The 121,896-nt window shown below is 51.1% G+C and overlaps 10 protein-coding genes and 2 long non-coding RNA genes across 30 annotated transcripts; 6 read left to right on the top strand and 6 right to left on the bottom strand.

Moving 5' to 3' along the window:
* Nucleotides 1–212: 212 nt before the first annotated feature.
* Nucleotides 213–2,692, top strand: LOC147371975 (uncharacterized). Of its 2 annotated transcripts, none has more exons than XR_015163868.1 (2): nt 213–463; nt 947–1,648. It is a non-coding gene; the product is annotated as an uncharacterized LOC147371975 (long non-coding RNA). The 2 variants fall into 2 exon arrangements; XR_015163869.1 differs by lacking the exon at nt 947–1,648 and adding an exon at nt 1,893–2,692 and having other exon boundaries at nt 341–463.
* On the bottom strand, nt 2,068–20,207 carry AGAP2 (ArfGAP with GTPase domain, ankyrin repeat and PH domain 2). 4 transcript variants are annotated; one of them, XM_086400271.1, is made up of 19 exons: nt 13,597–14,884; nt 11,818–11,876; nt 11,087–11,174; nt 10,815–10,900; nt 10,520–10,667; nt 9,312–9,446; nt 8,878–8,987; nt 8,290–8,448; nt 8,054–8,140; nt 7,865–7,969; nt 7,279–7,441; nt 6,978–7,097; nt 6,131–6,259; nt 5,158–5,217; nt 4,778–4,926; nt 4,588–4,678; nt 4,243–4,465; nt 3,858–4,113; nt 2,068–3,669 (listed from the first exon to the last, which is right to left on the bottom strand). In XM_086400271.1, exons 1-19 carry the CDS (start codon nt 14,750–14,752, stop codon nt 3,427–3,429), a joined length of 3,567 nt encoding a protein of 1,188 aa, XP_086256397.1. In that variant the 5' UTR covers nt 14,753–14,884; the 3' UTR covers nt 2,068–3,426. The 4 variants fall into 4 exon arrangements, with proteins under 4 accessions (XP_086256397.1, XP_086256399.1, XP_086256398.1 ...); XM_086400273.1 differs by lacking the exons at nt 5,158–5,217; nt 13,597–14,884 and adding an exon at nt 18,390–20,207; XM_086400272.1 differs by lacking the exon at nt 5,158–5,217.
* Nucleotides 14,572–18,393, top strand: LOC147371974 (uncharacterized). The gene is made up of 3 exons (XR_015163867.1): nt 14,572–14,707; nt 17,971–18,147; nt 18,250–18,393. It is a non-coding gene; the product is annotated as an uncharacterized LOC147371974 (long non-coding RNA).
* A 788-nt stretch (nt 20,208–20,995) lies between the features above and the next one.
* TSPAN31 (tetraspanin 31) lies at nt 20,996–23,712 on the top strand. Of its 3 annotated transcripts, XM_086400296.1 has the most exons (6): nt 20,996–21,168; nt 21,696–21,863; nt 22,129–22,209; nt 22,522–22,653; nt 22,971–23,084; nt 23,186–23,712. In XM_086400296.1, the coding sequence occupies exons 1-6, from the start codon at nt 21,106–21,108 to the stop codon at nt 23,258–23,260; spliced, it is 633 nt and encodes a 210-aa protein (XP_086256422.1). In that variant the 5' UTR covers nt 20,996–21,105; the 3' UTR covers nt 23,261–23,712. The 3 variants fall into 3 exon arrangements, with proteins under 3 accessions (XP_086256422.1, XP_086256424.1, XP_086256425.1); XM_086400298.1 differs by lacking the exon at nt 22,129–22,209 and having other exon boundaries at nt 21,696–21,824; XM_086400299.1 differs by lacking the exons at nt 21,696–21,863; nt 22,129–22,209.
* A 179-nt stretch (nt 23,713–23,891) lies between these two features.
* On the bottom strand, nt 23,892–26,872 carry CDK4 (cyclin dependent kinase 4). Of its 3 annotated transcripts, none has more exons than XM_086400291.1 (8): nt 26,752–26,872; nt 26,110–26,371; nt 25,811–25,946; nt 25,526–25,693; nt 25,275–25,384; nt 24,973–25,023; nt 24,698–24,833; nt 23,892–24,285 (listed from the first exon to the last, which is right to left on the bottom strand). In XM_086400291.1, the coding sequence occupies exons 2-8, from the start codon at nt 26,325–26,327 to the stop codon at nt 24,193–24,195; spliced, it is 912 nt and encodes a 303-aa protein (XP_086256417.1). In that variant the 5' UTR covers nt 26,328–26,371; nt 26,752–26,872; the 3' UTR covers nt 23,892–24,192. The 3 variants fall into 3 exon arrangements, with proteins under 3 accessions (XP_086256417.1, XP_086256416.1, XP_086256418.1); XM_086400290.1 differs by having other exon boundaries at nt 26,110–26,346; XM_086400292.1 differs by lacking the exon at nt 26,110–26,371.
* Nucleotides 26,873–30,238: 3,366 nt separating this feature from the next.
* On the top strand, nt 30,239–34,874 carry MARCHF9 (membrane associated ring-CH-type finger 9). 2 transcript variants are annotated; one of them, XM_086400300.1, is made up of 4 exons: nt 30,239–30,735; nt 31,766–31,921; nt 32,599–32,791; nt 33,081–34,874. In XM_086400300.1, exons 1-4 carry the CDS (start codon nt 30,379–30,381, stop codon nt 33,413–33,415), a joined length of 1,041 nt encoding a protein of 346 aa, XP_086256426.1. In that variant the 5' UTR covers nt 30,239–30,378; the 3' UTR covers nt 33,416–34,874. The 2 variants fall into 2 exon arrangements, with proteins under 2 accessions (XP_086256426.1, XP_086256427.1); XM_086400301.1 differs by lacking the exon at nt 32,599–32,791 and having other exon boundaries at nt 30,243–30,735.
* A 1,952-nt stretch (nt 34,875–36,826) lies between these two features.
* Nucleotides 36,827–41,987, bottom strand: CYP27B1 (cytochrome P450 family 27 subfamily B member 1). The gene is made up of 9 exons (XM_086400286.1): nt 41,682–41,987; nt 40,894–41,084; nt 40,194–40,396; nt 39,912–40,112; nt 39,387–39,562; nt 39,008–39,180; nt 38,730–38,808; nt 38,260–38,457; nt 36,827–37,709 (listed from the first exon to the last, which is right to left on the bottom strand). The coding sequence occupies exons 1-9, from the start codon at nt 41,871–41,873 to the stop codon at nt 37,596–37,598; spliced, it is 1,527 nt and encodes a 508-aa protein (XP_086256412.1). The 5' UTR covers nt 41,874–41,987; the 3' UTR covers nt 36,827–37,595.
* Nucleotides 41,988–42,513: 526 nt separating this feature from the next.
* On the bottom strand, nt 42,514–46,729 carry METTL1 (methyltransferase 1, tRNA methylguanosine). Of its 2 annotated transcripts, none has more exons than XM_086400287.1 (6): nt 46,595–46,729; nt 45,297–45,619; nt 44,350–44,534; nt 44,144–44,257; nt 43,884–43,985; nt 42,514–43,715 (listed from the first exon to the last, which is right to left on the bottom strand). In XM_086400287.1, the coding sequence occupies exons 1-6, from the start codon at nt 46,705–46,707 to the stop codon at nt 43,560–43,562; spliced, it is 993 nt and encodes a 330-aa protein (XP_086256413.1). In that variant the 5' UTR covers nt 46,708–46,729; the 3' UTR covers nt 42,514–43,559. The 2 variants fall into 2 exon arrangements, with proteins under 2 accessions (XP_086256413.1, XP_086256414.1); XM_086400288.1 differs by having other exon boundaries at nt 45,456–45,619.
* Nucleotides 46,730–46,755: 26 nt separating this feature from the next.
* EEF1AKMT3 (EEF1A lysine methyltransferase 3) lies at nt 46,756–54,799 on the top strand. 2 transcript variants are annotated; one of them, XM_086400295.1, is made up of 3 exons: nt 46,756–46,998; nt 47,614–47,725; nt 52,933–54,799. In XM_086400295.1, the coding sequence occupies exons 1-3, from the start codon at nt 46,873–46,875 to the stop codon at nt 53,322–53,324; spliced, it is 630 nt and encodes a 209-aa protein (XP_086256421.1). In that variant the 5' UTR covers nt 46,756–46,872; the 3' UTR covers nt 53,325–54,799. The 2 variants fall into 2 exon arrangements, with proteins under 2 accessions (XP_086256421.1, XP_086256420.1); XM_086400294.1 differs by lacking the exon at nt 46,756–46,998 and adding an exon at nt 47,260–47,495.
* Nucleotides 54,800–55,031: 232 nt separating this feature from the next.
* Nucleotides 55,032–63,199, top strand: TSFM (Ts translation elongation factor, mitochondrial). Its single transcript, XM_086400285.1, has 6 exons — nt 55,032–55,145; nt 55,370–55,540; nt 56,479–56,607; nt 57,403–57,525; nt 60,676–60,763; nt 62,616–63,199. Exons 1-6 carry the CDS (start codon nt 55,047–55,049, stop codon nt 63,020–63,022), a joined length of 1,017 nt encoding a protein of 338 aa, XP_086256411.1. The 5' UTR covers nt 55,032–55,046; the 3' UTR covers nt 63,023–63,199.
* A 999-nt stretch (nt 63,200–64,198) lies between these two features.
* On the bottom strand, nt 64,199–82,905 carry AVIL (advillin). 7 transcript variants are annotated; one of them, XM_086400278.1, is made up of 20 exons: nt 82,673–82,905; nt 80,140–80,224; nt 78,769–78,843; nt 77,831–78,027; nt 76,362–76,470; nt 76,159–76,269; nt 75,719–75,921; nt 75,158–75,236; nt 74,931–75,029; nt 74,105–74,258; nt 73,902–74,002; nt 73,278–73,415; nt 73,014–73,172; nt 71,885–72,064; nt 70,122–70,267; nt 69,870–70,014; nt 68,238–68,426; nt 67,566–67,634; nt 66,554–66,670; nt 64,199–64,795 (listed from the first exon to the last, which is right to left on the bottom strand). In XM_086400278.1, the coding sequence occupies exons 2-20, from the start codon at nt 80,203–80,205 to the stop codon at nt 64,682–64,684; spliced, it is 2,451 nt and encodes an 816-aa protein (XP_086256404.1). In that variant the 5' UTR covers nt 80,206–80,224; nt 82,673–82,905; the 3' UTR covers nt 64,199–64,681. The 7 variants fall into 7 exon arrangements, with proteins under 7 accessions (XP_086256404.1, XP_086256407.1, XP_086256401.1 ...); XM_086400281.1 differs by lacking the exon at nt 82,673–82,905 and adding an exon at nt 80,720–80,857; XM_086400275.1 differs by having other exon boundaries at nt 73,902–74,258.
* A 720-nt stretch (nt 82,906–83,625) lies between these two features.
* Nucleotides 83,626–106,429, bottom strand: CTDSP2 (CTD small phosphatase 2). Of its 2 annotated transcripts, XR_015163866.1 has the most exons (9): nt 106,060–106,429; nt 92,897–93,045; nt 91,280–91,318; nt 90,738–90,839; nt 90,111–90,167; nt 87,881–87,973; nt 87,573–87,758; nt 87,115–87,384; nt 83,626–86,708 (listed from the first exon to the last, which is right to left on the bottom strand). XR_015163866.1 is itself a non-coding variant. In XM_086400293.1 (8 exons), exons 1-8 carry the CDS (start codon nt 106,121–106,123, stop codon nt 87,259–87,261), a joined length of 816 nt encoding a protein of 271 aa, XP_086256419.1. In that variant the 5' UTR covers nt 106,124–106,429; the 3' UTR covers nt 83,626–87,258. The 2 variants fall into 2 exon arrangements, 1 of the variants encoding a protein (XP_086256419.1); XM_086400293.1 differs by having other exon boundaries at nt 83,626–87,384.
* Between the last annotated feature and the right edge of the window lie 15,467 nt (nt 106,430–121,896).

Raw genomic sequence — 121,896 nt, 5'->3', positions numbered from 1 at the left:
AGAGGGATAAATTAGGAGTGTGGGATTAGCAGACACAAACTGTTATATATAAAATAAACAACAATGTCCTACTGTATAGCACAGGGAACAAACTATATTAAATATCCTGTAATAAATCATAATGGGAAAGAATACCCCAAAAAATGTATATACATGTGTGTGTATATATACACATATATATGTATATGTAACTGAATCACTTTGCTGTTCACCAGAAACTAATACAACATTGTAAATCAACTATATAATTCAATAGAAAATAAAAATAAATAAGAAAGAAAATAGAGTTCTAGACACTTTGCTAGATTTAATCATTTTGTACTTTCAATAATAAATTCCTTTTTACTTTCCTTTGGCTTCTGGTGAAACTCCCAGCTGTGCTAAGGCAAACAAGAGGAGGGGAGCAGGATGTGTGGCAGATGGTAACTGGAAGAGGGAAGAGCAGATAGCAGCAGGAATCCAGGTGAGGACCCCAAGGGGAACTGGGAAGTTGGCGTGGACGTTAGGGGTAGCAGCACCCCTCCAGCCCGCAGGGAATTCACTTGTAGAGTCCTGTTCTGCCACAGTCTGGAGGACCACCTTTTACATTTCCCACAGGCCAAGATGCAGCCCATGACAAAAAGAAGCCAGTGGAGTCCTTAGTGTGGGGATCTGATGTGGGACTGCTGACACCTTGACCACCTTTCACTGCTAGGAACTGAAAGGAACATCCCACTCGCCCTCTGGTTCCCTGTGGTCATTCATTCTCTCCAGGGTCCTTGTTTCCTTCCCACAGTCTCTCACATTCAAGCTTCTGAGGAAGGGAGTGAGTTTTTGCTACCAAAAAAGAAAGTGAGGATGGAGTGGGGGCATCTAGGGGCTCTGATGAAGGCGGGCATGGTGGCTGGGTCTCCCAGTTGAGTCTTCTTTGCTACTTGCCTCTCTTCCTCTTGCTTTGCCTTCCCAGACCACACACCTGCAACTACATCTGCAACCCTGACTCCACCTTCTCCTGGGTCAGACTGCTGTGCTAGGAGGCCACCCAGCCTAGGACCCTGCAGAAGCAGGACCTCCCATGTGAGTGGGATCTGGGCTCCTTCGTGCAATCAGCTCACCGGCGCACCTGTAGCTGAATGGCCCTCGTGAGGCTGAGTGTGCCTGGGGGGCCAGAACCAACTCCACTGGAAGACAATGGGCCATAGACTGGTTTATCAAAGTGGCTGACAACATGTGTGTGGCTGTGCCCAGGTTGCTGGCCCAACAGCACCCCCATCTGGCCCCTCTACCAGGTTGAATGCTTTCAGCTGCAGACAAGGAACAGCAGGACTGGCTACATGCTGAACCACAAGATGCTGCAGCTCCTGGCGCAGTGCTGGCCTCAGGCTGCCATGTCCTTGCAGTCTTGTGCATGTCATGGGGGTGGGCAGATGTCTGCCTCAGTGGAGCTGGAGTTTGTGACACCAGTGACATCTGTGGTTGGGAGATCTCCCAGCTCTTCCCTCCCTGCCAGGAGAGGGACTCTACTGTAAAGCTCTACTTCTGGTACCAGATGCTCAAAGTGAGTAGTCTGGCCTGGGGTGGTCCTCCAGGGCTGATGCTGGAGCCCTGACCAGGTGCCCTCTGAACAAATATTGTTCAGATTACAAATAAACAGATGCCACCAAGATAACTTATCCAAGATCACTTAACTATGAAGCGGAGGTACTGGTGTCAAAAACAGATTTGACTCCAAAGTTCTTGCTTTTAACCAAAGTGACCTTATCTTCTCATTCCTCCAAGCAGCCCCCTCCCGTCTTCTCTAAACTTCACACCCCAACTCCCACCCAGAACAGGAGTCATCTTGGGAGTTAGTGACTCCTCTACTCCCTGGGTCCCCACTGTTGCTCTGACTTGCCTGTCTCCTTCCACTCCAGGAACTGCTGCACATGATGGAGTACCTGACCTACCACCTCGTGCCCCTGGATACTGCCCTGCCACCAGCCCCAGCAGGAGGCACCCGCCCTAGCCCTCTCCCACCTCCAGTTCCCCAGCCTGACCAAGGCCATTCCCTGACCCAGCTCTTCAAGAACAGACCAGCAGCTCACCCCCTAGACAAAATCACTTCCTCTTTAATTGCTGTTGATGAAGATTCACACCACTTGCCTTGGAGATGATGAGGGGGTAGTATCCCCTGCTGCTCCCGCCCCTCTTCTCTCCCCAATTACCTGGTCCTCTGCAAAATATTTTAGCCAGGGAAAAAAAAAAAAAAAGACCGGAAACCACTGACACAGACGGCCCAAGGGCTGGGTTGATTGAGGGAGGCGGGGCTGGGCCAGGTAAATTCACCCCACCACCCCCTTTCTGGGGATGGGACAGGGAGGTCTGGAAACCCTCCCAGCCGCCTCACACCATCTTAACCCTGGCTGGGAGGGATCATGGAGTTGAGAGATGGGTCTGGAGCTGCTCCAGTGGGAGGGAGGGGCTGGACAGGAAGAATAGTGGGGGAGGGGTCCCACTGTAGGGGTGCCCCCTACCCCAGATCACCACGGGCGCTGCACAGTCACAGGGACGCAGTCACGGTCACAGACACTCACAACCCGAGAGCACCCCCACCCCACCCCACCCTCTGCCCACCCTTGGCTTCCCCTACCCTGAAACGCCCTCCCCAAGCCCTGCCCGCCCCCGCCCCTTGGTTGGGGAACAAAGCAATAAATTACAAGGCCCCTCCCCAGTCCCCCTTAGCACGCTCTTGCTCTGTCCCTTCTCCCTCCCAAGAGAGTAGTGAGGAGGGACCCAGGTTTTTGGCTCCCCCGACCCTTTAGCTTCCATCCATGGGTGGATGTGGGGGGAACGTCCTGATTTCCACTCCTCTTGGTCCCTTTCACGGAAAGGGTTGGGGACCCCCTACCCCCATGGGCAGCAGGGGTCCTGCCCCTCGCTGCCCTTCCCCCTTCACTGGGCAGTGAGATTAGCATGGAGGGGTAGGGTCCCCCTTATTGGCCCCAAGTCCCAGGGCTAAGCCTTCCCACGTACTAACCCCTCCCTGTGGCGTGGCGTCGCCCCAGGAGCCAGCCTGGGTAAATGCTCCCGCCGTGGGATAATCGAATACAGGCAGGACTTAGTCCTTTCCCCCACCCCTAGGGGGCACATTCAAACGGCCAGGAGCAGGAACCTCGGCGGGGGAGTCCCTCCAGCGGGTAGACCCAGAGCAATCCGAGTGTGGAAACAGTGGAGAGGGGGCGTGTCAAGCTGGGGTCTCCATGCCTCGTTGGGGAGAGGGAAGTGAGTTTGTGTCTTCTGGGAGGCGCGGGGGCTGTGCCCTCTTGCGGGGATGGGGTGGGGGAAGAAGTGCTCCCACGGGAACGAGGTGCGGATCGGAGAGGTGAGTGGGTGCATCTGTCCAGCGGTCCACCCGGTGTGGTCGTGCCCGGCCCGTGTGGGGGTGGGGGTGTCTCTCCGGCGGCGCAACTATACCAGCGCGACTGGAGCGTCGGCTCGGCCCACGCTGGCGGCGCTGCTCCGGCGGCGGGGGCTGGGCGTGGCGGTAATGCTGGGGGTGGTGGCCGCACTGGGAGTGGTGGCCGTGCTGCCGCCCTCACACGGGCAACCGTGCTGGAGAAGGATGTCGGCGCACAGTTGACTCCCAGCCTGGCGAGCGTAGAAGAGCGCGGTGCGGCCCTGAGCGTCGCGGGCGGACACGTCGGCGCCGTACTAAAGGGGGCGGAGACGGCCGCGTTACGGTGCGTCCCCGGGGCCAATCCCCTCCCGCCGGCTCCCCGGGATCGCCAGGCCCACTTTCACAGGGTGCGTTTGGGGATCTCGCGCCGCCCATCGCGCGCCTGCCTGTTTCCCAGACGGAACCCTCAAAGCCCCCTTTACAACATCCCCGGTTCACTTACCCACAGCAGCAGTTGCGTGATGACTACGTGGGAGAGCTCGGCCGCCAGGTGAAGTGGAGAGCGAAGCTGCGGGTCCTCTACGCTGGTGTCGAGCGGCCCGTGTCGCGCGTGGGCCAGAAGCAGGAGAACGGCGGCCACGTCCTGGGCCTGCACCGCGGCCCACAGCTGGCGGCCCAGCGGTTCCTCAGAAGTGCCCAGTGGCGCCAGGAACAGCAGCTGTTCGTATTTGGCGCGAATCCATGACTCACGCTCCTCCCTGCGACACCAGAGATCAACAGGAAAGGCTCTAGGGACCTCCCACCCCAAGACCTCTGCTCCCTACCCAGGTGACCCTCCTGGGAGCTGCACACACTAAGTTGCCCCCACCCCTCTTCTGCGCGCGTACCGCGAAGAGTCCCGCGTGGGTTTGACGCGGCCCCGCGTGTCACTCTCCCACACGCGGTTGGCCATATCGTTGCCAATGGCTGTCAGCACCAGGGTCAGCTCCCGCGGCCAGTCGTCCAAGTCGAGCGAGCGAACGCGGGACAGGTGTGTGCCCAGGTTCCGGTGAATGCCAGAACACTCGATGCAGATGAGTGCGCCCAGGTTCAAGCTGGCCCACGTGGGGTCTGGGGATGGAATGCAGGGTCAGCTGCCTGGCCGAGCAGCTGGACGGGCCACCCAGCAGCATTCATCAGTTCCAGCGAACCACACTCCCTCCCGGGTCTCTCCACTGCCCCCTTGTGCTCACTGGGGGCCCCGCAGTCCACGCAGATGGAGTTCCCCTTGGCATTCCGGATCGCCTGGATGGCCACGGCTTCGCTTTGGCTGTCTGTGCGCAGCTGCAGAAAGGGTTGGAATTAGTCAGACTCTCCTCTGAGCCCTTCTCCGGACGCCTCAGACACTCACCTCTGCTTTCCGCCCAACACCCGACCCTTTACCTTGACCTTGCTGCTCTCACAGCACTGGAGACTGGCTAGGATCTGACTTTCGATGGCCTGAACCCAGGCGTCCCGCTCCTCAAAACTGGCTGCCTCAAAGTGCCATGTCTGACCAGTGCTGGACACGATCAGGAACTCGAAGTTTTCTTCTAGGTGAGGGGATGGGATGGGGTCATTAGGGACAGAATTCAAACAGGAGCTGCCTTGCCCAAACCATTCCTCCCAGAGATCCATCCCAAGCCCCTGGGAATGGAGCAGAGTGGTTGGGGAAGCAGAGGGTGCGGGAGAGCAGGAAGCCCAAGCACATGCAGGGGAAGGCAGGGGCACCCCCACCCCTCTGCACCCCAGCTCAGCGCCCCACCCAGCTCCCCACTTGTTACCTGCTTTATAAATATTTCTTAAACTACCAAAGGATTTTAGTTTCCACATTTTGCGCTTGGCTGGTTTCCCGAAGCAAAGGAGATAGAGATAGAATGGAGAGCAAAACAGAGAAAGAGACCAAGAAAGGAGAAAAAGAGAGGCAGATGGAGAGGTGGAGAGAGAGATAGTGACAGAGAGTGCCAGAGACAAAGCAGGACAGACAGATGGGGAGAGAAAGCAGAACTAAAGTCAGTGGCCCCCGAGCAGAGAAGAGCGGAAGCCAAGAGCCATGAAAGTAGGCAGATCTGGAACCTGGGTCTGAGCACCCGGCAGAGAGCAGGGGCGGTAGGGACTGGGTATCATGACCAATGAGGAGCCGGGTCTCTGGGAGGGGAAGGGATGACCAGGATCTGAGGGAACATGGGGAAGGCGGACAGGAGTTCAGAGGCCAGGGGTGAGGGGTCCCTGGGGTTCAGGAGGAGTCTCATGGGTCTGTGGGAAGTCACAGGGAGGCAGGAATGGAAATCACTGTAGTCAAAGGCTGTTGTGGGAGCTTGGCAATCACAGAAAGTTATTGGGAACAGGAGCTGGGTGAGTAGACCCCAGGAGCTGAGGAGTCACTGGGGGACACTGAAGTCAGAGACTGAGTCCTTGGGGATAATGGGGCCTTCTGGGCACAGGGGCTGGGGTGTTAAGCAGAGTTGGGTCTGGAACATGAACTAGAGGGTCATTAGGAGAGGGAGCAGGAGCTACAGACTTACAGGGGTCATTGAGAACAGGGGCTGGAGCCTATTGCCATAAAAGGCATTGGCTAGGGAATAGGAGGAAGCACAGGGGCTGAGGGGCATCCATCCATTTTTCACTAAATAATGTACAGAGTGGTGATGATAGTCAAGCACTCCGCTCAGGCTCCTTTCCTCCTCCTGCAGGGGTGACCTGGAGTTTGGGGGTGAGGGTCCAGGGTGAGAGTGAAACTGCCCACCAGGGCCTCACCTTCAGCCTGCCCAGCCGAGCCTTCAGTTTTAGATGGTGTCGTCAACTTTTTCCTCCTCTGTTTCTTCACCATGGGAGAAGGAGGGGGTTCCCGACTCAGGGGGCTCAGGTCTCCAGATGGGGTACAGTCTTGGGGAGGGGAACACAGCTGCCTCAGCTGTCCCCTCCACAGATTCCCTGATTTCTCCATAGCCTGTCTCCCCTGAACTAGATTTGGCATTTTAGGGTCCCCCTCCTCAGCCATCCCTCTCTAGGAGGTCCCCTTTGATCAATCCTGGGGAGGAGGGCAGATGAGTGGTTTAGAGTCAGACCTGTACTCAGATCCTGGCTCTGCCACTTACTGGCCTTGAGACCTTGAGCAAGTCACTTAATCTTCTGAGTCTCAGTTTCTTCATCCCTAAAATGGGGATAATAATCTTGACCCAACAAGGTTGTTGTGAGGACCACTTGTTACAATGTTACTTGCTATTTGTTTAAAAAATTCATATTTCCAAACATTCCAAACGTTGATGGCTGGCTATGTGCAGGACAATGTTCTCAGTTTAAGCCTCAAAGCAACCCTCTGAGGTAGAAACTATTATCTCCATTTTACAGATGAGGAAACTGAGATGTAGAGAGGTCAAGTAACTTGAATCCTCAAGTTCAGGCAGCTTAGCTCTAGAACCCACTTGTCTTAGCCATTATGCTAAACATACTATGACTGAGCTTGGTGCCTGGGTACCCAGTCATTGCTTGGGGTGTCCACTTATTCACTGAGTCGAGCCTCCAAGTTCCCACCCCAGTTTTAGTTCCCACCGCATCCCTTCTGGATCTGGAAGACAGTAATGGAGGGTGATTCCTTACTGACCGGTGCTGAGGGCTCGTGCCAGGCTCCGGTCTGGCTTCAGCAGGTGCTTGGATGTCTGGTCTGGTGGTGGCTGCAGGGAGCTAGGGCTGGGGCTTGGGCTTGGGGTAGGAGTGGTGGCTTCTGTCAGATGGGGAAGAAAATAAATCCTCAGTGAGTTACTCAGTCTCTGAGTGATTCCTTATGTGGTCCCTTGTCATTACCCATCTTCCCACTTAACCAGTCCCATTCCCCTCTTCCTTCCGCCTCCTCTTTTTCCTAGCCCTGGCCCCTCTCCTGCCCCTCTGTCAGCAGCCCCACTCACCAGGACCTTCCCCCATCTGGACAGTGCTCATGTCCTTGACCAGCCCGTTGATGCTGGCTGAGGGGCCAAAAGCAGAGATGGCCCGTGGGGGCCGCTTGCCAGGGACTTTGACTGTTGTTCGTAGTAAGTCCATCTCCTTGCCATGGGTACTGTGGATGTAATCCTACAGGAGTATACGGGTTGAGAGTGTAGGGAATGTTGGGGTCCTCAGTAGTGCTGGGAGGCAGCCAATATTATGGGCAGAGAGGGACTGGAGAGAGAGCTCTGGGAGCTGATTGGGTTGGGATGAGCCCAACAGACTGGGCCCAGCACTGTCTCCCCCAGAAAGCATCCCTGAATGGCAGGCCAGGTAGAGGTCTTTTCTCCATCTGCTCACACTAGATTGCAAGTCCTCGGGAGATGGATTTACATTTCTATCTGCAGCATGGGCACATGGTAGCTGCCTAACAGATGTTTTGCTAAAGTAAAAAGAAGAGGACTAGCACTTCCCAGAACCAGTGTTGATATCTGCTAGAGGCACAGACTGGAAGAGCTAGAAGTGCACCCAAGGCCAGCCACTGTAGCCCAGCCAGTCTCTGGCACTCACATTAATGCTGGGGTGGTAGAGTAGGAAGCCATTACTGGACAAGGTCACATATTTTTTCTTCCATTCTTTGTTCAAGGAGTTGCCACTTCGCTTTAGTAGGAAGCTCTGAAGAATGGAAAGAGACATGTGGGAGAAAACCCAGTGAAGACCGGCTCCCCCCAGCCCAACCCCAGTCCCTGGACCACCCACCTGTTTGATGGGGATGGCTCGCCCACTTCCTGTTGTCTCTCCCCGACTGTCCAAGCTCCGTTTCTCAGAGTCACTGCCCCGACGATTCTGGAATGGTTATTGGCATCAATTAGAGGATGGATATGCTGATGGAAGGACATGAGAGACAGATGAAGGGCCAACAGAGAGATTTAGCGGCCAGGGAAGATAGGCATGTAACAGGGGACAGGCAGATAGGGGGTTAGACTGTCTAATACCGCAAAAAGGCTGGTCCTACGCTTGGCTGCCCGGTGCAGGGACCCTGGTGTGCTCAATCCGGCCACTGCAGCTGCCTCAGCCCGGAGCTCCCGGTGACCGACATTGGGTGAGGACGGGAGAGAGGAAGAGTAGTCGCTAGTGTGGCCCCCGTTACCAGCCTGCAGGCAAACAGAGGGCTCAGAACCACCGAGGGGCCCCCAGCCCACCAGGCTAGAGTTACATCAAGTGATGAGGAATTTGAGATAGTCCCTCATCTCATCACCATTTATTTGTATTATCATTGATAATAAAATTCTTCACTAGCGTTGTCACAGTGCTTTATATTTTGCAAAGGTTGACTTCACAAGTATTATGCCATACAATTTTCCTGACAACCTTGGGATGTTTAGGTGAGTTGCTCAAGGACACTGCAAATGGTGTTTCATACCTGGTTGATTTCCAGTCTGATGCATTTTCTACAAACTATCACCACCATTTCCATCTGCCCTCACCCCCACAACTTCCTTGGGTTCTTTGTGCCTCTCCTTGGACCAGCCCCTCCTCTAATTCCCACCAGCCCTTCTTTGGACCCTGAAACCCTGACTCACCTGCCCAGCTACAGGAGTGGAAGCTGCTGAGTGGCTTGGGGAGCTGGGGAGGGACTTGCAAGCAGCCAGAAGCTGCTGCTGCTTTCGCAAGGTCACCACTTTCTGGGCCACTGGAGGAGGGGAGGGGAAGAAGGCATGAGCAGGGCAGATATCCAAGACCACCCTTTCATGCCCAACTTTGAGAAGTGCCCAGGAGATAACAGGCTCCAACTTCCTTGTTACTGTGGCCTTCATGCCATCTGTGGCCTTGCCAGCTCCTCCTGCCCAGAAGGACCTGTGGCTATTAAGCAAATCTTCTCTGACCTCCCTGGTCCCTCCTCCCTCCCACGCAGGCTAATTTCCTGTCGCTCACAGAGGGAGGCCTGGAGGTGGGACCTTGAGGAATATCTAAGTCCCCCTGCCGTCCAACACGTGCAGGGGATGGCCAAGCTCACCCTCCTGGAACACCCGATCCACATTGAGCCCATAGGTTGCACAAGTCTCATAGTAGCTGCAGCGCTTCATATCAGCACACAGAGCCCTGGCGCGAGCATCGCCCACCACGCGGGGGGAGGAAGCGCTGATCCTGTCTGAGGGGACGAGAAAGAAGGAGTGGTAGATGAGGGCTCCCATGCCCACTTTGCTGCTTTCCCTTCTTCTGGGTTCTAGTCCTAGTCTGGGACCACTGCTGCTGCTGCTGCTGCTGAGTCGCTTCAGTCGTGTCCAACTCTGTCCAACCCCATAGATGGCAGCCCACCAGGCTCCCCCGCCCCTGGGATTCTCCAGGCAAGAACACTGGAGTGGGTTGCCATTTCCTTCTCCAATGCATGAAAGTGAAAAGTGAAAGTGATCGACTGCAGCCCACCAGGCTCCTCCATCCATGGGATTTTCCAGGCAAGAGTACTGGAGTGGGGTGCCATCACGTTCTCCGCTGGGACCACTAGGGATAGGGTATGAGACAATATCCCTCCTATGACCGGGTGCAATGGGAGCGTATAGTCTTTTCTGAATGTTGGGCCCAGCTGCATCACGAGTAGGCTGGGTGAGCTCGGTGTGCGAGTCTTCAAAGAATACTCCAGAGCTGACTGGAACGTCCTGATAAGGTCTGACACGGCTGAGGCTTCTGAGTGGCACTCCCCCTGCCCTGCAAATTCAGTGAGTCCTGAACTGAGTGGGAGGACACCTGGCAGCATATGAACTGGGATGAGGCTGAATGTCCATGGTAACAGGTGGACTGTTCATCTGCAGCAGGAAGCCAGGAGGCAAGCAACAGGTGGAAACAGCCACCTGCAGGACAGGCATCCAGACAGAAAGACCTGCCAGCTTCGTACAGGTGGGTCCTGGAGAAGCTTTTCCTGGCTCTGCTGGGGAAGAGGGCCTGGTGGTGGCATCAGGAAACAGCAGTGTGAGAATACCAAGCAGGTGACACCTCAGAGGAAGGAGGTTGCCACTGCAGCTGTCCTTCCTGGAGGGTCCTGTTTTCTCTCTCAGACCTTGGGGAGTTTGTGTTTGATTTAACGACTCATTTAGAGACCAGGCTCCTTCCAGAGGGTTACTGAAATCCAAGTGGCCCTGTCCACACACCTTGCCAAGCTCTCACTTGTGTTGGGTGATACCCAGTAGCAACTCCCCTGAAAGCTGTGCTTCCCCAGCCCCTCCTTACCTTGTGTCCCCACCAGTGCCAGGGCAAGGCCTCCTCGTCCCTCACCCCGAAGGGAGCTCAGCTGCCCGTGAAGACGGCTTACGGCCTGGAAACTGTTCTCATCCTCCAGGCTGAAGACGAAAATCACAGCATCTGCCCAGCCTGAGAACTTGCGGAGGGTGAGGGAGCAAATGGATGGTCAGACAGGTCCACTCCTCTGGATGTTATTCCCAAGGAGACCTGGGAAACCAGAGGCCTCTCCTTTGGCCAGTGCTGACCCCAGCCCACCTGCCTACACCATCATCTCATCCCTCACCTTGGCATCGGGTGCCCCAGCTTCCTCTCGGATCAACACCAGATGAGTCTGTCCATCCACCAACATTTCTTTCTTGTGCTGCTCACCTGTCCAGAAGAGTTGGAGTGATAGGAGGTCAGAGGTCATAGGTCACCAAATCTCCCCATGCTCCTTGTGTTTTAGCTGTTGTGGCTGCATTCTTCCCTCTGGTCACCATACCTGCAGAGTCATTGATCACATTGCCCAGATCCCTGACCCCAACCCTTAGCTTACTATGGCTCCTGAGAACTCACTCTCTGTCTTCTCCAGGACCTGGTATGAACCAGTCAGGAATCGGTGGATAAGCGATGACTTCCCACTCCGGGCATCACCCAGCACACCCTGAGGAAAGGTTGTAGAGCAGAGATGGAAGGAATTAAGAAGCGGTAGGATGACTGAGTCTGAATATTCCAGAGAACTCAAAGGGACTGGCAGTGTTAAGTCTTCCAAGCAGGGTTCTACAGGGCCTGGGTGACATCAGTCAGGAGGGCATTTGCGAGGATCAGGCCACGAGTGTTGTAAGAAATGATCCCAAGCTAGAAGTGGACCACAAGCTGAAGAATGTCAATTCAGTGCCATTTTTTTTTTTTTTTTTTGGTGGGGGGTGGGGAGGTGTTCTGTTGTTTAGGAAACATACCAGATGCATGTCTGGTGAGGGACATGTTACAGCTCTAGGCACTAGTTGGAAATTTTTACCCAGTTCTAGGCAACAGAACATGAAGGACTGAAGGGGAGAAGTCAGAAATGAGGAGAAATCTGGAAGAGGACCATGGACCAGCAGGAAGAAGGGAAACTATAGAAGGAAAAGTTATGAGGATGTATCAAGCCCCAGGAAGGTGCTATGAAGGTAGAATCTCAGGAGAACTGGAAAACTATTCCCCATTCTCATAGAGGGAGGGAAGGGAAGAGGTGAAGGTGAGAGAGCTGAGAGTGCCAGTGGCAGGGAGATCAATCTTCATACAGACAAGGAGACTGGGTTACCTACCAGGCGCAGTTCAGGAATGGAGCGGCTCAAAGTCCATTCCTGGCTATTGATCACAGCTTCTGTAACAGAAAAGGAGTCTTAAGAGGGATACTCCAGGCCAAGGAGGGCTCCCAACCCTCAGTTACCCCTCTCCTTTTGTAGTTGCCCTGCCTGGGCTGGAGAGCTGTGTGGAAAAGCTGAGTTGAGAGTGGTCCCCAGTCCTCCCATCCTAGTCTCTCTCCCCACAGCTGTTGCTGCCGCTCAGTGGTTGCTTAGCAACGGAGCCAGCAAGACAAAAATACTTCAGTGGGCATCTCCCTTAAAACACATCCCCAAACGTGAGTCCCTGCCCCAGACTGGGGGACCAAGGCTCTGACAGTTGACGGGTCTTCCCTCTGGAAGGCGAAAAGGTGTCCTGCTCACCAAACTGACTGATTCCCAGGGTAAATCCCCAGAAAAAGGGACTGGGACATAGGAGGGAGTGGGTCCGCCTCAATCTCCCTTTCATAGGACCGAACCTGAAGTGAAGATATCATTCCCCCTTTTCAAGGTCAACGGCACTGTGGCTCTGACTCCTCCCCACAGCCCAAGGAATGGAGCTTGGATTTTTCTATACCCCCTTCTCATACCCTTCTCACCAGCACCCTCCAGAAGAACGATGGGGAACCGGGCTCCACTCCCAGGCCGAGAGAAGCCACCGGCCTGGGGAGGGATAGAGCGGGGGGCGGGAGAGGAAAAGATGCTCCTTCCGCCCGCCGGGTCCAGCCCCCGCGCCTGACACTAGCCGGACGTTCCCGGGGCGCCGCAGCTGCGGCGGGAACTCTGGGATCCGGAGCCATCTGCTCCCACCCGCTCGAGAGCCAAACCCCGGGGGCCGCCTGCGCTCCCGGACTCGCCACCTCTCCAGGGAGTGTGAGCTGAACCGAGACGCCCTCGCCTCTCTTTCCCAGAAAATAAATAAATAAAAACCACCACCACCACCACCCCCCCACCGCCACCGGAAAAAAAACAACAACAACAAAACAAAAAACAGTACTTTCTCCGTACCCCTCCCAAGTCTCCAGGGGTAAGAATTGCCTTTGCAGCAGTTCCACCCCACTGAGTCACTCCCCCTAGGTCAGGCCCCCTAGGAATTTCAATGCGCTCTGGGGCTGGGGTGGGCGGTGGGGGGTAGTGAGGCTACCTATCCGCCCCCTCTCACTTCACAGGCAAGTGTTCAGCACGTTCCAGCCCCCGTGCACTCCCGTACTGCCCAATTCGCCTTCACTGAATGGAAAGAACCCTGTCCCTTCCTGCTAGAAACCTCACCAGCCTGCTCTCAGCCCAGCAAAAGACCTGTCCCTGGCGAGGACTGTCTGCAAGGTCACTCTGATGCCACCCACCCCAAGTGCTCAGGAGAAACTGAGGCTTCCCCACCCCTTTCTCCTTCAGTAACCCTCTGGGCAACGCAAAGCCGTTTCCATGCTCCCAGAGGCCAGCTGAAGCTGGGAGTGGAGTCTGGGGCTTCTCTGGGAGCAATTTCCTACAGCCGCGCTGACCAAGGGCATTATTTATCCCAGAAAGCTCTGAGGCTTTCTGAGTCTCTCTGACATCGTCGTCTCTCATGTCCCACAATGCCTACTCACCCCACTTCCAGGACCTCTTATCCTTTTTGCCCCAGTTCTTGGCAGAGAAATGAACCTGGTTAATCCATCCACCCAAGAAGCTTCTCTCAGTCAGTCCTGCACACCACTCCTCCACCCCAAGCTGAGCATTCCAGGTGCCCTCCCCTCCCTGTCCTCAGGCCCTGGGCCTACTCACTAGGGGAGGCGCGGAGCTCTGCACCCAGCAGCTCCCTAGACCCGCTGCCGGAAGACAGGACCGGCGGACCCGGAGGGGGCCCGGGGCCAGGAGGCCCTCCTGTGCTCTTGGTAAAGATGCCGCTGATAAACTTGAGCATCTTGCGATCTCGAGTGGATGCTCGGCCCCCCTCCCGGCCCCGTTTCAGCCCGGGAGCTGGAGGCTCCAGAGTGATTGGAGGTGCAGGCCCGGTGGGCAGCGCGGAGGCGGCGGTGACAGCAGAGGTGGGAGTCAGGGTGGCTGGGACGGTTAGCGGAGGAGGAGAGCCGGCAGGCGGTCCTGGGTGCAAGTCACTGTTGTCCAAGGTCTTACTCTTGCCTTTCCGAGGGGACAGCTTCCCTCGGACTCCGGGCCCAGCCCCGACCCCACCAGAGGTCGTGGCTGCCGCTCCCCCTCCCCCGGCGGCGCCGGCGGCGGCAGAAACTCCAGTCCCGGCGCTGCTCTTTGACCCCTTGACCCTGGGCTTGCCCTCGCTTTCGGGCCATGACAGGCGGCTACCGGCGCCCTTGCCCCCGCCGGCTTTGGCGCCACTCGTGGTCACGGTCTTGCAAGGTTTGGGAGCCGGCGGAGGAGGCGCCACCTTGAGCCTCCGGCTGCCGGTGCCGGGGTGCGGGGAAGACGAGCCGGGAACGCCGACTCCCGCCCGGCCTTCGGGTTCCGGGCCCCCCCAGCTCGGGCTGCTGAGCAGGGGGCGCCGGGAGGAGGTGGGGGCGCCCCCGGGCTTGGGGTCTGGACTCAGGCCCCCGGAGAGCGAGGGTCCGGGAGGGGCGGCCCAGAGGGAGAGGCGGCGGCCGGGAGCTGGGGAGACGGGGCGGGCCGGGCTGGCCGGAGCCGGGGACAGGGCGAGGGGCTCGGCGCCCCCGGCGCCCGCGCTGCTCGTGCTGATCCATAGCGCATCCTGCCGGTGGAAGAGCCGCTCGTGCCGCTTCTTGCCCGGCTCCTCAGCGCCTCGGGGGCTGCCGGGATCCGCGGTCTCGGTACCTCTGGTCCCAGGGGCGCCGGCTGCGGCCGCAGACGGAGAAGGCGGCGGCGGAGGCACCGACTCGAGCTTGACCAGGGTCAGCGAGATGAGGTAGGTCGTTGTCCGGCGCTGAAGCGCGCCCGCGCCCCGGCTCATGGGGCCCCGAGACCCCAGAGCTGGGGAGGGGAGGGGACTCCCCCGGACTGCCTCAGGGGGGCCCGGCCATGGGGCCGCCCTGCTCGCTGCCCCCAGCCCCCGGACCCCGCTGAGCCCCCGGCCCGGCTCCGCTGTCGCCGCCGCCGCCGCCGCCTCCGCTTGCGCCCCCCTCCCATCACACGGGGCGCCCCCTCCCCATGCTCCCCGCCCTGCGCCCCCACCCCGTTGGAACCCCGGGACCTTGGTGCTGCTCCAAGGAGGCGCGCCGGACCCTGCACCCCGGCCTGGGTGGGGGCGCTGAGATGGGCGGGGGAGGGCGGGGAGGACTGTAGTGGGGGCAAAAGGGGAGAGGGAGGAAAACGGGGCAGAAAAGAGGAACCCGGGGCTGAGGGAGAGGAACCGGTGCGGGGGAGGCAGGGGCGGGGAACGAGGGACTCGAGGGACAGGGGCCGCGGATGGGGTCGAGGGGGGTCTTTAGGAGGGTGGGAAGCTAATGGGGCTGGTCGTGCGGGGGATTCGCAGGGGCGCGGGGAGGATGCTGGGCATGGAGATACAGGCGCCGGCGGGGGAGGAAGGAGGGAAGCCGGAGGGGGTGGGAACCCACAGGTCTGGGGTCCGGGAGAGGAGGGGCATGAGATCCGGGCGCAGGGTCCGGGGGGCTCGCCGGGGCTCGGCTCGGTCCGGATGCGCGCTGTGTCCGGGCGCTCCCCTCACAGTGAGGAGGAGGCGGCCCCCCGCCCCCCCACCCAATCTCTCCCCCACCTTCTCTCCACCAGCACGGCTGTCTGCGAAGGCGGTGCAAAATCCAGGACTGGATTTCCCTCCCAAATCCTGGGCTGGATTTCCTGGAACTTGGACTCATCTACTCCAACATTGAGCCCCCTCCCCTAGTACACCTCGGTTAGGGAGCGCTACTGTTGGGTGTGGCCTTTAGGCAAGAGAGTAAAAATTGTTGTATGGGTGGGCAATCCCCGGCGAAAACGGAGCAAATTCGGGTTCACTGTCAATTACGGGGAGGCTGACGTGGGAAAATGGGGAGCCTTGAAATCCCTTTCCCAAGACCCCTTGTTTTCCCCAGGTACTTGCACAGGTTCCTCTTCTCACGACCCAGCCCCGTCGCCCACCCCCACCTTCCACACGCAGTGCATTGACTGGGCCATGACTTGAGCCTAACTGTCCCAAAGTGAACTTGGAAAGTGTTCCCTGGGGATGGGGACAAACATGGAACTTAGCAGGGTGGGTGGAAGGAGGGGTTGCCTCAAGTGGAGAGAGATCTACGGAGTGGAGGAGCCCGGCGGAAAAGTGAGTCCCAAGGCTCCAGCTCGGGGCGGAAGGAGAAAGAAGACGTCTACAGATCGACACCACCCCCCATACCAAAATGCATCCGGTCTCCATAGCAACCGTAGCTCCAAGAGCGCCTCAGAAAGAGCGGGGATAAGCAGAGAGGAGGATCGGTGTGTATGGTGGGTGGGGGGACAGGCTGGGTAGTGGAGGCACTACCTTCACACCTGGTTACACACATGCTGAACATTTAGCGGCCCAACATAAAGACCCCGTCAGCTGAGGCAGAGGGTACAGGCCTCCTCTGAGTTCCATTCAGTCTGCTGAGGTTTTCGGGGTGGGGCTTTTTTCCGAAGGTTAAAGAGGAGATAGAATAAAAAACGCCTGCTCTGTGTCCTCCAGCCCTTTAGGGACCCTGGAGTTAAAGGCTGACTGTCCTCCAGCCCGGGGAGAAGGTTGAAAGGGCTAGGCCGATGGAGGACAGAGGATGAGATGGGCAGGTGTGCACCAGTCGAGGGAGGCCTCCCTTCCAGCCTTGAAGTCCCCTCCCTGGGACTCGGGGAGTCTCAGCGTTCCCCTAATTTGGCGTCCCACCCTCCTGACGCAGCGGAGACTATAATAAGTGCTGCCGTGGGCGGCTCTTGGAGGCAGAAGCCGGCGGCATGCTGGGCCCGGTAGGGGATGAGGGGGGAACGGTACCAGGATGCTGGGTGCCCTTTGTTCTCCCTGAAACTTGTACCCAGTCCCTCCGCGGTCCTCAGTCAGCACCCACCAGCGCCCCCCTCCCACCCCCAGCAGAAGGATGACACGATCCCCAGAACAGAAGACCCTTCAACAGCCTTTTCTGAAAGAGGGTGAAAATGTGTTGCTTCTGGCTTAATATTCCTTCCTTTGGTTGCCTCACTTTTCGTTTATGTTCAGTGGGAACAGAATCCTGACTCTTAAGAGTGGAGTGGAACAAATCACTTAGGAAGAGTGGTTTTCTCAGAGTTCAGCCTCCACCCTTCCTCTCTCCCTCCTCTCCAAAGATAAGCTGTGTTCCTCTACCTGGCCTAAACCTCTTTCCTCCCCCACTTTTTTTTTCCCCCCTAAGCAGCGGGTGGAGCTTGGAGGAGGCCTCCCTAGGAGGCCTCATGGGGCCACTCCCTGTTAGGTCTCCTTTTCTAACCCCTGTAGGGAAGTTATCAGCTGTAATTCTTGGCAAAAGGTGGGGGAGAGATGGTGAGAGGGGTACCAGTGGAAGAAAGGCAATGAAAAAGGAATTAGACTGTTCCCTTAGGAACCTGAACCAAACTGTTCCTTCCCCAAGTGAACCAAAAGTTCCTGCTGGCCTCTATCAGAGGGGTCTGGCAGAATCATCCTTGATGGAAAGAACAGTCTCTTGCCCACTCACCCCCCACCACAACCCCCAGGTAGGCAGCAGCATGGAGAGCCTGGAAGAGACCAGGGTATAATGGAGGATATACTTCACCCAGACACCTTTAGTGAGCAAAGTAGCTAGCTTTTATTGGCTCTTTGCAGCTTCAGAGGCAAATTAAATGACACCAGACCAGAGATGACCTCCAGCTCCACTAGTTCCTTAGTGGTGGGGCCTTGTGGATAGAGAGAAGCTACTCCTGCCAGGGCCCCACCACAGGATTGAAGGCTGGGGTGGGCAGGAGGATGTGGCGGATGGTGTTGCCATGGCAGCACTTCCTCCCTGTGTTGTCATCATTGCTTTAATGGCACTAAGGAGGTAGAGCGGAAGGTGTGTGTGTGTGTGGGGGAGACAGGAACAGGAGCACGGGGAGGAAAGGGGACCGAGGAGAGTCCTGGGGACTTCTCTGCACTTTCAGCTGTGCAGAGCATGCTGTGTGAGTGTTATGTGTGTCTGGGAGCCTGAGATACTCTGAGTGGTGTATTTCTGGTATGCGTGTATGTGTGTGTTCTCTCTACAGCTGGAAAACAAGAGGTCACTGATCCTTCGTGGGTCCTGGGAATGACCATATTATCCGGTCCTGGAACCTCCTGTCCCAAACTGCTTCCTGCCCCAGACTCCCCCAGCAGGGTCCAAGTCTACCACGGGTCTGTCACGGCCTGTCTTCCTCATGCTCACCCACTTCTCCATTGCCAAGGTCAGCTCAGCAGTGATCTGTATTTTGATCCCCTGGGAGGACGAGCAGAGTTGGGGAAAAAAGAAGAATGACACCTCCTCTGTCTTTTTACATCCTTTCCAGATGTATTCTTTCCCCAAGTCCAAGCTCCATCTTGAGAACCAGAAAGTGGCTGATTGGGAAATGATGGATGACCCGGCAAGCCCTTATATGCCCCTGCTGGTCCTCAAGACACCCAAGTTGGGAGCTAATCCTTCTCTTACCTCGTACGCTGTCCAGTGAGGCTTGAATACTGTCCCGAAGTTCAGGGTTGCTCACCCTCTCTGCCAGCTTCCTGAGGCGGTTTAGAGCCTGCCTGGCCACCTCATGTCGTCTGACTTCTGCTCTCACTGCAGCTACAGCCAACTGCCTCTGGGCATGCATGTTGCCCAGACCTGTCTTGCTGGGCTAAGAGCAACCACTGGCCCTGAAGCCCATGGCCCCACAGCCCCCAAACCCCAGAAGGCCCCTTCTGTTCAGCCTCAGAACTCCCCTCCCCTGCCCGCCCTTCCGTCTGTCGACTTCACTTCCTGACTGGTGAGTTTCAAACCCACAGCCTGGGTCAGCACTACCTCCTGCACCACCCACCCCCTCTAGCGTTGGCCCATCAGCTCTGCCAGCCAGCCCCTGCCACAATTGCCCAGCCAGGTGGATGGAGAGGTCTTAATGAGCATCCGAGGGCCTCCTGTGGGAGGTGGCTAATTAAGATGGGTGCTGGTGAGGGGAGAGTGTGGCATGTCAGGTCCCAGGTGCAATCCCAAACTTTTTTTTTTTCCAATCCCAAACTCTTGACCTATAGGTTTGTGTACAGTCTCAAACCCTCACAGGAATCCACACACTCTCAGTCTGGCACCTTTAATGCCCTGCATTCCATCTTACGGCTGTACTCCCCACCTACTCTGCACATACAAAGGGTTCACACACTTTACATCTTACAATGTAACCCTTCTTTAGTGGGCTACCCCACTGCAACCACCTCCTGCTTAAAAGGGCCAAGTAGGCACAGGGAGAACAAGTTATGGAGGATAGTAATCTGTAACCAGACAAAACCACCAGGCTCCATGTTCAGTTACTTTCATAATAATTGATTTGTCTATAACACTTAATAGTTTACAACACACTTTCATATATTGACTGCACAACAGGCCCAAGGGGTAGGATTTCTCTCCCTATTTGGCAGAAAAGGAAACTGAAGCTCAGAGTGGCCAGAAAGAGGTGACACAAAGATAAGGATTTAGGTATTCTGATTATAATTCTGATACACTTTTCACTACACCGCCCAACTAAGACGCTCGCCAACCAGCTCCCCTTATGCCTGATACCACTGTCCTGTCCTTGATTTAGTCCCTTAAAGAGAGTGGGTGAGGAACTGAAGGACAGAAAGAGATGCGGTAGGGGGAGGGAGTGAAGAGGAAAACAGTGGGTAGTTTGATGTAATCATTTTGTTTCAGGACTTAAACCTTTCTGGCCCTGCCAAATGCCTCTTCTCCTGTATATCTTACTGAATACTAATTTGTGATGGACAGGGGATTTTAATATATGAATGTGTAGTTGGAGATAAGAGAATTAGATTTGGGATTACCCACTGGAAACTGTAAAATAGCCCAAAAGATAATAACTAGCAGTGAGTGTTTACTATGTGCCAGGTAACCATTCTACATATATCCTAAGCATTCTATATATATTAATTCATTCAATTTTCACAAGAGGTAGGTGTATGGTTATTTATCCCCATTTTACAGATGAGGAAACAGGCACAGGGAGCTTAAGTAACTGGCCAAAAGTTACACAGCTAGATAAGCGCAAAGTTGGAAGCCCTGCGGTCTGACTTGAGCGGTAAGACGGTGCCACTTAGGCAGTCATAGAATCTAAGTACACACAAATGTAAATCATTCTGTAGGGCTGAAGGGAGGTTTTTCATTTGTGTTCCTACTACGACTGCCTCTTTGTTTTGGTGGAAAGAGGAACTCTGTCTTTTCATATCCCCACGCAAAAGGCGGTGCGTCAAAGCACTTATTCCTTAATAAACAGATATTGATCAACCACTACGCCCGCCCCTGGAGTGAAAATGTGAAGACTCCTCCTTCCTCTGATATTTATTCATATTCCAGGCCCCTCCCTTTGTCTTTTTTTTTTAACCGCCCAGGATCAGGCATGTGCTCTGAAGACTCCAGCACACTCGTGTGTCTTGTGGTTTTGTCCGGAACGCGCCGCTCCGAGGCTGCTAATTTTCATACTGAATTTCTAGCATGTTTACACCCCATCAGGGGGGGGATATGAATCAGGCTATGTGCACTAGTGGACGCACTTGCAAAGACGAGAGTATTTGCTAGGTGGTGTTATGCCCAACCCGGGGCCTCTGTGGCCGGGCTAAATAGCTTAGTATTTCGCTTCTCTAGGTGTTCCCGAATGTGATGCAATAGTAGCAAACGAGAGCGTCATCATGAAGTCATTGCGGGACAAGGGGAAAGGGGCGGGAGGGCCCTCCCTTGAGGGGAGGAGCCCTTTCACCTGGCCCTTGAAGCACCTACTCTTCACCGGAATTTCCCGAGAGCCTCCTCCCTCGGATAAGTCCTCTTGCAGCCGCCACCACAGAAATCTCCGTTTTCAATCCGGGGTTTTGAAATTTCGGCTCCGGTCTCTATGAGACTCTTCCGAAGCCCTGCCCCCAGTTTTAAGTTTCATCCAATAAAGAACCTAAAGGAGGGGCCGGCAGGCGGGTCAGTGACGCGATGCAGATTGATTGGCATTCAGGACACCGACGTCCTAGATTAGTCCCAAATTTCGCCAATCCAAAGGCGGGGGTGGGACGGTGCAGGCGCAGAGGACTGGGTTTGGCTGGACTCGATTTAAAGAGACAGAAGCTGTCGGGGTCCAAGACGGTCCGCGAGACCCTCCCCCCAAGTCCTTGGGACCACTTGGGTCCCCAAAGCTGGGGAGATGGTTTGCGGAGGCTTTGCCTGCTCCAAGAATGCGCTCTGCGCGCTCAACGTGGTCTACATGGTGAGGTTTTGGAGGTGGGGGGAAGCGCCAGGGCGGAAAGGCCAATGTAGATAATGTCTAGGGGACTTCGGATGGGGAGAGGGATGTACTAGGGGTTCCGGGAAGATTCCCGGGAACTTCCGGCGAAGAGGGAATTCCTAGGGACTTCCGTGGGAAGAGAGGAGACTTCCGGTGATCAGAGGGTTTATCTAGGGCTGGGGAGGTGATGAAGTGAAGGCTCATCGTGGGGATAAAGGCCCAGCCCTCCCTCTTCTGAATTTAGGCTTCTCCCAAATGGAAGTGATGGATGAAGCTAAATGTCCCGTTTTATATTCATAGACTTTACGCTCCCTGCCGCCTCTCAACCCTATTCCAGCCATTCTGACCTCTGATGGGAGGAGTGCCCAGGGATGGTCCTGGTCCTGGTAGTAGTACTTCTCACTCACACAAAACTCAGTTCTTTATTGTCCAGCCACCGCTCTCACCTTGACCATTGGCGGTGATGCACACTGAAATTCTTTTAAGATATATCCTGCTGTTTTCCTTAGCTGGTAGGCTTATTGCTCATTGGAGTGGCTGCATGGGCTAAGGGCCTGGGTCTGGTGTCCAGCATCCATATCATCGGAGGAGTCATTGCAGTGGGAGTCTTCCTTCTTCTCATCGCGGTTGCAGGACTGGTAGGTGCTGTCAACCACCACCAAGTACTGCTTTTCTTTGTATCCTGACCTGAAGTGATTGGGGCACCAGGGCTCTTGGGAGGACTGTTAGCTAGGAAGTTAGAAAGGAGGGTAGGAGACCTCCAGTGTTCGGGGGATATGTCTCCTTGCCCTCCCTTATACCATACTCTATGAAACAAAAGCCAATGATTTGGTTTTCAACTGACATAATTGTGTAAGTTCTTTGACTAGATCAGATTGTTACTATAGGTGGAACATAAAGGAATCTAGGACTTTTTTTTTTTTCCATAACTCTTCCTCTCAGTACATGATCATCCTTGGTTTGGTCTTCATCTTCCAGTTTGGAATCTCTTGCTCATGTCTGGCTATTAACCTAAGCAAACAGGTAAGAAGGTGCCCTTTCAAGTACTCACTTTTTTCCCCACCCTCTAACCTCTTGACTCTTTACTCTCAGTCTGGCCCCAAAGATCATTCTTAGACCCACTACTTCCAGAGCTATTTGCTTCCTTTGGGATGTCTGGCTAACTGACCGTGAGGACCATCCAGAAGGAAGTGGATGGTAACTGTGTCTGCACCTTTGCTTTTCAAGGACATTAACTCTGCTTAAAAAGGGAAATTGAAACTGGACCTGGGATCAAAATGTTAGGGGATTCATAAGATTAGCATCAAATGATTTCCTTCTGCCTATATCCTCCAGACAGATGTCATCAATGCTTCTTGGTGGGTCATGAGCAACAAGACCCGGGATGAACTGGAAAGAAGTTTTGATTGCTGTGGCTTGTTCAACCTTACAACCCTGGATCAACAAGATTATGCTTTCTGCACTGCAGTGAGCTGGCATGGGAGGGGTTGGGGGGTGGCGGTGGTTTGTGTGATAGAAAACTGGCTAAGGCCAATGCTCAAATTGGCAGATTTGAGCTTAATGTGATTGCCTGTCTCTAGCAGCTCACTTGTATTGGGGCTGTGTGCTGGTAGGAGTTGGGGGATGGATACAGATTCTAGAGAATTAGCCAAGTGAAGAGTCCAGTCTATAGGATACTAATCAGGAACTGGAAAATAATTCCTAGGGTCATTCGCCATAGTTACGATAGAGCACCATAGCAACTCTGCATCCTCCAAACATGCATATGTGTGTTTTTCGCTCAGGTCTGCAAGAGCCGGAGCCCCACATGTCAGATGTGTGGAGAAAAGTTTCTTAAGCATTCAGATGAAGCCCTGAAAATCCTGGGGGGTGTTGGACTCTTCTTTAGCTTCACAGAGGTAACATTCTCTAGTTCCCTTATATCCCTTCTGTACACCTCCAAATCTTAGCCCCAGAAATTCATAGTTCGTGCTTATCTCTTTTCTCTTTGCTGCTACAGATCCTTGGTGTTTGGCTAGCGATGAGATTTCGGAATCAGAAGGATCCTCGAGCCAACCCCAGTGCCTTTCTATGAGACTTTGGATCCTTCTGACATCTTTCCTGCTGTTTGCTCTCCCTAAGCTTTTTCTTCCCCTTAGGGAAAACTTGGGGTCTGTAGCCCTTTTTGAGAAAAAGGAAAGGGCCTTTGCCATGTTCCCTAAAGATGACTGAACAGTTAGGCTTTATGCCTTGATATGTTTTGCTGGGAGAAAGATTATAAGGAATAAAGAAAAACCCTTCTTCCTTCCTCTCTCCCTAAGGGATATGGGAAGTTTCCAGGATTACATGAGATGGGATGGGGGTTGGAGTCATTCCTGGCTGTTTCCCCTCTTCTCCCTTCCATATGCTGGACCACCTCAACACATCTTTGCTCCAAGGTAAATCAGGGACAGATCCAGAGAGAAAACTACCAAGAACTCTTGTAATAAGGAGGACCTGGTTTGGGGAAGTTCAGTAAATATAAAAATAAAAACCATTTAAACTCTATAATCAAAGAAGCCATGTAAATGCCTTTTCTTCTCTTGTTAGTAGAGGGGCTCCACTGACCCTGTGACCTAAAGAGAATCTGCAAGGAAGTTCCATCTTCCAAATGGTTTTTTCCAAATCCCCAAACAGTAAAGCCAATCAGAGGAAGAAACATTAAAAAAAAAAAAAAAAAGACCGTATTTCTTTGTTTGTCCTGTATAAAAAAGGATCCCGATATAAAGGTATAAAGAAGGGGAGAACAAGGGACATATCCCTTGGTGTAAGGACACAGGATAAAGATAAGCCTCAAAAAGAAGGGTGGGAGGGGAATATGGTTAAGGCAGTAAAATATTGTCTGTAAAAAGTTGGAGGAGGAGTCTCCACAGCTTCAGAGATGAAGGCAGAGGTTGCCTTCTCATTGGTGGGGCTCTCCACTCAAGTGTTCAAAAGAAGGGAAATTTGGTGTCTCTCGCCTTGGTTCTGTTCCAGCCATTCTGTTGTTCACTCTGCGTCACCTTCTGCCTTGTGTAGATAAGAGTGCTGCAGGGCTCGGAAGGCAGAGATTCGCTTGTGTGGGTTAAAAGTCAGCATCTCCTGAGAAGGGACACAAATGTCAGAAAACATGGAAGAAACAAAAAAGACTCCTGCTTACCCCCAACAATACCTAGAATGGGTGATTTTCTCTATCCCTCTTGTGGACAGCCATTCAAAACAGTAATAAAAACCAGCCCGTTCACTAACAAGTCTCAGTAACAACAATGCATTTGGGTTCCTTTTATCTTGCTCCATTTCCCCCTACTGGTGGCTCAAGTGGTAAAATAAACTGCCTGCAATGCAGGAGACCTGGGTTTAATCCCTGGGTCGGGAAGACCCCCTGGACAAGGAAATGGCAACCCACTCCAGTGGGCTACAGTCCATGGGGTTGTAAAGAGTCTGACACGACTGAGTGACAAACACGGGATATCCCCCTGCAGTCTCGCCCTGTGCCCATGCCTGAGTCTATTACCAGCAGCAGCTGTGCTCCAGATTCCTCCAGCTCAGGGACCACCGACTGCACTGGGCGGGGCCCTCGGGGGGAAAAGGCTCCTCGGGGTAGAGAGACATCTCGGGGCCAGTCATCCTCTGGGGGCAGTCCAATCAGGCTATGGGGAACAGGAGAATTCTGGTCAGGAGGGCCCTTTTCCAGCCCCCATCTCCAGGGGCAGAGCCAGCTGCTGTCAAGGGCTCAGCAGAAACAGAAGGACTCGGAATGCAAAGTTCTTCCCCTTGCAGGTCACTTACTCAAAGATTTTGCCTAACTGGTCAGCTTCAGAGTTTCCACAGAAGAGAGGCCTAAGGTGAAAAGAGACATTCATTCCAGTAGCAGTCTTTCAAAGACAGGGTGGTAGATAACTACTTAGTGGCTCAAAACATTAGGGTGTGGAGAATAAAGGGCTACGAAATTCCTAATTCCAGAACATTTCAGAGTTTCTGGCTATGGACAAGGTAGCCAGTAGTAAGTGGAAGAGCGGGCAGGGTATGAGTGTGGTTTATGAATAAAAGACTTGGGAAATCAAAATGTTTGGGATACTTGGGCCCCATACTTTCGACGAAACATCTCTGCAAAGATACAGCCAACGCTCCACATGTCCACGGGTGTTGCATACGTAGACTGCAAAAGAACTTCTGGAGCACGATACCAGAGTGTAACAACCTGATGGGAATAAGTAGTGCAGATGAGAGTCCTGCAAGTTACTGCAAAGCACATGAAAAAACACACTCCTTCTCAACTGCTATGGGCAATCACTCTTCTCCCCCAGCCAGATCCCATCTTGGCCACCATCATTCTACTGACCACAGGTGTAAGTGCCATCTGGTAGCTGTAGATTCTGGCCAGGCCAAAGTCAGCCAGCTTGACTGTCCCACCACTTGTCACCAGAATGTTCTCTGGCTTCAGGTCTCGGTGAACAATGCAGTTGGCATGAAGGAAATCCAGGCCTCTTAGAAATTGGCGCATGAGATCCTGGTTTGGAAGGGGGAAGTACAGAGAAACTGAGAACCAGGTGCCACACCTGAAATTACAACAGAAACTACCACAATGGTCTCAAGCTACCTCTCAGTGTCTGCCCACCCTACTTACTTTTATGGTCTCCACTGGCAAGCCTGGTGGGGGTGCCTTGTCCAGATATGTCCTGAGATCTTGGTCCACATGCTCAAACACCAGGGTCACTTTGGTCTCCCGGTCAGTTCGGGCTGTTGCACAGACGTCCATAAGCCTGGCCAGAACAAGTGGTCACTCACTGACCAATGGTCTTGGACCCAACATGGCCTCCCCTATTTCCTCAGGGTTCCCACTCCTCTTCTGACCACCACTCTACATCTATAGGTTAGGCTGTCTTTTTCCTCTCACGACCCACTCCCATGCTTCCATCTTCTCACCTGACAACATTGGGATGCTCAAAAGCCTCCAGACGCCGCAGTAAGGCCACCTCCCGAACGGTGCTGATGGGCAGGCCCCCTCCAGCACCTCCTCCATTGGGGACTCTTACACTCTTGAGGGCCACAAAGTGGCCACTGTGGGGATCACGGGCCTTGTACACTGTCCCATAGGCACCGACACCAATCTCAGCCACTGGCTCATATCGGGAGGTAGCCATTCTCAGACCAGAGAAGACCCTACAATCACAGAGGCTCAATGAGCCTGCAGGAACAAAGTGACTCCCACGAAAGACATCACAAAGACAATATCAACAGCATTCCCAAACTTCCCTGAGGGCAGCCCCCTAGGTAACACAATAACTAAACCCAAACCCTTCAGCCACGTGAGGCCCCATAACTTTTTCAAAGATGCATTTTCCTTGGGGACCATCAAGCCCCACACAAGGGAAATCCCATACGACACACCCCCTACATCAAAGACCCGACACCCAGTTCCTGAAATTACACCTCCCTTCGGCCACAAAGGAACATTATCACATCCTGCCCCACTTCCCGCCCTCGAGCAACCCTTCCATAACCAGCCCGCGTAGGAAGCAGTGGAGGGCGAGAATGGTCCCCATTCCTGAGAAGGGCTACACTCACCTCGCCCCGTGTCAGGAGCTGCGGGGTCGGCCCGTTATCCGGACCCCGGAGCCGGTCCCTGCAGCGCCATACACTCGAGGTCTGTCCTGGGCAGCTGGACGCTATGGGCCCGACCATAGACACAGGCCGCAGGCTAGAGCGGCCCCCTTTACCCCCACCCTCACCATGTGACCAGCTGCCAAAGAGGCGCGCGGAAATTGGAGGGGCGGGGCGAACGCCGGACGTTCGGACCACGTGACCGGACTACTCATGCGCAGAGGGGCAGCCGAGAAGCAGCTTTGAACGAGAAAGGGGCGAGGAGGGGAAAGAGGCGGAGGAGAGATGGCAACCACATGATCTGTTGCTATCACACGTGACCGTTTGACATTGCTTGGAGGAGCAGAGGTGTGGTTACGCTGAAGGGCACGTGACTGGCTGCCTTAACTCTGGCTGGAGCGGAGGGGCGGGAGAAGAGAGAGGGTGGAGTCCAATGCGGTGCCATGGCAACCTGGGCCACCCAGGATTCCCAGCTCCCGGCTGCAGGCCGAGCCTGAGTCTCACTACCCTTCTCTCACTCTCTCTAAGCGGGGAGGTGGGTCGAGGGACGGGAGGTGGTCCTGTGGTCTTTCTGCTCCATCGTCCATCGCCAGCGGAAAACATGTTTTCATTTGTGTCTTTGTTGCATTCATTCATTCAGCAAATGTTTACTGAGTCCTTGCTTCCTGTGTGTATGTGGGGTTTCTTTTTTTAATTTTTTTTCGAGTCTCAGACACTTGACCTTTTTTTCAACTAGTGATAAGGTTATTTATAAAGATAGTCACATATTTTATATGTGGTCATATAAAATAGGGAGTAGACGGTGCCCAGTTCAGTTCAGTTGCTCAGTCGTGTCTGACTCTTTGCGACCCCATGGACTACAGCACGCCAGGCTTCCCTGTCCATCACCAACTCCCGGAGCTTACTCAAACTCATGTCCATCGAGTTAGTGATGCCATCCAACCATCTCGTCCTCTGTCGTCCCCTTCTCCTCCCGCCTTCAATCTTTCCCAGCATCAGGGTCTTTTCTAGTGAGTCAGTTCTTTGCATCAGGTGGCCAAAGTACTGGAGTTTCAGCTTCAGCATCAGTCCTTCCAATGAATATTCAGGACTGATTGCCTTTGGGATAGACTGGTTGGGTCTCCTTGCAGTCCAAGGGACTGCCCATGTGAGGACAAAACTGGGATTAAAGGACTAATGGAAGACAGGTTAGTACAATAATCCAACAGGACGTGTGGCAAGATAATGTCGTCCCCTCTTCCCAACTTCCAAAGCAGAGACCAGATACCTTCTGACAGAGAAGTTATTGATGAGCCGGAAAGAGGAATACTTGACCTTTAAGGTTCTTTTCTGCAGTAAGATGGTATGACATGTGTGTATGATATTATATACATCACATACAGATAGACATAGGAGTGAGCATGAGCAAGGAAGTTACCACCACACTGCATGAAAGTGAGTGTTCCCTTCTGCAAACCTTGTGACTCCTTATATGGGGTTGTTGCGTTTCTCTTTTTTCCCCTATGGCAAGCTTTCCTAGCCCTTGTCCTAAGAGACTTTTCCCAAACAACCTCTGCTCACAGACATCTAGGTAGACAACAGGCAAGTTTCTCTGACTTCCCTTGTCTTACTGACTCCAACTTCTTTGTCTCCCAACCCTTTGAGAGAATGGGAATAAGGAAAAGAAGGGATCGGTTTCTCATTTATGAGAAACTGTCTAAAATCTGAAACCATTCTATTGTTCTATTTGCTCTCCTTGTGCCCTAACTTCTATTCTCCTTAATCATCTGGCTGAGGATATGAGTTCAAGCTTGAGATTCATATAAACCATGCTCCAGGGCGAAATGGAAGACATGTCAGTACAGATTTCCCCTGTTTGCATTCTGATAGTTGTAGTCCTGGGCCTTTGCTGGCAAAGGCAACTGGAATTCTGGTAAGAAAAATCCCAAGGTGCTAACTGATTAAGGGGCTTGTGAGGTGAATGTTTCATTGACTATTTTGCTAGGATTGGTGGGTTTGTAAACCTCTGGAAGGCTAAGTTTCTCTGAGTGTGTTAAACTTTCATCCTACCCCAGCAAGGTCTCACTTTAGCCTCACCCTCCACATAAGCTCACTGTTTTTAAAATAGAAGTCATCCTCCATCTTGGCTTGGGTTCCAGACCCTTTTTCTGATTAATTCATCCATCCATCCAAAATATTTGAATGATTTGTAAGAGCATTACTCTCCTTAATCACTTTCTATTGAGGATCTTTAGTTTGGCAGTCTGTCCCTGATTACATACCCTCCCTTTTCCTGTTACTTTTTTTTACCAATTAATTTTTCCCCCAGTGTGTTTGACCCAATGAACTTCCCTGGAATTCCTTTTCCCACAGCATTGATAAGGAGAGGAGCAGGATGTAACTGTAAGGTAGAAATAAGGAATAAGAGGGTACAACTGGTTCTCAGGGTCGAGAGCCCCCATACAACAAAGAGCTAAGCATGTGTGTGCGCGTGCGCGGGTGTGTACGTGTGTGTGTGTGTGTGTGTGTGTGTGTGTGTGTTAGGTATGGTTCACTTCAGTGCAGTGGTGGTGGGTCAGGGGAATACCAGGAAAGACTCACCCCTTTAACACTCCGCTCCTTTGCTCACTCACCTCCCTCACACAATTACACACTTCTGTTTTTCATACAATCCAATTCCACCCCTTACACATTCATCTCTTCCACAGCCCCACACTGTGCACACTTTTCAGTCTTTTGTGTAAAAGTGTTTATTGCTTGAGCCCATGTCTTGCTCACTCACCTCGGACCCTTGTTTAGCTTGCTTTCTTTGCACACTCCCTTTTGCACAAGCCTCTCCCTCCCTGGTGCACCTGCGTCTGTGACCACTCACCTTCCATCCTCACCCGCTCCCCCCCCCACCCCCATTCACACACCTAATCTCTAACCCGTGTGCACATCCCCCTTCCTTGGCCACTCCCCTCCCTCCACCCTCCCCCGGGTTCGCACACTCGCCCCCGCCTCTGGGGACACCTGCTCGTGCGGGGCAGGGCGGGGATGCGCAGCCGCGGCCACTTCTCCTCGTCTCCCCCTCCCCGCCCCGCCCCTCCCTCCATCCCTCACCGGCTCCCCGGCTCCCGCCCCTCCCGCCCCGCCCGCCCGCCGCTCCGGGGGGGTCTCCGCCGCCGCCGCCGCCGGAAGGAGCCGCCATTTGCCACCGCCGAGCGCACGGGCCGAGCCGGAGCCGGAGCCGGAGCGGGACTGGGGCCAGGAGGACGGCGATGGGGGGCGGCCCCGGCGCAGGAAGACCGGGGCTCGTAACCCCGGGGGCCCGGCCCGCTCCGGACCCGGACCCGCGGGGCGCGGCACCCTGAGCCCACCCCCACCCCGCCCCCTGCCCCGGCCATGGCTGCCCGCCCCGCCGCCCCCGGGCCGCCAGCCCTCTCGGCCCCGCAAACCCCGGAGTCCCGGCGGTGGCAGCAGTGAACGGCTCTCGCAGGCCCCGTAGACCCCAGCCGGGCTTGGCTCTCTAGCGCGCGCCCCCTTCCCGGCCTTGTCCTCTCCCTTCCCCCCGCCGCCCGAGAGCCCCCCTTGCACGCCGCCCCCCGCCCCCCGCCCCCCGGCGCCCGGACGATGCTCAAGTCTCGGCTCCGCATGTTCCTGAACGAGCTGAAGCTGCTGGTGCTGACGGGCGGGGGGCGGCCCCGGGCCGAGCCGCAGCCCCGGGGGGGCGGGGGAGACGGCTGCGGCTGGGCGCCCTTCGCCGGCTGCTCGGCCCGGGACGGCGACGGAGACGAAGAGGAGTACTACGGGTCAGAGCCGAGAGCCCGGGGCCTGGCCGGCGACAAGGAGCCGCGGGCCGGACCCCCGCCGCCGCACGCGCCGCCGCCGCCGCCCCCGGGCGCTCTGGACGCCCTGTCGCTCAGCAGCAGCCTGGACAGCGGGCTCCGAACCCCTCAGTGCCGAATCTGCTTCCAAGGCCCTGAGCAGGTCAGGCCTGGGCACCCGGCGGGGCGGGGAGGGGTTGGGGCGCGCACCTGGGGCGCCCGGAGAGACCGGGAGCAGGGGGCGGGGCCTGAGGAGGCTGGGCGGGACCCAGGGACCTGGGGTGGAAATGGAGTGAGGTTGAGGGGCTTGGCTGGAGACTTCAGGGCGCGGATTTGGGGTGGAGGCGGATCAGGGGTCTCCAGGAAGGGGTGGGGCTTTCTCCTGGGAGGGCCCCAAATCCTTCTCGCGGCTTAACCGAGACAGCCTTTCTCCCCCACTTCTCTCACCCCAGGGTCTCTGTAGGCTGAGGGCTGGGAGGTGGGCAGACAGGAGAATGCTTCTGTTTCTACCTTGAACGGAGGCGCCCAGCCGGTGCCCTCACCTGCCTCAGTAGTTCTCTCCGTGGGGCACTTTTCTTCACTTCCCATTCCACAACTTTCTTTCTCATTCCAAAGAATATTCTTTGTTTAAATGTTATGGACAAAGTTGTCCCGGGATAGTACCAAGGGGGTGTCTCTTCCTGTCTTGAGAAATTACTTTGATTAAAGGGGAACAGCTTCCACTCCCAACCTTAGGATATCTTCCTTTCAGATTCTTGGAACCTGAGGACTGTAACCTATCCCAGTCGCACCACATCTGTGAAACACTTTACAGTGATGGAATGGGTTAGGAAGGCATGGCTCAGAAGCTCGCACTTCTGTTTCTCCAGATCCTAAGGAGTGGCTTAAGGAGCACCCTCCTCAAACTCTAGTAACAGAGAAGACCCAGTATTTACCAGCCAACTACCCCCTCCCCGTCCCTTCTCTGGTCTCTTCTATTGGGTCCAGGAAGTTTACCTTGAACTCTAAATTTTTTTTCTTTTGGGCTTGTAGCCTTAGCGTCTTGCTTTGTTTTGGTTGAAAGGCCTGATTTTTATTTATTTATTTATTTTTAAGGTAGGAGACACCTGGAGAAGAGGTTTCTCTCTCTCGAGTGGAGAGGACTGTGGTCGGGTGGCGATAGCTGACAGGGACTCTCCTTACTCTTCCACCAGGGGGAGCTCCTGAGCCCCTGCCGCTGCGACGGCTCAGTGCGCTGCACTCACCAGCCCTGCCTCATCCGCTGGATCAGCGAGAGGGGCTCCTGGAGCTGTGAGCTCTGCTACTTCAAGTACCAGGTCCTGGCAATCAGCACCAAGAACCCCTTGCAGGTGAAGTATAAGGGGAGCACTCTGAGACTGGGGCAAGGGCCTTTCAGCAGTTAGAATCAGGGACCCTCCAGGCAGCTTATTTCATCCATTTACTCTTGCTTCAAAGTCACCCTCTCCTCCATTATCATAATCTCCTGTCTATAAATATCTCCCTTCCTTCGTTTACTCACAAAGACATTTATTGGGTGCCACCTGTGTGCCAGGCCTTGGGACAACAAAAGAGGAAAAGGCAGTGGCGCTGCTGTTACTGCTAGAATCATACATGTAGAGTGATCTATGTGTCAAGTTCTTGGTGTGTATTAACTCTTTTAATCCTAATAATTATGTACCATTAGTATCTACATTTTAAGTCAGTGAGGACATTGATGCACAAGTAAATTTAAAACTTGCCCGAAGTTACTCAGCCAGAAAGTGAGTAAGGATTTGGAATTCAGATCCTAGATGATCTGATTTCAGAGCAGTGGTCTGTCATGCCTTTCTAAAATAAGACAGGAAATGGTCTCAAATAATATAAGAAGTGCCACATTCTAGACTTGATCAAGGCACAGAGAAGACAGATTATTAGTCCTACCTGAAGCATTTCAGGAAGGCTCCTGGTGCATCCTCCTAATAAGGGCAACCCTAACCTGGCTTTCCATCTCTTTCTGTGACTTTTTGGAGCCTTTTCTCCCATACAGTGGCAGGCCATCTCCCTGACGGTCATCGAGAAGGTCCAGATTGCAGCCATAGTTCTGGGCTCACTCTTCCTCGTCGCCAGCATCTCCTGGCTCATTTGGTCCTCACTTAGCCCTTCAGCCAAGTGGCAACGGCAAGATCTGCTCTTTCAGATCTGCTATGGCATGTACGGCTTCATGGATGTCGTCTGCATAGGTGAGGGCACCTCTCTCTCACCTGCCCAGCATCTTCCTCCAACTGACACACATCACTTTCCCTGCCCATTCCCTCAGTTTCATGGCCACGTTTTCTACCACTGAGAACCTTTAGGGCAATCCTGGTGTCTCTCCCTTCCCTGCTTCTCCAGGCCCTTTGCAACCCTATCTCCGCCCCCCTGGAGAAATGTTGGCTTAAGTACCTCTGGTCTAGGTCTGGGCAGCATTGACTCTGGACTTCTTTTTTTTTTTTTTTTTTTTGACTCTGGACTTCTTATCCTCTTGCTCAGGCCTCATCGTCCATGAAGGCTCCTCCGTCTACCGTATCTTCAAGCGCTGGCAGGCAGTAAACCAGCAGTGGAAGGTCCTGAATTATGACAAGACCAAGGACATAGGAGGAGATGCAGGGGGAGGGACGGCAGGGAAGCCGGGCCCCAGGACCTCACGGACGGGCCCCCCTACTGGGGCCACCAGCCGCCCCCCGGCTGCCCAGCGCATGCGGACGCTCTTGCCTCAGCGCTGTGGCTACACAATCCTGCATCTCCTTGGACAGCTGCGGCCACCAGATGCCCGTTCCAGTTCCAATTCTGGCCGTGAGGTTGTCATGAGGGTCACCACGGTCTGAGCTGAACTCCAGGAGTGGGGATGTTGAGTCAGTGCATCGGCCAGAGATAAGCTGTCATGGCTGCTGGAGGTACCACCTGGACAAGGTGTTTGGGGCACACTGCCTCCACCAATGAGGATCTCTGTGGACAGCTTCAAGCTGGAGACATTGTCTGGCCTCTACTGCCCACTGGGTAGAGACACCTGGATACATTCCAGCCCCCACTGACAGCCCCTCACACTCATCCTGGGGCAGCCAGTGGGTAGGTGGGGAGAGCATCATTTCTTCCCTAGAGAACCGTCCTTACCTCAGCTCCTAGGGCCTCCAGCCCCCCAGCTCCACTATGGTGACTTGGTGAAGGGGGACCAGTGCCAGAAGAAAGGGGCTGTAGACCCCCCCATTCCCTACCCCATGGCCATAGGGCAGCTGGCAATAAGACTAGTATACATTGACCTCCCGTTCCCTGCATGAGGGCGGGGGTACTTCCCTGTGCTCCACCCCCCCATTGCATGGGGGGAGGGGCATAAAGAATCATTTATATGCACTTGGAGACTCCTTTCTCATCTGGGGGTTTTCTGGAGGTTTGGGAGGTGTGGGGAAGTTTCTCTGCAGAGGTTGCAAATCCCAAATGCAGCAGAGGTTTCTGAGTTGGAGGTGTAACTCCCACTTGGTGGTGAATAATTCACATTGGCTGCTAGGTGGCAGCGCTCAGAAGCATCTCAGGGGTGGACCTGACACCTGGGTGTTTTGTGATTTGGAAAAAAAGTCTCCCCACCGTGGTTTTCCTGTCTACCTCATAGGGCTGGATTGAGGATAAATGAGGGACAGGTTGAATGCCATTGTAGGGAAAATCAGTGATGGCATAAAAAGATTTCTAGACTAGTTCATGGTGCATTTATTTCAAATAATAGCTGATTTACAAATTCCAAAATGTTTTTCAACTGGAGTTACACAGAGTCTTGGAAATTTGTGTTAAGTATCATAATAGATACGGAAAATTTGAGGGGAAATAGACATTGCAAATGTGAAGGATGGTGGTTATTTGCAAGAATGAGAGCTCCTCCAATCCCCTAAACATTGGGGGCTGGAGCAGTCCTTGTTCAGGGAATCTTGCAGGTTCTATCAATCCCTACTAGGTAACGTGCTCACCAGGAGAAGTGGTGTGAAGTGAATTTGGACTCTTTTGGAGTGAGACAGACAGACTTTCCCAGGGTTATGAGTCTCCAGCCCTAGTTTAAGCTCCCTTGTTCAGGGCCACAGGTCTGATCTTGGTGTGCCCCAGCTAGTTGATATTAACTGGAAGATCTTGTGCTTGGAGGCAGGCACGTAGAGGGCTGAAAAAGGTTTGGGAAGGACTGATGAAGATGCCAGCATGATGCCTGGTCCCTTTCTCTTGCGGCCTTGGGGCTATGTGTTATATGAAGGATGGTGTCTTTTACGTGAACTATTCATCAGCAATTAAAATAATTACTTCATAACATTGCTTAAGTCAGATCCAGAGACCTCTCCTATTATTGGTCCTCCTCTCAGGGAAGGCTCTGCTTTGTCTTCTCCCTGGGGGTGTTTTGGGAATGTTTCTCTATTAAAGGTCACATATGCTTGCCCAGGAAATGGTCCTCCCCAATCCCTCTCCAAAAGGGGTCTCAGCCGCTGTCCATGGTGCTGGCACCCAGACTCGCTTGGGAATATAGGAATCAAAGCTGTACTTGGGTGTGAGTAACCTGGAAGTGTTGAAGTGTATCACCTCCAACCTCAGAGGGGATTCAAGTGAAGAGAAAACAGGCTGAGCCCTATCCCCCCGCCCCAACTTTTCCAGTGGGAAATAGTTTCCCCAGAAAGATAACCTTCCACATTCTCCACCTGGGGACACAGAAGGACCAGACTTCACTGATTTGCCTTTCACAGACTAGCTGGTGAGAACCAGAAGGGAGACAGCAAAACTAAGTGACTCCTAGTTCTTATCCAAGTAGATAGGGTTTAGGTAGGTATGACACAGGTGGGGTTTCCTGTGCCAAGCCTGAGCTTTCCCCCTTGATGGCCCCACATAAAGGCTTAGATATAACCAAGAATATAGGCACTTAATGTACAAGCACACTGTCCATTTCCGTGCTGGGTCCTAAAACAGGGCTAAGTGAGACAGCATTTTCCCCTCCCCTTCAGGACCATTGGAGGTATAGGTATGGAGGTTGGGACTGGCAATCTATATTGTCCTCTCTCCTTTTTCCACCTTTAAAGGATTATTGTCCAGGAAAGGGTCAGAAGGTCTGCTGCCCTTCTCAAGTGAGCAGGCCTACTTTCCCATGAGGAGTGTGAATGTGAAAAATCTTGACCACTGATTCCAGGGGAAAGGGTCTGAGAGGAAGTGGGGAGTTACTCTCCCTCTAAGCTCAGAACTGCCCCAAATCAGGTCACTTAGGTTCAAGTTGAGCTAGTGATAGTGAGTAGGGTTAGAGACTGAGAACACAGCTGAGAAGGAGCTGAGAGGAGGAGCAGTAAAAGCACTAAACCTTGGTCTTTGAACAGGGTTGGGGGTATACCCTTACCCCTCTGTAGATCTTAACATAAATAGATAACCCCCAGAAGGCTAGTGGCTAATGGAGTTTCTGTGGAAGGGAGCCATGTCTAGGGCAGGGGCTGAGGTAGTGAGAGGAGGAGGAAGTGTGAAGTGAAATCTCCGTCTCCATCTGCTAATTGGAATGGAGGGGAGCAGGAAGAAGGAGGACAAGTCCTGACATGGGGTGGGTAAGCTAGGCTACAAAAGGCGCTGCAGGGAAGGTGCTGAGAGATTTATTTGTATGGAAGATGAGTTAATCTATATACATTACGAGTAGAGAACTGAGTCCAGCCTCTGGGGGGGCCAGAGAGTGCTGACTCAGGGGAACAGGGACTCTTGCGGCCCACTCCTCTTCTGCTTTGGTGCCCTAGGGCTTCTAGCCACCCTCACACTTGGCGTTCATCCTCTCTGACATCACCTCTCTGTCTGTATCCTTATCTTTCTCTGAAGGAAATTACCTTGGAGCAACATCTCTAAAGAGGGCAGAGTGGCCATGCTAAGGTGTCCTTTTAGTCCTGGCAGTCCAGGTTCCAAAAGCACTCATCTACCAGACAGTCAACCATCTCTGCAAGTCCCTCCCCACCCCTTTTAACAGCCTAGCCCTTGAAGCTACTTTTCAACACTACCCTTCCTCAATCTCTTACAGGCAGCCAGACTTGGCTGTTCCCACAGATAGAAATGTGTCTGGGTTTGTGATGCAAACCTTTCTCCCAAGTATCTAGACCTCCCATTGTTATGGAGGCAGTGGGGGCGGGGCGGGGGGCCCTGCGGGTGGTCACTTCAGGGACCTGAGAAACCAAAGTAGGGAATCTGGGTCAAGGTCTTACCTCCAGGTCTTTGTAGGAAGTGAGGGAAATAAGTCAGTCAAAAGTCAAGGATGGAACATTCAAAGCAATTTTTTAATTTGAAAACAGTATTTAAAAAACTTCAATATGTAAAAGGAGGACTTCGGTCCAAAGACATCTCTGCCTGGGATCTAAGTGGTGGGGCAAGCAAACTTAATAGTGACCAGAGAGCCAAGGAGAGCTTTTAAAAAAATCATAACCCAGGTGAGGATAGACTCACCTTGCTAGGGGCAAGATGAGGAAGAAGCAGAGTAGACAGAGCCTGGTAAGCTGCTTGTCCCTTCTGCCACATCATCCAGATAGAATCTGAGAGTCTACATGGTGTTCCAGTCAGGGACAGGCCCTGGCAAGGTGTATGAAGACAGAATAAGGCTTCATCCTTCCTCTCAAAGAGCTCACAGGCAACAACAGAGGATCAACCAGGGGCAGACCAGATACACACACAGCTCAGGCTATGGCAAGTGCTTAGCCAGCAGCATCGGTAAACACTGTGAAGCTCCAAAAGGCCAGTGGTTGAATTCTCCGTCAGGCCACCCAGCATGATTAGTTAAAATTGAAGTTGGCCCTTGAAGGACGCATATGATATGACTAGAAGGGCTAAGCAGGTTAATGGGTCATGGTTTTCTCAAGGCTTGCTGGGTCAGGCCAGGTACATACTTCCTACGTCGGTCAGGGCTGCTTCAAGCACTTTGCTATGGTCTCTCTAACCAGACAGACTGCAGAGAAACATACATCTCTTGGTCTCATGCCTAATAAACCCCTATGATGAGAGAAACAGTAATGACAGTCTGCTTCCACCATATTATCTGTCCACAAACTGTAGGTTGATGCTTCTCTCAGGTACCAGGACAGTCCGGGTCATTGGTCTGACAGGGGCAGAACCTGGCTCAGGTTGTACCTCAAAGTGGATCAAGATCTGGAAAGGGAGGAAGAAGGCTATCACTATGGAGGGGTCTACAATGGTGGGCTTGATTGGTAATAGGCATTATTAGTGTTAGGATGGTCAGTGTTGGAATGGCGCCTGTGGCTACTAGGGGATGTCTTAGTCAATGAGGGTAAGAGATTATGGTAGGGAAAAAGATAGTCCAAAAACCCTCACCCTCCAGGCCTGTGATGGGACTGACATATTTCAGAGGATTAGGTCTCCCAAGTCTTATATATTTCCATATGCCTATCAGGAGGGCTTCCCAGGTGGCTCAGTGGTAAAGAATCCACTTGCCAAGTAGGAGATGTGGGTTCAGTCCCTGGGTCAGAAAGATCCCCTGGAGAAGGAAATGGCAACCCACTCTAGGATTCTTGCCTGAGGAATCCCATGGACAGAGGAACCTGGTGGGCTACAGTCTATGGGGTTGCAGAGTCAGAGATGACTGAGTGACTGAACAACAATAAAAAATGACTATCAGAAGGAGAGATCATGGCTTTAGAGCTCTCTGCTCTGGGGAAGGTAGAAGATCTAGATCACTCACCTGGGCCAAGGCCATTTGCAGCTCAAGCTCTGCCAGGCGTCTCCCCACGCAGCTGCGCTTGCCAAAGCCGAAGGGGAGAGATGCAAATGGGTGGGGAGCTGGACCTTCCCCTAGCCAGCGAGCTGGACGAAAAGAATTTGGTTCTGGGAACTGGGCAGGGTCCCTTGAAGTGGCATAGTGACACAGAGTGACCAGCGTCTGGTGAGGGAGGAAAACAAACTTGTCAATTTTGGCCCAGGAATGCCAGGAGGGTGGTAGAGAACAGGACCTATGGATAGGGAGGAAGGCAGGTTCTGGTTGACTGTGATTCGGAAGTTTTCCGGAGCTACTTTTCTCTACTGCCCCATTATAACCCAGAGAGGCACCCAGGCCAAGGAAAGGGTTTGAAGGGCTTATGGAGAGTATCTGAGAACAGGACCAGTCCCAAGGTAGGGATGGCTTAGCAGGAGGGGCCCATAGGCTCTACTCACATTTTTGGGGATGATATATTCACCCACACAAATGTCTCTGTCTGGGACACGGGAATTTCCAGGTACCACAGGGTACAGTCTGGATGGCAGAGCACAAAAGGGAGACAACAAGGTGAAGCACGGGCTATAGCCCTCTCCTGCCACCCAAATTCCACACCCATTCTTGGCCAAGGGTAGAGTACCATTTTCCTGCATCCCCTCTCCCAACTCCCACCCGCTGTATGCTTCCCCAGCCTTCCCCCAGCATTTTCTCTAGTTTTCCTCTCCTGCCCCTTCACCTTAGCACTTCCTTGACCACGGCCTTCAGCAGGGGCAGCTGGGACAGAGCAGTGGCTGAGGGTTGGGTACTGGAGCCGGGGCCCAAGGCAGCTGTGATCTCAGCATGGAGTGCTGTCTGGATTTCGGGGTGCCGGGAGAGTTCATACAGAGCCCAGGAGAGAGTGTTGGACACCTGCGGGGACAGGGGGAAGCGTTAGAGGTGTTGAGAGTGGGGACCCAGCATAGGGGGCAGGATATGAGGCAGTCTGGACCCCAGGAGGTGCTAAGCCAAGCTGGCCTAGAGGACCACAGTGGGTTTCCAGCGGCAGGGAAATAGCCCCAAGATGGAGGAGGTTAAGCTATGAAAGTGGGGCTCCCAACACAGAGGGAGAACCTCACCGTGTCCACCCCAGCGAGAAGCAGCTCCGTCACATTCCCCAGGATGGACGCGGCAGGCAACTCTTTCTGGAGCAAGAAGTAGGTCAGGTGTGCCCCAGGTCCCATGTCCTCCTCAGACTTCTCAGACTGGTTCCTCATGGCTACCTCAGCCTCTCGCTGCTCTACATGCTGCTGGGCTGTGCGGACGGGGACAAGGTGTTCCTCACCACCTGGGAACAGCTTTATGTTCCCCCATCCCCACTTCATTTCTGTGCCTTGCTGTGCGTGTGCCTGCTAAGTCGCTTCAGTTATGTCCCTGACTCTTTGTGACCCCAGGGACTATATCCCGCCAGCTCCTCTGTCCATAGGGATTCTCCAGGCAAGAATACTGGAGTGGGCTGCCATGCCCTTTTCCAGGGAATCTTCCCGACCCAGGAATCGAACCTTCATCTCTTATGTCTCCTGCACTGGCAGACGGATTCTTTACCACTAGCGCCACCTGGAAAGCCCAGCCCACCCGGGAAGCCCAACCCGTCTGTGCATTACCGAATGCAAACATCTGGTCCCAGTCTCGGCAGAGGCGGTCCCAGGGTCCGGGCACGACGCGGTGCAGCCAGCTGGGCATCGCCATGGTCAAGAGCGTGGACACGAACACCGAGCCGACCGCGCGGATGAAGGTCTCTGTGTCTGGGGGCACCTCTGCCTCCAGGCAGCCGAGGCGGGAGCCCAGCAGCACCGCAGCAATGCCTGGCCGGGAGGGGGCGCTGTCAGGGCACCTCGAGACCTGGCCCAGGTGCCTCTTACGCGTGTTCCAGTCCTGGGACTCACCTTCCAGTCCAAACTTGTAAAACTCTCCCGCCACGTCTCGAACCAGGGAGGGCGGCCCAGCGCCCAGTCCTCGCTGGCGCCGCAGTCGCCTCACAAGGTCACGCACCACGCCGTGTAGGGTCCCGGCATAGCGGGCGGCCGCTTGAGGCCGGAGGAGCAGCGGGGCCAGGAGGCTGCGAAGCCTCTGCCATTCTTCCCCTTCCCTGTGCGGGGGTGCGGAGAGGGGGCGCATCAGGGCAGACGGTGGTGTGGAGAGGCGACCCGACGGGGCTAGTGGCGCTGGAGATGGAGCGTGTCGGGCTGGGGTGGCCAGGAGAGGGATAGCGTCTTCTCCCTCAGGAGAACAGAAACCTGATCCTGCCGGCACCCGCTTTCCTTCCCCCCTCCTCATTACTCATTTCCTGCCCCGGAGGGGCCTGGGTTCCTGGGTAAGCTGAGTCACAGAATCTTCCTTTGCATCTAGATCCTGGTGCCTCAGCCCCTTCCGCGAGTCCCCAAGATTCCGGCTTCAAAAGATAAAGAGGTGAACAAGCACGAGAGCCGGGCTCCACCTGAGCTTGAGCGAAACGGACTGGGGTGGGAACCTCGATTTGCCAGAAGGTTGGGGAGAACGACCTCCACCTCCCCAGACTGTCTCCAGACCGGGCCGCAAGGGAGGAAAGCAGCTGGACGTCGGGGGCTTTGGGGCCAGAGGACTCACGCGGTGAGCAATCCGCAAGCCCGCTGGCGGCGGCGACGGTGCTCAGTCCAGGGTGAGAAGCTGCAGCGTTCGGGCCGGGGTCCCTCCTGTCGTAGAAGCTGCTCGACGAGCGTAGGGGCCGCCAGGTACACGGTGCGCACCGTCCCGAAGCTGGCCAACCACACCGGCCCGAAGCGCGCGGCGCCCTGCACCTGGGAGAATGCGAGCGGCGGACCTGGAGATCCGGGCCGGGAGGTCCCGGCTTGGCCTGCGCCAACTCCAAGGGCGCTGTTTCGGGTATGAAAAGGGGAGCTTCTGCTCCCAAGTGGTGTATGGCTCTGATGCTGCAAACCCCTCTCCTTTCCCTCACTCCCCATCCCTAGTAAGTCTGGGTGTGATGGGCAAAACGGAGAAGCTGGGCGCAAAGCTGACTTTCAGCACCTCTCTTTCACCACCTGGGCGGATAAATCCCTAAAGTCTCCTCCCGTGGACTGTTCATCTTAGGACGAGCCCCTCCTGAAGGTATAGGAGCGTACTAGCTTTAAGAGAGTCCCGCCTCCCGCGCACTTGTTCTGGATCTGCGAGCCTCCAGACGCCTGCATCGCGAGAAGGGGCGTTTTGAACGCACTCCTCCGCGGGGTATCCAGAGGACTCCGCGTCTCGGGAGCCACCGGCCCCAGTCCCAACTTCGTCTTTTCCGTAACGCATGGGCATCCGTTCCCACCGGCCCTCCTTGCTACGTTCGGCACTAGGGTTTGTGGAAGCCAACCTCCCCAGCTTTCAGTCGTGGGAACGGCGCCCCATTCTACCTGCAGCTCGTGTAGCCGTGACAGCCCCCCTTTGCAGAAAAGCTCCGCAAGGAAGCCGGGCGTGGAGGGGCCTGGGATGTCCGCCAAAACCCGGGGCGCTGAGTCGGAGCCTCTGGAGCCCAGTGAGGCGCCCAGCTCAGGACAGCGGACGCGATGGAACACTCTGGATGCGAATTTGAGGGTCTGGGTCATGGTCTGGCTCCGGAACCCACCAAAGCTCGCTCCTCCAGAGCATCTTGCCCGGCCTCTATTTAACTCTTGGGCGCGGTAGTGGCGACGCCCCCTCCCCGAGCTCCTCAGCCAATCCTCTCTCCTGAGTGGTCAATGCTGGGGATTAGCACCCAGAAACAGCAGGCGGGGCTGGAGCGGCCAAGGCAGCTCCCTTGGGTCTCATGTTACCATGACCCTCTGGGGAGGCGAGGCTTGCCTCAGTTTCTCCTGGGCTGGTGCCCTAGTCCATCAGCCTAAAGATCTCTTCCTCAGAAAGTCTATTTGGTGAGGTTTAGTTGACCAAGATACAGACTCGGTCTCTGGTGTTCCCACCACTTCCCCAGGGAGCTCGGCCCGCTCCACCACCACTACCACCATCCCCGCCCCCCCGGGGCCCTCCTCAGGAATTCCCCGACCTCCAGCTCCTCAAGGAGTTAAGAGCCGGAAGAGGCACAGCTGGAGCTCTCCTCAGATTCTTGCCTCTTAGGGCTGCACATTTTCTGTACCTGAGCAGAATTTTTCTGCACTGCCACATGGCTCCCCCTGCCCCTATCCCTGCGACGGCCGCCGCCCCCTTCCCCGCCCCGCTCCCAACTGGACAGAGGACAGGTGGGATCATGGGTTAAAATGGTTTCAGGAGCCTTCATTTTTATTCCTTGAGGAGACGGGGTTGGTCTTTTGGGTCAACAAGCCCTGTCCTACCAGCCATAGGAATATGAGACTTGAGGAGCAGAAATGAAGAAACTTATTGCAAACTAGAAAAGTTGAGAGATTTTTCTGGGCTCGTGGACAGAACAAGGGCTCTCAGGTACAGAAAAGGTGCAGCCCAATGAGGCAAGAATCTGAGAGCTCCAGCTGTGCCTCTTCTGCCTCTTACTCTTTGAGGAGCTAGAGTTCTGACTCTCCAGCTGACGCAGTCTCCTGTGTGTGTGTGGGGGGGGGGGGGGGCGGTTCTAGTCAGCAGCCCCTTTCCACTTTTAGCCTCAGAATCCTCCCCAGTTCAGCTCTTTGCTCCTTACTCCCGCCCCCCTCCCTCCCCAAGCAGGTTCAGCGCTAGTCAGTCAGCTCTGAAATTAAAGCAAAGGTCAACAGGAGAAGGCAGGGGGTCTCCACCACCACACCCAGGATCTCCAAAGACAGCAAGAACAAAGGGAACACGAATTCCCCAGGTCAAGTCTTAGGCAGGGAGAGGATGGGAGTGATACACACTCTAGCCTTTCCTCAAAAACATAGCATGTTATGTGCACACACATACATGTTACCCTCAGAACCATAAAGCAAACATGAGCAGGCAGGTGATCTGAGTCTAGCAGGCAGTGTAGATGGACAGTGGAGAACTGCATTCCTCACTCCAGCTGAGAAGGAGAGCTCCTAGGAGAAGGGAGTGCTAAGGAAGAGCAAGTCTCCACTTCTTTCCAAGGATCCCTTCTGGTCCAAGGTCTTTTGACCTTCCCAGTCAGCTGCTTTGGGTTTCTGCTGCCACTGGAAGGGCAAGAAGGTAAGAGGCGTCTGGGGCAGTCCTGAACTCCAGGGTCCTGCCCTGGGCAGCTCTTCAACTTGAGAGACTGCTGCCTGCTCTCTCTGTAGCGGGCTCGGCTGGGAAGGTCCAAGGGCCTGATCTCCTTTCCAGTCCCCCAAATATGGGGTTCCACTAAGGCAAAGGCAAAGTCAGTGACCAGGAGGGGTAGGAGTGGGAGTCACTGCCGGGAGGGCGGGATCCTGTATTCTTCGGAAGATGGCTGGGAAGTTCTTTCCTCCATTGCGTAGAACTTTCTTTCCCTCCTCGGTTGAGGTGCCCAGATGTCCCACAATGGGGTCTTCACTCTGGGAGAAGGAAGGGTCCAGTAAGTCCTCGCCCATCTTTCAGATTGCCCTGGTCCCTAGACATTCATCCCATCCTCTGGGCATTAAGCTGGATTCAAAGAAGACAGAACCACTCTGGCAAGGATCTTTCCGTAACTCTCCACAGTTTCTCTTAGGCTCCCTACTTACCAGCTCCTCCAGAGGCACACGCTCAAACAAGGGGTGCCCTTCAAAGTGGGTGCACATCCACTCATGCAGCTCCAGCACGTCAGTTATGGTGTACACCAGCCCCTGCACAGGCAAAGTCACTCTGGAGGGGGCGCTGCGAGCGGTCGAGCAGCAGGGTGATGGGGATGGTGGTGAGCCCCCAACAAACCCCCACTGAATTCTCGGTTGGAAGGCCCCTTATTAGACCCCTCACCCCGTCCTCCCTCCTGCTCTCGACTCACCCCAACTCTCAGCACGTAGGCATATTCTGCCAGCAGTGTGGGACTGATGATTCGCCACTTGTGCTTTGTCCGCTTGAAATGTGGGTCAGGGAAGAGGAAGAACATCTTTGTCAGCTGTGAGACAGATGAGCACCAACAGGATGGTGAGAGCCTGGCCTCCACACCCCACCTGCTTACCAGCCTAACCCCCTGGGGCCCGGCCCCACCTGGCCCTTGTGGAAGAAGTTAGGAAGGTGCTTCATGGCATTGCTGCGGAGACAGGCGATGTTCTGGAAACCACCTCCAGGAGCGGCTCGCAGGGCCCGGATCCGGTCTTGTACATAGTCTGAGACTTTCACCCGGATCTCCAGACCCAGAATCAGCGTGTCTGGGAACAGCGGTGACAGTTCCACTGGACACAGAAATAAAATCAACCTCATCCTTACAGGATGTACAGCGGGGTCAACATGGGAAAGGAAGCCTCAATCAGCAATTACCCAAATCAGGAACGGAAAGTGTGGCCAGAGAGCTACCTCTATGGATAGCTCTGTGCTGAAAAGGCTGAGGGACACCCCAAAATTGTCACCAGAACCGGAAGTGGGAAGGCCTGGCAATACACATGTCTTCGCACATGCTTTAAAGTCTTCACAGTGTTTCCACACATTGTCTCACTTAATTCTCATGACATTATGTGGTAAACTGCAAAGATGATAAAACTGAGTGTGGGAAATGGCTGAAGCCACAGAGCTAAGAAGAGGCAGAACTGGAACTTGGAACCGTGGTTTCCCGCCACCAAGTACTATGCTCTTCCTCTCTCTCATGCTGCTATTTCCATGGAAGAGCTCGACATAGAGAAGGAGGTCTAGCATGCATGGCTGGGACAACACAGACGATATAAGAGAAATCTGAAAATAGTATCTTGGAGAAGGAATGAGTTCTGGTGAGGAAGGGGGAAGGGAGAGAGGGGTGGAATCCCCGAGAAAGACAGTTCAGGATCATTGGCCACAGCGACTAATCTCTGACGCTTGTGCTGACCAGCTCACTGACCCGGCACCTGGCAGGTGAAACGGCTCATGTAGGGACCAGAGCCAGAAGCGGGGCCAGACCAAGACAACTCAAGTTCTAAGAGGCTTTGAGGCAGCCCCCTCCCTTCTCCTGGGCGAAGGCCACAGACCCAGAGTAGAGGGAAGGTGGAGGTTCTTCACAACGATGTCACAGCAAGCAGTGTCTGGTCCGAAGGGGAAAGGCCAACTATGGCCCCCAGCAAACCTGCTGAGGTGGCAGAACCTAGGCACTGCCTCTCCTTGCCCCAGAGAGAGGGCCAGAGTGTTACCTAACAGGCCGCCATAGCCACAGCCTATGTCTGCAAACTCCACTTGAGCCTGAGCTCTCTTTTCTTTCTTATCCTTTGGGTCATCATGGCTCTGATTTTGAGGCAGTGGAGCGAAGAACTCTGGGTATAGCTCAGACCAGTCCATGTCCTCTGGTTTCACAGGGCTATCGGAGAGAAGACGAGAGAAATGTGGTTACGCCACTGTGGATGTGGTACTATGTGTGTGGGTGGATGGGTGAGGGTGGGAGATGCATGAGAGGAGGGTTTCTCAAAAATTCTGTAAGAGTGGGCCCTTTGGCCTCTGGGGAGCACAATGGAAACCACCCTTAACCCCCAGTATGAATCATCGGCCTATCATGGGGCCCATGACTGTGATCCGCCTATCTCCCTTTCCAGGGTTGATGTGACTGTGCATCTCTCCTTTCTGGGGTTCAAGTTCCCCTTGTCCCAGAGACTGGCTGCCTAAGGCACTGGGACTTGTCTTTGCTGAAGTTCTCTGCGGGAAGAGGATGGAGTAAGGTGTGGGTGGGGTTGTGTGGAAGTTCCTCTTTTTTTAAAAAAAACTGATTTTATTGGAGTATACTTGATTTACAATGTTGTGTTAGTTTATGCTATAGAGCAAAGTGACTCAGTTACACATATACATATAACCACTCTTTTTAAGAATCTTTTCCCATATAGGTCATTACAGACGATTGAGTAGAGTTCCCTGTGCTATCAGGAGGTCCTTATTAGTTATCTACTTTAGTAGTGTGTACATGTGGATCCCAGGCTCCCAATTTATCCTTTCCTCCAAGTTTGCCTTTTGTTAAATTTCACAGATGAAACTGAAAGATGGAAACTACATTCTTCCTCCATCACTGTAGTCTCAGGAACAATTTCTTTATCTTCCCAGCCTAGCAATCCTACCCAGACATTGGCCAGAACACCACGCCCCCTGCAACCCGCAAACTCCGCCCTCTGCCGAACCTTACCCACCCAGACCCCCGCGCCACCACACACAAAACTGATGTCACCCAGCGATCCTCCCAAGCGTATCCTAAACCCTCCCAACCATTCCAACACGATCGCTTTTCCGGGCTAATCCGAGAAGTCTGCCCTCCTCTCGTTTCCCTGCTCGCCCTGCCTCTCTCACTCACTAGCGCAGCGTATGATCCGCCATGGGGTTGGAGTGAGCCCGCTGCCGATAGTAGCGCTTCTGAGGCTGTGGGGCCTCGGTTCCTGCTGCGTCCCCAGTCTCGGTTCCCGCCATGATGTCCAGAGCGAGTTTCTCTACGGAACCCACGTGGAGATCTAGGCTCTGGACGCACGAGAATGACGCAGTCAGGCACGTATGCTCAGAGGCCTCCCCTTAAAGCCCCAGGAGTGAATTCGGCTGGGCTGGGCAGGGAGGACCGCAGCGGGGCCCCGCTGGAGGATGCCTCCGCGCCGCTGGTCTTTAACTGGGCTGGCAAGGCCAGACTCGCACCCAGCCTCTATCGTTAGCCTTCTTCTGTTTGGTCTGGGTTACTATCCCTGTTGCAGGCCCCTGTGCACCCCGCAGGTGAGAGGGGTCCAGGGACCCCGCTTTCCTAAGTTGAATTAATCCTCGTTCCTCTCCCGTCCTCTCCTTCCGAACAGTGCATTGCGTCTGACCCCCTGTAGCCCTGTGCAAATCCCGTCGGGTGTGCGCTGGGGACCGGAGCCAGGGAGGTAGCTCCTCATCCCACCTCCAGGAAGTCAGACTGGAGGAAGGAGGGCAAACTTGAGGAGGCGGGGCTCGGTGCCACGGGGCAGCCGTGGGGCTCGCTGTCCCCCATCCCCCACCCCGCTTCAGATCAGGGATCCGAGCGCTGGCTGGCGTCAGGGCACTCTCTCGGCCAGATGGCAGATTCCCGCCCAGATCCTGAGTCAGAGCCCGATTCGGTGTTCCCACGTGAGGTCGGGCTCTTCGCCGACTGCTATTCGGAGAAGAGCAGGTTCTGCTTCTGTGGGCACGTGCTGAATATCACGGAGAACTTCGGGTCCCGCCTCGGGGTGGCAGCGCGCGTGTGGGATGCGGTGAGGAGTGGGCGGCCCTGGGCTAGGGTCCGCGGGGAGGTCAGACCCCGGACTCCCGCTCTCCCATAATGGAGCCATCCCCGCTGCAATCTTATATTTTCTGTTTTTTCTCCTATAGGCTCTAAGCCTGTGCAACTATTTCGAGAGTCAAAATGTGGATTTCCGAGGCAAGAAAGTGATCGAACTGGGCGCGGGGACTGGTATCGTGGGAATCTTGGCAGCGCTGCAGGGTGCGTGAGCTTTGCGGTGGAAGCGGGTGAGGGGAATGGGGATGTAGAGAACTTGTCACTTCCTGGATTCTTGAAAGAGGGAGGGGAGTGCTTTGGGACCAACACAGTGTTTTCTTTATAACAAACAATTTTTTTTTTTTGCCCCTGCCTGGTCCTGTGTGCCAGACAGTGCTGATTCGCTGTTCTGGCACCCATGGTGATTGACTGGGGGGTGGGGGTGGGCAGAAAATAAAATTTGGGCAGGCCTTAGTAGGAGTTTTTCCTACCTTTTTGCGATTTCCTGGACAATGCTGTCAGAAAAAATCTTTGCTTTGGATATGGTCTTCTGTTAAAATGTCTATATGGAATTACTCTCTAGAGGGAGCAATCTGCAGGTATTAAACCTCATGAGTGCTTTATAACTTCACTGTGAATATATTTTTGATTCTTTAGGTTTTGATTGCTTGGGAGGAACAAGCTTATGAGTTTTTGAGGGTTAGGCTGTGTTTTGTGGGAAGTGGTGTAGGAATTAGGCACTGCCGACTTGGGAAATAAAAAGGTAAAAATTCTGCTTTATTTTTGTGAAGAATCAAAAACTACAAAGGAAAAAGTTCCTTGGTTTATAATCTGATGGGCAGGCAAAACCTCACACTGAAAACATTCCTTTAAAAATACTTATGATGACATCTCCCTAGGAATGCAAATTAACATGTCCTCGTTCATAGGGACATAACACAAAACACATTCAGAAAAGTCTTCCCAGTAGCAGGCTTTCACTCTTTTATTCATTCATTCTATTTTATTCTATTCATTCAACCAACATGTATTTGGAGTCCTATATGTGCCAAGAATCGTGCTAAGTATTGGGATACAGCAATGAGTAAGACAGATTTCCTCTCCCCAAGGAGTTTATGGTCTAGTGTTGAAGATGGGGGAAGATGTTACAGGATGTTATGGAGAGCTATGTGCAGAGCCAGTGGACATGCTCTGGCCATGTCTCCCTTGACTCTCTGGGAATCCAGCAAGAAGATGGTCTATCAGATGAGGAGTATGAACATAGCAGGCTCAGAAAGAACCGAAGGAATGTCACCAGCAGCTTTCCATGAAGGATGAGTGGATAAGTGGGCAGCTATGCTAAAATGGCAGAAAAGATGTATAATATCAAGGGAAACACCTTTCACTTGCTTCCAGACTGACTTCTTCTTTTGTCTTCTGTTCTGCTGCCGACTCAGAAATCTGGGTGTCATTCTCATCCATTGCCCTCTCCCCTCACATCCTGGCAGTCAGCAATTCCTGTGAGTCACATGTCCTTAATACGTCCCCAGTTGTCTGTCCTCTTCCCCTCAACTCTAGTTCAGGCCACTGCCAACTTTCCCGTGGATTTTCACGAGTGTCTTTGAGCTTCCCTAGGGAGAAGTTTGGCATGCCCAAAGTAGATCTTGTGATCTTCTGCCACCAAACCTGTTTCTCCCTCAGGCTTCCCCATCATAGTGAATCACACTGCCATCCAACCAGTGGGGAATCTAGACCCACCTCTGACATGTCCCTTTTTCTCATCCCCATCTCCATTATCCAAGTCTGGCTGATTGAACTCCTAAAAATCTCTTGAAGCTCCTGTTTTTCCATTTGCACTGATGGCTCCCCAGTCCTTGGCACCATCACTCTCTTGGATGGCTACAGTTAATCAAACTGGTCTTCCTGCTTCTACTCCTTGCCCCCACCTAGACCTCTGCTCGCTGCACCCAGCTGGCAGAGTGATCTTCTCAGCACACCTTCCCCATCTTTCAGTGGCTTCTTGCTGCTTTCAGGATGGAACCAGTCCCTTTGGCATGGCCTCCCTGTGTAGCTTCTTTCTGTGCCTCTCCCTCTTGGACTCCTTGTGCTACCTAGTGCTCTCCTGCCAGTTTCTCAAGCTAACTCGGTGTCCCCTTCCTTGGAGCCTTCACATAGGCTGTACTTATACTCTATGTGTATACCGCTCATGCCACTTGGTTAATGCAAATGCCTTCTTCAGTGCTTAGCTCAAACATCACTTCCAAGGGAAGGCCTCCAGGGCACTCCCACCCCCAAGCTATCTTACCTACTTCTAGTATTATAGACACAATTGTGCTGAGTGGTTTCATTTTAAATTTGTTGTCATTATCCTCAGATGTGTCCTTAAATGACGTCCCGCTAGCCTCTTACCTCTCCCTCATCCAATTATTCTTCTGCTCTCCCAAACATCTTATTCCTTACCATTTCACCCTTCATACCTCCAAATGTCTCTCTCCCCAGCCTATGACTTTGTTCCCCAGCTCTTCTGATTGCTTCTTTTTTTCTTATAGAAAATATCCACAAGTTCCTCTCACAGCATCTACTCACCCAGCTGTGTCTGTCTGCGCTGCCTTCTCTCCTGGTACTGTGGTAGACGTGCTGTGCTCCTAGTTAAGGTCAAGCCCCTCATGCCTCATGAGACCCCAAACCTTCTCTCTATTTAAAGACATTGTCCAAGCAGATACCCTGCTCCCCTGCCTCTCCTGCATTATCTGTTTTCCCTTCTCTCTGGATCATTCCATATGTGTGTTTGTGTGTATTATGCATATAAATATGCTATAATTTCTCCTATCTCAGATCCTACACATCCCTCCAGTTACCATTCCATTTCTCTGCTCAGCTTTGTGATGAAACTCAGAAGAGTTAATACTCACTGTCGTTCCTCTCTTCCTATTGTTTCTTCAATTCCGTTCCAGAACACACCCTCACAACCCCCCCCCCACCCCCAACTTGCCTTCTCCATTCCCGTTGCTCCCATCAAGATTGTGAGCTTCACTTTTGACTGCATGTTGTTAAGTACAACACTCAGCAGACTTCCCTGAGGGTCCAGTGGCTAAGACTCCGAGCTCCCAATGCTGGGGGCCTCGGTTCCATCCTTGATCAAGGAACTGGATCCCACATGCTGAAACTAAGAGTCCGCATGTCGCAACTAAAGAACCTGAATGCTGCAACAAAGGTTGAAGATCCTGCAACTAAGACCTGGTGCAGCCAAATAAATAAATATTAAAGAAAAAAAAAAGTACAGCAGTCAGTATCAGCCCAACTTCCTGGACTTGGCAGTTGTCATTCCCTCCTTGAAATACTCCTTTGGATTCCAAGACACCACGCTTCTGGGTTCTACCCACCTTGCTGGCACTTTTTCCATTCTCCTTTGTTGGTTGCTGTTCCTCTTCACAACCGAAAGTCTGAGTGCAATGGGGCTCAGGAGCAGCCCTTTGACCTCTCCCCTATTCTATCTGTATTCACAGCTCTAAATACCCTTTCCATGCTGATGACTCTGACTCTCTTACTTATATCTCCAGACTTGTTTGTATAACCTACGGCCTACTTGATACCTTCCTGTGGTTGTCTGATGAACATGTCAAACTTAATGTGTCCAGAAAAGCATGATTTTCCTGTCCAGCCTGCTCCTCCTGCAGCCCTCCTCACCTAAATAAATGACAATTTGATCTTCTGGTTGTCAGGCCAAATATCTTGGAACCAGCCTCTCTCTCTGATAGTGCATATCTAATTTGTCAGAAACCCCGTTATTGCCTCTACCTTCAAAATGTATTCAGGATCTGCCAACTGCTGCCCTGGTTCAAGCCATATCACTTCTCACCTGGGTAACTGTAGCCACCTCCTAACTGGTCTGTTCTGACTTTGCCCCTCCGTAGTATTTCCTCATCGCAGTAGCCAGAGTGATCACTTTAGAGCCATTCTTCAATTCTTAAAGCCATAAAGTTTATGACACTCTTCCATTACAAATTTTCCAATAGCTTCCCATCTCACTCAGACTAAAAACCAAACTTCTTGGTTGCTTTTTCAAGGCACTATCTAGAATCTGACCCCTACGATGATTTATCTCACTTATTTTTCTCCAGCTACAGGCATTCCTACTGGTCTTCAGACTTGTTAGGTGAACTCTTGCCTCAAGGTCTTATTCTTGGTCCTTACGTTTATGGCTGTTTTTTTTTTGGACGGGAGGGGTTTCTAAGCTCTGTCAGTCTTTCCTTCCTAATGTGTTTTACCTTGACCTCTTTTCTTTCTGTTAGTCCGTCATTTGGTACCTTTTAATCTGAGAGACCCATAGAGTCTGCCCCATCACTTTGTACAGGTCATTGCTCAAACATAATCTGCTCCCTAACTACCAGTTTGAAGCTTTCCCTAACTACCCCGTTTAAAGTGACATTCCCTGCCCTGTCCCTCAAGCAGTTCTTATCCTCCTTCCCTGCTTCAGCATACCATCTGATTTACAGTGTGTTTTGTTTCATTTTTGTTGTCATTGTCTTTAGCCACTAGACTGTAAATCCTAGGAGTGGAGGGATTCTTGTCTGATTGGTTCACTGCTGTATTCTCAGCACCTGGCATATAGGCACATAATGACTATTAATGGGAGAATGAATTCTGAATATTTCCTGTTTCTGTAATAATCACTATGATTATGACTAAATAGTATTTTGCATTACCTCACTTGTCTTCGCCTCTATAACAAATCTCAAGGAAAAAGCCAAGGTCTTGTCTGGCTCACCTCTGTACCCTCAGAATTTGGTAGATGCTCAATACATGTGCTTACTGCATGAAGGAAGATTTCTGAAGTCCTAATCTAATCATCGTCACCCTCTGCTTCTGCCCTTAAACCTGTTGCCCTCAGGATCAAGCCTGGATCTCCTTAGCATGTCATAATGATTTTCCTCTGTACTCTCATGTCTTAACACATTTCCCTTCCACCTTCTTTGAGGTCTAGCCTTCCTTGCATACGCCGTGCTCTCTCATCACCAGGCCTTTGTACTCTCTGTTCTCTGCTTGAGAAGCTTCACCTGACTAACTCCTCCTTGCCCTTTAAGGCTGCTTGTTGAGGTCATGTCTTCTGGGAAGCTTTCCAAATCCATGAAGGCTGGTTTGTGTCAGTAGGGGGTGGGTGCATAGCCCACCTCCAGCTTAGTCCTGCCCAGGCTTCTGCTGACATATGATTGTTGTGTGTTGGGCAGAGAGGTTGAAGATTAGCTCAGCGAGAATGTTGATGTTGTAGAATGTAGAGTAATGAGATGGCAGTGGATGAAGCTGAGGTTAGGGCAGCTAAAATCCAAAGTGTGGACTTTGGGCAGTCAAAACATTATCCTCTAGGCCTCGAGGTCTCTGGACCTTCTAGGCAGGAGCTGAAACCCCTTGGTTGGTCCCTCTGACTTGCATTTCTCCTCCTTCCTCTCTCTCAGGGGGGGATGTTACCATCACTGACCTACCCCTGGTCCTAGAACAGATCCAGGGCAACGTCCAGGCCAATGTGCCCCCTGGAGGCCGGGCCCAGGTCCGCGCCTTGTCCTGGGGGATTGACCAGCATGTCTTCCCTGGAGACTATGACCTGGTGCTGGGGGCTGATATCGTGTACCTGGAGCCCACCTTCCCACTGCTGCTGGGGACCCTCCGACATCTGTGCGGGCCCCATGGCACCATCTATCTGGCCTCCAAGATGAGAGAGGAGCACGGGACAGAGAGCTTCTTTCAGCATCTCCTGCCCCAGCATTTCCAACTGGAGCTGGCCCAGCGGGATGAGGATGAAAATGTCAACATCTATAGGGCCAGGCACAGGGGACCAAGACCTGCTTGACGTCACCCTTCTGCTCCTCTGAACCCCTCGTTCTCATGAAGGAACTGCCATATCTCCAGAGCCATAAACATAAGGACCAAAAAAAGATGGATCTCCCTTGCCTGTCTTTCCTCCTTCCCTCATTGTTTCTTGAGAGCCTCCTGGGAAGCTGCAGGGAGGGGCCGCTTGTTAGGGATACTAGAGCCCTTGCTGTGAGGGCTAGAGTGCAAAGGAAATTCCCAGTTCCTGTTCTCAGCAGAGGAAGATGAGAGGGCAGCCAGGATTTTAGGAGAAGGGGAGGTTAGGTGGGATGTAAACAGTGGCTGAAGAGAGATAGTCCTGATCCTGTCTGTCCAGCCACTGTCTTTTTATACAGAATGGATTATTTTTTCCAGATTCTATTAGAAATTTTTTTAAAGGAAAATAAGCATTAAAGATCTCTCCTGCATCCAGAGAACATGGGCTTTTGCTGGGGGGCACTGGGAAGCAAGAAACCTTAGAGCACCCACTTCTTGCTTCTAGAGATAGTCTAGTGGAACAGTGGCTCTAACTGGGTCTAGTCTTCCTAGCCCTGAAGTTGGGGTTAGGCCGCAGAGCTGACCTTTGGACTGTAGCTCCTTCAGTCTTTTTGGAGTTGGAGTCCTGATCGCTAAGTTCCAGGTTCTCTTTGATTTTTTGGGGGGGTACCTTTCCAAGCCCTGTCAGTCCTTCCTTCCTAATGTGCTTTGCCCTCACCTCTTTTCTTCTCCCACTATGGGGCCTCTGATTGGTCCTCTCTTGACTTACTCCTTGGGTCACACATCACCTCCTGTGGCCTCCTAGCCTCCATTCACTCCCATTCAAACTGTTTTGTAAACTCTTGTAATCTTCCACAATCAGATCCAATTAGCTTCTGCTGCTTCCAACAGAAGCAAGAATAAGCTCTTCTGCTTGGTACTCAGTGTATCCCATGTGATCCCAAATTACCCTTCTATTTCATTCCCTACTGGTTTCCTACATGTGTTCTAACCTCTGGCCAAATTTAAAAAGGTCTACTCTTTGTTCCCTAAACCCACACCAAAATTCTCTCACTTCTTCCTTCATTCTGATGATTCCCTGCCTATATTTCTACCTCTGAAAATCTTCATTGCTCTTAGCCTGTCTCCTGAAAAAAGCTTTATCAGAGCCTCCTGTTTGAATATGATTTTTCTCCTTTGAGACCCTTTAGCTCTTCGTCTCCTGGGGTTTTATGTACTTTGTCTTGTGTGATCATTTGCTCCCTATTTTCTCACCATCAGATCACCTTAGAGGGTAGGGCTATATGGTTCCAGGCACACATCAAATATTTCTGCTTGTTCAACAAATAATTTACCTGGTTTGTTGGAAGGACACCCGTCCTCCTCCCTAGGTGACCTTGGTCAAACTTCTGAACCCACTCTCCTACCTCACAAGTTTGTCAGTGAGCCATAAATAGATACAGAAATAAGCATTGGAAATAAACATAAAGTCTTACCACGTGTCTTGTGTTGTTATTTTGTGACAACTCGGTTTCATGTTTTCCATTATTTTACCTCTGGGGAATAACTCTCTTGTGAAATGTTGTCTCAGGAAACCAAGTAGGGGAGGCGAATGCGCCCCCTAGACAGCAGGTGGCGCTGTCCCCGCTCGGCGCGTTCTGGTGCAGAGTTTTGGCCCCGCTGCCACGCCGTAGGCCCGTGGCTTCATAGGTGCGCCGACCGGCTGCACTGTACGGCCACCGGAAAGATGTCGCTGCTGCGGTCACTGCGTCTCTGCCTGGTCGCGCGGACCGGGAGCTGCCCGCTGAGCGCTCTTGGCCCTGGTCCCTTGCTGCCTTCCTTGCAGGTCTCCCGTGCGCCCGGAACGCTCCCTTCCCCTCCCCTGGCTGCGTTCGGCTCCATCTCACCCTTCTCCCCACCTCGGTGCCTCTTCGTGGTCCAGCGTCCCGGCGCTGCCTTTCCCCCCACCTCCTGGGCCCGTCTCTCCTGAAGTCGTTCCCCGGCCGACGTGCTCCCTCCCCCGGAGCTCCTCGCCTCTTCCTGCTTCTCATCCCTTCTTATTCCCTCCAGGCCGGGCTCCCTCTGCTTCAGTCGCCCCAGCAGTGGCATACTTTTCACTCTGGGTCCTGGCTGTCCTCGGCTTCCAGCAAGGAGCTTCTCATGAAGCTGCGGAGGAAAACGGGCTACTCCTTTATAAACTGCAAGAAAGCCCTGGAGACTTGTGGCGGGGATCTCAAACAGGTGTGGGGAAGGAAGTGGAGGGGAGCGGGGGTGAGGTACTCGGGCCCGATCCCAGTGCTTTCCAGAGGTCGCGCCGGGGACCGTAGAAATCACACTTGCTGTCCAGTGGCCCATACACAGTCCTACACAGGAGTCTGACTTAAATGGCAATCTCACCCTTTGACTCTTACCTGTTTTGAAGCAACTGACTCAGGGTCCCAGGGCTAACACACTGTTCCATGCAAGTTATAGTAGTCAGTAGTCAGTAGTCAGTAGTAGTATAGTATATAGTATATATATATATATATATATATATATATATATATATATAGTATATATATATATATATAGTATATATATATAGTATAGTAGTCAGTAGTCAGTAGGCTGTTATAGTAGTCAGACCAACGACCAACGCTCAGATCCTGGTACCCTCACAAGAATCCCCGCGACCTTGGATACCTTACTTAATCTTTAAGAGTTCTTTTTTTACATAAAGAAAATACTGCTATCTCCCCCATAGGGTTGTTGTGAAGATTAAACTTACCCAAAATACCAGGCATGGGACTTCCCTGGTGGTCCAGTGGCTAGGACTTCAAGCTCTCAGTGCAGGGGACCCTGGTTCGATCCCTGCCTGGGAACTAGGTCCCACCTGCCGCAACTAAAGGTTTGCATGCTGCAGCTAAGGATCCTATATGCCATAATGAAGATGGAAGATCCTTCATGCTGCGTCTAAGATCCAAAAGCCAAATAAATAATTTTTAAAAATTTAGTAAACATGAGGCACAATGTCTACTGTTTGGCATTTGGTGGTATGCTGCCAGTAAATGATAGATTAGTTTCTGTTGTAGGTTAGAGGAGAAGGAGAAAGAATTGGGGAACCTGAAGATATTTTAGAGCCCCATTCCTTTCTAAATTCTGTGCTTATGTCATCTGCCCTTTATCTTTTTTGTTTATAGGCAGAGAGCTGGCTCCATAAGCAGGCCCAGAAGGAGGGCTGGAGTAAAGCTGCTAGGCTCCATGGGAGGAAGACCAAAGAAGGTCTGATTGGGCTGCTGCAGGAAGGAGACACAACTGTGTTAGTAGAGGTGAGTATCAGAGTTCTAGATATCAGAAGCAACTGTCTCCTTGAGTGCGAGCTTTGTGGTAGATCTTTGCATTCTTAAAGAAGAGGTGTATGAGAACCATAAAAGCTAGTTAGAATTAAGCCCGTGAGACCCCAGTTATTAGCTCTGAATTCATTTAAGTATAGACATGCACAGGTTGTTGGTGAGGGAAGGCCTATTAGGATAGCCCAGAGGGTCTCCAGCCTCCAAGCTACAGACTGGTACCGGTCCATGGCCTCTTAGGAACTGGGCCACAGAGCAGGAGGTGAGTGTCAGGTGAGGGAACGAAGCTTCCTCTGTATTTACAGCCTGTCCTGATTGCTTGTATTACCAGCTGAGCTCTGTCTTCTATCAAATCAATGGTGGCATTTGATTCTCATAGGAGCTTGAACCCTGCTCTGAACTGTGCATGTGAGGGGTCAAGGTTGCGTGCTCCTTATGAGAATCACAAAAGTGGTTTGGCATTGGAGGAGCCCAGAGAATGAGAGGATTATGGCTTGCGGGCCCAGGCAGGCGTGAACTTGAAGTGAATCCTTTGGGGACATTACGGAACCAATCTCTGAAGGTGCAGGTCAGTGCTGACTCATTGGCACAGCAGGGATCACTTCATTAAGTTTCTGGCCTCACGCTAGTGGAGCAACTGTAGCTTTAAAATCCCACAGACATTTGTTTCTGTTTTATTGGATCTGCTGCCTGTTCTGTCAATACCTTGCTTTAAGACACTTTTGGAGACTATTAGTAAACAGCTTATACAACAGTATCAATTTATTCCCATAGGTGAACTGTGAGACAGATTTTGTTTCCAGAAATTTAAAATTTCAACAGTTGGTCCAGCAAGTAGCCCTGGGAACCCTGTTGCATTGTCAGAACTTAAAGGATCAACTCTCCACATACAGTAAAGTGAGTTTTGGGGTTGTCGCCAGCATGCTGGGTTTGTTCCTCCCCTCTTAGGGTCTTTGCTGTTCCATTTTTTCAGATGTTCTCATGTCTCACTTCCTTATTTCATGTCTCTGCTTATTTCTCAGGAGAGGAGTACCTTTCCTCCCATTGCTCTGTCCCCTTATTTTGCTTCATTTAAAATATTTTGTTATGGTGCTTATATATTAAATTTATATTTATTCATTTCTTGTTTGCCTTCCACAATAGACTATAAGTTTCATGAGACAGGAAATTTGTCTTTTCACTAGTATGTCTCTGGTGCATGAAGGGTGGGCCCAGCACTTGGCTGGGGCTCATTACATCTCTGTTAATGAATGAATGAATGCCCGTGGGATAAAAATCCATCAAATCAGGTGAAACTTTGTATTTAGGAATCTAGAATGTCCTAAGAAAAGGATTTCTAAATACTGGTCCTAGAGAAAGGCACAATTGAGGAGACCGAACATTTTCTTTTCTGTAGAAGGATCAAGGAAGAAATTATTGACATATCCGTATGCCTTTGATCCATCCTTATTGTCAAAACAAAAACAAACCAACTACTCACAACAATTTTTTTGTTTGTACCACCCTTTTCCTTCTATTTATCTTTCTCTTGAGATCTTGTGATAAATGTTAATTACTCCTGATATTGTGCTGTTTAGTCGCTAAATCGTGTCCAACTCCTTGTGACCCCATGGACTGTAGCCCGCCAGATTCCTCTGTCCATGGGATTTCCCAGGCTAGAATAGTGGAGTGGGTTGCCATTTCCTTCTCCATTGTAGATTCTTCTTGTGTATTGAATGTGGTAGGCTACAATTCATCATATAATCCATTAGTCGTTTTAATGCTCAAATTATCCCTGGATTTGACCAGTATAACCTAAGCCTGTGCAAGCTGTCTCCATTGTCTCTTTGGTATAGCTTATTATTTTCCAAGTATTTCCTTACTTTTTGGCATAACAAAATATTCTGGGCTTATGTCATACTTTCCTTGCCCCCATCCATGGAACTGGCCACTTCTACAAGGGGTCTTGATCCTTTTTGGTGGGGGAATGGTTTTTAGAAACATAGATCTGGGTATTGTGTGTATGTGTACATGCTAACTCTCTTCAGTCGTGTCTGACCCTTTGCGACCCTATGGACCATAACCCACCAGGCTCCTCTGTCCATGGTATTCTCCAGGCAAGAATACTGGAGTATGGAGAAAGTAACATGAAAACTTACATTACCATATGTAAAATAGATAGCCAGCAGGAATTTGCTGTGTGGCTCAGGAAACTCAAACAGGGGCTCCGTATCAACCTAGAGGGGTGGGATGTGGAGGGAGATAGGAGGGAGGTTCAAAAGGGAGGGGACATATGTATACCTATGGCCGATTCATGGTGAGGTTTGACAGAAAACAACAAAATTCTGTAAAGTAATTATCCTTCAATTAAAAAATAAATAAATTAAAAAAAAATACTGGAGCAGGTTGCTGTACTCTCCTCTGGGGAAGATCTGGGCATTGGGTATGCTTAATTCTACTGAGATGTCATTGCTGCTCTGCTCTTTCAGCAGAGCTAGAAGTGTGTGTGTGTGTTTCAGTTCTAATCCTGCACCACAGGCTCCTTCCTTTTCTTCCCCCATTCTGTAATTTATACCTTTCTTCTCTCATAGTGAATGCACTGGCTCCCAGCAACTTCAGTATGTTTGCTTATTTACTTGCTGTACAATGCATACACACTTTGTTTCAGAGTTACTATCCCTGATCACTGCAAGTAATAAACCTACTAAGTAGTTCAAGATTCCTTTGAGGTTCTTTTTGTCCTTCCTTGAAGTTATGTGGTCAAAGGACTGTATCAAAAATAACTTGGATTAGTTGTGTTCCCCCTTTTGAAGTTATGTTATTCCTTTGAATCTTTGTTTCTGTTTGGTCAGTGTTAGAATCTTTGTTAGAATCTTTGTTTCTGCTTGGTCTGTTTGTTTCTGTTTGGTTTCTCTTTGGTCAGTGTTCATTTTCACTCCAAGTCCTCCTTAATTTTATCTTTGAATATGTAAAACTAATGAAGTGCTGAAAGTTAAAACTGTAATACCTCCCCCCAACACACACAAGTGTTACCCCCCCTTCTCCCTTCTACCCCATTCCTATCCACTCTTGGTAGATAACCAACTTCATTGGTTTCTGGTTATCCTTTTTGCAAAAATAAGCAAATTCATCCTGGTGGCTCGGATGATAAAGAATTTGCCTACAATGCAGGAGACCCAGGTTGGATCCCTGTGTTGGAAAGATCTCCTGGAGAAGGGAATGGCTATCCGCTCTAGTATTCTTGCTTGAAGAATCCCATGGACAGGGGAGCCTGGCGGGCTGCAGTCCATGGAGTCACAGAGTTGGACATGACTGAGAGGCTAACACTTTCATACAAATATTTATTACACAAATGGTGATATAATACGTATATATTCTTTTAGTTTGCTTTTTTCACTTCATATACCCTGGAAATACTCCTTACCAGCTCATGGAGGCATCTTTTCTTTTTTCTCAGCTACATAGTATTCTATCTGTGACTGTACTGTGGTTTATTCAGCCAGTCTCCACCTATGTTTGGACTTTTAAACTTTACAGTATTTTACAATTAGAAATATTTGCTCAATGAATAAGTGTGCGTATGCACTTTTGTATCATTGGAAGAGTATTACAGTAAATTTCTAGAAATAGGATTGCCAGATCAAAGGATAGAAGTATATGTAATAGTTTGGTTAGCTATTATCCAATTCCCTACCATTGGATTTGCACCATTTTTCCTCCCTACCAACAATCCACTAACTTTTTAGCTTTAGTATTTTATGATTGTATGAAAATATTATTCCTGATTTCTAGGAAGCTACATTCTAAGAAGTTAGGCCAGAGATTGGGATGGATTTGGGGGTGGAGTGTTGATAGAATAAAATATTTATAAAAGTGGAGCTGTTATCAATTGTTAATGTCCTTGGCTTAATGAAAACATTCTTTGTACTTAACTGTCTTAAATAACTTTCTGAGGAATAACCTATAACCTATATTTTTGCTTAGTCTCTTGGTAATTTGAACTGTACAGACTGACTCATGTTCATTTGTACTGAAAATGACTCTTGTTCATTTTCTTTGCACACTTAGGGCTTCTTGAATTCCTCTGAGCTCTCTGAACTTCCAGCAGGACCTGAGAGAGAGGGTTCTCTCAAGGATCAGCTGGCTTTAGCAATTGGTGAGTATTTGTAAGGATATGGAAACTGGAAATTAAGAACTGAATCTCCTGGTATCTTTGATATTCCTCCAAATCTAGATCAGAAATTACAAGGTCAAGTTCCTGCAAAGGTCAGACAATATGAATGCGAGAGGTGGGTTGCGTGTTAGAGATTGGTGAGCAGTGGACACCCTGAAAAGCTCACATTCCACTGAAGGAAACCATTACCAAGCCACCTGATAACTTTGAGGGAAATAGGATTCCATTGTCATCACAATTTTTTAATTCCTTTAAATGGATTTAGATTTGTATGAAAAAAAAAATCTTAGTTTTTAGCTGTTTGCAGCTAATTAAAATTAGCAGGTATCACTGCTGACCAAACAAGGCATGTCTTTAGGCAGAGATGGCCTTTTGACCTCTGGTTGACTGCCTCTGTATCCACTGTGAAGGAAATAGTCCATCAGAGGTTGTTTCACCTTTACGAAGGGATCCAGGAATATTTCAGGGCATGGTGTTTAGGAAATTGTCCTCTCTTTAAAAAAAAAAATCTGATCCTGAGTTTGTGAAGGTACATTTTTTCAGAACCACTGGCTGCAGGAACCGCATCTGGATCATTGTGGTGGGAGCAGCAGGGGTTTTGCCTTCCTCCTGTACGACTTTGATGGGAGGAGGGAAGCAGGGCTGGGGTGGAGCTTGCGGGAAGTCACTGCTCATCTGATGTTTCCAGTCAAGGCATCAGTTCTGTTTTTATCATGTCGTCTTGAGGTATGTATGATGTTTCAGTGAGTCATGGTTGAGAAACCAGCCAGCCAGCCAGCTGTGTATGAAACTTCTTAAGAAATTCTGGAAGAATTGGGTGTTTCAGCCTTGTCAATTTCTCAGAATTGACTGTTGGGTAGGTGCTTAGAGCTGTTTTAAGATCCCTTTTGGTTTATGACTTCTATGACTTTTAGATGTAACAATGGCTAATTCAGGGGTATTTACCCAGACCCCGTTATTTTCCTACCCTTTCCTACCCTTTGACGTATTTGGGCTTCCGATAGGAGGGGATAGCATCCTGAGAACAGTGTTGGGGGAGGGGTGGAACTAGAATCTGGTTTTGATTCTTACAAGTAACTCCAAAGATGTTATCTTTTTATTTTTGATGAAGGGAAGTTGAAACCACCAGATGACATGGGGTTTCAGATTTTCCAGGGCTTTTAGTTTGGGATTTTCCCCCCAATATAATGGATGATCAGGAGTCTGTGTCAGTTACGGTGGTTTGGGGGAGGGGTGGTGATTTGGTGGGGAAAAATCCTGAATTGAGTCAGATCTGAGTTTGAATTCCAGCTGTGCCATACGTTAGCTCTGTAGCTTTGGAGAGGTTCCTTAACCTCTCTAAGCCTAAGTTTAATGTAGTGATGTTAGCCAGATGGGAGTACTCATATTAGAGGGCTAGATACAGTAATAAGTTCTTTTACACCTCTTATTTATTTCTCCCAGTAACCCTGCCTTCACGTTAAGTGACATGATCTCCATTTTGCAGATGAGAACACAAAAGACTTGATGAATTAGTAAATGGGGTTATATCATAAAGTTATTTCCCTAAGGTCGTGTGGCCAGGGTCTGTGTGACACCAGAGTCTGTGTTTCTAAATACCAGCATGGCACCTGATTGGTGCTCCATAAAGTAAGCTCCATTTCTCCCACCTTCTCCCCCCAAACCCCTTTTCCTTTGTCCTGAAAATGGTATCTTTCCATCTTACGGCACATCCACAGTATAAATGCAGACGACTGTCTCCCAGGTTTGGCCACTGCTGTGCATATTTTGGTACTACCATGAGCATTGTATTCTGGAAGCATGTTTTTTTTTGTTTGTTTTTGCTCTCTCACAGGGAAACTGGGAGAAAACATGATTCTGAAACGGGCTGCATGGGTGAAGGTGCCAGCTGGTTTCTATGTTGGCTCTTATGTCCATGGGGCAATGCACAGCCCCTCACTCCACAACCTGGTGCTGGGGAAGTATGGGGCCCTGGTCATCTGCGAGACGTCAGAGTTGAAGGCAAACCTCGCAGACCTTGGCCGCCGCCTTGGGCAGCACGTGGTGGGCATGGCTCCCCTCTCTGTTGGCTCCCTGGACGACGAGCCCGGGGGAGAGGCGGAAACCAAGATGCTGTCCCAGCCATACTTGCTGGACCCTTCCATCACACTGGGACAGTACGTGCAGCCCCATGGGGTGTCCGTCGTAGACTTTGTGCGGTTTGAGTGTGGAGAAGGTGAAGACGCAGCAGACGCCGAATAGATCCCAGAGATTTTGGGCCCAGGAGGACGTGTTTATTCTTAACCCTGGACATTTACAAAAAGAAGTTTACTTCCTAAGCCTCTTCAAACCCAGAATTTGTTTTTCATTTGAGTTTATAAATGAAATTATATACTTTGTGGGTAAAACTATTAATAAAATTGTTAGGTAATAAAGAAAGTAGAATCTTTTCCTTGTTTGCGTCATGCTGGGTCTAGCTTTTTTGAGCCTGACTTGTGACACGTTTTAGAAAACAACAGGTGAGCCTCATGGAAGTGGCTGACAGTGTCTGGGAGAACTGTGCTGCTTCTCCCTTCCGCGCATTTATTGTGGCGTCCCCAAGATGTCTGAGTCTTCCCCTCCTCCTCCTGTGACATAGGCCTCTCTTGTTCAGTTTTACTTTGTGATGCTTTGGACTACGCTTGTATCCTGGAACTTCCCCAGTTACATTACTTTTGCCACATGGACTCTTCTGCAGTTGTTGACTCAAACTTAGAGTTGTCTGGAAAATGTGGTTCATTTGTTGATGTCTGTAGCATGCTTTGAAGGCTCTCTGTGGTGGTATACACACTGGTTCTGGCCTCATTCCTGAAATTAATAACACATGGCCTTGTTTCTCTTCTGGATAGTAGGGTGTAGCTGGGTGCGGCCTGAGGTTTCCTGGACAGCTGTGTGGCAGATTCTGGGATTCTTGTGCCAGAAACAGGGATCCCAACTATCCAGAGAGCTCCCTCAGCGGTGCCTCTTTTTAAAAAAAAATTTAATAGTTGTATTTGTTTATGGCTGTGCTGGGTCTTTGTTGCTTTGTGGGCTTTTACTCTAGTTGTGGTGCTCGGGCTTCTCATTGCAGTGGCTCCTCTTGTTGCAGAGCACAGACTCTATAGAGTTTGCAGGCTTCCGTAGTTGGGGCTCGTGGGCTCAGTAGCTGGGGCTTCTGCGCTCTAGAGCACAGACTCAATAGTTGTGTCTCAAGGGCTTAGCTGCTCCATGGCACGTGGAATCTTCCCAGAGCAGGGATTGAACTCATGTCTCCTGCATCAGCAGGTGGATTCTTTACCACTGAGCCACTCTAGGGAAGCCCAGCAGTGCCTCTTGACTTCCCCAGTCCTGAGACATTTCTCTCATAGAACACAATAGTTACCCTAATGGGCAGACCCAAAATACTGAAAAGAACTCCCATTTGTTCTTATAGGTATCTTTATTTGAAAACTTAAAAACTTCTGGCACATACAGATTTGAGCATTTAGATTTTGACTTCAGGGTATATATGTGAATAACTTTGATGATTTGTGGGTTAAATAGAAAATACCAACCTTAAAATTTAAAACAAACTTACGCCCTTGCCCCAGAATTAAGCACTTTAAACAATTTTTCTGTTCTCTTACTTTTGACTTCTCCAGATTTTCTTGCAGTTTTAGTGTTTTCTGCTAAGGCTGCAGCCAGAAGACCATAAAAATTTCAAAGTGAGCAGCTAACATTTTAGGTATATGACAACTAAGAAATGCAGGGATGAGAAAAATGGAGTACATGCTGTGATTGGCAGGCTCTACTATCTCTCCATTAAGTAGCTGGACATTAGGCAGAAATTAGAGAAATTCTTTCCTTACATTGGCACTGACTGCTCTCTTCTGGGATCTTGCAATAGGCAGATGCCTTCTTGCCTCAGAAAAGCCCCTTTTCTTTCTTCATCTGGAGCTGTTTCCAGCCAGGCAGAGCAGCAAACTGCCCTCTTGTGATGCCAAACACAGAAACAAAGTCCTTTTCAGAGAGGTAATTCTAAGAGAGAAAACAAAGTTTCTAGTTAGAAGACCTGGCACCTGACAGTGTTAATGGGGTGGGGGCAGAGGGGCCAAGAGATAGTCCCAAGTAGTTTCTTGAAAGGGGAAGTAGAATGAATTTTCCAGAAAGTCTGTGTTTGACTTAAATTATTCATTGGTGAGCTCGTCAGCTGGTGGAGTCCCACCGTGGCCTGCGGAAGCGCTGACTGGGTTCACGGCGCTCGCAGTCCCACCTGGCACCAGTCTTGCCAGAAGGACAAGAAATGGGTTGTGTATTATGTATGAGTGCTAAACATTAGGCTTTGGCTGAATGGAGAGCTAAACTGAGTGACAGTTTTCCTTGCCTTATGCCCTCATCTGCCATGTTTTATTAATATTTTTCTTTTTTTAATCTGCCATTTTTTAGCCAGATGTTTTCCAATGCAGGATCAAGTGGATCTTGTTGAGAGCATAACATTCTAACATTTATTTATTAATGATTAATGAATATTTTCAGTCCAAGTAAAATTATTAAGGTATGGTTTCTGTTTTCAAGGAAGTTGTTGCCCAGATACTTAAGAATTGGTTATATAAGACACTGTGGAAAATTTAGAGACCCTTCAAGTGAAAGTTGCTCAGCTGTATCCGGCTTTTTGCGACCCCATGGACTATATAGTCCATGGAATTCTCCAGGCAGAATACTGGAGTGCTTAGCCTTTCCCTTCTCCAGGTGATCTTCCCAACCCAGGGATTGAACCCAGGTCTCCTGCATCTCAGGTGGATTCTTTACCAGTTGAGCCACCAGGGAAGCCCATGAATACTGGAGTGGATAGCCTATCCCTTCTCCAGCGGGTCTTCCCTACCCAGGAATTGAACTGGGGGCAGGCACATTCTTTACCAGCTGAGCTATCAGGGAAGCCCAGAGACCCTTCAAGGGAAAAATAAATTCATTCATTCAACATGACTGTTAATTAAATCAGCTGAAACTTAAGTTGTGCCTATGATCTGCCAGTCACCGTTTAGGTGCTAAAAAGCTGAGAATGTGATGGTGAACAATACAGACAAGCTCCCTGCTTTTGAAGGTGTCGGGGAGTGGGGCAGATAGACAGTGAGTGACCAAGTACAAAAGGACTGTAGGGGCTGAGGGAGGCAGGGTCGGGTGGTCAGGGAAGGCCCTCCTGGGGAGGTGACCCTGCAGCTGTGACCTAAACAATGAGGCGGACCTGGCTTTCTGATGATCTGGGAGAGGGATGTTTTTTCAGGCAGGAGCAGTAGCCAGCAGAAAGGCTCATGTTTGAGGAACAGAAAAACAGCAACTGGCTAAAGGGCTGTAAGTGAAGACAGTACTGGCCTGTAAGATGAAATCAGGTGGGCAGGGGCCAGGTTGTATAGGGCCTTGGAGGCCATCGCGAGGACTCTGGATTTTAAGTGCAGTGGGAAGCCATTCAAGGTGTGTTAAATAGAAGAGTATCATCTGCTATAAAAACCCACTGGTGGTTATATGGGGATCAGATTGTAGGGACAGAGGTGAAAATTCACTGGGGGCCTATGGCAGTGGTCCATGATGGCTGGACCATACTGGCAGCAGAGAGATGGAGAGCAGTGGGTGGCAGCTAGCTGATGGGTTGATGTGGGAGGTGAGGAAAAAGAATCAAGAAGGAGCCCTGGGTTTCTGGCTTGAGCTCCTGGGTAGGTCAGTTGTCTGCTGAGTATTTACACTGTTGGCCGTACTCCGAGATGGTGCTTCTGCAGAGCTCCACTCATGTCAGTCACTCACCTCCTTTTTGGCAGGGTTCACATCCTCTGGCAACTCCTGACTCTGATTTTTCAACAGAACTTCTAGGGGGTAATATTTTGGCTCAGAATTCAGGGCAAGGGTTGTGTCTCTCATATCCTAGGGAAGATAAGAATGTAGACACAATAAAAGACCACTCAGGTCTGTGCAATTGAAGTTCTATGTTTATAACATTAAATTTTTTTTTTTTTTTTTTACCACTTCATGCTTTATAATCATCTTTTAGAACAGTGGTCCCCTATGCTGGCTGCATGTCAGAGTCATCTGGAAATCTAAAATAGTTTAGTTTGGGGGTTCTTGGGAAGCTGATTCAGTGAGTCTAAGGTAAATCCTGTATAGTCAGTTGGCGTAAATGTTTTGCATAAATCTCACTTAAATACTGTGATCACATCCCTTCTCTTGGTACTTTTACTTGGGCTCTACATTTCTGGCCTTGAGATGGTTTCAAATTGAAGTCATATTTCTCTTAAATACATTTTAAAGATGCTACGTTGCCATGAGTTTTGAAATCTTGAGTTTGTAGAGCACAAACAGCAAAACGCCAGATGGTTTGGACAGTGGTGCTGTGCACTGTCCTGATGCTAAAGAGCTGCTGGGTTCTCGGCCGGGAGCTCCACTTCTGGGGGCCGTTAAAACAGGGGTAATGGCCTGAGTTTCTGTGGATGCCACTGTCAGAAACTAATAGTGTCACCTGGGTTACAAGCTTATTATTTCTGAAAAATACTACTAGTTAATTTAATCTCTCCTGAGTGACAGAGTTGAATAATTCGATTTGGTAACAGCAAGTCTGTTCTAAATTCTGGAAGGCAGTAAAATAAGGAACTCGGCTCTGAAGCCTGCTCTTTCTACCGATTAAAACAATCTTCACATCACATTAGACCATCAGAGTGATACTGAGAAGGACATGATAGGGTTTCAGCCATGCTGTGTCTGCAGCATCTGCTGTTTCTTTCTGGCTCTGGTTGCCTGTGAATAGCTCCTCCAAGAAACTTACAGCAGTGATTCTTGTGATAGCAACAGCATCTCCCAGCTCTTCTTTTAACTGTTCATATGATTTCCCTGCCTAGGAAGAAGATATAGAAAACAGGATGAGATGCTGCTTATAGTGGAGGGACGTCTCAGGTCTGGTCTATAACCCTTGAGAGAAGCAAAACAGCCAGGGGACAGAAGACATTTCAGAGATAAGCAGAAAGGAAAATCCCCTCTTCCAGGTCTGTGCAGGGTTGGAAGGTACTTAAACATGATCTGCACTCTTTGCTGGTGGCTCCTCAATATTCCATACTAAGAGCAGTTGACTAGGAGTCAGAAAACCTGGCTTCTTCCTACTGGTTGTGACTGTAGACAAGTAACTTCTCTGAGCTTCCTCATTTGTAACACAGGCAACAATGTTCCCCTGGCTATCAGGATGTAATGTGTGTGGACAGACTTCACAAACTTTACTGCTTCTCACGTTGCCTGTTCCTGAGGCACGCTGTGAATTTGCTGACTAGACTTAACTGCTGTGCAGGGTGCGAAAGAGAAGGAAGGTAAAAACGGGAGAGGGGAGAAGGGAGTGGGGGGGTACAGTCCTGGGTTGACTCGGCCCTCGAGTACCCTGCCATCCTTCTGAGGTGTCAGTGCTGAGCACCCTGGCAGTAAGAACATCTCCCTGCTTCTCTGTTCTTACGCTCCAAACGTGAGGGTCCCAGGCCAGGAACCAGCCTGTGAAGATGGGAGGCTCGAATCCCTGTTTAACGATCAGGATCGGTGTGCCGGTGTCTCGGCCGCTGGGGTGAGTGTGCAGGTACTCCTGGGCGGTAGACAGAGCACTCTTCTTCTCTGCAGCGTTGGCCTCAGCCCCGATCCACAGGAACACCTGTTGTTGTAGAGAGACCTGTTACTGCGCTCATGCCAGAGGCTAGTGCTAGATAGTACGCGCTGCCCCGTCTTTCCCCGTCAGCAGTTTACAGCCTCAGCAGAGTAAAGTTTTTCTCAGATTTGTTTTGATTTGTGTATCTCCCACATCTACATCTCCAGTCCTGAACTCTCTGAACGTCAGCTTCCTGAATCCAGCTTCTTGCAAAACATCTCCTCTTGGCTGTCTCCAAGCACCTCAAGTATAACACCCCCAACATGTAGCTCTTTTCTAAACTTGTATCTGTGTCTCCATTCTTGGGGAATGGTGTCCATTCAGTCACCCAAGGCAGTAACCTGGGAATCATTCTGAATGCAGTCTGTATCCCCAGGACTTAGCTAGTTTACCTCTCATGCTTCTGTCAAATCTGTCGCCATCCATCCAGCTCTACTCCACTGCTTCTGTGGGCCAGCAGCAGCTCTTTCTGGACTAGGACCATGTGTGCTGACGGGCCTCCCAACGTACAGTCTTCTTTTTTCTCACACCCCCTCCCTCCTCTCCTACACTCGCTAGAGTGAGTGATCTAAAGCACAATCTGACCATGTCACTCACCTGCTTAAATTTCAGTAGCTTTCCAGGGTAAGTTCCAAACTTCTTGACTTGGTTGGTAAGGTCCATACCTACTTCTTTCGCTTCACCTCTAGGGCACTCTTTAACTCTGTCTTATACTCTGATAATACTCTTTGTAGTTCCCTATATACTAGACTATTTCCTGCCCTGCTTTTCTTTTGCCTGGAATGGCCTCTTTACCTGATTAATACCTGTTTCTCCTTGGAGTCTGGGAGACATCTCCTCCAGAGAATCTTCTCTGAGCCCCTAAACTGTGTTGAATACCCTAATTTGTGCTCCTGAGGCACTTCATATGTACCTCCATCACAGTAAAATGATGATCCTCCGTCTGGTCTCCTCCACCCTCTGTCAGCCTGTAGACTCTGAGAGTGGGGTGGGGCCCTTTGCCTTAGCGACACCACGCCCAGCACAGTGATTAGAAAGGAAGAGGTGTTTGCTGAGCCAAATTGAAGAAAACCGGATGTGGCAGAGGGGTGGCCTTGAAGATGTCCCCTTTTATCCCTTTATTCCCCCAAAGGCCCATATCTCCAGGTGTGCAGCCTACTGCTCTTGGTCCTGAGAGAATGGAGTGTGTGATAGGATGGCATGATTTTCCCAGAGCATAGTGGGAAAATTCCCAGGATGGTGAGTTTTAAACAACATTCTATTCTCTCCAACCCTGGCAAAAAAGCAGGCTCTTCCTTCGGTCACCACTGACAATTGTTTGATTGACTTGGGGATGGTCCAGGGCTACCCTGGCTTACCTGGGGTTTGGGGGAGAGATACTATACAAAAAAATAGCCTAAAGCTTGAGGATGTCTGTCATTTGTTCCAAGCTCTCCGGCTGTGTCTTACCTGGTCCCAGGTATCCAGGAGCATCACGTCACCTGGGTTCAGGTCGTCCTGGGTAAAGTCTATGATCTCAGTGACAGTGAACCGGCCAGTCTTATTGGAACATTCAAAGAGACGAGACTGGACATCTAGGATCTCCTGCTGTAGTCTGCAATACAGTCCATGTAGAGGAGCTGAGCTGCTTGGAAATCACCTGCAGTTCACCAGTCTGGGAGGCAGGGGGAGCCAAACGGAGGGGATGCTGTGGTCCTGTACCTTTTGTCACTGGCATAGGGAGTTTTCCCTCCCAGCAGGTCCCAGAACTCAGCTGGCTCCTGGCCCTCAGCCACTGTGTTCTCAGTACCGTCACAGAGAAGTCCGGCCAGCTCCTTAGCCATCGCCCGCTCATCCCCACTAGACCCCTGAGAACGGGGTGGGGAGAACACAGATGTGAGTCACACACAGGCATGTTGATGTGGGAATAAAGTGCTTAGACTAATAACTCAGTGTAGAAGGAAATGGCAACCCACTCCAGTGTTCTTGCCTGGAGAATCCCAGGGACGGGAAAGCCTGGTGGGCTGCCGTCTATGGGGTCACACAGAGTTGGACACGACTGAAGTGACTTAGCAGCAGCCAGGATTAGTTACCAAGCCAAAAGACCTCAGGACAGGGAGATAGATGGGTTTGTTCTGGTGCTGGGAAGGGTGGAGGCAGGGTGAGGGGTGGGGGGTGGGGGGCTGGGGGGGAGGTGGGTGGGGGTGGGGGTGGGTGGGAAGGAGGAAAACAGTGTGGTAGCAAAGGACCAGACTAGACTCTGAAATGCTCGGTGGGTATTGAGAGGTCACTTTTGTTTTACCTTCAGTTGGAATTTTAGCACTTACTTGTGATTATTTTTTTTAAGAAAAATATTTTTAAAATTATATACAGGAAAATTCACCCTTTCTGCCATAGAGTTCTATGACTCTTGACAAATGCATAGAATCACGCTACCACCACCACAACAAAAAAGAGAGAAGTTGCCTCACCACTGCAAAAGTTTCCCTCCGACCACCCACACCTTTGTAGTCAAACCCTCCCTGCATCCTTAGCCTCTGGCAACCACGGATCTGTTCCCATCCTGACAGTTTTGCCTCTTCCAGAACCTGGTAAATGGAATCCTGCATAGTGTGGCCTCTGAGTCTAGCTTCTTTCACTTCGCATAATGCATTTGCGATTCTTCCTTGCAGTTGTGGGTGTTCTGTAGCTGAGTAGTATTCCATTCCAATTGTGTGGAAGCACCACTGCTTGCTCATCCATCCTCCAGTTGATTTGCTTCCAGTTTTTGGCAATTAGAAATAAAGGTGCTATTAAACATTTGTGTATAGGTTTTTGTGTGAAGGTAGTTTTTTCACATGGGTACATACCCAGGAATGGGCTCATACAATAGGTATATGTTTTATAAGAAACCATCAAATTGTTTTCTAAGGCCGTATCTGCATTTTCACCTGCAGTGTGTGAGAATTCCTATTGCTTTTGTCACCAGCACTAGATATCATCGGTTTTTTAGTCATTAGTCATACGTGTGTAGTGGTATCTCATTGGGGTTTCTATTTGCATTTCCCTAATGACTGTTAATATTGAGCATCTTTTCCTATTCAATTCTCTTTTGTAAAACAGTTCTAGTGCTTTTCATTGCAGATGAAATCTGAATTGACAAAAATCATATTTTTAGTGTTCTTTTGTTCAGTGTTAATGCCTGTCCTATTACAGTGCACCAAACTGGTGTGGAAAGATTGACTTTTCCATCCTGCATCCAGCCTCCATGTGTTTAGCTGTTTATGGAGGGTCTCCTGGGTGTGCGAAGTGCCATTATTGAGTGTGTAACTGGAGGCCTAATTGTAAGGAACATTGCTGGTCCCTTTGAAGAATCTTTAGGAAAAGGCTCCTCTATTTGAGGACTGCTCCAGCCTATTCTCAGTTCCTTTGCCCTTGCTGACCAGAGGGTGGGTGCAGGGCTGGGAGCCAAGGGATGGGTGTGACTGCTGGGCCAGCTGTCTTACCTTGCCAAACCACAGGTAGTGCTCTGCCTGCGTCCTCAGCAGAAAGACATCATTGGAGTTTAGGGAGGAGGTGAAGGCTGGGACCTCCACTGCTTTGGTGTTAGATTTGTTATGTCCTTGAATCTGGAAGAGTCTTACTGGAGGATCCGGCTCAGCATTTCCCTTCCTAGAAGTCCCACCCTAGAGAGAAAGAAAAAAGCAGAGTCCAGATCTAAGGTATACAGTGTGTGCTGAGCACTGGGCCAGCGCTGTGGAGAACAGGGCTGTATCTGACACCATCTTTGCCCTCAAGGAGCTTCTCAGCCAACTGGGAGAGGTCGAGGTGAGCCGGAGTTATGGTACCAACAGTGTTAGCTTTCAGGGGACTTCCCTGATGGTCCAGCAGCTAAGACTCTGTGCTCTCAGTGCAGGGGGCCCAGCTTCAATCCCTGGTCAGAGAACTAGATCCCACATGCCATAGCTAAGACCCTCTGCAGCCAAATAAATAAATATTTTTAAGAAATGGTGTTAGCTTTCATTCTGAGACCTGGGTTATATGCCAGGCTCTTTTCTGGTGCCTTAGCTATATCATTTTATTGATCCTCATAATAACTCTGTGAAGTAGGTATTATTATCCCACAGTGCAGGTGGGGAAACTGAGGCTCAGAAAACTGGGTAATCAATGACAAGACTAGGACTTGACCACAGACTTGTGTATATCAAGCGTGTGACATCATACAGTTCTGGTGGTGCTTCAGCCAAGGCTTTCTGGAAGACATGGGACTGGAGTCTGAAGGGGCACATGGCTGGGGGAGGCAGACAGGGAATGATAGAGCACATGTGAGGTCTAAAGAGGAGACCCACCTGACTGGAGTGGAGTGTGGAGGTTAGGGAGCTGAGGGTGATGCACCTGCACAGGTAATATGGGTCAGATTATACAAGACCTTGAACATGAACTAGGCAGGGGTGAGGACTTGAAGCCCTAGGCAGTCGGGATGCACTTCAGTGTCTTAGAGAGATTCATCTCCTTCTCGTCTGTGTCCTCCCCAAGCCCCACTCTCCACCCCTCCTCTCCTCTACTGTAGCTCCCTGCTGACCTGCTGGTTCTGAGCATTCTGCTTCTGGTGTAGTTTTACCTTAGGTTTCTCACCTCAAAGATGACCAGCTTTCCTTTGAAGATGGCCATGAAGTGGCGTGGCTCCTTTCCCATGGTAACCCGAACCTGCACAGGGGCCCCTTCAAACTGCTGGTCCACCTCTACCGCCTGATATGCCGAGGCTGCCAGCTCATCCTGTGAGGCATGGCGGCCCTGCAGGGGTGAGAAGGGTGCAATGGGTCCCTGCCACCCCTGGCCCCAGCTCAGTGGCCAGAGGAAGCACCAGGATCCAAAGCTAAGAGCCTGCCCCAGGCCTACCTGCCAGATATACAGGATGTAATGAGGCTTCCCATGCATCTCGTACGTATAGAGAACCAGATAGCAGTCTCCCCCATAAAAGAAGCCATACCACTGGTGCTCCACGGGGACCAGCTCCAGGTTTTCTATCCTCCAGACCTGGGCATAGAAGAGACACAGTTCCCCAGAGATGGGGGGAGTCCTCTTTGAACAAACAGCCACCTGGAGGGAACTGGGCCATGCTGAGCAGAGAATCCAGGTGGATGAGGCACAAAGGTCCATTCACAGTACCCCTTATCCTCTGGTGCTTCTTCCCAGTACTGAGGGCTTATCCCATTTGCATAATTTGAATCCGGAGAAGTAGGTCATCCCTGGTCAGGCGCACCCCCATCACAGCTCAGAGGTCATTTGAATGCGTCTGCCAGGTGAGCTGTTGACAGCACACTGGGATGCCTACCTTTCCCTTCCCTGAAGAATTGTGGGAGAACCCTGAAGATGCAGACACCTCTTAGGGAAGAGTCCCGAGGCCCCAGAGATGACAAGGGAAACAGAGGAGACACAGGATCCTGTGCGCTCCTCTGCAGCAAAGCAGCCAGGAGACCGGTGCCCTGCCTGCCCTAGCACATGGGTCACTGGGCTTATTACCTCAACTTTGCCGTTGCCGTCATCCACCATTCTTTCCTGGGCTGCCACCTCTGGTTTGGTGTGCAGCAGAGTTACATCAAATTTATCCTGGAAAACCTTCGCTGCAGAGAAGGGGTTGGGAGAAGCCAGGTGAATGAAAAGCATCCATGCCCATCTTTCTAGAGACTCCCCACAATGAGAACACCATCTGGGGGCAGTCTTACCAACTTTACCCACGCTGAACGTTTTCCCCAGACCCACGGTCTGTTCCTTCACCGTCCACTTCTGGAACAGCTGCTTGAACATGGCTGACTCGGCACCGTCATTGACGGTCTCCACGTTGGTGCTGCTGGGGTAGCCCTTCATCCTGATGAAATCCTGTGGGTACCCCCCACCCCCAAAGGGCAGGTCAGTCAGGGAATGTACTGGTTTCTTGGCTTGACTGGTAATTTACCCCTTTGAAGCCACTGGGTAGGATTGTTCCCTTCTGGGAGTCAAAGTCAAATTCTAACTCACTTCTGTCTAGGGACCACGCTAGCTGCCTCAAGGAAAGGACTAAATGGAACATTTTGGCATTCCTTCATTGGTCATGATTATTACTGATTTTTTTTTTTAATTCTGTCTAGTATATTCCTTCAGCACTTCTGTACTCTACTGATTTTGCATCACTTTCATTTGTTTTTTTTTTTTTTTTTTTGCTTGGTAGATGCATCCTGCTTGGTTCAGCTGCAGGATGCTGCACAATAATGTCATAAGTTCCTTGAGGACAGGGCTGTTGATGTGTGGTATTGCCTTCAATAATAACAGCCACCTTTTATTGGGCAGGTGTGTGTGCCAGTGTGTTTAAATGCTTTACAAATGTTATTTAACCGTCACAACCCCAGGAAGTAACACTAGACCTGGATTTGAATCCCAGTTTGTCTGTCTGACTTTGAAGTCATGGATATAACTGCGATGTTTTGTGCTCCAGCACCTAATATGGCTCTCTGAGCACCTCTGATGTTTCGTGAACAGACTTTTTGGATAATACTGCATGTCCATAGCTCCTACCAGGGCTTTAGACATGGCCATCTGTTTCTCAACCTTTGTGGCTCCTCTTCCTTTCCACACATAGATCTTGGTTCCACTTTGGTCCAGGATGTAGCAGTCCTGAAGCAGATGGCCAGGGACAAAAGTGGTTACTGCTGCCCGAAACCATAAGGAAGGCCTCTCCGTGGGGCCTGCCTCTGAAGCCAGGTCCGGCTACCCCAAGCCAAGCCCACCCAAATGCTACTCACATCAGGATTCAGTAAGTCCTGGACCAGAGGCCTCGTCGCTACCTCTGTGACCACCAGCTGCCCAGATGAATCCGAGACACTGGAGAAGGGGAGAAGTTAGCCTGTACATTCCCTTCTACAAAGCATCATGTGGTCAGTTTGTTATTTCCTGGCTTGGTCTTAGGATGGAGTTTCTGGGTAGAGTTTGACTTCTTGCGACAGGCATGGCATGAGTGCGGACTGGGATGTGATGGACACTGTTGTCTGGGAGAGCCTTCTGTGCATCTCTTTCCTGAATATTATCTCTACCCTTCCCCTGACATTATCCTGTCCACACCCCTGGGATGCATAGACTTGAGTCAAGGAACATTCTCTCCCAGAGATCAGGAATCATTGCTAACAAGAGCAGACAGTAGCTGCTCAGGGAACAACAAACTCCTTGTAGAAGCTGCATTCAAAGAAAGACTGAAAGAAACCCAGGTGCCTGCACCCCAAATGAAGCCAAGCAGAAGTGCTTGTTTCTCTGGGGGCCACCTTCCCCTGACCCCAGCTTCCAATCAGCAGCCAGCCTTAGCTACTCACTGATACAATGTGATGTTTGATTTCTGCTGCTGATCTATGACCTCATCTGGGACTGCCGGTTGGATAATGGAGCGCCGGCCGAGGGTGTCCTGAAGGACCTTCATCAGCTCCGGGCTGGCTGCCTCCTTGTCTCCCTCGATCACTCCTATCTCAGCACGGCCCCCTCGCTCCCTGTCCCGAATATCCTTTGCCAGAAGCATTGCCTGTAAAGAAGGCCGGGGATGCCCTTAGCTCCAAGAGAAACAGCCTGGATCCCAGACACAGGGGTTACCCTGATACTGAGGAACCCCAGGCTGAGTTGCAGCCTCAGTCATGTGGCCTATCTCTGAAACAGATGCTGCTCAAAGGCAGACATCTGGCTGGAAGGGCAGGAAAGAGCCAGCCAGGAAAGAAGGAAAGAGTAGCTGGGGGAAAGGAGGGGCCGACCGCATGGGCCACACCTTCAGGCGCTCCCCACTGCTGCTCTCTGGGCCGTTCCACTGGACGATGACCTTCCCAAGATCCAGCAGGAAGACATCCCCTCGGTTAAAACTGTCCCAGCTCATTTCCACCTGCAGGGAAGAGACAGACATAGGGCAGAAGGAATTCCTGGGTGCCAGGCGGAGAGGCCTCAGGCCCAGGACAGATAGGGGGCAGGACTGACCTCGGTGGCCCGGATGTTTCTCTTCCCTTTCACATGCAGCAGCCGCTTCACGTTGTAGGTGTTGGTCTCCACGTGCTTCATCCCAGAGGCCACACCCCCTTTCTTGTAGCTGAGGGAACAGCCGTTGCGTTATTTACTGAGAACCTGCTGTTTGCCAGGTCCTGGGGAGAGAGTGGTGGGCCACACAGAGGCAGCCTTTGCCCACACGGGTGATGACAGTAAATGAGCAAGGCAAACACTGATGCTGGTCACCCCTGCCACAGAGTTGCCCCTAGTGGAGGCTTTTTGACCGAACATTTGGGGCTGTCTTCTCTGGAGGACTGACATTTGAGTTGAGATATTAAGAGTAGGAACCAATCACCGGAGGACTAGACCTCCAGACAGAGGAGTGATAATCCCCACGGCAGGAAGAGGTTGTTTTGTTTTGTTCTTGAAGCTGAACATCATGTGTGTTGGGGCAGGGCCCTCTTCAGGCCATCTCCCGTGGCCTGAAGACCAACTTACTCCCAGAAACCAGTCTCCTGCCTCTGGTTCTCACCCCAACCCAGCCTCCTCTAGGCATCCCACACATGAAGGGCGCCCAGAAAGCCCCCGGGAGCAGAGGGCCTCCGTTGCTGGGTTCCCTGGTGATTCAGCAGGCTGCTCTGTGCCCAATGGGGCCTCAGTGAGGACTGCTCACCTGCAAGAAGCTGGCCTTCAAGCAGCCTCAGAACGCTTGAGCTCCTTGGAATCCTTTTGTTGTCAATCTCCAGTGTAAAGTTTGGAGGTGATCAAACTCCTCAGTTCATGGCAGGCTGTCATCACTGGCCTTTACAAGACCCCGCTCTTGCAGTGTATGTGTTCCCTTTTATCTGCATACCCTCCCCTCCCTGCCTTTTCCTCCCCACCATAGGCATCCATTCTAACTGTTTAACATCTATCTTTCTATTTTCATTCTGATAAAACATGGCCTGTTGTTTTGTGCTTATGTCATTTTTTACAAACAGGAATTGGCATTCTGTTCTATATTTCAAGCCTGTTTCTTCCTGTGTTCCTTAAGCCCAGTGTTTTTAAGGTGTGTCCACAGGTCAGATGTGTCTCTAATGTGATGGCATGGTACTCCCTGCTGTCTCAGAGTGTTTCTCCTGTTCAGTCTCCCTGGGGGAGGCACATGCCCCACTGCCTGCAGCTTCTCACCACCACTAATACCACTGTGAACATTCTGGCTCCCGTGCCCTTGTGGCAGTAGCAGACTGCCCTCCGGAACACTGGGCCAGTCCTCGTTCCCACCAGCAGGGCCCCCGGGTGCCCATCTCCCCACAGCCTTGCCAACATTCAGCACCACCCAGCTCTCTAACTTACACTGGTGGAGAGGACAGCTTTGTTTTGATTCACATTTCTCTGATTACTTTCTTCGCATACTTTTTAGCCTTTGGGTTTCCTCTTTGGTGGACCACGTCTACATCCTTGCTGTGTGCCCAGCTACTCACATGATGCCCTGCTTGAAGTAGCCACGGAAGGTGTCGGACTCGTGGTACTGGACCTCCCGGTGCTGAACGGGGCTGCCCCCCAAGTAGTCGTCCAGCTGCGTAGTGTAGATGGCTGCGCAGCTCTGTTCATCCTGGGAGGAGTCCTTCCCAATCCAGAAGTGGATGTCTTGGGAGAGGAGGCAGCCCACTCTCCGGGTCTGGGGTGTAGTCAAAGAGATTGGCTCAGGGGCTGGTTCGCCCCTCTGGCCTGGGAAGGTAGCTGCCTAGGGTGGCTTGTGTCCCATTCTTGGCAGGCTCAGGCCTCTGTGTCCTGCTCTGCAGTCTCTTGCCCCCTACAGTGGCCCCTGGGCAGACCTGTTCCGTGACTCAAGCCCTACCAGCCTGAGTCCCTCCCTACATTTGGGGAATGCTGACAGCTTACTGTCCTCCACATAAGCAGAGGTAGGGGGAAATCTTGCCAGGTTGGAATGCAGGCAAGAGTTCTCTTGTTGCTCATTTGCACCCCTGCACTCTCACAGCTGTATAGAGCTGCTGTCTCCCAGCGTGGCTCTGTCGGCACCGTCCATGTGGGAGACTGTTCCCTCGGCTAGGTGACCACTTTGAGGCCAGAGACGGCCCTGTGTCCACCTGGCCTTCCTCCACAGCACTGTAATCTGGGGTCTGGGCTCAGGAGGCTGAAGCCTGGCTATGGGCCACATGCTGATGTTCAGACTGACGGCCACACCTCTCCCCCATTCAGATGCAAAATTTAAAACCCTGGCCTAAGCACAGCCTTTGATAGTCAAACTGGAAGCCTGTTCCATGCAACAGCGAGGAAGAATCAAGACGGATACCAGAGGCCTGATTAATTTTGTGGGCAAATCTCCCAGGGAAGCCCTGGAGCTGGCTCTCTGGGGAGGAGCTTGTGAGAATCAGGGGAGAGGGCGGATGGTGCTCACCGAGAGGATGACGTAGCAGTCTCCCTCATAGAAGTTGCCGTGGGCGCTCAGAGGCACCAGCGCCAGCTCCATTTTCTGGAAGGACAAGGGGTGTGGATAGGCTACATCCCTTCCCCCTCGTCCCACAAGCCTCCTCCCTCCATGCTATTATTTGGCACAGGTGACAGGGCTGGGGAGTGGGTGGAAAGGTAGGGAGATGTCCCCAACGGGTCATGGCGGCCAGCCCCAGGATGAGCGCACATCCCTCCAGCTTCTGCTGAGCTCCGCCTGCACAGCCCTGGGTCTGCCCTCCTCCTACCACCTGCCTGGTCTCATCTCACTACACTGAGCAACCTGGTGAGCCCCCTCAGTCCTATGCAGTTGGGTGTAAGCCCTCAAGGAAGAGCCTCAAGTCTCTGAGCCGAAGCACCAGGGTCTCCAGCACTGACTCCATCCACCCAGCACCGGCCGAGGTCTGAGAATGGAGTGGAGTACCCGGATTCCGTGAGGCTCTGGGGGCTGAGGGCTGGCTGTGTGCAGGTTCCGTGCTGAGGGCTCCTGTCTGGAGTCTGGATTGGAGCTCTGATGCATCTGTCATAGCATGTCTGGCTCGTCCCAGGAGAGCCGTTCATGTGGCCTCTGATGGGGACTTTCATCACTGTCTCCAAAGAGGTAAACCTGCGGTCCTATGTGAGTATATTCTATATAAAATATGTGTGTCAAATGTGAGAATGTTAACTATCCCACAATTTGTGTAACTTTTTGTTCCTATTAGTTGTTAAATGCACGGGGAGCCTTAAAAGCAGTGGGAGTGACCTGGCTCTGAGCAGCTTGCTAGGCAGCTGTGACCCCTCTTGAGGACGATAGTGAGGTGGGTATCTCCTCTGGGTTTTATGCAGCAGTCCCTCACTGGGCTCAGAGCAGGGAGGAGGAGGTAAGGCTTTCTGGGCCAGGGCGGTTCCCAGCTACAGACCGGTGGCGCTCCGGGTCAGCCAGAGGGGCTCAAGCCGGAGTAGAAGGGAGGAGCAGGGCCCCCATCTATGCTGTACCCAAACCTCCTCCTACTTTGCAGGAGCCAGAGTGCCCCGTGGAAGACAGGTTCCATTGTCCTGACTAGAGCAGCCAGTAGTCTTGGCTCTCTGGGTGGCCTGGGCCCCACCCATCTCTCCAGGGCATTTACTGGAAGTGCAGATGGCTGGATAAAGGGCCAGCTTATTTTTGCTTGTGAAGAGCATTTCTTCCACCTCACCTCCCCCCTGCCACCCCGCTCTGTGCAAGAATAGGAGACTGTGCTCTTCAGCGCTGCCTCTCACTGCTGCCGAGCCACTAGCAGGAGACTCAGTGTTGGGGGCTTTCGGCGGCCCAGGAGGTGCCCCGTCCCACCCAGCTCACCTCTATTCTCCAGGTGATGATCCCAGGGTCGTTGCCCACAGCCTGGAAGGCGCTGCTCAGAGACATGGCGCTTGTCTTCCCGGGACTGAAACATCACAGAGCAAGTGGAGAGGTGACGCTTCTCAGAGCAGGCATCCTGCCCGCTTTCCTCCTAAGTCACTTCCCAATCTCGTCAGCCATCCGGCCACATCCTCATGGCACATCCCTGCACTGTTGTCTCACAGTGATGTGGGAAATGACTTGTCCAAGTTCATGTCGTAAGCCTGGCTGACCTGGCGGCGAGGTGGTGGCGGGCGGGGCAAGTTCTGCTTTGCCCTTGCCACTTCCCTTGTTAAGAGCTCTGGTAACAGGCATCATTATTTACTGAAGGGGTGACAAATGTGTTAAACCCTCTGTTGACTGATTTTACTTCTCTCATTTAATTCTCATAAGCTGAATATATTTCCTTCATCTTATATTGTGGGAAAATTGAGGTTCAGAGAGGTTAAATAATTTGCTCAGTATCACCAGAAAGAAATCCCTCCCTGATCTTAAAATCTGTTCTAATTACTCTGAGGTACTACAACTCTTCCTAACTTACCTAAATTCAGTGGCACATGGGCTGAAAAGCTTACATCAGAGTATTTCCAAACTGAGTTTCCTTCTCTCATTCTTATTCCAGTTCTCCCAGACTCTCTGCTTGGCAGGTCCTCTTCACAGTCCACTCTTTGGGCTTTCACTTACCAGACTTTTTAAAGTAAACCATCCTTAAACTATCCCATCCTGCTTTTGTCATATGACTAATATATTCCCTGTGCCTCACAGAAGAAAAGGGAAAGTAAAATGGCAGAGCTGGGACATAGAATTCAGGGTGTGGACTTCCCTGGCAGTCCACCACTTAAGGCTTGGATTTCCAATGCGGGGGGTGGGGGCGGGGGTGGGTTGATCTCTGGTTGGAGTACTAAGAGTTCAGGGTGCCAGCAGGGACAGGCGGGCGTGGCCTGTGGACAGACCCTCCCCCACCCCCACAGACCCAGCCAGTGGTGCAGTGCCCTTCCGCAGGCAGGGTGTGGAGAGACAGGGAGAGGTCAAGAGAAGAGCATTATGCACCATCTCTATTTGAGGCGTGTCTAGGGTTATCAAGCTCTTACACATGTCCACAGTCGCATAGCTTTTGCATCATGAAAATTCCTGTCCGGTTCTTGCTCTCAAGGGGCTTGCAATCTCGTGATACACAGTAACTGATGAATGCTCTCACATGGCAAAGGTAAAGGATGGGCTTGACTGATTCATTAATACACAGGAAAAAGAAAAACAAAAACCAAAAGCCCTGAAAGGTCTAGCTGGGATTTTGTGAAAGTATTAGTCACTCAGCCGTGTCTGACTCTTTGTGACTCCATGGACTGTAGCCCACGAGGCTCCTCATCCATGGAATTCTCCAGGCAAGAATACTGGAGTGGGTAGCCATTCCCTTCTCCAGGGCATCTCCCCGACCCAGGGATCGATCCCGGGTCTTCTGCATTGCAGGCAGTTTCTTTACCATATGAGCCACCAGGAAAGCCTGGGGTTTGGCTATTTGGAAGCATATTGTCCTCGTCAGGAGGAGCACGTCTGGCCATTCTTTTCTTGAGCCTTGGTAGATGAACCTAGGTTTGGGTATGTGCCATTATCTAGTGTGGACATTGGCAAAACAAAAAAAGACAAACAAAAATCTCCCTTTGTCTACTGCTGTAGCAGGCCTAAAGCAGAGCAATGATGCGGAGCAGTAATGTTTGAGGATTTAATTTGATAACTGGCACTGCCCCACCCTGTGCTGCTTGGAACTGCTGGGGAATATTTGTTCAGGTTTCCTGCAGATCCTAGATTTCAGTCACTAAAGGCAAATGCCATGACCCAACTAGGGGAAGGGGATAAAGACCAATTCGTTCCTGGGAGAGAGCTAAGTGTAAACCTGCTAAAAGTCAAACCAGCTGTCACTAATTAGGACTGTGAGTCCAGAGGCCAAAAGCGATCCCAATTCCCAACAGGGACTTAGCAATCAAGACACTGGGCCAGGAGCCCTGAAATACAGGACAGGACATGCTCACAGAAGGAACTCTGCCGTACTGGAACACCTAGAAACTGACACCGAAGTCTCCCAAAGCGTCTCTCCATCCCTCCTCAACTCCTAATTTATTAACGTAGTACCCTTTGACACTACCGCTGGGTGGGGTGCAGTTTTGAAATCCCAGGTTAAAAGGTAGTGGCCCTTAATTCCTATCAACACTGTGAATGGACCCGAAGTAGAGGAAGCTGGTTTTCATTTATGCCTTGCTCTACACCATCTTTTTGAGCTGGGGTATTCTGTTTCTTAGTTTTTGAAAATATGCCTTAATGTTTAGGGAGCTCTTAAAAATTACCTCAACTTGTCAGCAGGAAGTTTGCAAAACTGACAAGCTTCTGGTTCAATCCTCTAAGCCTCATCCAAGAAGACAAGGCCAAGGAAATTTCAATCTCTTGTTTCTTTCTAGTCCATGCTCTACTGACATGCACCCATAAACCGAAGAGAACTTACCTTGCCTTCTACCAGTCTTCCCAGTTTTCTGGCAGTGAGTAAGCAGTGTTGAGGAACCACCCAGTGCAGGAGGCTCCAGGCCCTGCTGCCTTCTCTTAGTAATGGCTGTGCAGATACTGGGTTTTATTTGCTTGGGTTTGCATCTTAACCGCATTTTCCTAGTCCTGGCCAATCACAGCCATCCTAGCCCTGGGCTCGACTTATTCAAACCAGAGGGAAAGCTTTATCTGTTCCTATTCAAAAGAGCAAAAACAAGAGCAGACTTTTAAAGGCTTCTTTTTAACTCCAGTTCCACGCCCTGATATAATTGATTTTTTAAAAAGTGAAGTCATCAATAATGCAGGAAAGAGGGTGGGAGGATATGAAATTTGCCATCCTGTAGATATGAATGCATTACACTGATGACAGGAGGCAGGGCTGGGCCGCCCGCTGAGCCCCTGGGATGTCCAGGCTGGCAAGCGCCTCCCCCAGAAGTTTCTAGGCATTTCTCGGAGGTGAAGTCTGGGTGAAGGGCCTACAGTGTGTTATCAGGTCATTCTGTTTTGTCCCTTGGGGGGTCATATGGCAGTCCAATCAAAATCTGAGTGCTTACTAGGTGCCAGGAACCACTGTTGAGTTCCAGGGCTCCTACTCTGGGAAAACCAGTAAGGGGTACAGAAGGAAGACTCTACATCCCTAAGTCCCTCCGGAGCTTCCAGTTCCTCACCAGAAGTCAACAGAACACCAAGCGTATGCTTATTAAGCACCTGGAGGGAATGGGGTTGATTCTACCCGGGGGCCAGGGAAGAGCTAATGGAGCCCAAGTTCTGTGACCTTGGGCAGAATCCCTGTGCTGAGTCCACAGTTGGTCTCCCAGCCTGGGCACTCCAGCCTCGTAATGACAGAGGGGTTCTGAGGGAACAAAGGGTGGGGGGTAAGTTCCGAATGAACAAGAGCAGGGACAGGAGACAGCATCCATTCATGGATGGGTTTTTTAAACCCACTTTTATTCATTAATTGTAAGTAATACAAATATTTCAAAAATATAAACAGACACTTAATGGCATCCTACATTTCAAGTTTTTGAATACAACAAATTTATCAAATTATGGACTTGTAAGCAAGGTGGTCAGAACCCCAGAGCCCAGTCACAGTGGGAGGCAGACCTCCCTGACCCTCCAGATGGCGTCTTGAAGGGGGTTGAGCGGCACAACAGAGACAGGTCAAATCTGAGATAACTACAAGCAAAGAAGCTCAGGGCCCCAAAGACGAGAGTCTGCTCCAGGGGCATGCCCCACAGCATTAAGAGAAATGTAGCAGGGGGCCAGACCTCTGCCTTCCCTCCCTGGCTTGAATGCAAGTATTTACCGGTGTTTTTTTTTTTTTTAGAAGACAAAACTAAAACCTCATTTTACAAAAAAGGCAACTGAGGGACAACAGTTAACAAATAACCAAATGAAGACCTAAAGGGGAAAACAGGTTTACCTTCTGTAGACACTTGACTTGGCTGGGAAATGCAAGACAACCTTGGCGGGGGATGGGGAGTTGCCTTACTGAATGAGGCCTCCTCAGGAACAGGGTATGGTTGCAAAACAGAGCGGGACTCACTTCCCAGGGAATGACTGCCTTTAGACTTCCCATGCTGTTAGCACAGGGAAGCTTCGGGGCCACTGAGAACAGAGGTGAATTTATACATTTATAAAATGGTCCAAATCTTTGGGAGGCAGGAGGGAATTAAACAGAAGGTCCCAGGTTAACTGAAGGCAAGTTACCTCAACCTCTTTAGTGAGGGACCATGGGCCCGCAAAGGGTCCCCTCTACAATGTGCAGAGTGGAGACCCTTACCTGACCCTTCCACACTGGTCCTGTGTCCAAAGCTCCCCCTATGAGAGGGACACGAACATCAGGCTTTTGATTTAGAAGCCCAATCAGAGAGACACTCTGTGTCCCTGAAGAGGCACCTTAAAAGAACTGAACTTGGCAGGTGGGCAGATTCCTGGCATGGCTTGAACTGGGGTTGGCCAGGCCTGGTGGCCTATTGCTTCCCAAAGGCCAGCCTCAAACAGGAAGGGCTGGTAGGAAACCCTGAAACAGATCCTGGGGTGAACTGGCTCCTTCTTGCAATCTTGCCCTCCTCCCAAGTTGAGTCTGGCCTGATTCCTCTAAGGAGCAAGTTTTTCAATCATCTCTTGCCCCTAACACACTGAAACTGGAGACCAGAAAGCACATAACGACTTCAGGCTGGCTCTGGTCCACACGGATGGACCCTGCTTAGACTTATATTTGGCTGAGCTACCTCTCCAGGGAAGGGTGGGGGGAGGGGGTGTGGCATTTCTGGTACGAACCGCAGGGGGCGGGGCAGGGGTCTGGTGAGACAGGCCTGTGGAGCTGGGCTTCATGCAGCAGCAGCGGGACACTCCCACCAGGTCATCCTGGGCCCTGGTCATGATCCCTCGGAACACTCAGACAGCCTGACAGGAAAGTGGGTGGCACTGGCTCTTTCTGGAGACCAGGTGACCCAAAGGAGGGCAGAAAGGATCCTTGGAACCGGGTCAGCCTAGAGCCTCTTATTGCTTGTTTAGTCAGAAAGCTTGGCTGGACCCCATGGCAGATCTGGCCAGAGGTCTAACCCTTTGAGTGGGGCTTAGGAGAGAGGCCCCCCTGTGATACCAGGAGAGAGGCCTAGACCAGGGCCTTGGAATCCGAAGCTCCTACTTCTCTTCAGATGTGGTTCCTGGCCAGCCCTGGGGCCCTCTTTCCCTACCTGCATGAAGCAGGATCCCACAGGCACCAGGAAATGATGCTGGGGAAATGACCATACATGCCTTGAGGGCCCTACTCCACTCATGGGACAACAAAGTGAAAGACAAGGCCTCACCATGCCAGAGGAAGACACTGGGCAGCCAGAAGCCCAAGCTGCTGCTCCGCTGCCTGGTCCTGGTGAGCTCCTCAGACTGGCCTAGTGTGTGGGAACTGGAAGGGACAATGGGGGAGAGTCCTGAGTGGGCAGTCTTCTCGCACCTGAAGCAACTTACAAAAGCTTGGTGACGCCTGCCTCCAGGGAAAATGGGGGAGGGGTGACAGGAACTCCCACCTGAAGGAGGGAGGGGAGACCACAGTTAAGGCAGTGATGCTGAGGTGGGGCTCCCCCTGGGGGGCCCCTTGTGCTCCCGATTACAGCAGCTCTTCCTCTTGTTTTCCATCCTGGGGAAACTTCCTTTTTGTGGCTTTTTTTTTTTTTTTTTTTAAAGCATTGCACTATTAAGAAACTTTGAAAGCAAAGAGACTCGCAAAGCACAGGCGAGTGAAGAGCTCACTTACACCTGTTACTGCTGGCAGGGAGCACGTGTGTTACATTGGCAAACTAAACGCAGAGAACACCCAGCCCCTCCGCCCAGGAAATGCAAGTGTGCCTGAGGCTCTGGAGAGAAAAAGTGCCAGCCAGCCAGCCAGGAGGGATGAAGACACTCGGCACAGGCCAGGCCCTGGGGGAAGACACGAGAGGAGAGAGCCCTGCCCAGGAACAGGAGGGTGGGACACTGAGCGCCCTTCCCGGACTTGGGAACAAAGTCCTTGTGGCAGCACCAGCAGAGATTCCCTGAAGAGCAGACCGAGAGACACAGCCCCAAACTCAGCTGCCCTATAAGCCAAGGAGACACACACATTCATGCTTTGGGGATTCTGCTCGTCCCCGCACCCCCGGGGCCTCCCACATTCACCTCAGGCCCAGGACTGCAGCCCTGTCAGAAACAAAACAGCTCAACACTCTGTATTTAGAAAGAGAATTTTAAAACAGAGTCAAAAGAACGGAAATCAGTTATCTGTCCTCTTCCAGGGCAGGGAGAAGACCTCCTTCCCCACAGGTTCAAGACTATGGCTAGGTGGCGAGGAAGGCAGGCCCAGTGCCCAGGCCTTGGGGAGATGCAGACAGGACCCGAGACAGGCACTCAGCTGGAGGCAAGGGCAGCTGTTGGGCCACAGGACTTGCCACTGGGGCTACCAGTTCTGGAAACAAGCTTTCATCTTCCCAGAAATGTCGTTTCTCTGTCTGCAGCAGCTGGCAAGAGAAAGGCTTCAGAAAGATGCATGCCTGGGGCACCGGAAGGCAGCCCCTGACCCCTCTCTCTCCTTGGCATAAACCTTATAAGACTGAGGAAAGGCCATAGGTTTGGCAATGGAGCCTTCAACAGTCTTCATGCCTGGAGCTCGGTGGCTCTCAGGGTGAAGGGAGAGGAGACAGACTAACTTGAGAAGACTCTTGATCCTTCACTTTCTCCCCCAACCTGAAACGCTTATATCCTGGGGCCACAGTTCAAGGCAAGACACACACACACACACACACACACACACACACACACACACACACGCGCACATATACTCTCACTCACATCTCAGGAACCCAACTCAGGGAGCAGGGAGCTCTGGGTATCACTGGTCTGATATTTGCCCACTTGGCATCTAACCTGTCCTAACGCTCTTTCCAATCACGTCTATTTCCAGGCCTCATTTGGTGAGATGCTCCAGCTTCCACTCTGTCAAGCTGATCATAAAGGCACAGTGTAGGAAAGCCCCCTACTGGGATGCCCGTGGCTTGGCAGCAGGGAAGGCTAAGGGGCCCGCAGCTGCCCCAGGCTGGTGTAGACATCCTCGGCTCCGCTCAGCTCCTCAAAGATCGGGATCAGGTTAAGCAACTCAGTGTCCGCCATGTCGTCAAACCAAGACTGCACAGGCACCTGGGGAGCGAGAGGGGGCCTAAGTCTCCCTGTCCCGGAGCCCCCTGGAGCTTGGCCATTCACCTGGGCTGGTGTGCTCCTCCAGTAAAGCCCACAGCTCACCACCCTCCCTCTCCTCCCCCCTCCCCCGGCTCTCAGGACAGGGACTCTGCCACGCCCTGCTGTGTGGGTGTGTCTGGAACACTCACTGCATTCTCTGGGTGGAAGATGTAGGAAGCAGGCGAGTTGTCCAGAATGAGGGTTTTCCTTAGGTCCCTTCCCAGGCGGCTGAGGTCCTTGACGTAGCAGCCCTGGTGGAACACACAGGACTCACGAAACAGGCGGGCCCGGAACACCCCACACCGGTCCAGCAGATCCGTCACGGGGTCGGCATACTGGGAGGAGAGAGGAGGCTTTCTGTGTGGATGCGGTCCTAGTTTCCCCGTGGCCTCCTGCAGACCCGCAAGGGGCTGCCACCCCTGCTCCCGGTTCTTTGCTCCCCTCCTGCCCCCAATACCTTGGCCAGGCTAGCAGTGAAGAGAACACATTCAAAGAGCTCCCCCATCCGTCTCAGGAACTCGTCCACATATGGCCTCTTGAGCACGTACACCTGAGGGGAAGCAGAGCAGATTGCTGGAGGTGACCCTGTGAGGGGGAAGCTGCGCCGCGTCAGGCCCCGTCACCACTTGCGCAAGTGGGAGAACTGGCTCAGTCCACACTCCCACAGCCCCGCCTCTGGGCCACCCGGACAGCAGCATTCTGCCCCACAGACTGGGGCACTAGCATCACCTCCTCACCAAGCTCCTGCTGGCTCGGTGGTCTCAACCTTGACCCAGCTCAAAAACAAACAAAAACACCTCAGGTCCCAGGAGCCATCTCTTTCCGGCGGTGAACCATCAGCTGCCTCCAGAAACAAGTAATCAAGAATAGGCCTCACAGATGGAAACAGCCTATCCTGGATTACTTGAATCCAGCCACAGCCTCGGCAGGAGTTTCCTATCCTTGGTTCTGGCAGGATAGTTAGTCCAGGTCCCCATTAGGCAAGGTCGCAGATCTTTCCTAAAACCTCAAGCCCTCCCTTGCAGAGCTTCTCTGAAAGGCACCAGGGGAAAAGTGGCCTGTTCCCCTCCCGTGACCACAGATCAACACCCCACAGCATCTTGCCCTAGTGACTCCCACTCATTTGTGCTTGCTCCTGCCAGCCACCCACCCCTCGTGTCACCTTTCATCACCTTGTACATCATGGCCAGAAAGCTTCCCTGGGTGCGTGGCCCTCATGGGTCTGCTACGTCCCTGCCCCCATCCAGGTGTTCTCCTCCCATCCAGCCTACTTAGGTGCTCCTAGAACCATCCCTTCAAAGTTCTTTTTACCACCGTCTCTCCCTGCTCAAGAGCATGTGCCTCTATGACTCTTCCTCCTGGAGGTGTCTTGGACTGGCCATCACTCACCAGACCCCTCCCAGCTCTGCAGCAAGAACCCTCTGCTCCAGGTGTCCACAACTGGGCCTCCTCTCGTTTGCCGTTTCTTTAACCTTTAACAGGTCCTCTCTCCTTCCTGGTTACTCATCAAGCTTGGCATCCTCTCACCACTCTTTGCTGAAAACCCAACTTCTGCATGTAGACACCCCACTACTACCCCCACCGCCAAATCATTTAAATCGCATCCCTTTTCCATTATTCACATCTCTCCTTGTTAGCCAGGAGTTCACTGTGTTTGTCTCTCTGAAGATATGCCTTTGTCTTCTCTGTGAGTTTTGTACATCTCTATATACTCAAGTGTATTGCTCAGTTGTGTCCGACTCTTTGCAACCCCATGGACTTGCAGCCCACCAGGCTCCTCTATCCATGGGGATTCTCCAGGCAAGAATACTGGAGTGGGTTGCTGTTCCCTTCTCCAGAGGATCTTCCCAACCCATGGGTTGAACCTGGGCCTCCTGCATTGTGGGCTGATTCTTTACCATCTGAGCCACCAGGGAAGCCCTCAAGCAGACTGTAAAGGGCTGCCATGCAGAATCTGGCACTAGGCCTGGAGGAGCACCTCAGCTGGGAGGAGGGTCTTGGGATGAAGAGAACTTTTAATGGACATAGGAGAGTGATGACCACCCATGGGAACCTCAAGCCCCATTTCCCTACAAGTAACTCTTCTGTTTGACTATCAACACCACCGATCCTTAACCCTGGACTGAGCCGGTTATACAGGGGCAGAGTCTGCTCTTACTCAGAATTAAGTGTTTTTTGATAGATGTGTATTGAGCATTTATTGTGGCTGAATCCAGGGTAGGGACCCAAGGGGATGGAGCTGCATAGAGAGATACAGAGGAGGAGATGCCTGAGCTGGGAAGGAAGAAAATTCACCAGCTAGATGGAATGGGTGGGCAGGGTAGGAAAGGAAACAGCCAGTACTGGCTTCCTTGCCTGTAACAGGCAGACACCAACTCTTCAGATCAGAGAAAATGTAATAAGGCATTAACAGTGCTGGTCACATTCAGTAGGGGCAGGGCAGGTAAGTAAATGATAGCTATTACTATTATTAAATAATACTTGTTTTTTAAAAAGTTTGGCTGCAAAGAGAATAAAAATGGCAACTTGAGGCGACTGGGGGGCTGAATTTTTTAAGATGAGAAAGCCTTGAGTGTGCAAGGTACCAATAAAAATGGAGAGACTGAAGTTACAGGAAAGGATCAACTGATGGAACACAAGCCCTGAGGCACGGAGGACCCCGGGCCCCTGGGCCTGGCAGTACTTACCTGGTGAGTGGTCCCTTCGATCTCTACAGGCACTATGAAGTCAGCGTTGTTGATTGGCTGAAAGGCAGAGGAGTTAATGAGTCAGCTCATGAGAAGAGACAAGAAGCCCAGCCACATCCCAGTCCTGGCCAAGGCCTGTCCCCTGGGAAGAGGAGGGAGGGTCAGATCTCAGAGGCTCTAGAAAGCTCCTGCCGCCCCACTAAGTGGCTCTCACCCCAGTACAGGCTGCAATATCCCTTCTGGTTTTCTCTACCTACCACCACCTGCAAATTCTACCTGAGCTGAGAGTCTCTGGGCCTGATAAGACAGACAGGGACAGGGCCCAAGTCTGACTCGTGGCCCGTAGCCCTCTTTTGGGCCCGCCCTGTACAGAGCCCTGGTGGCTCCTGTGCCACAAGGGGCAGTTGCAGCCTGTTGGCAGTGACCAGAGAGAGCAGGAGCTCCCGCTCAACATTCTCTGGAGTGGCCTCCAGGTATCTGCGATGCCAGTGTGGCCAAATCCCAGAGGCCGGCCCTCCTGTCTCTAATCACTCTTCCAGCATCAACTTTAGGCCAATTCATGGCACCTGAGTCAGGTTCCCAGGACAGCCCGAGATGGGTGAGGAAGGGCTCCAGAGGCCACGTTACCTTAAAGGAGCTATGCACAAGGGTTTCATCCAAGTCAATGACCACGCAGATTCTTCCTTGATCTTCCTCTGTCACCTCTGGGAGCAAGCAGGTCCCTGGAATCTAAAACCAGAGCCAAGGTGCTGAATCTGCCACCAAGAAAGATTACTTTCCCTCAACAGAACTCTGGGAAGAGCTAGGCCCATTGAGGAGACGAAAGATGCCCCCCACTTCAACCCAAGAGAGGTGACACTAGAAGACCAAGAGGAGAAAAAGTAGAGACTAACTCCCTGCTTCAGCCTTCCCCAGGGACTGTGATGTGATCCAGATACTGGAGATGGAGCCAGGGCTGGTGATAAGCTCCACAGGGTGGAGGCCAGCTGTCCCCTCAACGATCTAATGCCTTGCACATAGTGGGCCTTCAGCAAATGTCTGGGACAAACAGCTTCCCAGGTGGGGAGCTAGCCCGCAAGATACAAGGACTCAGGATGTCACCACATGAGGTTAGCAGGGCTCACTGGGTCTCAGGGCTTCTGAGCACCTGCCCTGTCAGAGTCACATACCTGGTAAAACTGGTACTGGAGACACTGGAGCAGATCCGACTACGGGAGAAAAGGAGGTGGTCAGTGCCAGCCACTAATGCCTTTCCTGGCCGTCTAAAGCCCACTCAGCCCTGCAAGGCAATCTTCTCCCTAAGATCCCAGCCCCTTGGAAAACCCTGACATAACAGAAGTGACTTTCCTTCAGAGCTGGGCAGGAAAGGGGCCGAAGTCTCCCTTCCGCACTAGGCCTGATGAAGGATGGAGAAGGCAGCGTCCCTGAGCTCGGCTACCATTGCCTCTCAGAGGAACAGGGAACTGACGCAGTTGATGCAGGTGCACAGAGCCAGAATCCAAACCAGAACCCCTTATTACAGAGGCTTAGCCTCTTGCTTAGTCCAGAAACCAGGCTTTTCTTTGAGAACCTGTCTTTTCCCTATGTTCTCCGTTGGGGGCATAGATGGCGGGTGTGTGTGTGTGTGTGAACACACTGAGCCCCTACAGAACACAAGTAAGCCGATGTGAACCCATACTGTGGTCCTAAAATGTGAAGGGAGATAGAGTGCAGAGAGATCAGAACCGTTTCCCTGCCTTTGGCTAATAATAAAAATGTTATGGTTGTAGCAAATAAGTGATCTTAATGGAAACCCTGAAGAAAAATGAAAATCCGAGCACTTAGAGAAACAATGTTGGCATTTTACTGCATTTCCTTCAAGCTTGTTTTAGCAGTCTTTCCCCCTTATGATACATAATTTTCCTTTCTGCTTTTTGACTTAATGTTGCAACTCAACACTTCCACATTGTTGTGAACTCTTGGTAAAAGTTAACAGTTCAGTTAATACTGTCACCTTGTACTTCACTGAACCATTCCCTGTTTTGGATAGTGAAGTTCATGTCTATAGCCTGGCTTTGAAAGAGAGGAAGGACAGCTAAAACTTGGTGGTTCAGAAAGAAATACCAATGGCCTAGGGGGAAAGAATAATTTCTGTCCCCACCTCTGAGATGCCAGATGTATTTTCTGGTAATTATGAGAATCAAAGACACCCTACATATTTCCAAATGTCTCTAATAGGTACAGGTCAGAGTGCTGCAAGGGGTTATCAAGAAATATGACAGACTTTCAATTCCTTGGTTCCCTGAAAGTTCCCTGAAAGATAACTTGGAGGTTATCTTTGCTTAGTTAAAAATAAAAACAACAGTCACAGGACTTACAGCCAGAGAGATCTGAGTTCAAACCTTGATACTACTATTTACCAACCAATAACTCTTCAGGGCTACATATACCCTCTGGGTTTCAGTTTTCATGTCTGTGAGCTGAAATCCTTGAGTCTATTTGCAAGGCTGCTATGGGTCATATGAGACAACATATGCAAAGTGCCTTGGACAGTTCCAGGAACTTGGAAGGATCTGGATTACAGGGGCCCTCAGAAACCACAAGGACATCCAGGTGGCCCACACCACAAATGGGAATCAACAGGAAGAAGATGGCCCACGATGGAAAGGACAGAGGAAGGGCCTCCTCTGGGTCAGAGATCTGACGCAGGCAAGGCTGGCTTGCCCTCCTGCTATGGTTACATTGACCCTTTCTCGCCCATGGCAGTCACATCCTTGCTGGCACCACACCACCTTGGATCCAGCTACCTTAGCAATGGTGTTGGCTTCCTCCTTGTAGGGGGAGAGCTCAGTGGAGGAGGTTGACTGGCCAACATGCTGGGCACGAAAACAGCAGAAAAGGGCCTTGAAGATGTTACGGCCACGCGGCTTCTTAGGAGAGGACTTGGACACCAGGCCTAGAAAGGAGGGAGCAATAAGAGACATTAGCTACAGGACATCCACAGATGCCCACTTCCCATGCTGTATTCCCTCTAGTCTGTAAGCTCCACTGGGGCACATGGCACGGGCCAGGTGAACAACCAAATACAGTCAACAGTGAAATGTACATGTTTATTCCATCATCTCTGTAAAGTAGAAACACAGGAATCCCCAGTCCCTGGTTTGGGAAATGAGGTGCATAAAACTTGCTCTTAATTGCACAGTGGGGGAAGGGGCACTGAAAGATGGGGCCAGGTACAGAATCCACTTTGGTAACAGCACACTAAGGGATCCCTCAAGATGAATTCACAAAACCCCAAATCCTCCCTATCACCAGTTCCCAGAAGACTACCAATTCTAGAGAAGGGAGTGAGCTAGACCCCTTCAAGTTAGCAGAACTCCTGTCCTGTCCTTCCTTCAATGCCCGATCAGTTGGCAGCACTAAGCCCAGACTAGAAAGCAGAACAGCTTCAGTCTCAAGAAGAACTTACATGCTTTGTTCACACCCCGTGCCCTTCCCACATTCCAGCCACTTTCCTTACCACTCCCTCTCCTCCAAGACCACAAGAAGGTCACTCTCTTGGGACACATACATCCAGCGCTGGGTTCTGGGTTGATGTCCCTGCTTCTAGGCTGTAACTGCTAAGTCCTGCCTTGACAATTTGGGCTTTGGAAATACAAAGCCATCTTAATTGGAGGCTTGGTAAAGCAGCCCCAGAAAGGTCAAGCTGATACAAAAAGCTATAGGTGTTACAGGATCAACCAGAACCAGACTTTGGAAAATCTTTTTCAAGTTCCTTTTATTTTTAGATGAATTTGTTCCAGCAACTGGAGCCACAGTAGGAAGTCAGGATGTGTGCCATGGCCAGGAGGTGGCACTGCACCACCGCTGCCAGAACGGTCCTCGGCCACAGGCCTGCTCTCCTGGGTCCCCACCCACTCTAAGGCTTAAGGCAAACTCCAATGCAGGAAAATAAGCACCGGAAATACCTCCATCTCTGGCGAGGGTAGGGGACAAACAGAATGTAGTAATGAGGACAACCTTCCATGCGCTGTTGGGTTTAAGAAGGGAAAGGGGAGGCAAGGTGGTACCCAAACCGCCATCCCAGCAAGGCCAAGCTCCCTCGGCTCAGTCCTCAGAGGGCATGCTGCACCTGCTCAGAGGCCACTCCTATATAAGTGATGGAAGAGACATTTAACACCCAGTTCCTGGACTGCCTGAGCCCCTGGAGAGGAGGGAAAACCAAACTCTGTTCCTGGGACCAAGGATGAGGAAATGGCTGTTGACCATCAGTCAAGTGGCAGTCAGCACCGCCCCGGAACAATTGACTCAGCTCTGGCTCAACAGAGAGGCTGAGATCAGGCACCAGTCGGTCCAGTCTAGCCGTCTCCCCTCCCTGGATCAGGCAGATCCCCTGACACTGGTATGACCACTTACAATCTTTCAGAACATGTTCAGGCTTCCCCAGCGATTAGCCTAAAAACCTGGATATCACTTTTGAGCTCCTGGCCCTGGTGGAAAAAGCAAGATTTCCAGGGACTGGGGATCCTGGTCCGAAGGAAGAAGCTGCATTGGAGACCTTGCCCAAGGCCCCTGCGTCCAGGAGACAAACCTGTGAGCAGAGACCAGTACTTAAAGACCGCAAGGTAAGAGGTTCCTTGGACTTTTTCCTACTCTGAATAATCTATGCAGATATCAGAGGGAAAGGACAGTTTCTCCACCTGTCTGTATGACCCACGTTCAATACCAAGCCCAGGGACTCAAGCAGACGTTGACACAAAGCTCTAAGACCAAAGCTGAACCATCGCTTTTTCTTTGGCTTATGGTTTCTTCACACAGAACCACAATCAGAGGCTTAACCTGGGCACCGAGCCTTTCTTAAAAGGCCACACAGCCCAAGCCCTTCCTGAAGAGAAGCCGTCAAGAACGCACTCAGCATCTTAGTGACAGACGCTGTGAAGGCCGAGTAATCCTGGGAGGCAGGGGGGGTGAAAGGGGCAGCTGGCTGGGGCCATGGAGAGGCCTCGCTGGTTCTCACTGCGGGAGGCCCAGCAGGCAGGAGCACTTCAGCCTCAGAGGGAGCTTGTGGGGAGGGGCTGGGGCCACCTCAGCTTGGTTCGGACTCTGCAGGGGATGAGGGTCTTCTCAAAAACACAATGTGACCAGGCAGCCCCTGGGCCTCAGAGACCACGAATGCCTTGACCCTGAGGGCATGCACTTGGAGCAGAGCACAGAGCTGAGGAGCCTTGGGAGGGGACCCCAGACCCACGAGAGCAAGGTCAGTGCCCCAGACGCCCCTCCCCACCCCTCCCCCTCTGGGGCCCCACTTCCCTCAATCCTTCTCCAGGCTGTCCGTCCTCCTTACTTTTACAAATAAGCCACTGAGAATCCAGCAGGGCCTCTTCGGCCTCCCCCTAACATGGCTGCCTCCTGACGGAGCCTGCAATGGCCTCCAGCTTCTAAGTAGCTGGTGCTCAGAACTCTGGCTGAGTGAGTGACTCTGGGGCCTCCAGGGCCTTGGTCAGCTCGACAGAGCCAGGACCTGTGGAAGCCTTCTGTGCAACTGGCCCAGAAGAGTTAGAAACAAGCTCCCTTATGAGAGGTGGGTAGACTGAGGAGCTGAGCACCTGAGACAAGCCACTCAGTCCTTCTGGAACTCAGTCATGTTTACTGAGCATCAATGATGTGTAGGCCCACGATAAGACACCTGACATTATTATTTCATTTAATCCTCACTACAAACCCATCCCTAGGCATTAATCCCCCATTTTATAGAAGGCTAACTGAAGCACAGAGGTTAAGCAACCTGCTTGAGGTTACACAGGGAGTAGTATAGCAAAGATTTGAACCCAGATCTGCCGGAATCCAGAGTCAGGGCTCTTAGCTACTCTGTCGGGCCCCCAGCAGCTCAGGCTTCGTGAGCATTTATTCCTGCAACAAGTGGGAAGCGGTGGGGCACTCTCAAGATCTCTTTTAAAGTGTTTGCTCTGTTCCTCTTTAGGCTGGGCTGGTGAAGGATCAATTTGGGGTTTGGCCCCCTTCTTTGCTGCCCTTCTGAGCAGTCCCTGAAAGGGGTTCAGGGGTAAAACAGTACAAGACTCTGGGATTCCATTCCAAGGCTCCCTTCACCCTCACCCCGGCCTGGCACCTACTCTGACTGGCAGACACCTCTGGGAGATCAAGAGGACAATGGGGGGCGGGGAGAAGCTGGAGCCAGGACTTCTGGTCAGAGATCCACTGTGTTGAGTGGGTTTAAGGGTGAGGGGAAACACCCAGGGTGGGATCTGAGCCTTGTGTCAAAGAGCCTGTCACAGGACTCCTTTCAGCTAGCACTCAGCACTGCGCCCCCTCCCCAGGAGAGGAACCCTGGCACAAGCAGGTGTACAGGCCGGGGGGGATTGCACAGCATACGGTTTCCCCGGTGAGGGAGGGCAGGACTCCAGTGGGTACCACAGAGCTCCATTACTGATGTGCGCCTGCGCCCCCTTTTCCGAACCTCTGGTCTGAGGCTGAATGTCAGAAAGGACCAGCACTGATCTAACGGGGGGACCTCGGGCCTAAGAATAAAGTGTGCAGGTTGCTGAGAAAAGGGAGGACAAGACACCCGTTTAACTCACTGCTGCCAGGCTTCCTACTGAGGCAGGATGTGAAGAGAAAGGGCAACGGGGAAGGCACTGCCCCCCCGCCCCTCTCCCTGCCCCAGGATCACCAGGGCTGGGGTCCAGGCCCTGCCAGTTACCGACTCAGCCACACACCTTCTTTGAGCCTTAGTTTCCTTATCCGTTAACTGCGATAACAAGACCACTCCTGACTGCAAGGACAGATAAAACTTACCAAGCACAGTGGCGCACCATGTAGAATAAACCTAAATCCATCCTGGTTTTAACGCGTTATCTAAGGAGAAAACGCCTGCACCCTGGCAACCCCATGGGCCCTCCCACCCCAGCATGCGGTTGAAGCTCTAGAACAGAAAGCAAGAAAGGTGCCAGAGGAACTCCAATCCTGAGCAGGCTTCAAAAAGTCAAAACCACCCCATACCTTCTCCTCAGTTCACTACAAAGTTGTTTTCCAGTTGCAAACTCCCTGGCTGGCATCAGCAAGTAACAGGAAAGCAGGTGAAGCCATTCCACTTGAGACAAAGAATGGCCTCTCCCCTTGTGTCCACCATGTCTGCCCCAGAGAAGCACCAGGTGGGGATGCTATTTGCCTCTGCCTCTTAAGAAGCTAGTGCACAAACATGTGTGCATGTACACACACACACACAGATGGAGAAGGGCTTTGCCAGGACAACACTATTTTTAACCTCCTTCTGAAGGTCAGGCTCAGATATCACCGTTGCCAACAACACAGCTTCGTGTCCCAGGAAAGGAACTCCTCACATACCCGCCTGGGATTCGGCAGAAGGCAAGCTCTTGGGCTGTCGCGTTTTAACAAGCCCATTCATGCAGAAGGATGCTTTCTTGGTTCAGCCCTCAAAAGTACTTCTCTCGCCACCATCTCTTATCCCCCCACAGCAAAGGATGCTGCCTGGCTATCACTATAAAATGGCCTCTCAGAGGGGCCTCCCTCCCCTCAGCGTTTGGAGGAAGGAGCATGTGTGGAGCGTTTCCGGCCTTTCCTGGCCAGCTGCCTGGGACCTGAGGCCAAGACGCATCTGATTGGGGCTCCCCGTGGAGTGGAGTCCTCCCGGGTCCCCAGCACGGGGCATCCGTGCCTTGGCTGAGGAGAGGCATTGAAGCGCCAGGTGGATGGAAGGGCTCTTGGACCATCAGGCAAGTCAGCAGGGGAGCCAGGTGAGAGGTGCCTCGACATCCCCCACACAGGAAAGACTGGAAACGCGGGGAGGGCGCAGCCAGCTCCTCGGTGCCGACACTGCTCTCTCCAGGTGGCAAGGCAGGCGGGGCCTCACCCAGCTCAGCCAGGTCCCCTTGTTCCAAAGAGCAGCCGTGAAGCTGACGGTATGGACTTTCAAAAAGTTTTAGCCATGCTGTTTGGCTTATGCCAGCGTGTTCTGTACAAGCGCCATCCCTGTGGCCAGCAGTGGGGCTGTCCTGCCTACACAGACGCCTTCATTAGCTCTTGTCAGGGCAGAAGGGCTCCCTGCCTCTCCCTCTCTTCTAAGAAAGGAGGACTTCTTTCAGTCCTGGGTCCTTCAGGCCACTGTGGGGTGGGAGAGGGGTACCCGGTCACCGGCAACCCCTTCTGCTTTTCCCTGGCCCCCTTTGGCAGTCTTGTCACCGATCACAACATGGGGCCACAACTTCAGGGACCTTCCGTCAAGGACGACTCAGTCCTGGAAGCAAGGGATTCCTGGCAACTTCTAAAACAGGACCAAGATAACTGGGTCAATTTCAGAGTCAGCCTTTATAAGAGTTATTGGCAAAACACCCTTCCGGGCAGCTCTAACATATTTTAGAAACAGGCTGGGGTTCCCAGGAGAAAGAACAGGCCCTGGACCAGAGCATCTCCTCACAGGTGCATCAGGAGCAGGCTGAGACACAGCCCATACCAGGGTGCTCTGGGTGGATGTCAGGGAGTGACCGGATGGCCCACCACAGCAGCAGGGACAGACATGAGATGCCACCCAGGAGAACCCACAAGCTGGCCCCTGCCCTTGTTTCATTGTGTGCAGCATCTGCTAGGCCAGAGATGTCATCGTGGGGGACTGGAAGCCATCCCCCAACCTTGAGCCTTCCTCTTCCCCTAAGGAGGTGCTGAGCAACCCCTGTGGGAGGTTAGGGGCTAAAAGAAACCTGCCAGCGGACACAAACATCCTCTCAGTGGCTGTTTCAGCCCTTGTCTTGGCGCTCTGCCTGATTCCTGGTTTGCTGAAGACCTGAAGAACTTAGTGCCTCCTCTCTCCCCAGCTATGGAGCCTGTTCTAGGTGACACATGCATGAGAGTGAGATGGAAAAAGAAGGCCCAAGATACAGCAAGGGACCCTCGACCATCTCTCCTCTGACCAGTGAACAACAGGGTGGTGACACAGGTGTCACAGACTTAGGCTTCAATTTTGGCTCTACTGCATACAAGGTGTGTGGCCTTGGGGCTCAGTTTCTTCCTCTGTAAAATGGGAAGACTAACATTACCTATTTCACAGAGCTGTGTGGATTACAAGGTGGTCTGGGTGTGTCCTTAGGAGTAATACACTGGTAAATTCAGCTGCTTGCCTTCAGCACAAAGCACTTTCATACCCTTATCTCAGTCTCAATCTCAAAACGGCCACATTGAAAGAGACCACAGGTTTCTTCCCATTCCAGAGGTCACACAGAGGTCATGGCAGGGCCAATCTTGGGAAATGGCGTTTTCCAAGACTCCACAAAAACCAATCATACACACACACTCTCTCTCTCTCACTGAGGGTGGCCAACCATTTCCTTCCTTCCTTCCTCTAGTGGCTGGCCCGTGCAAATGAACGGGAAGGAGCCTGCCAGGGAGTCTGTCCCACCTACAGGGTCACTCACCCGCTCCCCCCACAGCCTAGCTGCACGTGGGACCAACCAGCAGTCTTGGTACGTCCACTGACAGCACTAAGCTGGACATGAGGAAACCTGGCACCTGCCCCACCTCAGCCACTCAAACAGCCTTGTGGGCCTGCCTAAGGCACAACCACCCTGGGTTGTCTGCTTGAAGGCCAATCAGGAAAGGCCAGGCTGCACAGTTACAAGGTGGCTTCAGGTCACCTGAAGCTTGAACCGGTACCCTGAGAGGTGGCCTGCACAATGCAGAGAAGAGGCTGTGTGGGTCAGGGTTAAGCTTGACTCAGTCAGTCCTAGCTGCCCCGAATTGGCTATGTTCCTATGGACAAGGTGCTTGGTTTCTCGGCAGAGGATTTCCTTACCTGTCCAGAGGGGATCATTCCTACCTCACAAGGTCACTGTGGGGCTTAAGTGAGATACTAGATATAAAGGCTGGGGCACTCCTGCCCCACAGTAAGTGCTCTCTAACTATCATCTGTGATTATTATTGGTGAGCGAGGACCATGACTCTATTTACACTCAGAAAACTTTCAGACCCCCCTTTAGGAGCCACAGGATGGTTAACAGCAAAACTGGATCCCTCCAGGGACTCTTCATGCTCAAGGCTAAACAGGCAGTTGGGCCACTGCTGCGCTCACCTGGCTTTTCTCCAGGGACACCTGTCAGACTCACAGGGAGCACTTGGAACACACGTATGCCTGGCCCACCTGCTCATGCTCTGATTCAGTAGGACCCAGGTGGAGGCTGTATTTTTAGTAAGTGTCACAGGAGAGTCTGATGTGTGTCCCTGGCTAAGAGCCAATGTCTAAAGGCTGCCAGTGGTCCTTGACTAACCATTCCAGGAGCGGAGGGTGATTCAGTTAGAGAACCCAAGGCCCCTTTCCCCACCACATCCCATCGCCTCAGTGTCTCTGCAGGCTTCAGGGGACTTGCACCCCAGAGCCTCATTTTCCTTTCTAGGGGTACTTGCTCTATTCTATCACGGAGTCAAAAGACCCAAGCCTGCCGTCTCTTACTATAGGCCCTTGTTCCTGAGAAGGAGGCCTAAGCCCCCTCGGCGGACCCAGGAGACACTTTTGAACATCTGTGGTACACGCTCTGAGCATTCTCATGAATCTGCTTGGCTCTCATTGGGTTTGGGGCCCCATTTGTTCCCTGAGATCTATGTGGGTGGGAAAGAGAAATTCTACAGGATGCAAAAGAGATGAAAAGAGGTTTTGAATAAAAAGGGAGTAAGAGCAAAGTCTGATTCGGGATAGGGGGTAGGGTAGGAAAGGAGGACAAGGATCACCTGGGAAAGAAAAGGAGCTGTCAGCAGGTCTGCTGAGAGATCAGGTTTAAGGCTAACCCCTAGAATAGCTGACGAATAAAACAGAACATGCCTGTAACTCCTGCCCAGGAGGCCATGTGCTTGCTGGAGTACCCATTCTGCCATAACAGACCTGGTTCAGGCACACCAAGACCTGAAGGGCTGGGCACTTGGCCAGACAAAGATACTCTGTTCTGCTTGGCCTCTGGTACAGAGAGGCTTCCAGTGCTAAATCATTTTCTCCACTTTGATTTCTACTAGTTCATTCCTAAGATGTGCAAGGTAATAAACTCATCTGCATCTCAGCTGGGAACTGTTCCTCCTCTACAGAAGAGGGAGGGAGCCCTGACAGGGCCACACCCAATCCCATGTCCCCAGGACAAGTGAGTTAACGCAGTGCTTCCTGAGCTGGCCAGCCTGAGACAGGGTGAGAAGCACTTTAAGGCTGTTTGTGCTTTCTCAAGGTTTACCCCAAAAACACAGAAAAAGACATAGCTTTGGAACATCTATTTCTCTTCAAAATCCCAGTTTATTTTTCTCTCCTTGTTACCAGAATTTCCTAAAAAAAAAAAAAAATATATATATATATATGTATATGTATATGAATCTCACTGGGTTCTTTAACTCTTAAAGCGAATGCAGACAGTAAGAACGTAGCATACAGTTGTCTCAAGTCTTCACTGTACCCACTTCTGAGGGACTGAGCAACTGTTCAGAAGATTTAGACTTCAGGGACCCTCCACAGGAGGTGTGTGGCTCCCTGGCCCCCTCCCACGCCAGATGCCTGGGCTCCAGAAAAAGAGCAAAAGGCCCAAGGCATACTCTACTTGCAAAAAATTCCATCCAGTGTCAAAGGGGCACAGAGGGGGTCTGTGCAGCAAGGCTATGATCCTCCCAGAAGGCTTAAGCTCCCACATTAGTGTTCCCTCTGACCCTCAGCCACCTGTCTTTAACAATAAAACCCACATGATTATTTTGCTGCTTGTACTGTGTCCTTCAGGGAATGGAGGAACACTGGAGTGGCGGTCTAGCTGTCTAAAAAAGAAGAATGTTAACATTTTTCAATCATCTACTAAGTACCAGGGATTACATATGCATAGAGACCAATACTTCCATTTTACAGAAAAGTCACTAAGTTGCTAAGGACAGAGAAGTGATTTGTCAAGTCTCACTGTAAACAGGGAAAGCAGGGATCTGCACCCAGGCCAGAAGCAACCAATTCTGCTCCCCAGCAATTCTCCCAAACAATTTAACTGCTGCCCCTGCCTTCCACCCTCCCCTCCCCAACCCCCTCTCCATCCCAAGAGACAAGATGAGACTATAAGACAATAGCTCAACATACCCAAAAGCTAGAAGGAAGAAAAGTTGAGAAGGGGAAGGGACATATACTTATATATAAATACATACTTTCTCTTGCTTAGTAATGAACACATGTATTAACTCCACAGAAAAGTTGGGCGCATCAACTTACTTCTATTTACCATTTTAACAAAGTTTGTGATCATAAGGGATTTGGAAGGTCCCACTGAGAGGATGAAAAGGGACCTCTCTTCTATTCAGCTGAAGACGCCTATAGTTGAGAGGGAGGAGACAGGAGTCAGGGACACGACCACCTCTGCCATCTCTGGAGGGGTTTTCACAGCAATGCCTGAGTCCAGCTCCACCGCAAATTGTCCAAGTCAGACTCAGCAGCAGAACTGCAAACTCCCAGCCCAGGATGGCGGGCATTTACAAACATTGTTGCTGAGTTAGCAGGGCTCCCTTAGGCTGCTTTGGCAGGGAACAAACACAAGTGTCAGTCACCACCCAGGCCCCCACCCCACTCCAAGGTGGGGCAACAACTCCAAAGGAGACACAGGAGCGAGGCTTGGTGGCCACAAAGAGGCCAAGGCTGAAGCTGGGCCAGGATGGGAGAGGAACCCATGGGGCGGGAGGAGCCAGCTATAAACACACACCCTGGACGCTCACCCAGCAAGCTGAGGACGAAAGCCAAACTTTTCAAGTTAAGGGCCTAGCTACAACTACAGTGAAAGGTGTCTGAACTTTTACGTGAGCGAATAAGGCAGAATTTCTCCCTTGTAGGGAGGAAGGAAGAGTTAGAAAAACCTGCCATGATCCTATTCTTAGGGATGGTCAGTTACCAGAACCTGTTGCTAAGACATGTGAGAAGACAATCCAAAGCATCACCATCAACTGTCTGAAAAGAAGGGGCGTCAGGTCCCACAAAACAAAACAGAAGCAATCCCAACTCCCATGAAAGGGCTGTGGGTCACTCAAGCTCTGGAAGAGGTTGCCCCACCCTCACATTTCACCCGGGGAGGTTATAAGCTAACCTATTTCCTTGGCTTCTCCCCATCTAACCTCGAAGCCCAAGGCACAGTCTCCCAGCAATGGGGAGACATCCTCAATGGCTGCCATAAATGGTGCTTTTCTAACCAAAGTGATACTAACTTTCCTTTTCCACTTTGGTACTCCACACAGCCCTAGCCTTGCTGGACCAGGGATACTAACTTTCCTTTTTCACTTTTGATACACCACACAGCCCTAGCCTTGCTGGACCAGCGAGCCATTTCACCCATCTGTCTGGGGAGATGGTCCAATTTGGGTCCTTTCATCATCAACGCTTTCAGCAACTTTGTTCTACTTCCCCTACTGTAATTACTTTTGAATCATCAACACACCCAGCCAGCCTTAAAGCTCTGAGAGCAGAATGCTAAAAAAGAAGAAAAAAAACACCCAGCAAACAACTTCACTAAAAAACCACCCAAGCAAGGAGCCATTTGTATTTTTCTAGAAATGTACTGATTAATAAATTGTCTCAGTACGCCTTCCTCATTTTTCCAAAGGGAGGCAGAAGCGTAGAGACAGAACACTGGAGAGAGGGCCAAACTCTTAAAGAGAGAGAAAACATCTGCTCCCCACCCCCACTTTTTTTTTTAATTTAAGATGCAGGATTTGTTTGTAAAGGATGAAGGAATCAGAAAGTTGGCTTGCTGGTTGCCATTTGCCCAAGCAGTTCAGGAAGAAAGCATGTCTTCTCTGGAATGCAGTCAAATTACAGGGGAGGAGAGAGACCCCCAAGCTGCCGGCTTGAGGATTCAGATTCCTCCAGGGATAAGTTTGAACGATAAACCACACACACAAAAATGAAAATCGTAACTCTAAAAATTCAACCAACATCAGCAGCTAAAGACTGTCAAGAAGCCAGCTGCTTGCTTTCTGCTGTTATCTATTCTCTTCCCCACCACTTGCCCTGGTGGATGAAACTTCCAGCTTTTATTGGTAAGCTGTCTCTTCAGCAGTCCAGCTTTCCCCCACTCCTGGTGTGGTCCTCTCCCTGGGAGGGCACCCTCCTGAGCCCCTACAGGAGGGGAGGACCAGAGTGGGTCCAGGGCAATTCTTCCCCTTCTCATCAACACTGCCCCCTCTGGAATCCTCCATCCACACGTTTCTTCATTTTTGGCTAGCACTTTTTCTCAGATGAGGTTGGGAAGAGAGCGGGAACAGTCAGGAGTGAAGTTATAAAAACAGAAAGCCTCCCCTGTTCAGCCCTCAGCATAGCTGAGCAGCCAGGGGAGGGGTAAAGCTGCAGCCTGGTTAGTGATGTGGCCAGGAGAGCAGGGAGTCAGGGGCTTTGGGATCTGAGTAGGCAAGGTTTATTTAAGTAAGGCCAGCAGATGCAGGAAGCACGCACTACCTCCCGCCCCTCAGCATTCCACCAAGGGAATTAGGGAATGGTGAAACCACCAGCCCAGCTTTTTAGCCTCTAGGCAAGTTGGGGGTGCTCCTTGGGACCAGGAACCCCGAAATAAGTGATCTGCTGACTAATGTTGCCTAACAGGGAGCTGTGGGGCTACACCGAGGCCCCAGGGCTGGCCCCTCACAAGGCACTGGGCCTTTTTTGCCCTGTTCTGGGGGATCGAGGGATGAGCAGGGACGCTCCGAATTTGGACGCAAGAGCGTGAGCTCCCCAGCCTCCCCAGGCCAGGTGGCCCCAGTTTGGGAAGTTCTCCAGAAAAAAAAAAAAAAAAAAGGCTCTAGTCTTTATTCCCCGCGGAAATTCTGTCCGCTCTTCCAGACACATTCCTCAAGGCCCGAAGAGGAACGTGGGGGAGGGGGAAAGAGTTTCGGGGCCTTCTCCAGGACCAAACTCAAAGATCCCACCGTCGGACCCCCACCTTCCCCGTCCCTAGGAAGGGCCTCGGCCTAATCAAGCTCCAGTCCCCAAACCCACACCCACAGAGAGCCCGAGACTCCCACCTCGTATCTCCCCGCGACCCGCAGGAAGGCGGGGGCCGCTAGCCGTTGCCCACCGAGAACTCGCACTTTTTCGCAGCGCGATTCAGATACACGCCGGGTCTGATGCCATCCGGCGAATTATGTAACCAGGGACACCGTTCTCGGGCTAAACAAACGCGGCTCTGTGTGTGTGGCTGCGGCCCGGGGGAAGCGCATCGGGGCAGGGAGGGGCTCCGGTCGGGCCTTGGGGTCGCGCTTGTTTGCTCAGCGAAAGCGGCAGGAGGCCGCCGGGGGAGAGCCCCACGCGCCGAGGTCCCTGGCCCAGCAAAGGGCCGCGGGCGGACCAGGTCCGGTCAGCCAGGGCTCAGCCCCTCCCCCACCGCGGCCGCCCCCGCCTCCGGGCGGTGAACTTGGTCCCAAGTCCCGCCGGACGCCGTCACCGCCCGCTGCCTGAGCAACCCCGAGCTTTGGCGGGGGTGAGGGGCTGGGGGGTGGGGCTGGGAAGTGCTGGACTCCAGTCCCGGCTCCATTCTAGCCCGAGGTCGCCCGGGACCCCCTCTTTCCCCTCCTCTCTCCAGTCCTTGTAGTCCTGGGGCAGCCGCGCGCTCCGGTGCGGGAAAAGTGACGACCCCACCCCCTAACTCTGGAGAGGATGGACGCGAGTAGACTCGCGCTTCGAGAGCTCACCCCTTAGTCTCTCTGCCCGGAGAGGGGGTGCAGGAAGGGGTGACAGCTGCGCGGATGACGCCCCTCCCCCTAGGGCGCAGGGAGCCAGGGCCCCGGCGCAGCCCTCTGCCGGGTCTGAGTGCGCACCAGGACGCAGGGGCGGATGGAGTAGGGGAACCGGTTGGAATCGCCCACTCTGAGCCCTGGGAGGTCAGGGGCCGAGACTCGGGTTCGGAGCTGTGCTAGCCCTCTCCCCGCCCGGGGGCGACGCAAAGTTTTGGGAAGTTGCTGCCCCTACCTTGCTTGGTGAGCACCAGGGCGTCTTCCCTCCGCGCCTGGGTGATGATGGAGCCGTGTTCCATCTAACAATCCCGCGGGCCCGGGCTGGCTGGGCGGGAGGACGCGCGGGCGCACAGGCTGGGCTGGGCTGGACTGGGGGGCCTGGGCGGGGGCCCGCTCCGGCTCAGGCTCCGGCTCCCGAGACTCCGACTCCCACTGCTGTTCACATCCCGGCTCTTGTTCCCTCCCTGAGCCGGGAAGGGAGGCGGCCTGTATGGAGAGCGGGCGACCCGGGTAGCGGCTCTCCCGGGTGCCCCCAGCCCCGATCCCCCGGCGGCAGCTCCGGGCTCCTCAGTTTGGGTCCAACATGGAGAATCCGGAGCGAAAACAAGAGGAGGAAATGGGACACGGGGCGGTTTCCAGGCTCCCCCCTCCCCTCCGTACTCCAGATAAACAACCCGCGGCTGCAGCGCCCACCCCCGCGCGCCTCCAGGCTCTGGACCCGGCCTCTCTACAGCCTGCAGGCGCTTCCCGCTTCGGAGCACAGTCCTAGGCCCCGGGCCCCTCCACCTGTGAGCCGCCGGGGCTGCGGAACATCCGGAGCTTTGCAGTTTTGTTACGGAAAAAGCGAATCCCCGAGGGGGGTGGGGTGGCGGGCGGGCTGGCTGGCGGGGGAGACTTGAAACCGCTCCGGCATTCCGATTGGCCCTCTCCGAGAAAAGGGGCGGGGCCCCTCCTTACTATGCGGTGCGAGGACCCAACAACATTCCAGACGTTAAGGCCACGCCCCGGGCCACTCCCCCCTCGTCGGGCTGCGGCCTCCCAGTCTCCTCGGCCACACCCCCCTTCCCAACTACTTAAAAGGACACTCCAAAGATCACGTTTCCTTGCTCTGTATCGGGGTGTTCTTGTCTGGGTATCTCTACCCGCTTACGGTGGAATGGTTGCGCCCTTCGGGTAGCCAAGCAAGCCTCCAAGCATAAGTCAGGTCGGACCAGGATGAGAGAGAGGTTTCGGGCAGTTGTTTTACTTCCTGCTTGGCGCACGAATTGTGGCCCCCTCGTTTCACGTAAGAGTACAACCACCGAAACCAGAAAGGGATACGTGTGTGTGTGTGTGTGTGTGTGTGTGTGTGTGTGTGTGTGTGAGTAGGCCGAGGACTTTAAGAATATCAGAGCTGGAACTGACCTCGGGATGGTCTGACTCCCACACTACAAATGAGACCTAAGGAGCCATGCTTTGCTCAAAGCCTTACTCCCATTTAAGGCTTCTTCCCTTCTTCCCCTCCTCTCAATCCACCCTTGGGCGCTTCCCTCCCCCTCCCCCACAGTACCAGTCTCAATTTAGATGGATAGAAGTCTAAGCTTAAAGCTTCAGCTCTGTGGACCCTTACTGCCCTCCCTCCGTGATTTTAGGCCCCAGGCACTTTCCTGCTGGCTGTGACTCCTGGACTCAAGATGGTGAAGGATACACATTTGTTCCCAAGAAGTGGAAACTCCAGAAAGGCAAATTTCAGTTCAATATGTCTCTTCCAGTGAGCTACAGCTATCCACAGGTGACATGGGCGCCTTAGGAGGAATGGAGCTGTTCAAGTCAAGGCTGGGGAGAGTGATGTCCAGTGAGATTGCACTGAGTGACTTCTGAGCTATTTCCAACCTCCATAGTTTATGATGAATGAAACTTACGCTGCCAAGGAAGAAACTCTCTGGAAGATCAAGATTTCTCTGGCCCCTGGGAGGTTGGGGCAGCTGACGGCCTTCCTGCTGTAGTTCCCATTGCCCAATATGCACCAGGTCTCACTGGGGGTTGCCTGCCAAGCAGGTCACATCTTAAACTGGCTCCCCATGAGGACAGGTGAGCTTGTGATGCATAAGCGCCTGTGTGCCTTAACAGTGCTCATGTGCACCTGTTCCTTCTGTTCCTACACATACATACATAAAACGTTTTTATATAACACTTTTAATGGAAATGCAGTTTTTCCAAAGTGAAAGCTGGTACAGAAGATGTGAATGATGCTTATGTAACTTTAAACACTGAGTTTGGGTAGATCCTAATTCATTAAAAGAAGGGGAAAGGGAGGAGTTCTCATGTATTTACCTCCCACCATTGTGAAAAAGTTCATAAAAACCTTAGAAGATTCTTAAGGCAAATCTTTTAATAGGTTGCTAGGGGGCCTTTTGGGGCCCTGCCCCCATCCTCTTGTGGGGAATTCAGCTGCAGTGAGGGGAGGGGGAGTGCAGGCAGAAGCTGAGGACAGAGGATTGAAGGGTACCTGCCCTGCCCACCCTTACCCCCCAACACTCCCTTCCTCCTGCTCTCTAGTGTTAGGACACTTCACCTCTCTACACTGTCATTTCCTCATCCGTGGAGACAATCCCTCCCCCTTTTATAGTTTACAAAGTACTTTAACATACATTTTTTGTCATGTTTGATCTCTTACTGTTTTGAGATTGACAGAGCAGATATGCCCATTTTGTAGACAAGGAAACAGGGTCTGGAAAGATTAACTGACTCACCTAAGGTCTCACAGTTTGTTAAGAAGGGGAGGCAGGACTAGAAGTTGTCTTTTTTTTTTTTTTTGGCCAGGCTGCTTGCAGGATCCTAGTTTCCCAACCAGGGATCGAACCTGGGTCCAGAGCAGTGGAAGTGTCAAGTCCTAACCACTGGACTGCCAGGTGACTCCCTAGAAGTTGTCTTTAGACTTTAAGACTTGAATCTTAACACTTTACCTATCACTTTATCGTTCTTTTCCTATCAATAGGATGGAAGAGATACCAGAATCTAGTCACCGTTTTTTCCATTTCTTTTTCTTTCTTCCTTCCTTTTTTTTTTTCTTGTCACTGTCTTTTCCTATTAAGAACTCTGACTGCATCACCTCCTCTGGGAAACCCTCCCAGATACCCACTTTCACACCAGGGCTTTATAGCCTCTTACCTACTCTCTCAGAGCACTTAGCATCATTTCTTGCAGATAGTTTGCTTATTGCCTTCCCCACCAGCAGATGGATTAAAACTGTATTGCTCATTTTGGATCTAGCATAGTGCCCGACACAGAAAGGCTGCCCGCAGCCTTTCTTTCTGTATTTGCTGTTTGAGTCTATGTCTTAACTAGTGCTCTGAACCAGGAGTTCAGTGACCCACAGCAAGAAACATATTCTGAACCGTGAGATAACTGAAACAAAAGTTTCTTGGGATAATACTTACCCTTGCTGTGTATGTGCACTATGATACTTTATTTATTCTACTTTTTTTTTTAAGATGCTGGTCATGATTTCATGACCCATTACCAGGTTGTGGCCAACAGTTGGAGGCACACTGCTTTCATCTCTGTGTGCTGAGGATGCCTTCTGAGTGCAGGGCTCTAGCTGTCCCTGAAGGATATAGAGTAGATGGCCCTCAAATACCTCTTGCTCTGAGGTCAAAGATAGTTTCATTTATAAGAAGACATACAGACCTAAGACCAGAGGCACAACGGTGCAAAGAGAACCCAGGGTGGAGAGGTTAGATGGGGAAAGGTCCCCAAGAGGCCTGGTAAGGACCTTTGTGCCTCCAGAAACTACAAAGGCAGTGGCAGCTTTACTGGACCCTGACACAGGCAGGGGCCTGGACTCTTGATGCCATGGGGTTCTCACTGCTCTGTCCTCAGATTTCAGGTCCCTGACCCAGACAGCTCTCTGAGGTCATGCTGAGCATCTCTCCTACAGTTAAGGGTGTAGGGGAGGTGAGAGGCCTCACTTTTGCCTCAAACCGTCTCATAACCTACCTCTAGGCCTTGGGCCAGTTGCTGGCTGTGTGACTTTGGGTGGGCCCTGTTTAATTAGGCTCAAGGATGTTAGCTGAGGCCAGGGCTGTCTAGGCCTAACAATTCTCCCAAGAGAAAGCTTGCGAACTGTCTCAGGTCACCTACCCGTTTCTTCCATTTATCTCAATTTACTTCCACCGGAAGGCTAAGGAGAGGCATTCCGGAAGCAACAGGATCTTAATGCCCCTCCCAACTCCCCAAGTGCAAGGAGTGGGGTAGTGAGGCTGGGGCTCCAAGGAGTGCCGCCCCTGTCTGCCTCCCATGGCTTCTTGGGTTGGCCTGGGTGTTCCTGAGTCAGGGTTGGGAAAGGGAAACAGCTGGAGAAGTTTCCTCTATGGGAGGGGCACACTTGCTCCAGAACTCTGCCCCTTTCCCCACAGAAAATGAGCACAGGGTTGGGCCAAGGATGACCTTTCTTGACCCTCTGATGTCACTGAAATGTTCCATTAAAATGAAAAAAAATTTTTTTTACTACAAATGGACCATATCCATTTTCTTACTTTCTCTGATTATTTGTTGCAGTGTCTCAGTTCCGTTTTGTACTGTAACTGAGAAGGTGGGATCTTGGCACCAGGGTTGCAGAGCCCTGTGGCCTCCTGACCCAAGGTTTGGCCCTGCTCTGGCTATTCCGGGCAAGGTCCTGGGGGTGAAGTGGGGTGGGTTAAAGATCTGGTGACAGTGACTGAACAGTTGTGGGTGATGCCACATGTAGGATCTGGGGAGGGGAGGAGGAACCAGTGGTAGTGGGTATACTTTCTATGTAAAGGAGCCTGGGGAACTTCACTGGAGCTTCAGATGGGGATGATGCATTCTGCAAGGTACAGGTATGTTCATCATCCCAACCCTATTACTTCGTTATTGAAACTCTTGATTTAGTTTCCTCATCTTAAAATGGGAATAACCAATAGTATTACTTCACAGGTTACCGTGAGGATTAAATGAGATAATATGGGAAGCACTGAATGCCTGATATACTTGAGGTGCTCAATAAATATGACTTTCCTCATCAACCTTGCCTTCTGCATCCATCATCTGCCCAGTTCCCCAGGCCAGGAACCTGAGGTCATCCAAGACACCTTCTCCCCACTCCTCCCCACTCCCCAATCCATCCTGAAGCCAAGTGGCTCTTCCCCTCACAAGTATTTGTCAAGCCTTTTCATTCTTCCGGTTCCCACTGCTGCTATCTGGGAGGAGGCTGGCAACAGGCTCCTAATCAAGCTCTCTCCTGCTCTAGGGCCCGCATCCAAATCCATCCCCAGTTCTCCTGGAAGATGCAAATCTGATCCTGGCTATATGAAATGATTCAGCAGTTCCCCAGGACTTTCAGAACAAGCTCAGATGCCTGGCTCTGGCTCCTGGTGGCTTACCCGCCCCATTTCTCACACACCTTCCTACACTCCCTGGTGCTTCTGTCCCGAGGAAGGGGTCACCTGTGGTTCTTTGGCACTGTGTGCTTCCATGCTTTTGCACCCAGGGTTTTTCTGTCTGGAGGCCCTACCCCCTCCCCGGTGCAATGACGCCTCATCCTTTTAAAATACAATTCAAGTGCCACCTCTTCCTCAAAACTTCCCAGGTCCCAGCTGGACTTAGATGTGCTTTACGTATTTCTCTGTGCTCCAGTATTTTCATTCTGCTTTACTTGACTGTTGTCCCTGCTCCAGTGTAAGCTCCTTGAGGGCAGACGCTGTCTTTTTTCCTCCACACCCCTCATGCCCTCACAGTGGGCTCTGTTGGAAGCCACTCCCGGTGGGCACTTTCCTCCCTGGGCACTGTGGATCTCCCCGGCCACTAAGCCAGGGAAGCCAGGAGGCAGGACACCAGGCTCCTGGACACTTTCTCTGCCACCCAAGATGGCGAGTCCTAGACCCAGAGCAGAGCTTCGGAGCCTGACGGCCACCACAGGCACAGGAGTCTGGGACCAGGGAGTCTAGTCACATCTAATCCGGGCTTTGCAAAGGAGGCCCGGAGCCGATTGAGGCTTGGTGGGACTGACAGACACACTTCGCCAGGGCATTCAGAAGGGCTCGTGGCGTGCAGGAACCCGCAGCAGGGTGGACCCTTGACTTTCCCACCCCACTGGCAGGGTGCGAGCGTGTAAGATGAGGACAAATGGAACTATTTGGGGCTCGAGCCGCCAGGCCTGGGATGGCGGCCTCCCTGAATCCCGGTTCCTAGGGAGCACTCCCCCTCCCACCACCTAGTCCTGGGAAGCCACGTGACCTGCGCCCCCAGGAGCCACTAATCGCCCGTCTCCGTCCCTTCTAAATAGGGAAGCGACAGGAGCAGATCGAGTTTCTCGGCCCGTATTTACAGGTTTCCTGGACGAAGCCAAACCGTCTACCTCTTTGCCTCACTCCCCCAGCGCGCGCCCCACCCCCACCCCTCCAGTCCTCCCAGCCGCGGGTGCGGCCCCTTCCTTTTCCCTCCCTCCCTCCCTCCGCCGCAGCTCCGCCGGCCCCTCTGGGGGCGACGCTGAGGTCGCCGCATTCCAAACCCCGGGCGGCCCTTTGAGGTCACGTGGTGTGATGGGGGTGGGGCGGCAGGACGCCCCTGACCCAAGCCTGCGACCTGCAGGCCTCCCAGTGAGGCGAATTCTCCAGCCTGCTCCCCAGACCTCGCGGGAGTGAGGCAAGGCGGATTTGTACTCCCCAGCACCTACTGTGTGCCTGGCCCAGGCTGAGCACTCACGCTTCTTACCTCCAGGCCTTCCTGAACCCGGGCTGGGGGCTCACATCTTTCCCAGTGGATATACTGACCCTGATGCCGGGAAGGATTGAGAGCAAGAGGAGAAGGGGACGACAGAGGATGAAATGGTTGGATGGCATTACCGACTCGAGGGACAGGAGTTTGTCTAACACCGGGAGATGGTGAAGGACAGGGAAGCCTGGTGTGCTGCCGTTCATGGGGTCGTAGAGAGTCAGACACGACTGAGAGGCTGAACAATACTGGCTGGGAGTCAACAAGACAGAATGGAACGGGGGTGGGGGGTTGGGGGGGTGAGAGACTGGGTAGAGCCAATCGCTTAGTTTATGCAAAGACAGACCTTTGTCAGGCCGAAGTTAAGAGAAGACCGTGTCCCCTCTGTTTAACCGGGGACCCAGACGTCTCTCTCCGTGGGGAAGATCCCCTGGAGGAAGGCATGGCAACCCACTCCGGAATTCTTGCCTGGAGAATCCCATAGACAGAGGAGCCCGGCAGGCTACAGTCACAGAGTCAGACACGACTGAAGCGACTTACCACGGCAGGCCGACCTCTGAGACCTGTATTTTAGGCTCTGCGACAAGAAAACTAAGAGGGAGTTGATTTCCTCCGGGGTTGGGCAGACGGTCTCTAAGCTGCTCCCTCTATTTTAGTATGAACTGGGTTAGAAATTGTCTTTACTGGAGCTGAACCTGGTCATCGTGAAGGGGCCTTGATTGCTTTATGGGATCAAGGCAGGAGTGAGGTTGAGGCACTGGCCACAGCCAGCTTGCCTGGGAAGTTTGATCTTATAGGACAGGGAGAGTACAGAGGATAGAATGGATATGACCAAAGGGTGGCATGTTTTGGATGGGGGCAGGAGGTCTGGATTTGAATATTTATAACTCAGATCTGAACCCTTACTAAATGTGTCATGTATATTAATATTTAGCTATTTGCATGATCATTCACTATTTTACCAGGAACAGGCCCTGACCTGAAACTGGAGGGATTAACACTGAGTTCCTGTCTTCTTTGAGCTTACAGTCTAGTGGGAGAGCTAAACAAGTGAGGGGGCATTTGCAGTGCAGGGAACTAAAGAGTGACAGTGAGGACCAGATACACAGCTGCAGGATAACACAGAGGGGGAGCATTTAACCCCAGACTAGGTTGGAAAGGAGGATGGCTATGGAATAAGTGTTATCTCAACTGACACTTGAAATTTAAACTGTCCTTAATCTGGGACTCCCCTGGTGGTCCAGTGGCTAAGACTCCATACTCCCAGTGCAGGGGGTGGAGTTTGATTCCTGGTCAGGGAGCTGGATCCCACATGCTACAACTAAAGATCTCATATGTCACAATTAAAAAAAAAGATGCCACGTGCCACAACCAAGAGCTGGCACAGCCAAATAATAACTATGAAAAAAAACCTTTTATCTATTGCAGTGAGAGTGGGTGAGAGTGGAATAGGAAAGAATAGCCTTCCAGATCGAGGACACAGTGCACACAAAGGCCCAGAAGCAGGCTCAGTAGGGCTGGAGTATAGCCACCCTGTGGATGGTGCGCAGAACAGGAAGAGATGGAGGGAGCGCTTCTGGGAGAAGAGGGCTGAGCTGATGAGTAATGCCCATTTCGGGGTGGGGGAGGGGGGATGAGGACAGGAGACCCCTGGTCCTCTGAGGCTACAGCAGGGTCCCTCAGGCACTCTGTCTTGGAGGATGTGACACTTCCTTTTACAGTTGCTTTATAAAAGTAATATTTATTTTTATCGAGCTAATACATACACATTGCTTACAAACCAAATCCTTCTAAAGGGCTTGTAATAAAAACAGAAGTCCTACTGGCCTTTCTCCCAAGCTTTATCCTACTCCCCAGGGGCAACCACTTTCAACTCGGTTTGGCCGTTTCTTCTGGAATTTCCTTCCTTATTTCTAAATAACATGTGCACTGCCGTTCTGGGTTCATTTATCTAATTTGTTCACTCCTTGTCTTGGTAGATGAGGGCTCTGATTCTCTTCCTCTCTACCCACCCCCATTATGTTTATATCACAATTTATGGTTAAATCCATGTTCAGTGATCTCATTATTGACTTTGAAAATGTTGTTTACTTTTGAGGCAAATATGCTGGTTTCATTTCCTTTTCTAATATAACTTTTTGTTGTGTGCTCTGTTTACATTTCCTTTCTTATACAACTTTCTTGTTTTTCCTGGAGTTAATTGCCTCATTTTTTTTTGTTTGCTTCGTTTTCTTTGAATCTCTGGCTCTGTCTTCCCACTCCCTTCAATGGTTCTGTAAAACGCCTTCTCGGTACAATTTTGCATATGGCCAAACCTGTCATATAATCTTACTGGTTCTGTTTTGTTTCTCCTTGGAGACATTTGTCCTGTGGCACCCCATCCTTCTGCTTTTCTATGGATGCTTTGCTCTTAAGTCTTGCAGCACACCTGTCACCCTGGGACTGCTCAGGACTGGTATTTAAGAATTCACTTTGCCCTTTTCCTCTTTCAGGGACTCAGTGTCTTCCTCTTCCTCGATTTATTTCCTTTTGAATGAAGCACATCCTCCAGTAGCTTCCTGAGAAAGAATGCCTGGGAAGTAATATTTTAGAGATTTAATGCTTACCTAAAATGGCTTTATCCCACCCTCATTCTTCTTCTTCTTCTTTTTAGTGCATCTGTGCTGCCTGAGCTTTTTTTTTTTTTTAATATTTATTTATTTATATTTATTTGGCTATGCTGGGTCTTAGTTGTGACACATAGGATCTTAGGATCTTCGATCTTCATTTTGGGATCTAGTTCTCCATCCAGGGATGGAACCTGGACCCCCTGTATTAGGAGCACAGAGTCTTCACCACTGAACCACCAGGGAAGTCTCCCACCTTTACTCCTGATGACTACTTTTCGCTGGGTATAGAATTTTAGGTTGAAAATCATTTTCCTTCAGAATTTTGAAAATGCTCCTTCCTTATCTTGCAGACTTTGATTTTAGAGCTGAGAAATCTCACCCTATTTTGATTCTCAGGTCTTTCAATTCACCTCCCCCATGCCTACTTTTAGGACTTTCTCTGTTATTCCTGATATAGTAAAAGATTACAGTTTATCAGCATGGCTCATTTTTCATGGCACTTGACAGGCCTTTTTAACCTAAAAGTGGCTTTCAAAATGTGGGCCCCAGACCAGCACTACTAGCATCACCTGTGAGAAATATTAGATATGTTAGAAAGGCAAATTCTGAGCCCCACCTCACATCTACGGAGTCAGAAACTCTGGTGATAGGTCCCAGCAAACTGCCCTTTGTTGTTGTTTAGGAATAATTGACATATGATGTCATATTAGTTCCAGGTATATGACATAATGATTTTATATTTCTATACATTATGAAAGGATCACCACAGTAAGTCTGGTTAACATCAGTGACCACTGTTGTTGTTTTCAGTTGCTAAGTCGTGTCCAACTCTGAGACCCCGTGGACTGCAGCATGCCAGGCTTCCCTGTCCTTCACTATCTCCTGGAGTTTGCTCAAATTCATGTCCGTTGAGTTGGTGATGCTATTTAACCATCTCATTCTCTGCCACCCTTTTCTCCTTTTGCCTTCAATTCTCCCAGCATCAGGGTCTTTTCGAATGAGTTGGCTCTTTGCATCAGGTGGCCAAAATATTGGAGCTTCAGCTTCAGCATTAGTCCTTCCAATGAATATTCCGGGTTGATTTTCTTTAGGATTGACTAGTTTGATCTCCTTGCTGTCCAAGGGACTCTCAATAATCTCCAGCACCACAATTCAAAAGCATCAATTCTTTGGTGCTCAGTTTTCTTTATGGTCCAACTCTCACATCCATACATGACTACTGGAAAGACCATAGCTTTGACTATATGGACGTTTGTCTGCAAAGTGATGTCTCTGCTTTTTAACACACTATTTAAGTCTGTCATAGGTTTCCTTCCAAGGAACAAGCTGCAGTCACCGTCCGCAGTGATTTTGGAGCCCAATAATATAAAATCTGTCACTGCTTCCACTTTCCTCCCTTCTGTTTGCCATGAAGTCATGGGACCAGTTGACATGATCTTAGTTTTTTGAATGTTGAGTTTTAAGCCAACTTTTTCACTCTCCTCTTTCACTTTCATCAAGAGGTTTTTTAGTTCCTCTTCACTTTCTGCCATTAGAGTGGTATCATCTGTATATCCAAGTATGTTAATATTTCTCCTGCAGTCTTGATTCCAGCTTGTGGTTCATCCAACCTGGCATTTCCTATGATGTACTCTGAATATAATAAGTTAAATAAGCAGGGTGACAATATACAGTCTTGTTGTACTCCATCCTCAATTTTGAAGCAGTCAGTTGTTCCATGTCCAGTTCCAACTGTTGCTTCTTGACCCGCATATGGGATTCTCAGGAGACAGGTAAGGTGCTCTGGTATTCCCATCTCTTTAAGAATTTTCCACAGTTTATTGTGATCCACACAGTCAAAGGCTTTAGTATAGTCAATAAAGCAGAAGTAGATGTTTTTCTGGAATTCCCTTGGTTTCTCTTTGATCTGATGGATGTTGGCAATTTGATCTCTGATTCCTCTGCCTTTTCTAAACCCAGGTTGTACATCTGAAAGTTCTCAGTTCATGTACTGCTGAGACCTAGCTTGAAGGATTTTGAGCATTACCTTACTAGCATGTAAAATGAACACAATTGTTCAGTAGTTTGAACATTCTTTGGAATTGCCTTTCTTTGGGATTGAAATAAAAACTGACCTTTTCCAGTCCTGTGGCCACTGCTGAGTTTTCCAAATTTGCCAGCATATTGAGTGCAGCACTTTCACAGCATCATCTTTTAGAATTTTAAATAGCTCAGCTGAAATTCCATCACCTCCACTACCATTTTTTGTAGTAATGTTTCCTAAGGCCCACTTGACTTCACACTCCGGGATGTCTGGCTCTAGGTGAGTGACCACACCATCATGGTTATCCTGGTCATTAAGATGTTTTTTTATATAGTTCTTCTGTGTATTCTTGCCATCTCTTCTTAATCTCTTCTACTTCTGTTAGGTCCTTACCTTTTCTGTCTTTTATTGTGCCCATCCTTGCATGGAATATTCCCTTGATCTCTCCAATTTTCTTGAAGAGATTTCTAGTATTTCCCATTCTATTGTTTTTCTCTGCTTCTTTACATTGTTCATTATAGAAGGCCTTCTTAGCTCTCCTTGCTATTCTCTGAAACTCTGCATTCAGTTGGGTATATCTTTCCTTTTCTCCTTTGCCTTTCACTTCTCTTCTTTACTTAGCTAATTTGTAAACCCTCCTCAGATAACCACTACGCTTTCTTGCATTTCTTTTTCTTAGGGATGGTTTTGGTCACTGCCTCCTGTACAGTGTTACAAACCTCCATCCATAGTTCTTCAGGCATTCTGTCTACCAGATCTAATCCCTTGAATCTATTCATTACCTCCACTGTATAATCATAAGGGGTTTGATTTAGGTCATACCTGAATGGCCTAGTGGTTTTCCCTACTTTCTTCAATTTAAACCTGAATTTTGCAATAAGGAGTTCATGATCTGAGCCAGTCAGTTCCAGGTCTTGTTTTTGCTGACTGTATAGAACTTCTCCATCTTTGGCTGCAAATAATATAATCAATCGGATTTTGGTATTGACTGTTTAGGGATGTCCATGTGTAAAGATGTCTTTTGTGTTGTTGAAAAAGTGTGTTTGTTACGACCAGTGCATTCTCTTGGCAAAACTATTAGCCTTTGCTCTGCTTCATTTTGTACTTCAAGGCCAAACTTTCCTGTTACTCTGGATGTCTCTTGACTTCCTACTTTTGCATTCCAATACCCTATGATGAAAAGGACATCGTCTTTTTTTTTAATGATAGTTCTAGAAGGTGTTATAGGTCTTCACAGAATCAATCCACCAGCTTATTCGATATCAGTGGTTGGGGCATAGACTTGGATTACTGTGATGTTTAATGGCTTGCCTTGGAAATGAACTGAGATCATTCTGTCTTTTTTGAGATTGCACCCAAGTACTGTATTTCGGACTCTTTTGTTGACTATGAGGGCTACTCCATTTCTTCTAAGGGATTCTTGCTCACAGTAGTAGATGTTCACTCTTGCCATCTCCTGCTTGACCACATCCAATTTACCTTTATTCATGGACCTAACATTCCAGGTTCCTACATGATATGGTTCTTTAAAGTGTCAGACTTTCACTACCAGACACATACACAACTGAAAATCGTTTTCACTTTGTCCCAGTTGCTTCCTTCTTTCTGCAACTATCGGTAATTGCCCTCTGCTCTTCCCCAGTAGCATACTGGACACCTTCAGACCTGGGAGGCTCATCTTCTGGTGTCATATCTTTTTGCCTTTTCTAACTGTCCATGGGATTCTGCAGGCCAGAACACTGGAGTGGTTTGCCATTCCCTCCTCCAGTGGACCATGTTTTGTCAGAACTCCTCACTATGACCCATCTGTTGGGTGGTCCTGCACAGCATGGCTCATAGCTTCATCCAGTTCTGCAAGCCCCTATGCCATGACAGGGATGTGATCCATGAAGGAGTCAGTTACCATACATGGTTACAAAATTATTTTTCTTGTTAAGATAACTTTTTTTCTGTTTATTTGTAGAAGTACAGTTGATTTACAATGTTTGTCAATCTCTGCTGCACAGCAAAGTGACTCAGTTTTATACACACACACACATATATATATATTTAATACTTTTCCATTATGGTTTATTGTGATGAGAACTGCAAGCAACTTTCAAATATACAGTAGTATTATTAACTCTAGTCACCATGGTGTATGTTACATCCCCATCACTATTTTATAACTGGAAGTTTGCACCTTTTGAACCCATTCACCCATTTCTCCTACCCTGCCCCCCCGACCCCTCATCCTACCCCGCTATCTTCTGGCAACCACCAATGGATTCTCTGTATGAAATTCTTGTTTTTTTTTTTTTGTTTTTTTTTTAGATACACATATAAATGTGACCATACAGTATTTGTCTTTCCCTGTCTGCCTTATTTCATTTAACATAATGCCTATGAGATCTATTTATGTTGTAGTGAGTGGCAAAATCTTTATTTATTTATATATTTAAGGTGGGCCGTTAAAAATTATTCATTTACTTCTAGTTACACTGGGTCTTAGAAGGCGATGGCACCCCACTCCAGTACTCTTGCCTGGAAAATCCCATGGACAGAGGAGCCTGGTAGGCTGCAGTCCATGGGGTCGCTAGAGTCGGACACGACTGAGTGACTTCACTTTCACTTTTCACTTTCCTGCATTAGAGAAGGAAATGGCAACCCACTCCAGTGTTCTTGCCTGGAGAATCCCAGGGACAGGGAGCCTGGTGGGCTGCCGTCTATGGGGTCACACAGAGTCGGACACGACTGAAGCGACTTAGCAGCAGCAGCAGCAGCAGCACACTGGGTCTTTGTGTGTGCAGGCTTTCTCTAGTTGCAACAAGCAGGGGGGCTACTGTTGGTTGTGGTGCGTGGGCTTCTCACTGAGGTGGCTTCCTGTGCTATGGAGCATCTAGGCTCATGGGCTTCAGTAGGTGCAGCATAAGCGCTCAGTAGTTGTGACTCACAGGCTTTAGAGCTCAGGCTCAGTAGCTGTAGCACTCATGCTTAATTGCTCTGTGGCACGTGGGATATTCCCGATCCAGGGATGGAACCCATACCCCTTGCACTGGCAGGTGGATTCTTATCCACTGTACCACCAGGGAAGTCCCTGATGTGGACCACTTTTAACGTCTATTGAATTTATTACAATCTTGCTTTTATTCCATGTTTTGTTTTTTTGGCTGCGAGGGATGTAGGATCTTGGCTCCCCAACCAGGGATCGAACCTGTGACCCCCTGCATTAAAAGGTGACATCTTAACCACTGAACCACCAAGGAAGTCCCAAGATCCTTCTTTTCTTAAGGCTGAATAATATTCCTTGTGTGTGTGTGTTTTAACAATTTGTGTTTTGACAGTCTCTCCATGTATTCTGATGCAAACTAATGATGAAGAATCTCTGTTCTAACAATTTATGTCCTTTGGATCTTGGAATTTCTTTTTTATTTGCTTCAGATTTTTAAAATTCTTATTATTTGGTTACTCGGCAAGAGGCTATGATCAAAGAGGACTGATCCTCTAGTTTTCTTATTATTTCTCTCTTACTGACTGTTTCTTGCTTCTGTATTCTGGGAGATGTTCTATTCCCAGTGTTCTCTTCCAATCCATTTACAAAGTATGTTGTTATGACTCTTTCTTTCTTTCTTTTTTTAATTTTCAAGAGTGCTTTTGTGTTCCCTGTTTTTTCTTTTCCTTTCTTTTCAGAATGGTTTCATGTTCTTGCTCTTTGGATGCAGTCAGCATCACCTCTTGGAGGATATTTGTTTGAAGTAGTCTCCCTATATCATCTCTGTTTCCTCTGATTTCATGTTTTCTGCTGTTTGTATCATATTAGAGACTTTCCTCATACACCCTGTCTTCCTTGGCTGTCCATTCATGTTTGAGAGGGAGGCAGTGTGAGCCAGTTGGGAGCACTCACTGAAGGTTCCTGGTAGAGCACTTGAGGGGCTGGCTGAACTCTTTCTTTAGGGAGCTCCAGTTGTCAGCATCAATGGCACAGTTTGGTTTTCCCAGAAGATGATCCTGTAGTCTAGCCTCCTGCTTGGAGGTTATAAGCCCACCTGCCAGGGTTCCTTATGCTGGTAGAGTGTGGGGGGTAGAGAGAGGTGTGTGGCAAGCAGGCCTAGTAACACAATCCAAATGCTGATTTTCCCTAAGCTTTTGATCCCACTCCTCCTCCACCCAACCTCTGCAAAGTCCATGATCTCTCTATTACAGTATTGTATCTCCAGAATTGATATCCCTGTCTCCTGCACGAGTGGAGAAGGAGGTCACAGAAAGTCCTTGATAGTGCTGAGTACTGCTGAGTTTCCTATCAGATTGTTCTTTAAGTAGCTCTTCAAACAAGCCTCTTAGATTTTAGGCCCCTGCCTTCTAATTTACTCACTCCTTTCAATTCCTAGCTTCTCTGAGGGAAGGGTCAGCTTGCTTCTTGTGGGCACTTGTCTCTGGTTGCTTTGCCTTTATTAGTCATTTGCCACTCTCCCATCCACTGTTTTCATATGATGTACTTCAGGATTCTTCTTTAAAAAGTGTTATGTATTTGGCTGTGCCAGGTCTTAGTTTTGCACATGGGATCTTTAGCTGTGGCACTGGAACTCTTAGTGGCAGGATGTGGGATCTAGTTTTTTGACCAGTGATCCAACCCAGGGCCCCTGCATTGGGAGCTCAGAATCCTAGCCGCTGGACCACCAGGCAAGTCCCTAGTTCAGGACTCTTAATGTCTCCTGGTTTAGTTGAAGATGGAGTTTAGGTTTCTGTT

The sequence above is a fragment of the Bos grunniens genome, chromosome 5 (assembly GCF_055505025.1).
Source record: "Bos grunniens cultivar Pamir isolate PY7600 chromosome 5, Bosgru_T2T1.0, whole genome shotgun sequence".
NCBI classification, from domain to species: domain Eukaryota; kingdom Metazoa; phylum Chordata; class Mammalia; order Artiodactyla; family Bovidae; genus Bos; species Bos grunniens.
The sequence above is the reverse complement of the archived record's forward strand: the minus strand, read 5'-3'. Positions and strand labels throughout refer to the sequence as shown.

Bases quoted from the DNA above. Each gene is read 5' to 3' on its own strand.
- MARCHF9 (XM_086400300.1), top strand. From the start codon at position 30,379: ATGCTCAAGTCTCGGCTCCGCATGTTCCTGAACGAGCTGAAGCTGCTG. The intron at 30,736-31,765 runs GTCAGGCCTGGG...CTCTTCCACCAG, and splicing joins GCTTCCAAGGCCCTGAGCAG to GGGGAGCTCCTGAGCCCCTG. The intron at 31,922-32,598 runs GTGAAGTATAAG...TCTCCCATACAG, and splicing joins GCACCAAGAACCCCTTGCAG to TGGCAGGCCATCTCCCTGAC.
- CTDSP2 (XM_086400293.1), bottom strand. From the start codon at position 106,123: ATGGAACACGGCTCCATCATCACCCAGGCGCGGAGGGAAGACGCCCTG. The intron at 90,168-90,737 runs GTAACGTGGCCT...TCTGCCTTTCAG, and splicing joins TTGTGCATAGCTCCTTTAAG to CCAATCAACAACGCTGACTT. The intron at 87,759-87,880 runs GTATTGGGGGCA...CTCTCCTCCCAG, and splicing joins TCACTGCTAGCCTGGCCAAG to TATGCCGACCCCGTGACGGA.
- TSFM (XM_086400285.1), top strand. From the start codon at position 55,047: ATGTCGCTGCTGCGGTCACTGCGTCTCTGCCTGGTCGCGCGGACCGGG. The intron at 57,526-60,675 runs GTGAGTTTTGGG...TTGCACACTTAG, and splicing joins AACTCTCCACATACAGTAAA to GGCTTCTTGAATTCCTCTGA. The intron at 60,764-62,615 runs GTGAGTATTTGT...GCTCTCTCACAG, and splicing joins TCAGCTGGCTTTAGCAATTG to GGAAACTGGGAGAAAACATG.
- TSPAN31 (XM_086400296.1), top strand. From the start codon at position 21,106: ATGGTTTGCGGAGGCTTTGCCTGCTCCAAGAATGCGCTCTGCGCGCTC. The intron at 21,169-21,695 runs GTGAGGTTTTGG...TGTTTTCCTTAG, and splicing joins CGCTCAACGTGGTCTACATG to CTGGTAGGCTTATTGCTCAT. The intron at 21,864-22,128 runs GTATCCTGACCT...TCTTCCTCTCAG, and splicing joins ACCAAGTACTGCTTTTCTTT to TACATGATCATCCTTGGTTT.
- AVIL (XM_086400275.1), bottom strand. From the start codon at position 80,205: ATGTCTCTGAGCAGCGCCTTCCAGGCTGTGGGCAACGACCCTGGGATC. The intron at 75,237-75,718 runs GTGAGTAGCTAA...CCCCTTCTCCAG, and splicing joins TCAAACATCACATTGTATCA to TGTCTCGGATTCATCTGGGC. The intron at 75,030-75,157 runs GTGAGTAGCATT...CATCTGCTTCAG, and splicing joins AGGACTTACTGAATCCTGAT to GACTGCTACATCCTGGACCA.
- CYP27B1 (XM_086400286.1), bottom strand. From the start codon at position 41,873: ATGACCCAGACCCTCAAATTCGCATCCAGAGTGTTCCATCGCGTCCGC. The intron at 41,085-41,681 runs GTAGAATGGGGC...GCATTCTCCCAG, and splicing joins CACGGCTACACGAGCTGCAG to GTGCAGGGCGCCGCGCGCTT. The intron at 38,809-39,007 runs GTGAAGGGGCAG...TCTGCCATCCAG, and splicing joins GTGGTCAAGGAAGTGCTAAG to ACTGTACCCTGTGGTACCTG.
- METTL1 (XM_086400287.1), bottom strand. From the start codon at position 46,707: ATGGCGGGAACCGAGACTGGGGACGCAGCAGGAACCGAGGCCCCACAG. The intron at 45,620-46,594 runs GTGAGTGAGAGA...TCTCTCCGATAG, and splicing joins GCGGATCATACGCTGCGCTA to CCCTGTGAAACCAGAGGACA. The intron at 43,986-44,143 runs GTGAGTCGAGAG...TTGCCTGTGCAG, and splicing joins CCTACGTGCTGAGAGTTGGG to GGGCTGGTGTACACCATAAC.
- CDK4 (XM_086400291.1), bottom strand. From the start codon at position 26,327: ATGGCTACCTCCCGATATGAGCCAGTGGCTGAGATTGGTGTCGGTGCC. The intron at 25,947-26,109 runs GTGAGAAGATGG...TGTTCTGGCCAG, and splicing joins GAGCATCCCAATGTTGTCAG to GCTTATGGACGTCTGTGCAA. The intron at 25,024-25,274 runs GTATGGGGCCCA...TTTTCACCTTAG, and splicing joins GCAGAGATGTTTCGTCGAAA to GCCTCTCTTCTGTGGAAACT.
- EEF1AKMT3 (XM_086400294.1), top strand. From the start codon at position 47,319: ATGGCAGATTCCCGCCCAGATCCTGAGTCAGAGCCCGATTCGGTGTTC. The intron at 47,496-47,613 runs GTGAGGAGTGGG...TTTCTCCTATAG, and splicing joins CAGCGCGCGTGTGGGATGCG to GCTCTAAGCCTGTGCAACTA. The intron at 47,726-52,932 runs GTGCGTGAGCTT...CCTCTCTCTCAG, and splicing joins AATCTTGGCAGCGCTGCAGG to GGGGGGATGTTACCATCACT.
- AGAP2 (XM_086400271.1), bottom strand. From the start codon at position 14,752: ATGAGCCGGGGCGCGGGCGCGCTTCAGCGCCGGACAACGACCTACCTC. The intron at 8,449-8,877 runs GTGAGTCAGGGT...GTTTGCCTGCAG, and splicing joins CCACTCCTGTAGCTGGGCAG to GCTGGTAACGGGGGCCACAC. The intron at 4,927-5,157 runs GTAACAAGTGGG...CCCCTCACCTAG, and splicing joins AAGAAATATTTATAAAGCAG to AAGAAAACTTCGAGTTCCTG.